Genomic DNA, 144,179 nt, shown 5'->3' with positions numbered 1-144,179 from the left:
CACCTGGCCATACTCACCCAATCAGCTGGTTCCTCTTGTAAATTCCTTTCCCACATTACAACAGTGACTACACTTCAAAAGTGCTTAATTGGCTGTAAAGCACTTTGGGACGTTCGGTGGTCGTGAAAGGCGCTATACAAATGTAATTGTCTGTCTTGTCTGTATGTCTGTCTTTCTGTCTGTCTGTCTTTCTTTCGTGTCCATATTTATAATGGAAACTGTCATTCACCTTCCACTAGATGTTTTAGCATCTCAGTTTTGTATCTCCCAGTTCTTCAGCCTGTACTGCAGAGAAGCTTTTATGCTCTAACCAACTCTACTGCTTCCCAAATTGTCATCAATTTTATTATTTATTTATAAATATCAAATCACAGTTCGATATAAAATAAGGACCAAATGTATGACTTTAAAATGAGAACTGAATTACGTCTGTGCCCTGGTCCATTTATCTCCCATCCTCCTGCTCCGCTTCAGCTGAAGGCAAGTCTTGGTCTTGTGCAATGCTATGGAAGATGAACTAATAAATTTGCACAGTAAATTAGGGCAGCTTGGAGGTGCCACAGAGTGGAGAGCGGAATCCTCCTCCATTTCATTAAATTCCCAATTTTAGCCGTGTTGCTGTGGGGAGGGGGTTGTATGACTTTCCTTCAGCCACCGCAAAATGCTTTGGCTGAAGAAAGCATATATTAATGTTTAAATTGACTTTATATTTTGTTCTAAGCAGAAGACATGTTCCATTAATCACACCATGACTAAAACCCTTTGTGGGGAAAAATGAAAACTTCCAGCAAGTATTTTCATTTCAGTTGCAGAGCAGCTAATGTCTTCATGGTGAAAAAATATACAAACAGGGAAAGTCAGAAAATAGAACAAGGAGCAAATTGATAAATGGAGAATAATGGGTGGCTGGAATCTAATCGAGGTTCAGATGATTTATATAGAAAATTTAAAAATAAATACTTCCGAGTGGGTTACAGGCTAGAACCTAATTGAGGGGTTCAGATGATGTCATGAACTTGAACAAAGCTTGAGATTTATAAATAACTCTGCATCACAAGTTTGAGAACCAGACCTGTATTCCACTCCATTACTGTTTTTATACAAGTAATTCATACCATCTTTTCATGTAGTTTTGGAATTTCACTGTTTTTCTTTTTGCTGGCTGTGATGTTTGTTCAGTTGACAGTTGATACAAAATTCATTACTAATGACACCCTCAAAAGGGCCAGTAACTATTTTTAATTTTGTTGTTGAGTGGCAGGAATTTCTGCTGCATTGTAATATTAACTGAGTGGCTGCTGTGCTATGGGTGGTGCTTGCTCATCCGGACTATTGCGTGTGAACACTGGAACCAGAATGCAGGAGCTATTGACACTGCCATGAACAGGCATTGCTGCGGTCTGGCACTGGTCTGTCTCCCTTAAAACACCCTTACCTTGGAATTGGTGGGGGTTTAAGGAATGTGTATCAATTAGTCAATGGACTATTGTACCGAATGAAAAATGTTTCTGCAAGTGCCAATGAAATGTGACTTTGGTAGGTTAACCAGTTTACTGTAATAGCATTTTGAAATGTAGGTTGCTTAGGTGCGATTGCTGTATTTCTCAAATATTTATATTTCTCAATTTTAACTCCAATTTTAGAGCCTGCCCGTATGCATTTTCTGTGCTAAATCTTTCCCCACTGTCCCCAAAAGTCTCTTAAACAATTACAAATTAATACTTATTACTGCAGCTGGTGCAGTTTTCTGTTATTTCCAGATACTCTCAGTATGGTGAGATTAAAAAGAAAAAATGCTGGAAATCTGAAATCAAGTTGTATGAAAAGCAAAATAGGTTAATGTTTCACTTCTGACCCGTCATCATCAGAACTGGATGGATCTGGTGAAGGGTCAGAAGTGATGGTCACAACTGAAATGTCAACGTGCTGTGCAATTCCAACAATTTCCGTTTCATTCTTGTATTGAGCACTATTGTAACCCAATCATTCTGTAATGTTGTTGTGTAACTTGAGTTGTTGAACTAATGGAATTGATCGCCACCATTGCCATCTGCAAGGTGCCTTGAACATGTACAGATAAGGTGGATGGATTAACTGCCACTAAATTTAAGATGATTTATTTTTGCCAGTCACGGGTTAGCTCAGCGGGTAACCTATTAGAAAGTCAGTTCTACAAATGAAGTTGTGTATATAAGAGATCTGCTCCTGAACTATTGTGCTGCTTGTTTTGATTATATGTGCTGTACAACATTTAAATTGGCAAGACTATTAAGATGTCAGTCATGTTGCCTGTCTGTATTTTAGACCTTGTTAGTAACTGGTTTCCATTACATCCAAATGAAAAGGTCCTTGGAGTTTCAGTTGCAGCGGCTTATTTTGGTGCACTCCATGTAGTTCAGTCTGATGATTTTTAAAGTTTTTTTGTAAAATCTAAAACACTGGATATTACTGACATGGTGATATTGTTTACAAAAGCTAAGTACTGCGGATGCTGGAAATCTGAAATAACAACAGAAAATGCTGGAAATACTCAGCAGGCCAGGCAGCATCTGTGGGGAGAGAACGAGTTAACGTTTCAGGTCGATGACCTTTCGTCAGACTGAAACGTTGAGCCCGATTTTGTGGATTGTATGGGAAATGGTCTGATTCCCCGAATGTGGGGTTTCTGACACACAAAAAAATGGGTCAGCCAGCTGGACGCAATTTTCCCTCAAGTGGCCAATTAATTTCCAGTCCATTTCCAGTCAGGAAGCCCCACCGTATGATGTCATCATTCGTGGTGCTTTCAAGGTCCACAGCAAGCATTGCCTCCTCTGTTGGCTTCCAAACGAACCATACAGGATGACAGAGGAGCCTGCAGCAGCTGTGGCCAGTGCCAGACCCCGAGCTGCCTCCAAATTTGACGAAGCTTCACTGCAGGCATTATTGGATGGGGTTAGGGCCCACAGGGAGGTCCTCTTCCCTAGGTCAGGCAGGAAGAGGCCTCCCACTGAGACCAAGGGGTCGATTTTGTGGAACCTGTCGGGAAGAAGGCGGGACTTCCCTTTTTGGGTTTTTGACCCACCTACTTCGACGTCCGGCCAATCCATGCGATTTTCCCTTGATTGACCTTGTTAAGCCCGCCCAGCGGGCTCAGCAGGTGAATTAAGGGCCACCCGGCAACAGGTGACGTCACAGACTGCAATTTCATCTGTCAAGATCTCCTGACAGATGAAATATCAGTGTTTCACAGCTGTTTGAAGCTGTCAAACACTGACAGTCTGATTTCTAAGATGAGTCCTTCTGCGCAGACTCATTTAGAAATCTCAGCAGCACTAAAAGCTGAAGGCTATCACTTTTGACAGATCGCAGCCGTTCAGCTTTCAGTTCCGGCTGAGTGATGCGCTCCCGACGCCTACAGGAAGAAAGGCTGTTAAGGTAAGTACAGGTAAGTAAAAGTTCTTTACACACTTTAGACACACCAAACACACTTACCTTTACACTCATGCACCCATCACTCACCTGAGCACTGATATCGCGACCCCTCCAACTCATTCAATCCAACGGCCCGCCTGCTCTAACCTGGCATGGTTTGGAGCCGTCGGGAAACCCACACGAAACCCCTCAAAATGGGGATTAGGCTAAAAACTGCCTGTTAACTACCTGTTAACAGGCAGTTAATTGGCACTAATCCCTTCCCGCCTGGTTTCGGCGGGTCCCAGTGCGGGGCGGATACCTGCCGCCCCTAATACTTACGTGGGGCGGGGTTTTGGGCGGGATGGTGGCGGGACCCCCAAAATCAGGATTCCCCCCCCCCCCACACGCCTGAAACCCCGCCTGACGGCTCCCCGAAAATCGAGCACCAAGGTTGCATGGATGCAGGTGTCAGCAGATGTCAACTCGAATGTGCATGTAACCTTGGCATCACATCTCTAACTCCTTCCTCTACTCCCCCACAGGACCATCCAGAGCCCCTACCCCACTGTGGAGGAGGAAGAGGCTGTGCAGCCAGACTCCTCAGAGGAAGCTCCAACCTCTGAGGGCGCAGCGTCAGCAGAAGTAAGCGCACCCAGCACCAGCGCAGACACTCACACCTCGGGGGGACCTTCGGGACAGAGAGTAGTGTTGTCACCTGGTGTTTCACAGCTCACAAGTGAGCCTCAGCAGATTCTGGAAACAGGGACAGCAGTGGAGAGTCCTCGTCGGAGGGCGCAGGACTCTGCCAGCTCAGCTCAGCTGCACTGCATGTCGACCCTCTGCCTCTGGGTCCATCCGCAAGAGAAGAGGTGATGGATCTCCATGCACAGATGCAGGAGTCTCTGGCAGGTTTTGTCTCCAGGGTCGCTGCGAGTGTGGAGCGAATGGAGGAGTCCATAGCGACCATGAGCAGAGCCTTTGTGGAGTCTTGGCGCATGAACGCATCACCATGGAAAGGTTGGCAACCTCCATGGAGGAGATAACTCGCCAGGGTACGGAAAACATGGTGAGTGCTCATAAGAGAATGACATCTCTTGAGGAGCGTTGGCCATCTATTGAACAGAGAAACCAGACCTTCATGGAAGTCCGTCTGAGTAGGACTGCTAGTGCAGATACGGGTCCCCATTGCCCCCTAAAGCTCAGCAAGCTGCTCTCAAGCCACTTCCAAGCGCTGGCCCCTTCTGGCCTGTGCAGCTTCATGTGAGTGAGCAGCAGCCTGGTGCTCCTGGTGCTCATCCTGCTGTTCCTGGTTCTGCTGCTGCCGCCTCTGCTGCCAGAGATCCTCTAATGGCAAGAAGGGAAGGAAAAAAAGGCGTCCCATGCTTCTGGTAGATGCCTCCGCTGAAGAAGCGCTGCGTGAGGGTGGCAAGAGGGGCTTCCCAGGAGATCACATTGGAGAAGTGTGTGAGGCTCCAACCTTCCACAGCTGTGCCTAAGCCTTGAAGAAGTAGCCCCAAGCCTGCAACAACAAGATCCTTCAACATACAGGAAACTCTTTTTTATCCGGCACCGACGGGACCGGCGTGGTGCCAGTTTATCAAAAAGTCCAGATTACCGAGAGCTATAGTTAAAAGGTACGAGAGCTGAGAGCTCCGTATACAGCAACAAACCCAGGCTTCCCTGTTGCTTAGCAACAGGTGCAGGAACAATGGCCACAAGATCCAAGCGTCCCTGTTGCTTAGCAACAGCTGCAGCCACACCCGATTGCACAGCCACAGATCGAGGAACGGCCAGTAATATGAAGTAAAACTTACCTGAACATACTCCTGAATTTTGCCGGTTAACCGAGATTTCCTGTACAAATGCTCGCCGTTTAAATCGTAGCTTTCCCGAATGACCTGCAGCTGAGAGCAAGCAAGCCGGCAAGCTTCACACCAGGTTTCATCAGCGGGGTTCCCCGCAGGCGTGTTTAGCATGGGGAACCCCTGAAAATCGCAAGGGCCCCCTAAAATGGCATTAAACATGTCAATAATTGGTGATTAGGGTCCCGACGGCCAGTCCCGCCAGCGGCGGGCGGGACTGATTCGGGTCACGGAAAAACGGCGGTCCGAAAGTCGGATGGGGCAGGGAATCAGGCGGGGGGGGGGGGGGCGGTGTTGATGGTCACGACCCACCATTTCAGCGATTTTCGGCCCCCGGCCGCCTGAAAACCCGCCTGACGGCTGGCAGAAAATTGGGGCCGTTGACTCTGTTTCTCTCCCCACAGATGCTGCCTGACCTGCTGAGTATTTTTAGTAATTTCTGTTTTTATAATGGTGATATTGTTTAATTGCCTGCACAATTAAACCAGCCTTGCAATCTGCCAGTCATTGTTTCTCCTGTTGTAGGAGTGTAGTCTGTGAGATAATCTAGTGTGTGTGTGTATATTTTATACATATTACATAGTATTTACAGCACAGAAACAGTGTGTGTGTGTGTGTGTGGGGGGGGGGGGGGGTCTTAAGGGAGGGTGGAGAGGTTTAGGGAGGTAAGTCCAGAGCTTAGGGCAGCAGAAGGCACGCCTGGCCATGGTGGAATGATTAAAATCGGATGCTCAAGTGGCCACAATTGGAGGAGTGCAGAGCTCTCAGAGGGTCGGGCTGGAGAAGATTAGAGATGGGGAGGGGGTGTGGCCATGGAGTGATTAATAAAATTGTTTAAACATAACCATTTCTTGTTCTGTGCAGTTTGTGTTTTTCCAGTTGTTCCTTTGCTACATCTTGTATTTACTGTATATGGTACCATCAGCAGAAAAACATGTCAAAGTTTGTATGTCCCGCGAAAGTAGTTCAAAGAGTTTCCCTATTATTGATGCTAAACTGAATTGTTTAAAATTTCCAGATTTGTCTCGAATTTTTTTAAAAATAATGATCTTCTGTTTGTTGCTTGCAGTCATAAGGGATCTTTTCTGAATCAGCCGAGTTTAAAAAAAATATATAAGTGGAGCCCTTGCTAATTTTCTATCCCTAACTTACAACGCTGAGATGTATGTAGTCCAGATCTCTGGCGTTGTTTACTAAGACAAAAGAGCACAATCATTTTTCTAACTACCTCATTTCCATGTTCTGAGATAAGAAAATGTGGAACGATTAAAGGCTGTTAGACCCATCAAGCTCAGTTACAGATTACAGACAATCTACTCAGCATGGACTTTACTCCATCTATTTTATAATATGAGGAAAGGTCGCCGAAGGTAAAGAAAACTGCAAAATATTTATCTATGCCCATTCAACCCTGGCCTGCTGCCAATCCATGGGCAACCACAATCCCACACTGCAGAAACTATGCTTTAAATGGCTGCCTTTTCCTCCATCGGGGCTCTTGCATGAACTGTAAACCTTGGCTTTCATATATTTACGTATCCTGTGTTTAAACAGGCTGTGATGGCTTCAGTAAGTTACATGCTATGTTCATGTTGTGAGCTTTGTTTTGAATTTCTATTGTAGCGATAAAACTGAGACATAACGAGGTGTGTGAAACAACAGGCAGGATATGAGTTTCCTCCATAGGGATGTGACCTGACATCATCAACCAGGAATTTTCAATGCATTGGTCCCATCGTGGAAGGGAACGTGTGGGATAATGAAGTCCAATGGTTTCAACCTGGAAGAATTTTCTTCTTTTACTATGTCATATTATTGGATCAATTTTATAGTTTCCAGGGTTTGCTTGGAGCACAGGAAAATGATGTAGAAAATAGTGAGGAACAAATCGCTGCAGTCAAACAGAAGTGGCTGAAAATTCCAATGAATCTTATTAAATCTATTAATTTTCTATGTGTATGTGTTTTTTTCTTTTTATCCTCCCTCAAACAATACAAGAAATTAATTTGACTATTCTATATACAGTAATAGATTATAATTCTCTCCATCCAGTGTGATTGAAAAATGGAGCATTATGTAATGACCCACCCACCATCCGCCCACTTTGCACCAGTGATGAAAATCGACTCATTGCTTCAATTTTAACAGTTCATTTATTGAAACTATGAGGATAGTTGCACTTGTCCGTAATACCCCTAAAGTCATTCCCCAGGGAACTGCATAGTGCAGTGGTTAGACACTGGCTTTTCAGCTGGGACTTAAGTTCAAATCCAGTCCATACTAATGAGATGAAATTCTCCACTGGCTGTAAGGGTCCTATTTGAAATGAGTTACATAATAACATAAGAATTGGGAGCAGGAGTAGGCCATATGGCCCCTCGCACCTGCTCTGCCATTCAATAAGACCATGGCTGATCTTTGACATCAACTCCACCGATCGCGCCCACAACCACCCTGGAAAATTCAGCCCCTAGTTCTAGACTCTCCAGCCAGGGGAAGCAACCTCAGAATCTTGTATGTTTCAATGAGATCACCTCATTCTTCTAAACTCCAGAGAGCATAGGCCCAATCTACTCAATCTCTCATCCCAGAGATCAATCTAGTAAAGTTTTGTTGCACTGCCTCTAAGACAAGTATATCCTTCCTTAGATGAGACCAAAACTGCACTGTACTCCAGGTGTGGTCTCACCAAAGCCCTGTACAATTGTAACAAGACTTCCTTACCTTTGTACTCCAAACCCCTTGCAATAAAGGCCAACATGTCATTTGCCTTCTGAATTGTTTGCTGTACCTGCATGCTAACTCTCTGTGCTTCTTTTACTAGGACACCTAAATCTCTCTGAACACCAACATTTAATAGTTTCTCACCATTAAAAAAATATTCTGTTTTTCTATTCTTCCTACCAAAGTGAATAAGCTGACATTTTCCCACATTATACTCCATCTGCCACCTTATTGCCCACTCACTGAACCGGTCTATATCCCTTTGCAGGCTCTTTGTGTCCTTCTCACAGCTTACTTTCCCACCTAGTTTTGTACCGTCAGCAAACTTGGATACATTGCACTCGATCCCTTCATCTAAGTCATTAATATAGATTGTAAATAGCTGAGGCCCCAGCACTGATCCTTGCGGCACCCCACTAGTTACAGCCTGCCAGCCTGAGTTTGTAATGTACAGCCCAAAGCTTCTCTAATTCAGCACTGATTATATTACTTAACGATGCCATAGGATGGCTTAAATGAGAAAAGGAAAAAATAGTTGAAGTTGAGGTATAGTGTTACGACAGAGTAGTGGGAGCTGTACACTGCCTTTGGCTGTGCTGTACTTGCCCTGGGTGTGCTTGATGCCAACACTAGATGAAATTGGAGGAGTTTATTTCCCAGTACTGGCATCTCTCACCTTCAGCACAAAATTTAAAAAAAAAAATTCTAAAAACAAATTGACATCCTCTGTTGGAATACTCCTCCTGAGTACTTTACCAGCATTTGGTACAGCACAGGAAGTGGTTAAGGCAAGTAGTTTAGATGCTTGCAAAAGGAAACTAAACTAGTAAATGAGAGAAAAGGGAATAGAAAGATATGCTGGGATGAGGCAGATGGAACGGGAGGAGACTCGTGTGCAGTATAAACACCAGCACAGACTGGTTGGGTCGAATGGCCTGTTTCTGTGCTGTATATTCTATGTGAAGCACTGACAGTAAAGCTGATTAGCAGCTATTGACCCAGGTAGACTCAATGGCTGAGCTGTGAGCCGAGAAAATCGAATGAATTTGTTCAGAGACTGGCTTCTGTTCCAACCTTTACATCGAGGGTTTATATCTTTTTGATATTTTCTTCAGAGTAAAATGGAAAGATCAAAATTCTTTCGTAAAGAATGTCACAATTATCACTGATCAGCTGATCCATTTTATTCATCACTTATTAGGTGATTAAACCAGTTTTATTTTAATATTGTTTTCACATTTGGAGATTAGAATGTTTGCTATTTCAAGCACATAATTCAAACAAGTAGCCTAGTGAGCTCCTCCCATTAAAATTTAGCAGCCCAACTGATAGTTGGTCCAAGAATAATATGAATTTTGTCCTATTCTTCCTTGGAATAATGTTTGAAAAATTAGGCCTCAAACGTTTGGCTTTGGTGACACAGAAGTGGTGAGCACACTATTGATTTATTGCTGGTATTGTCAATTTCTTCTTTTTAAATTTTTAGGCCAGCTTCACCTTTATAATGTGAGATCTTCTATTGAAAAAAATAGACAGCCCACCACACTAAAAAAAATCAACCTGCAAATTGAATAGACAGAATACTTTACCTTAAAATTTCAAACTATTTTTGTTTTGGGTGAGTGGGATATTTCTGTTGATTATTCATGCTTGTCACTCCTCTTATGTTTCTGCGAAGGCTCGAACGTAAACTCCACTAACGCATTCAGTCTGTTGTAATTATCATCTTAGCCTCATACCTAGAATTAAGCACTTATCCCAGTCCTGGTGCTTCAGAGGGTTTGATATAGATGTAATGGAGGCTATGCGACTCTTGGAAGTGTTTTCAGAATTGAAAAGGATGGTACTTCATCAATTTTGTTTCCTTGCAGTACCTTTGCATCACTTTTCCTACCTTTCTCTCCTGCTTTAACCCTAGTAAACCATTGCTCTATATGGTTGTCAACTCAAATGGTTGATAAGATCTCATCGTTGTAATGTATGTAATGTATATATACCTTAAGGGAGAGAACTACTTTTTATAGCTCCTGTATACTGTAGTACCGGCAGTGACCACACCTGTATATAAACCCTGATTAGTGATCTGTACAGTTAGTTCTAGAGTAACCCTCATTCAGTAAACACCTGTTGAATTGTTCCCTGCAGTCTGTTGTCTGATTATTGAAGGACACAACATTAAGATACATGGATATAACATTGGCAACGACGCAGATTCGAACCTACCTGCAACTCTGCATCACCTCCCAGGGATTCGCTCCTGGAGAACAGTGGAAGGAGGTCGAGTCCAGAAGCACGGGTGTCGACCACGGGCAACCGCCCAGTCATCCAGCGGAGATTTGAGCATCGCAGGGGAGGCTGTCGAGAGCCAGGCTTGGCTTTCCAGTCACGGTGGTCCAGCGAAACGGGCTGGCAACAGGTACTGCGCAGACCCTTCCCGGACAGTGGCGGCTAGAGCCCGATCGAGCGGCACAGAAAAAGTCCGAGTAGCGTCAACGGGGGAGAGAGAGAGGGCAGAGCGCACAGGGTGCAGCCGGTGTTCAGGACCGAGCAGCGTCAACGGGGAGAGAGACAAGAGAGAGCAGAGCGCAGCCGGTGTTCAAGGGCCGAGCAGCGTCAACGGGGGAGAGAGGCGCGCAGGAAAACGCGAGGCGCTGCCATTGCTATGAGGACCGCAGAGAGCGGCATTGGCAGCAGCGCAGGAGCAGCGCACGAAACCCACAGGGCGTCGCCATTTGCCACGAGGACCGCCGAGAGTGGTTTTGGCAGCAGCGCGGGAGACGCCATTTTAAGCCGCAGCAGGGAAGAAAGGAAAGCGCGGGAGACGCCATTTTAAGCCGCAGCGGGGAAGAAAGGAAAGCGCGGGAGACGCCATTTTAAGCCAGTCTAACCACACCCAAAAATGCCGAAGAGTGGCAGTATCACAGCATTCGACAGTGAAGTCGAAGATTGGACGACATATGTCGAACGCATAGAAGTATACTGCAAGGCGAATGAAGTGCCAGATGACAAGAAAGCGCTGGCATTGTTGAATTCAATGGGTGCAAAAACGTATGGCTTACTACGAAACCTAGTAACCCCAGAGAAGCCAGTAGAAAAGGATTTTGAAAACATAGTGTCAATCCTACAGGACCACTTAAACCCCACACCACTGCTGATAGCAGAAAGATTTAAGTTTCACAAAAGGAACCAGCATAAAGATGAAAGTAATGCTGAGTATTTAACGGAACTGCACAAGCTATCAAAACACTACCAGTTTGGAACGGGACTAGCAGATACTTTAAGGGACAAGTTTGTGTGTGGGCTTCAAAATGAAGGAACCCAGAAACGGCTTCTATCAGAAAAGGATCTTACGCTGGACAAGGCTTTCAGCATTGCAGTATCACACGAAGCAGCAGCATGGGGCGCTGCAGAGATACAACGGAAACCGCAAGAATATGGCACAAATGAAATGTCATACGGAACAGTGAAGTGCTATCGCTGCGGCAGAACAACACACGACCATAATGATTGCTAGTTCAAGGACAAAGTGTGCAGACAGTGTGGAAAAGTAGGACACATAGCAAGAGTCTGCAGGTCGGGAAAGAAAACCAGCAGCAAGAAATCTCCACAGGAGAAGTACAAGAAGGTACATAAGGTGACGGAGAGTAGTTCAGACGAACAGAAAAGTGATACAGGCTCCGGAAGCAAGGAGCTGGGTTGTCTGAAACTACATAATGTGACCAAAACGGAGGATCACCAAACTATCTGGGTCATGCTCAAGATAGCAGGAGTCCAAGTGAAAATGGAATTGGACACAGGATCAGCCCTAACAGTCATAAACCGAAGGGACTACAAGCGGCTATTCTCACATATACCCTTGAGAGATACAAAGATTGTCTTGAAGACGTACACGGGGCAAAAAGTCTACCCCAAAGGAAAAATAAGGGTGAACGTTATATATAACGGCAAGGAAACACCAAAAATGGACCTATATGTATTGCCAGATGGAGGACCACCACTTCTAGGACGTGAATGGATCCAGAAGATACAGCTAGATTGGCATTCCATACAAGCACTGACTGTAGATGCCAAAAAGGATGACGACGTCACACCTGGACGACTGTCAAAAATGCTAACTGACGCACAAGAAGTGTTCCAGCAGGGACTCGGAACACTAAAAGGCATAACAGCGACGATCAAAATAGAGGAAAATGCAAGCCCAAAGTTTTTTAAGGCCAGACCGGTACCTTATGCGATCCGCCCAGCCGTCGAAGCAGAGCTGGAAGGTTTGGAACGTTCAGGAGTACTGTCCAAAGTGGACTGGAGCGAGTGGGCTACACCCATCGTTCCTGTAATGAAGAGGTCGTTGAGTAATATGCCTGGGGAACCAAAGAAGGTTCGCATCTGTGGGGACTTTAAGGTGACAGTGAACCCAGTCCTTCACACTGTACAATATTCGCTTCCGCGGATTGAAGATATTTTCGCCTCGCTATCTGGAGGGAAACGCTTCACTAAGATTGATCTGGCCCAGGCGTACCTGCAAATGGAGGTAGAAGAAGCCTCGAAACAGTACCTCACGATCAACCCTCATAAAGGTCTCTACCAATACAACCGGCTGGTGTTCGGGGTAGCATCAGCTCCGGCTATTTGGCAAAGGGAAATGGAAGAAGTCCTGCAAGGGATTCCAGGGACCCAGTGTTATTTGGACGACATCCTGGTCACGGGCAAAAATGACAGTGATCACCTCGCCAACCTGGAGCAGGTGCTCACTAGATTGAAGGAATATGGGCTCCGAGTTAATCACCACAAATGCAAGTTTTTCCAGAAGCAGATCTCGTATTGTGGCCACGTTATTGATAAAGAGGGGTTACATAAGTCCCCTGAAAAGATTGAGGCAGTAGTCAAGGCTCCAGCACCGGAAAATGTGTCACAACTGAGGTCGTTCCTCGGGCTGGTGAACTACTACCATAAGTTCTTGCCGAATTTGTCTACCATACTACACCCACTGAACACCCTACTGCAAACGGGGGTACCATGGAAGTGGAGTGACGAATGTAAACGAGCTTTCTAGAAGAGCAAAGCATTGATCACATCAAAAGAGGTGTTGGCTCATTTCAACCCAGCACTACCAATTCGGTTGTCGTGTGATGCATCACCCTATGGCATTGGAGCGGTGCTGTCGCACAAATTCCCAGATGGCTCGGAGAGGCCAGTAGCCTTTGCGTCTCGGTCACTAACCTCAGCCGAGCGTAACTACGCCCAGATTGACAGGGAGGCCTTCAGCCTAGTGTGGGGAGTGAAAAAGTACAATCACTATCTGCACGGGCAGAAGTTCACCTTGCTGACTGACCACCAACCACTTGTCTCCATCTTTAATCCAAAGAACGGCGTTCCGGTGATGACTGCGCAACGGCTACAAAGATGGTTCCTTTTTCTAGGGGCGCACCAATATGAAATCGAGTATAAGGGCACGAAACAGCATGGAAACACTGATGGGCTATCACGCCTGCCACTGCCTACTGCGGAGGAAGCACCAGCAGTGGATCCTGTCGAAATATTTCATTCGACGATAATTGAATGCTTGCCAGTAACTAACGCTGGTATAGAGACGGAGACCCGAAATGACCCGACACTGTCTCGGGTATATGATTTGACGGTGAAGAGATGGCCAGCACATGGCGACTCACTGTTGCCAGCATTCTCATCCAGAAGAGAACAGCTGTCAGTATGCCAGGGGACCTTGATGTGTGGATCCCGAGTGGTAATTCCACCCAAGTTAAGGGAGAGAGTGCTCAATGAGCTTCACGAAGGTCATCTGGGAGGGGTGAAAATGAAAAGCCTTGCTAGGGCTTATGTGTGGTGGCCGGGGATCGATCAGCAAATCGAGGACCTGAGAAAGAGCTGCTCAGGATGCCAGAAGGCCCAAAATGCACCACCACATGCCCCTCTACACCCATGGGAGTGGCCCTCATCTCTATGGCAACGGGTGCATATTGATTTTGCTGGTCCATTCATGGACTCAATGTTTTTAATAGCCGTGGATGCGCACTCGAAATGGCCTGAGGTGATCAAAATGTTCTCCACCACCACGGAGAAAACTATTGCAGTCCCATGGACCATTTTTGCCAGGAACGGCTTGCCAGAGCAGATTTGCTCTGATAACGGGCTACAGTTTGTGTCCGAAGAGTTTCGAAGATTTATGAAAAGGAATGGGGTAAGGCATTACACATCCGCCCCGTATCATCCAGCCACAAATGGATTGGCTGAGAGGTTCGTACAAACCTTTAAAAAAGCAGTAAAGGCCATGCGCGATGACGACATTCCACTGCAGCATAAGGTGGACAATTTCCTGTTAGCCTACAGAAATGCGACACATGCAGTCACCAACCAGGCCCCGGCCATGATGTTCTTTAACCGAAGGTTGAGATCTCGTCTGGATTTGCTCAGACCAAATGTACGAAGAGATGTTGAGAGTAAGCAATTCCAGCACATCAATGAGAAGCCGACAAGGAGCTTCAATGTAGGGCAACCAGTCTTGGCCCGCAACTACCGAACAGAGAAATGGCAACCAGGAACGATATGCACATGGCAGGGGCCACTAATGTACACAGTGGATGTTGGGGAGAATATTGTGAGACGCCATGCTGACCAGATCCTAGAGTCACAGGAACGAGTCAACCCCATGTCTCGGCCATACGTACCTGGTGAGGAACCCGACGTACAGGTCGCATCTACCTCAGAAACAATAGCATTGGAAGCTGATGAATCAACTGACGACAGGCTGATAGAATCGCCTCCGCACCAAGAGCGAGACACTCGGGAAAGGCGTTATCCAGAAAGAATCAGGAAGCCTCCCCAGAGACTGAATATATGAATGGACTATTTTCATATAACATTGTAAATTAAAAATGTCAATTGTTAAATGAGTATTATGGTACTGTTAATCTAAAAGGGGAGGAATTGTAATGTATGTAATGTATATATACCTTATTAAGGGAGAGAACTACTTTTTACAGCTCCTGTATACTGTAGTACCGGCAGTGACCACACCTGTATATAAACCCTGAGTAGTGATCTGTACAATTAGTTCTAGAGTATCCCTCATTCAGTAAACACCTGTTGGATCGTTCCCTGCAGTCTGTTGTCTGATTATTGAAGGACACAACATTAAGATACACGGATATAACAATTGTGATCCAGGAACAGGTATTTATGACCTTCTTTGTTGGAAAGTATGACCCATCGAAACAGAAACTTCGATAATGTGAGCATTTGTGAGTCACCATCTCCAATCCTCCTAGAAGTTGGATCCATCATGAGTTTTGTTGCAGTGCTCATTAATGAATGGCTGCAACAAAATTAGTTAATGAGATTTTATGAATTTGGGTCTGTTGCAGAAACCTACTGGTGTTCAGTGGTGTCAGTCACTACCTTAAGTGGTCTGGTTGCTTGCTTCTTATGGAAGTTGACTCCCCTGCCTTATGCACAATAGCAGGAACCTAGAGTGTAACAATGCAACTCCTTTGAGTTTTGAACTGGATCTCCATGTCTTACCTATGTCAAAGGTGGACTGAGTAAACATTGGGTGGGGCAAAGTTTGGTTTGGTTCATTCCACAGTAGGTAAAACACAGAACAATGAGATTTGATTTAATTGGCATAACTTCAAATCGAGCACTGTTGCAAACAAAAAAAAAACATGTGCATGCTAGCCTGCATTAAGGAATCCTAATGTAAAGACTGTGCCTGATACCTGTCCTGCTGACCAGGACAGTGTCCTGCTGACCAGGACAGTGGCCTGCTGACCAGGACAGTGGCTATTCCCATTCACAGCCGGCTGCTGTCTGACTGACCCTCTGTGTTCTGAATTTTTAAAAGCCTTATTTCAAAGAACCCCAGAGATTAAAAATAATTCATTTTAACACCAAGGTGCTTGTGTATTCCCTGAAGGACCAGAGGTGTTAACAAATTGGCCATTCTTTGGGCTCTGTGCAAAACAAATGCCCATCTCACATTCTAAATACCTTTTTCCTGCCTACCAATTTACAGTTCAGCATGGAAGTGACCCGAAAAATGAACATCTTTTAGGTACCTTTTGCTCAGAACACTGAACAGTGTCATGGGACTTGCAATGATATATGGGGCACTGAAGATGGCCCACAGAGCAATGATTACTTTTAGTACTAGATTTGCTGCTAATATTGACGATATTCATTTTTGTGTTTAGTCTCACAGTGTATTCTATTTACGCCTTGTAGAGAACCATAATTAACATCAAAAGGATGTGATTTTGAGAGCTATGTTGAAATACCACAATGCCGCAGTTATGCTGTAAGCATCAGTTGACGCAACTATCAATTGATAAATGGTAATGAACGTGAAACACTGTCTTATCATGTTATCTTGTGTTAGCTGTGGCTCAGTGGCAGCACTTGCACCTATGAGTCAGAAGGTTGTGAGTTTAAGTCCCACTTCAGAGCCTTGAGCACAAAATCGAGGCCGATACTCCAATGCTGCACTGTCGGATGTGCTGTCTTTTGAATGAGGCATTAAACCGAGGCCCCGTCTGCCCTCTAGTGTAAAAGATCCCACGGCACTATTCAAAGAAGAGCAGGGGTGTTCTCTCTGATGTCCTGGCCAATATTTATCCCTCAACCAACATCACTAATAACAGATTATCTGGTCATTTATCTCATTGCTGTTTGTGGGACCTTGCTGTGTGCAAATTGGCTGTCGCGGCTCTTACATTACAACAGTGACTACACCTCAAAAAGTACTTCATTGGGCTGTAAAGTGCTTTGGGACAGCCTGAGGTCGTGAAAGGTGCTATATAAATGTAAGCCTTTCTTTTTACTTTCCTCTCGTTGCTTAGGCAAAAATGTTCCACCGGTGTCTGACATAAAAAGTTTTCATTTTACAAAAGTGCAGGCCATAATATACCTTTACCAACATTAAAAACTCAAAGGCATGGACTGCCTTAGTTCTTATAGAGTTTAAAACATTGTCTTCAAAGTAGTTCTAGTTATAGCTATACTTCCTTAAATTCTGACAAATCAGTTCGGGAGTAAACAGCTTAAAGATAATTTTAAAGAAAAAGAAAAAAATCTAATTTTATTCTGCTTTCCATGTCTTCTATTCTCCTCTCCCCCTCTTTTTCTTTTGTATTTTTATTGTTTCTTGGGGGAGATTTTTTTTAAAACAGTTTTATTTTGTCATATAAGAAAGGAATGGCCTTTCTCATCCCTGACTTTTCTTATCTTAGGGGAAAAGACATGCTTGTACATACAGCATTCATATCAGTGTGATGTCAGATAAACAGGAATAACATTTAAAATTTTAACCTTCGTCTTACGGCTTTTGGCCAGGGCTAATTTAATTTAGCCTATCTATTTTATTTCTTTTCTAAGTGCAACTTTATCCAGTTTAAAGGCCAGTAATTCAACCCAAAGTCTGAATATTGCATGATTGCATCAGAGATGCGTCAGGTGATGTATAAAAATGAGTCAAAACAGGAAAGGGCTCCACTAAATAAATACTGTAATTACTTGCATACAGGGACGGACTGGCTTTTTTGAAAGGACGTGGGATTCCATAGGATTCTCATGGAAAAAGGGGGAACCAGTAATACAGCACAATGGAACCATTCACGGGGCACTTGTGAAATCTCCCCAGTCCGTCTCTGCTTGCATATAGCTAGCTCCTGTATATAGGCTGTACTGCAAATTTGAGCCCTCTCCTGGGAAAAATATAATTCATAAGTATGCTACACTGTGAGCACAAACAATTTCTTTTTGTGCTTTAAAAGTGCAGGCTATATTTGAGTAAATACGGTAAACTTGTCTGCAGTATTGCAAGGGTTTGTCTTAGCATTTGTTTAAATATCGATCTTTCTACAGTACCTTGCTGTGAATATAAATATGAACAGATTTTAAAATCAATAGTTTGGGAAGGGAGTGAGTCCCTTTTACCAGTAGCTAGCTGCAATCGTAGCACTGATAGCATTTATTTATGACCTTGTAAGAGGAAGTATTCCTTTGATTGTTATTTTTAGACAAATCATGTACCTGTGCTTTTATAACATGTTAACAATTTCAATAGAAATAGAACGCAGAAGAAATTTTGCTGCTATGTTGCTAACACATAGGGCCCTGGCTGAAACCGGATGGGAGGCAGTTAAAATGAGGGCAGCGACTTACCCACTCTGATCCCACTGCCTTCCCACGGTGTCTCGATGTTAACCTGCTCTTTAGAGCGGGCGAGTGGGACGCTCAAAGGAAGGCGACGGGGCTCCCTCTTTAAATATGGAGATCCGGTCTGATGGTGTCATTAGGACCCAATCTGCAATTTTAGTTGGAGGCCTGAGCAGGGGAGCAATGATAGCTTCCCCGTCAGGCCAGAACTGCCGGGAGGGGGATCGTAGGTCAGGTGAGGCCCAGGAGTTAAGTTATTTTTTTTAAAATTAGGTGTCCTTGTGGTCAGGTGCAGCAGGACTTTTTGAGATAATAGATGATCTCCTGGAGAAAGTTGAAAGGAAGGAAAGAATGTGCATATTAAAATATACATAATGGCATAATTTAAAAGAAAATGTTATTTTCTTTCTACTGAACTCCACAAATAAACTCTAAAGCCTGCACATCTGCCAATGCACTTTATTATGGTTATGTTTATGTTAATATACTACAAGCCAAATGTATGTTGAATGTTTAAATGTCTTAATCCAAATGTACACTCTCGGGAGCCGCAAGCCTACATTTCGTTGTACTGCACTTGTGCACTAACAATGACAATAAAAGTTGATTTGATTTGATTGATTTGATTTGATTTGATTTGATTTGAAATCGTGGGGGGCGATTTTGCCAGCTCCGGGGAGGCAAGTATGGAGGCGGGACTGCCGGAAAAATGGCAGAATTTGGGGGTGGGTGCCCAACCCGCCCCCAACCCGCCTCCATGCCATCTTCCCAGGAGGCGGGTAGCCATCCCGTGCCGGGACCCGTCTCCTTGGAGGTGGGAAGGGATTAAAGCCTATTAACTGCCTGTTAGCAGGTAGAAAATAGGATTATCCCCTTTTTGCCCTCACAGGTGTCGACTTCTGGAGTCGGGTCAGCGAGGCGAGTAGTGGGTCTGCGGGGGTCGGAGGGGGGGGTGCAAAAGTGTGGTGCGAAGGTAAGTGATGGGTGCAAGAGTAGAGAGGTGAGTATCTGAGGTAAGTGCAAAGTGTTTTTACAAGTGTACTTACCTTTGTTTCTTCCTGCAGGCTTCAGTCGGTTTGTATGCGGAGAGTCTCGGACCTCCGCGTTGGGATTGACAGATGGCCGTTACATTCACAGATGCAACAACCATCTCAATTCTGTTAAAGAAAGAAGTTTGATGGGGTCTTGTATTCAAGACCTCATCAAACTACAGAGAATGTCACTGTTTGACAGCTTCACAGAGCTGTCAAATGATGACAATTCATCTGTCCAAAGGTTTTGACAGATGCAACGGCATACGTTGACGTGCTCTGCAACTGGCTTTCCCTTGATTGGCCTGCTAAGCCTCCTGGGCAGGCATAACAAGGTCAATCAAGGGAAAATAGCGTGGGTTGGCCACAAATCGATGGAGGCGGGACATCGACCCGACAAGCAGCAGTCCCAACTCCAACGTGCCCCCATTCACAAAATCGCCCCCGTGGATCTCCCATAGCTTTGCTTATGGAAATCAAGACAAAGCAAATTTCCCTCAAAGTGTGTTAGTGATGCTGTAGGTATAGGTTTTGGGGATCAGTAACTTTTGGACCTTATGAAGTTCTATCTAGTGGCAGAAGTGCAGCTGCAAGCATGACCATGTCACAGAATGGTGATGTCCAAATATTAATAGAATTACATAGAATTTCCTGCACAGAAACAGGTCATATAGCCCAACTTATGCCAGTGTTTAGGCTCCACAAGCCTCCCCCCACTCTATTTACGTCATCTCCCCCATCACCATATCCTTCTCAATCATAGAATCATAGAAATTTACGGCACAGAAGGAGGCCATTTGGCCCATCATGTCTGTGCCGGCCCAAAAAGAGCTATCCAGTCTAATCCCACTTTCCAGCTCTTGGTCCGTAGCCCTGTAGGTTGTAGCACTTCAAGTGCATATCCAAGTACTTTTTAAATGTGCTGAGGGTTTCTGCCTCTACCATCCTTTCAGGCAGTGAGTTCCAGACCCCCACCACCCTCTGGGTGAAAAAGGTTCTCTTAAACTCCCATCTAACCCTTCTACCAATTACTTTAAATCTATGCCCCCTGGTATTGAACTCTCTACTAAGGGAAATCGATCCTTCCTATCCACTCTATCTAGGCCCCTCATCATTTTATACACCTCGACCTCCTCTGTTCCAAAGGAAACAAACCCAGCCTATCCAATCTTTCCTCATAGCTAAAATTCTCCAGTCCTGGTAACATCCTCGTAAATCTCCTCTGTACCCTCTCTAGTGCAGTCACATCTTTCCTGTAATGTGGTTACCAGAACTGTACGTAGTACTCTAGCTGTGACCTAACTAGTGTTTTATACAGTTCAAGCATAGCTTCCCTGCTCTTATATTCTATACCTCAGCTAATAAAGGAAAGTATCCTGCATGCCTTCTTAACTACCTTATCTACCTGTTCTGCTACCTTCAGCGATCTGTGGACATGCACGCCAAGGTTCCTCTGTTCCTCTGTACTTCTCAGTATTCCTTTTTTCCTCATGTACTTATCTAGCTTCCACTTAAATGCATTTTATACGCTCCACCATTGGCGGATGTGCCTTCAGCTGCCGAGGCACTAAGCTCTGGAATTCGCTACCTAAACATCTCCACCTCTCTACCTCTTTTTCCTCCTTTAAGACGCTCCTTAAAACCTACCTCTCATCGTCCCTAATACCTCTTTATGTGGCTTGGTGTCTAATTTTGTTTGATATCACTCCTGTGAAATGCCTTGGGACGTTTTACTAGTGGGTGAACCAATTCAGATAATTAAGAGCTTGTTAAAAGGTACTTAAACACCATTTTACCATGTACTTACTACTTTACCAGCTTTTTCACAAGGTTCCCAGCGCTCGGGGATCACGTCAGGTAAGTAGTTTGGGCTGTCAATGACTCTTCATTCCTCTGAATAGTTGACAGCTGCAAAAGTGGTATAAAAGCTACCATTTCACAGCTGTTCACTTTCCAATCTGAGAAGCTGGAGCCTTCAGGATTTGGAATACACTTTTCAGCTTTGTGCAGTTTGGAAGTGTTTGGAGTAAACTCTCTATCCACTTTCACCTCCTTGGAGCAACCTCTCTCACCATTGACAGATTGCTTCTGTCATCTCAACTTCAGCTGCCATCTATTCCAGCAACATCGCTGCCCTTGAAAAAGTCTCACCTTGGTTCTCAGAATCCCACCACGATCAGCCCAACGTCATCACCAGGCATACCAACAGCACCAACAACAACACCAACCTTCTCCACGATCACCTGATGCTGCACAGGACACAGGGAATCAGCACCCGAGCACAATGCTGCCCAGGACGCCAGGGATGGCCTCACCAAGGCTAGATTTACTTCACTTGACGCTGTACACCCTGGCTGCCACATGATGTCCGAGGGTGACACCACCCCACACCAGCACCATAAAGCATCCCTACAATGCCCAAGTTATTCCTTTCACACTCACCACCACCACCATTGCGGGGGTAACGTTATGTCTCACCATTCACTGCAACTCACTAAGCCACTTCCAAAGGTGCACACAAATCTGTCCAAGAAGGCAAAGTGTGGAAAATAAATATTTCAATGTTTGGCAACACATCAACAGAAACTTTACATGAACACTGGTGAAAACACCCAAGTGCCTACCCTTGTGTGTTATTTGGTATGATTGGACTAGGATGAGGGTGAGTGTGTGGGGTGGCGAGTGAGATGGGGAAGTGATAATGTAGATAGAGAGGGATGGGTGGAGGTGCAACGTAAGTTGGTGTGAGTAAGGATGTGCAGGAGTAGGGTAGGGAAGGCAGAGTGATGGGGATGTGATGAGTAGCACAGCAGGATGAGGTTGATTGTGACTTTGCAGTAATGTTTCGTGATCTATTGAAAGGTTGGTGCCACTGCAGCCAAGCCCTCCTGACATCCCTGCTTTTGCCCTCCTGTGCAATGTGCAACCAGGCTGCGTTGGTGTCCTGGGGAGGTCTCTTCTGCTCATTAGAAGGGAAGAGAACCTCACTGCATGCTGTGACTCCCTCCATAATATGGAGGGAGTCATGGGAGAGCCTGGGTGCAGCTGTGCACCTTTGTGCAGCGCTTGTCAGTGTTTCCAGCACCTCAATGCTGCAGAACACTGGCAGCACAACTGTCAATATGAATGTGGACATGGTCCCTTTAAGGAAACCGGCTGATGACGCATCATCAAATGACATCATCAAACCCACTTCCTTTTAATTGGCTGGGAACCTCGCAGGGCGGGCTTAACAAGCCCAATCAATTGAAAATTCTTCTCACAGAGCGGGATCGAGCTGGGAGCAGGGTCCCAACCCGCCACCGACCACGGCCGCACTGAGCCCGCCTCGGTAGGTGAAATCGCGGCCATAATCTCAACATCTGTCACCACATTCAGGGGAGAAAGAGACAAAACTGAGAAAAAAATTACTGGGTGGGGGAAATTTGGTGTTCAATGGCTTGTCATGAGATATTCTCTTTCTCTTCTGTGTTGGTTATATTTTGGAATGCCTGTACATCACAATCACTTTGTTTTGATGTTTGCTCTGTTGCTATGTATTATTCTGTTCTAGAACCATTTAAAATAAATTACACATAATCAATTTGTTTTTCTAATGCTGTGTGATCTTTCATTACTGATGAGCTGTAATTTTTGCAGCAGACTGTAGAAAACATTGAGATTCTAAATCAAAAGCCACCAGTACATTTCCTATGGTATAGAGGAGGAACTAGTTACACATTATCTGAGCGATGGCAATAGGCACCCAAATCCATCCCTTTGTGAACGATGCCTCCAGTGAACAGAAGAGTTTTGACATTGGCCATATCCGAAAAAAGCGGTAAGTAAAGCAAAGGTTTAGAGCTTTTACTACCTCTGTGGAAAGAACCAGTTCTTACACTTCATCTGAATCTCTTTTGCTAGGAAAGACTCTGTAGTGCAAAACTATGTGAAAAGGCTCACGAAGAGCTTGGTTTTCAAAGGATTCATCTTCACTACGATTTTAGCAAATTCCCTTATCATGGCGCTTGAGAGTGATTCTGAAATGGAGAACAAGTTTTATGTGTTCTTTAATGTAAGCAAAGCATACTACAGTATTTTGAAAATATATTTGCACAATTGAATTTAATGGTATTTTTGCATATTGATTTGAGGGTGGGAGCCTCTCATTTCCTACGGTTGCCCTATGTGATTCCTCACCTGCTGAGAGGCTGGGCAGGACTTCCATGCTGCTGCTAATACCACCCCGAGCCAATCCCAGACCGCTGTGTTAAAGTTTCCTGCGAATATCTATACCTCTGTTGGCCCTTTCCTTATTTGCAGAGAGGTGTGTGCTGTAGCGGTTGTTGGTTGGGTGGTCGGTTTGGCCCGGGCCTGACCCAGTGGACGTTTTCGAGGCGTCCCCACACTCCCACATAGTTCTGACACTGGGATCCTACCAGGCAGCTGATGCGCAGAATAACAAGCTCGAGACAGACAAGCAGGTGAAAGGTTAAAATAATAACAGTTTTATTGAGAGAAAAATAAAACAAAACAGGCAAGCAGAGAAATTAATTGGTTCAACGATACTAAACCAAGGCTACAGATCTATACACTTTAAAAAGAAAAAAAAAAGGAATACTATATATTCAAAACAGAGGGCACGCGAGTGCGGGAAGGAGTACGACACATCGAGGGGTATCACACATTAACACTCCCCTTAGCCTTATCCCCACCTCCTACACTATCCCTAACCTGGGTCGAACTAAAGGGGGGTCAGACTCTCATGCTCACCCAACGCATTGGAACAAAGGCCTTTAGGTTGTCCTGGGACTGCAGCTTTAGTTGGTCTGGCCTGGTAAAGTTCAGTGTGCACTGGCCACACACTCCCCCGTCAGTCAGGTAGTGGATCTTCCTCCTTGGCTGGGCAAAAAGGCTTCCCTCCTGGGTCGGGCTGCGCCATTTAGCGAGGCCCGCTCTGTGCTCCGGTCCGTACCGGGATGGTGCACTCCGTCCCGTGTCTTCCTGGTTCCACTCTGAATTCCTGCCTGAGGTGGTGGGCACGGGTGGGGGGGAACAGTCAGGTTTAAATCGGGAGGCAGTACGGACCGGGAGCTTCGCCTGCTTACCAAAGCATGGGCCTGCTGCGCATAGCCTTCCCCGTCTTGGAGACTGCTTCTCCCAGTAGAGTCCTTGAAGTTTCCCTTTTGCAGCGAAGTCCCAGGATGAAATCGAAGTGAAGTGCAGAAGCTGTTGTTAAGTCTGTGTGTTATATTGAGAGTTACTACACAGACCACAAGAGTAAATTTTAACAGGTCTTTACTAGTCGAAGGTCAGGGCGGAACTGCCCAATAAATCATTACACAGCACTTATATACCGGTGTGGTCACCACCGGTATTACAGTATACAGCAGCCAAGATAAAGTAGTGCAACTCTTAAAATTGTTCTCTTAAAGGTGGAACGGTTACATACACCACAATCCTCCCTTTTTAGCTTAACAGTATATATTCCCCATTAACATAAAATAATAACATATATACACAACTTCATGTACCACAGTTCAGAGATTCAGTCTCTCTGGAGGCTTCCTGACTCGGTCCGGATAACGCCTCGGTGGTGTAGTAGTTTTCGGTGGTGTAGTAGGTTCTTTTGGCAAGGTCGACTCGGCTTGAATGCCAGTGTCGGGTTCATCTGATTCCAGTATCACCGGATCGGAGGTAGATACTATGGGTATCTCTGCTTCATCATTAGGCGTACAGAGTTGTGGAGTAGGTTGTCCCTTTTCGGATGACTCTATGATCTGGTCAACATGGCACCTTATTATGCTTTCACCAATGTCCACGGTATACATCAGCGGTCCTAGTCGTGTGCAAATAGTTCCAGGCTGCCATTTCTCGGTACGGTAGTCCCGGGCCAAAACTTGTTGACCTATCTGGAAGGTTCTAGTTGGCCTTTCATTCATGCCTTGAAATTGCCGGTTCTCTACGTCCCTTCTGACGTTTGGCTTGATCAAATCCAGCCGGCATCTTAGTCTTCTATTGAAAAACATCATGGCGGGAGTTTGATTTGTAACCGCATGTGTTGCATTCCTGTACGCCAACAAGAAGTTATCTACCTTATGTTGTAGATTTATGTCTTCATTACCCATGGCCTTTATGGCCTTCTTGAAGGTCTGGACAAACCTTTCAGCTAATCCATTGGTGGCGGGATGGTATGGGGCGGACGTGTAGTGCTTAACCCCATTGTTTTTTAAGAACTTCCTGAATTCTTTGGACACAAATTGCGGTCCATTATCAGAACAGATCTGTTCCGGCAGCCCATTCCTGGCAAATATGGTCCTTAATACTGTGATGGTTTTTTCCGTGGTGGTGGAGGACATCTTTATTACCTCCGGCCACTTGGAGTGTGCATCCACCGCGATTAAGAACATTGAGTCCATAAATGGACCAGCAAAGTCGATATGTACCCTTTGCCATGGAGATGAGGGCCACTCCCATGGATGTAGAGGGGCTTGTGGTGGGGCGTTTTGGACCTTCTGGCATCCTAGACAGTACTCCTGAACGTTCAAGCCCTTCCAGCTCAGCTTCCACAGCAGGTCGTATCGCATAAGGTACCGGTCTGGCTTTGAAAAATTTTGGGTTTGCATGTTCTGCAATCTTGATTTTTGCCTTAATTCCTCTCAGTGTTCCCAGTCCCTGTTGGAACACCTCTTTAGCCTCATCCAATATTCTGGACAATCGTTCAGGTTTGACATCTTTTTTTCCGGAATCTACCGTTATTGCTTTTAGGGAGTGCCAGTCCATATTTATTTTCCTGATCCACTCCCGTCCCAGAAGTGGTGGACCTCCCTCAGGTAGTACATATATGTCCATTCCTTGGTGTTCTTTGCCCTTGTGTACCACCTTGACTTTTATCTTTCCGATGGGGTATACTTTTTGCCCCGTGTATGTCTGCAATACTATCTCCGTATCCCGTAGGGGAATATGTGTGAATAACCTTTTGTAATCTTGCTTATTCATGACCGTCAACGCCGATCCGGTGTCCAATTCCATCTTCACTTGGACTCCTGCTATCTGAAGTGTGACCCAGATAGCTTGTCGGTCAGCTTCCTTACTCACATTGTGAATTCTCAGACTACCCAGTTCCTTGCTGTTGGAGTCTGAATCCGAATTCTGTTCATCCGAACTCTTCTCAGCCACCTTATGTACCTTTCTGCACTTTTCCTGCGGTGACTTTTTGTTGCTGGTCTTCTTTCCTGACCGGCATACTTTAGCTATGTGACCAAGCTTGCCACATTTTCTACATTCCTGGTTTTTAAACCAGCATTGGTTCTGATCGTGTGTTGTCTTTCCACAACGATAACATTTCGTTGTACCCAAAGCCATTTGATCTACGCTGAGTACCGCTGCCTTCAGCTGCATTTCCGCAGTGCCTCTCGCTGCGGCTTCGTGCGATGCTGCAATAGTGACAGCCTTATCAAGTGTAAGATCGTTCTCTTCAAGCAGCCGCTTTTGTGTTCCTTCTTTCGACAATCCACACACGAATTTGTCTCTCAGTGCCTCTGTCAGTCCTTCCCCAAACTGACAGTATTTCGCTAGCTTACGCAGTTCAATTAAATACTCCGCGTTGCTTTCCTCTTTCCGTTGCGTTCTCGCATAGAATTTAAATCGTTCCGCTAACATCAGCGGTGTGGGGTTCAAATGATTTTTCAGAACAGCAACAATTTTAGCGAAAGTCTGATCCGCCGGTTTAGCTGGTGATAGAAGATGCTTCAATAGCCCGTATGTCTTTGCACCCATTGAGTTTAGTAAGGTTAGTGCTTTATCTTCATCTGATATTTTATTTGCCTTACAATATATCTCTATGCGTTCTACATACGTGGCCCAATCTTCAACATCGGGATCGAAATCGTTGATGTTACCACGCTTAGGCATCCTCGCAATCTTCTTGAGAAACAAAAATAAATTTTTCTTTTATTTATTTATTTATTTTTCAAAATGGCGGTTTCCCGCGCTTGTCTTCTTCCCCCGCCTATGAAAATGGCAGCTTCCCGCGTTTGCCTTTCTCCCCCGCTGGCTGTAATGGCGATTGCCGTATTGCTGCATTCGCCCTCCCCAGCGGTTTTCAAATCATGCCTCCCAGCCCCTCTTGCAGTCCGGTCCTTTCCCCCCGGCTGCGGCTGAGTTCTCCGCGTTTTTTTTAAATTTTCTCCCGCGCCTTACGCTGACCCGGTCGCTGCGCCTCGCGGCCTCGGTAGCTGCCCGGCCTTTTTCACTGGTCGCGGTCGAGCTCTCTCTCGACGCTGTTGCGTCTCCCAGCCCGCTTGCAGCCCGGTCTTTCGCACCGGCTGCGTTTGCATTCACCGCGGCTCCCGTGCCTTACGCTGCCCCAGTCTCAGCGCCTCTGGCCCCGACTTCTGTCCGGCTCTTTTCCCCGGCCGTGGTCGAGTTCTCCGCCCTTATATCCTCCGTTTTTCCCTCCCCTACTTCACAGCCAACGTGGCCGACTTGCTGCTCGTCGCTGATCGGCTTACCCACCACCGTGATAGAAGGGATGATCACTGCCTGTTGCTGATGGAAGGCTTCGTGTCAGAATTCTTCCTTTGCTCTGCAGACCCGAGTCTTCTCTCAGCAGAATGATGAGGGCGGATGCCTCCTCTCGACGCCCGTTAAACTGCCTTGGATGTATCTCTGCCGCAGGGTAAGATCGTACTCGTCGCCACTGTTAAGTCTGTGTGTTATATTGAGAGTTACTACACAGACCACAAGAGTAAATTTTAACAGGTCTTTACTAGTCGAAGGTCAGGGCGGAACTGCCCAATAAATCATTACACAGCACTTATATACCGGTGTGGTCACCACCGGTATTACAGTATACAGCAGCCAAGATAAAGTAGTGCAACTCTTAAAATAGTTCTCTTAAAGGTGGAACGGTTACATACACCACAGCTGTCTCTCCCGAAGTGTGTTCTAAGTCGAAGTGTCTCGAACTGCTCTCTCTGTCTGCTTGCTAAAAACAGTTATACTCTCTCGATCTGCCTTGCCTCCCCCAGATCGAGATGTGTCCCAGGTTACTTCGTTAACTGTAAATGGCTGCAAAACGGCTGATTTCCCACTAATGGCCTTATCACCGGCCCTCATTGTTTTTGGTTTCAGTCACACAATGGTGTCTCTGGTGCCTAGTCCTCTAAAACGGTTTCTGATATGATTGGATCTGTTAGGATGGGCCCGATGATGGTTTTAACTAGCTTAACCCTGATTGCAGTGCAACCAGGTTAATTGTTCTTACCGGCCTACTGGCGACTTGCTATTACATATTCAATTCCATGTCTGGCCTGGAATCCACATAGGGACTGTGGAATTCCAGGCCCTGTCTCCGGTCTTGTTGCTGGGGAGAAAAATGACTCGCTTCCAGCAGCTTTCTGGTCACGTGTCCCAGAACTCCATTTTGTACGTTTAAAAAGTGGTCAACTTTGTTTGATTCGGAAAGCAGGCGAGGTGGGGGAATTTTGCAAACTCCCTACACCCCCCTGTGATACATAATAATTTTTCTTGAAAATTCCATTACGTATCATAATTCTGGCCCTCCTTAGTCGACCTTCCCCTTAGATTAATCTCTCCCCTCTACAGATACCCGCGATACATCGCACTTCCCATAACGCGAGACCGTGGTGTACACAAGCAGCTAGAAAAGGAAAAATCAACCAAGTACATTGCTTACATCCAAACATGGAGGGGCTCCGACATCCCTGCTCAGTTCGGTACATTCATCATTCACAATCTTTATTAACAACCGCGCCGCAAGAATTCTCATAGTACGGAGAGTCCCTTGGGAGGGTTTACGCAGACGAATCCCCGTTGATTCCCACGTAGTGTTGCTGCCAAGTTCTTTGGTTGCGGAACTGTGTCAACCGACCCCTCCCTCTACACTGCACGCAGACTAGGTACAGTACGATCCCTATCTGACACACCACCAGGATGTGGGAGGCCAGACGGATCCACGAAGGGACCTCTATACTCTCAAAAATGTCCCACCACGGTGGAACCACTATATCCAAAATCTTGGACCCTATATCTATCGTCTTTTGCTCTAGGGTGTAAAAGTGTTTTTGGGAAACCACTATGGCCTTCAGTAGCTTTGCGAGGTGTTCAGGGAGAGGGGGAATCTCGTAGCCGAAGTGTGCTACATACTGTAACAAGTTGGTTACATTCTCTTTAACAGTGAGGTGAACGGTGGAGGGCTCCGGGATGGGGACAATTAGTTCCTGGGCCACTTGAACTTCTGCCTCGGGTTTGAAACAGAAACTGCTATCACTCACCGCACACCAGCTGTGCTGTCCGTGCCGGTAGTGGGACGCGCCGGTGGTGACACAGTAGGTCCCACCTCCTATATATGCCACCTGGGGGGGAACGTGGCCTTGTGCCATCGCCTCCATGGTGCAATTTATAGGCTTCGCGCCAGCAGCTCTGAACCCACACTGCGGTCTTAAAAAGGCATTCAAGTGCTGGGGACACAGGATTATGTGTGCTACCCGGCTCCGGCACCCTGAAAGGTCCGTGCCTGTCATTTCGTGCTCCCACTTGATGACGTAAGGCGGGATCGCGGCGAAACGAATGTGCGCACCCCCTTGGATCACTCCAATATTCTCCACCCTGTACACTGGTGCGGGTCGGGCTGTCCTACCCATGACCGGCATCCTAACAACCACCCCCATGACTGTGTGGTTAGACCGACCACAGTCCACGGGAACTGGATAAGCCTCGGAGGCTAGCCGGAGTTGGCACGGGCTCAATGCGTTCTCATACGGGTGGAGGGCGGCGAGGTGTTTGTTACTGATCCAGGAGGGGACCAAACCCTGTTTCAGGTCCTCCAGATTACTGCGGCCCTCGCCCAGTAACCATGCCCCATACAGTACGCACACCGCGCTCTGCGCTGCTTGGTCAGACGCATTCCTGTCCTCCCGTATGAGAGCATTTACCGTTTTCGCATGCTTCTCCAACTCTGCTATGATTTCCTTCAAATGGACCGTCATAGCCTGGTCCTCATGCAACTCCGAGCTCACTACTTTGTTCTCATCCATGAGAATCCCCTTTAGCTGTGTTTTCAGCTCATTTATCTGGGTCTGTAACTCAATGTCGTCTAAAGAGTTGGTGACAGAAGTCCCAGTATTAAACGCGGTGAAAGTATCACCCAAAATACCCCTTCTCTGTCTCTCCGTGTCGCCCAAAAACTCGCGTGGTGTAGTGTAGAGTTCAGTCCTATCCCCACTAGAAAAATCAAATTCGTAAAACCTCCCGAACATGTCCTTTAAGAGGGCCTGGTATAACTGTTCTGTTTCCTTGGGGCACCACTCGGGTAGACGTACCTCGGTGAGGTTTAAGATCGCCGAGGCCACCGCGTAGTGTACCCCCTGGTACAGCACCTGATCGGTAGGCACTAGTACCAGTCCATTCCCAGGTCCCTTACTGGTGGTAGGTGGTAGGGCACCCTTCCCGGGGTGTCCTATTAGGTGGATTGGTGGGTAACGGCTTGTGGGTGCGCGCCACCAGTTCCGTGGCTTTAACTGAGGCTGCCCCTTGAAAAACCACGCATGAACGTATGTGAGAGCCCCACCTTATCCCCTTCCCCTGGTCCTGCCAGGCGGCAGAGAAGACAACTGAGATTCCTGCAGGGCAGGCCTCCTTCGATCCCCACATACACACATAAATCCCTTGCTCGGATTCCCACCATTTGTCCCAACAGACACTTGTCCTTTCTGCCGTAGCAGTGACAGTTCGGTGGGTGTCATTGTCCATTCGCACCCACGTCTTTAAAGTCATTCTTTAGCTTGCGGATCCACCACCATCGCGCGGCCGGGATCCTTCCGGTGCAGGTCAGGCAGACCTTCTTGCCAACGATGACTCCCACACGCGCAGCCACTATTTCCACCGTGGGACACACTAGGGATGCCTCGCCGTAGGTGAAATCGGGCTGGTCAGAATACCGGGTGGAATTGGACCCGACCCATCTGGGCCAGCGCCCCTGGTGGGTGTAGGTGGCGGGTCGCTCGGAGCCTCTCTCACAGCTCCCTGCAGTGACTACTGGAGCTCTCGGTCCGGAGCACCCAAAAACGTGGGAGTCTTCTACGTCTCCCCGGAGTCCTCTGCTCCCCTCGATTAGATACATAGATACATAGAGATAGGAACAGGAGTAGGCCATTCGGCCCTTCGAGCCTGCTCCGCCATTCAATGAGATCATGGCTGATCTTCGTCTGAGATCATAGCTGATCTTACCAGTTCAGTACCCCGTCCCCGCCTTTTCTCCGTAACCCTTAATCCCCTTAGCCTTCAGAAATATATCCAATTCTCTCTTGAAAATATTTATTGAATTAGCCTTCACAGCCCTCTGTGGCAGGGAATTCCACAGGCTCACCACTCTTTGAGTGAAGAAATTCTTCCTCATCTCTGTTTTAAATGATTTGCCCGCTATTTTTAGACTGTGGCCCCTGGTTCTGTGCTCCCCGGCCATTGGAAACATTCTCTCTGAATTCAGCCTGTCCAGGCCTGCCATAATTTTATATGTTTCGATGAGATCCCCTCTCAATCTTCTAAACTCCAGTGAGTACAAGCCCAAACTATTTAATCTCTCTTCGTAGGTCATTCCCGCCATTCCAGGTATCAGCCTGGTGAATCGCCGTTGCACTCTTTCCATGGCAAGAACATCCTTCCGCAGATGGGGCGACCAAAACTGTACACAATACTCCAGATGCGGTCTCACCAGCACCTTGTACAGCTGTAGTAAGGTATCCCTATTCCTATACTCGAACCCCCTTGATATGAAGGCCAACATACCATTTGCCTTCTTAATCGCCTGTTGCACCTGCATGCTCTCCTTCAGTGACTGGTGCACAAGAACACCCAGGTCCCTCTGCACTTCCCCATCTCCCAATCTATTGCCATTTAGATAATAATCTACCCTCCTGTTTTTACCCCCAAAGTGGATAACCTCGCATTTATCCACATTATAGTGCATCTGCCACGTATCCGCCCATTCCCCCAACCTGTCCAAATCACACTGTAGCCTCCTGACATCCTCATCAGAGCCCACCCCTCCTCCTAGTTTAGTGTCGTCAGCGAATTTGGAAATATTGCATCCAATTCCCTGATCCAGATCATTTATATATATTGTGAACAGCTGGGGTCCCAGGACAGATCCTTGCGGCACCCCGCTGGTCACTGCCTGCCACTCCGAAAACGAGCCGTTTATTCCAACTCTCTGTTTTCTATCCGCCAGCCAGTTCTCTATCCACGTTAATACTTTGCCCCCAATCCCATGAGCCTTAATTTTGCATGATAATCTTTTGTGTGGAACCTTATCGAAGGCTTTCTGGAAGTCAAGGTACACCACATCCACTGGCTCTCCCCCATCTATTCTACCAGTTACCTCCTCAAAAAATTCCAGCAGATTAGTCAAACACGATTTACCCTTTGTAAATCCATGTTGACTCTGTCCGATCCTTTCCCCATTTGTCAAGTGCTCCGCTATTTTATCCTTAATAATGGACTCTAGCATTTTGCCCACAACCGATGTAAGGCTTACTGGTCTATAATTCCCTGCTTTCTCTCTACCCCCCTTTTTAAATATTGGGGTAACATTAGCTACCCTCCAATCCACGGGTACTGTTCCCGAGTCAATGGAGTTCCGGAAGATGATTAGGGCGAGCAGGATGGCCAGCTGCCATGCGCGAACGCCTCTCTGTAAAACAAAAAGGAACATGCAGCCAGGTCTCTCCGGAGATGCTCTGGCCTGGGTTAAGCGGTGGTTGGGTCCCTCGACCTCGAACCCAAACACATACACTGTGAGCAACAAGACTTACTTAACCACTAAACTTATAAACCTAACTTAACTTATAATATACTATATACATCCACCGTCCGTCTCCGGACGGCTAAGTCAGTCCCTGGTAGGGCCCCGGCTTGCCATTGCTTCCGGCGGGCCCGCGGTGTCCCTACCTATGGCCCCTTCGCGGTCTGTGGCCGGCCGCTGGGGACCCCTGTCCTCAGCTTTCCTAATCCTCGGGACGGCTCTGGGCAAATGGAAGACGGGTGACCACGTCTTCTTGGACTGGGGTGTGCGGGAAGGCCTCCTGAGGGCGGGTGGAGCTTTCCTGGCCGGTGGTCCCCTGACTCGGGCCGCCGCTCCCTTGCATCCATCCCCCCCTCCTACCGTTGGGACAAACGTCCCGCTGCAGCCTACTGCTGCGACCCGCAGGTCTCGGCCCCCTGTTCCCACGACGCGGTCCGGGGTGGGGTTCCTGACCTCAGGTCCCTCCTTCCCTACACCTGAGCTAGGGGCGGGGCTACTCTCCTCGGTCTCCCCCCCCTCCTCATCTGAACTGAGAGCGGAGGCGCTGCCCTCGGGCTCCTCCCCCTCTATACCCGAGCTGAGGCTGGAGACGCCACTCTCGGGTTCCTCCCCCTCAGCCACATCCCACAGAAGTGGAGGAACGCCCCACTCGCCGGTGGCTCCTCCCTTCAGACACGTCACCAGACCTGCTGCGGTCTGTGACCTGGTTCCCATATTGGGCTGGGGATTTCTATTCCCCAACCCCTGACCAGCCAGCTGTCCAGCCCTGCTTGGCTTAAACAGCTTGCACTGGTTGATATGAAACCACTTTGTACGCCGGGGCATTTTCACGGCGTACACCATGGGCTTTGTCTACCACACTAAGGGGCCCCATGTACAAAGGCTCCAAACTTCCTACTCTGGCATAATTCCTGACCATGACCTGGTCTCCCACTTCCCATTCTTGGTGCCCTTTCGGTTCCAGCAGCAATCGGTTACTCTGATGCTGCCTCCCCATGTTCCCCGCTGTCTGCCCATGGACCTACTTCAGGTGCTCATAGAGGGTTCGGGTGAACTTGTCCCGATTCACCTCCCGGAGTTGCCCCTCCGTAAGCAACGGCGCTAACACATGGGTGGGGGTCCGCATGACGCTGCCTGTCATCAGCTCGTACGGGGAGTACCCAGTGCTTTTTGACTGGCTGGCCCGGATCCCCATCAACACTAACGGCAGGATCTCGGCCCATTTGCGGTTCCTTGAGGGTCCGGTTCATGCGCTCCACAATCCCGGATGACTGTGGATTGTGAGCTACATGCCACTTTCCCTCAATGCCCAACAGCATAAGGGCCGTCTGCATCACCTGTCCGGTGAAGTGACTCTCCTGGTCGGACTTCACATACTGTGGTAGTCCCCACCGCGAGAACACCTCTCGGACTAGGATCCTTGCAGTTCCCAGAGCCGTGGCATTTCTACAGGGGAAGGCTTCCACCCACTTGGTGAACACATCCACCAGGACTAGGCAGTACTTAAAGCCTCCCTGGGCGGTGGGCAGGGGCCCGATGTAGTCGACCTGGATCGACTGCCATGGTCCCTCTACCCGCCTGATGTGTCCGATGGGCACCTTCCTTTTCCGGGGGTCAGGGTTGTTTGCAGCGCACACGAGACAGTCTGCACAGAACTCGCGGATGTCCTCCCTGAGTCTCGGCCACCATCCCGCCTGTTCCACCCGCTGCCAGGTGACCTCGGGCCCGGGGTGTCCCGCTCCCGGTCCCTCATGGGCCAGTTGCAGGAACTCCCTCCAGTGTTGTTGCGGCACAATCCACTGCTCCCCCCTGAACAGCATGCCCTCTTTAACGGAGAGGGTCGCTGTCCCATATGGCCCCTCTACCCTCCTGCCCTCAATGACTGCGCTGAGGACAGCCTTCAGGGCCAGGTCCTGAGCCTGGACGGACTTAAGGTCCGGGGCTAATGCTACCCCTACCCTCCTTTGTGTCCCGTCCCTACCTCTGACCACTGCCACAGGTCCGGACCCGAATGGATCCCAGAAAGTGCCGGTGCAGGCACCCTCCTTGGCAAGCAGGTCAGCCTGCTGGTTACCCTGATCGCGGGGTTCTGTGGAGGAATGAGCTTTCACCTTATGGATGAACACGTCCCCTTCCTCCCCCACGGCTGCCAGAATCTTTTCCAGCAAGGGCTTCACTGTGAGGGGTCTCCCGTCAGCGGAGGTGTATCCGCGGCGGGACCAGATGGCCAAATATTCCGTACACGAGTTGCACGTGAACATGCTGTCCGAGCAAATCGTGTAGGGGGTAGGGAAGATTTCGGGGTGTGTAACGACATACACCACCGCGAACAGTTCAGCCTGCTGGGCACTCATGGTGCTGGGGAGTTTAATTGCCAGGGCAATGCTTGCTGTAGGGTCATAAATCCCACATCCTGTGAGACGCTTGCCAGCGGACACCGTGCTGGAACCATCAACATAGATTTTGCGGCCTGTGGGATGTATCCCGGCCCGTAAACCTATGTTCACCTCCCAAACCCCTTCTACGGAACACCGATGGGCTGTTCCTGGGTAGACCAAATTGGCCGCGAGCTTTGGCTTGCAGAGACCCTTCACCCTCAGATCCATCTGGGAGAGGAGCAAGGTCCAGCGAGCAATGCGGGCACTGCTCACTGTCCCATCCTTAATTCTCCCATCCAGTAGCATCTGAGTCAGCGTGTGATGCGTGAGGAGGGTGATGGGAGAGGTGCCTGTGAAGATTAGGGACCTCTTCACAGCCCAATGCGTGGCTAACAGATGCCTCTCGCAATTGGAGTAGCTCCTCTCAACATCAGTGAGCACCCTGGAGGAGTATACCACGGGCCGCAGCCGGCCGTGCCGCTTTTGAAGCAGCACTGAGCTCAGGCTGTCCCCGCTGGCTGCTACCTCCAGAAAAAACTCCCTTCCCTCATCTATGGCTCCCAGGGCTGGTGCGGTCTGCAGATTCTCTTTGAGCCCGACAAATGCTGCCTGGCACTTCTCATCCCAACGCCACTCCACTCCCTTGTGCAGGAGTCGGAGCAGAGGAGCTGCCGAGGCTGCATAGTCCTCAATAAAATCTCGACAGTAACCGGTCAGTCCTAGAAACGACCTCACACCCGATACTGTTTTTGGGATCGGTAGCTCTTGCACCGCCTCCCTCCTGGCCTTATCTATGGCCCTTTCTCCAGCGCGCATGGTCAGGCCCAGGAATTTTACCTCCTGCCGGCCGATCTGCGCTTTCTTGGGGCTAACTTTAAACCCCTTCTGCCCTAACAGCTCCAGCAACTCGGCCAATAGTGGGCCATGCTCCTCCTTTGAATTGGTGAAGAGGAGTAGGTCGTCCACATATTGGACTAGTTGTCTGGGCTGGCTAAACTCCTTGATGCTACCTGCCATGCACTGATGGAAGATGCTGGGGCTGTTGTGAAAGCCCTGTGGCAAGCAGTTCCAAGTGTACTGTTGCCCCCTAAACGTAAAGGCAAACTTGTACTGGTCCTCCCTCCGTACAGGGGTGGACCAAAACCCGTTTGAAATATCCAGTACCGTGAACGTGGTCGCGGATGCTGGGATACTCCCAATTAGGTCAGCGACTGCTGCCACGGTGGGGGCGCAGGCAGGAATGTTACTATTGAGGACCCAATAGTCCACCGTGGCTCTCCAGGCACCGTCCGGTTTCCTCACCGGCCACAATGGAGGATTCACGTGGGTTGCTATAGGTCTCAGAACTCCCTGCTGCACTAGGGAGGACATGGCTGCTTCCATGTCTGGCTCAGCTTCCCTGGGGAAATTATACTGTTTCTGTGGCCTGGCCATGGGATCCCCATCTACCGTGACCTCAAACCCCGTGACCCTACCGCAGTCGTGCTGGTGAGTGGCAAACGTGGCCAGGTGCGCCTTCACGAATGCCCGAAACTCCTCGGGGACACCACTGACCATAAGCCCGAGGTCGTAGCCTCCCTTTGGCTTCATGGTGCAGGCAGTCCCCTTCCCTTCCTTTCCCGGGATCACAACTACCTCACCATCCTTTATTCCACCTGCTCCCCACAAGCAGTGGTTCCTTAGATTCACCAGAATCCCGTGACCTACAATGAAGTCGGCCCCCAGGACTCCCCTTCCACCCTCCACCTCCCACCTCATCAGGATGCACTTCCATGTGGTGTGGAGTGGTCCCAACTTGATGGAAAGCGGGATGGACACCGACCCAGCCTGCTCCTTCCCTGTAAATCCCGATAGACTGTAGGGGACACCGCTGGAGAGGGGCGAGGCGGCGGGGTTATCTGCATAGATTACGGTGCTTGATGCTCCCGTATCCAGCAGCTAGGTCCCCTTCAGCCTCTCCACCTCCATCTCCACGAGGGGTCTCCCCCACTCGTCATAGCGGACAAAGCACAGGTGGACCGGTTGCGTTCTTGCTAGTCAGGGTTGGGAATTGGCTGGGGCTGCCGGAGTAAGAGCGCCGGTGGCCATTGTTACCTTCCCCTGGCCAGACAATATGGACCGTATGGCGTCCAGTATTATCTCGACCTGGCTGGGTCCTGCCCCCGCCGGTTGGGCTGGGGCAGTGGGCACCTTCCCCCTGGCCTCTTTCCAAGGGTTTCTACACTCCTTCCACCAGTGGCCATCTTTACCACACCCGTAACAATTAAGTTTGGGGTGTGTTGGGGTAGTCCCTTCCTGGCGCCACTCCTTCCTACCCGGCGCGGGTTTTGCCTCATGCAGCTTCCCTTTCGCTGGGAGCGCTTCGGCTGCCCGACCGTTCTTGTAGGCTAGGGTGAGCTGCCGGATCACCCCGGCTTCTGTGGCCCCGGGGTCCTTGGGGTCGAACCAAACTTCCGCTTTTGCTCTAACTTGCGGCAGGCTGTTCGCCACCAAGCAACGGAGCCAATGGGTCAGGAGATCTCCGTTCAGGAACGCCCGGTTGGGTGTCCCTGGGCAAGCTCTCCGGTACACCGGCCACAGCCGGTCCGCGAAAGCTTGCGGAGTCTCTTCCACCAATTGGACCGTTTTCTCCACACGGGAGAACGGACTACCCTCATCCATGCCCAATGCCTCTAAGACTGCGTCCTTGAGCTCCTCGTACCCGCTCTGACCTCTTTTATCCCCGTCAGAGAGGGGCTGGAGGAGGCTGCTTTCTAGGGAAAATAGCAGCATTTTGGCCTGCTCAGCATCATCACAGTCGTTGACGCTGGCTGCCTGCTCTACCTCCCTAAAATGAACCGAGGGATCTCCCTTCTGGGAGAGCTTTGGAATATGGCTCACCATACTCCTAAGCTGTTGGGTATTAAAAGGGACCACAAACTGGTTCTGGAGAGGCCCTTCCCTTTCCCCTTCGGCGGGCAGACCTAACCTCAGCTGCCGGGCTGGGCACATGGGCCCCGCTCCCATCCTAGCCGGGGCTTGGACCACCTCTGCCTTCACCTCCCCTTGGTGCCACACTTCTCCGAAACTCGGAGTAGTGGGTGGTGGACGCGCGGTTTCCTCTCTTTCCTCTATTGCTTCCCTAGGTATCACTTGGGATGGTGAAATGGTCCTACCCTCGTTCCCCAGAAAATCTGCCTGACCCACCTTTGGATTCATCAGGCATACCATGCCCTTTGCCTTCTGGAGGGCTCGGCTAAGACTCTCTATCTTCTCCTGACAGGGGCTGTGGTCAGCTTCCCTGAACCCCTGTTCACTGGCCAGCTTATAGGCTGCCTTCACTTCCCTGACTTTCTCCTCCTGTTTTTTTACTTCCTTTACCAAGCGGGCACTTTTGTCCCGCAGCCTAAGCTCATTCCCCTTGGCCTCGGTGACTTGACACCGCAGGTATTCCAACTGAGAATTATAATCCCCTAAGAGCTGCACCCTCTCCTGTGCGAGAGCCTGCAGTGCCACAACTAACTTCTCTCCTGCCTGAGCCTTCTCCTGGACTTCCAGTTCCAGCTCCTTTAACCTGGCTGCCTGGGCTGCGACGAGCCCATCCAGGAGCTGTACCTGCTTTTTGTAGCAGCACAGCCACACAGCCTTTTCAAGAGATCTCTTGTGTTCCCTCCCCTGCGTCCACTGAGCTGCGGCGTCCACCGGACGGCCAGCCTTCAGCAGAGCGGTGATCCACTTCTTAGTGAGATTCACCTTCCTGAACACATAGTCCGAGATTCTCTCGTCCATCAAGCTTGTCTCATTCGACTCGCCATCTACAACACCAGATGCCTGCGCCCAGTGTCCTGCCGCGGTCGCCATTTTGTAGGGGTTGTTGGTTGGGTGGTCGGTTTGGCCCGGGCCTGACCCAGTGGACGTTTTTGAGGCGTCCCCACACTCCCACTTAGTTCTGACACTGGGATCCTACCAGGCAGCTGATGCGCAGAATAACAAGCTCGAGACAGACAAGCAGGTGAAAGGTTAAAATAATAACGGTTTTATTGAGAGAAAAATAAAACAAAACAGGCAAGCAGAGAAATTAATTGGTTCAATGATACTAAACCAAGGCTACAGCTCTATACACTTTAAAAAGAAAAAAAAAAGGAATACTATATATTCAAAACAGAGGGCACGCGAGTGCGGGAAGGAGTACGACACATCGAGGGGTATCACACATTAACACTCCCCTTAGCCTTATCCCCACCTCCTACACTATCCCTAACCTAGGTCGAACTAAAGGGGGGTCAGACTCTCATGCTCACCCAACGCATTGGAACAAAGGCCTTTAGGTTGTCCTGGGACTGCAGCTTTAGTTGGTCTGGCCTGGTAAAGTTCAGTGTGCACTGGCCACACACTCTCCCATCAGTCAGGTAGTGGATCTTCCTCCTTGGCTGGGCGAAAAGGCTTCCCTCCTGGGTCGGGCTGCGCCGTTTAGCGAGGCCCGCTCTGTGCTCCGGTCCGTACCAGGATGGTGCACTCCGTCCCGTGTCTTCCTGGTTCCACTCTGAATCCCTGCCTGAGGTGGTGGGCACGGTGGGGAGGGGGGGTGGGGGGGAACAGTCAGGTTTAAATCGGGAGGCAGTATGGACCGGGAGCTTCGCCTGCTTACCAAAGCATGGGCCTGCTGCGCATAGCCTTCCCCGTCTTGGAGACTGCTTCTCCCAGTAGAGTCCTTGAAGTTTCCCTTTTGCAGCGAAGTCCCAGGATGAAATCGAAGTGAAGTGTAGAAGCTGTCTCTCCCGAAGTGTGTTCCAAGTCGAAGTGTCTTGAACTGCTCTTTCTGTCTGCGTGCTAAAAACAGTTATACTCTCTCGATCTGCCTTGCCTCCCCCAGATCGAGAGGTGTCCCAGGTTACTTCGTTAACTGTAAATGGCTGCAAAATGGCCGATTTCCCACTAACGGCCTTATCACCGGCCCTCATTGTTTTTGGTTTCAGTCACACAATGGTGTCTCTGGTGCCTAGTCCTCTGAAACGGTTTCTGATATGATTGGATCTGTTAGGATGGGCCCGATGATGGTTTTAACTAGCTTAACCCTGATTGCAGTGCAACCAGGTTCATTGTTCTTACCGGCCTACTGGCTACTTGCTATTACATATTCAATTCCATGTCTGGCCTGGAATCCACATAGGGACTGTGGAATTCCAGGCCCTGTCTCCAGTCTTGTTGCTGGGGAGAAAAATGACTCGCTTCCAGCAGCTTTCTGGTCACGTGTCCCAGAACTCCATTTTGTACGTTTAAAAAGTGGCCAACTTTGTTTGATTCGGAAAGCAGGCGAGGTGGGGGAATTTTGCAAACTCCCTACAGTGCCTTCTGCTCAGAACCTTCCTACATGATCAGAGTTCAAATTGGTGGCAACCTCGAAAACACAAAAGCTGCCCAACAGCTTCAAACAGCTCTGAGTATAAGGATATGGTATGTGAAAATAAGTTTTAACACTGAAAATGCAGTGGGATATGCTGTAGCTATGCCCAATATCCCTTCACTTATTGGGGTAAATAAGTACTAAAAATGATAGCAAAACTTCATGAAAGCCTGAAGGGAAATATAAAGGGTGAATGCATTAGATTTGTTTTCTATGATGTCTGAGGGCATCCGCCTCACTCCCCCACCCCCCCACTACCCACGTGAAAATTACTGATTTTTTACTATTCGGTTGATTTTCCAGTAATTTGGTCATCTAATTATTTTAATGTTAAAAAGAAAGGCCATTTGCTCAATTTTATTGAAATCTACTTTTTATTTAACATTTCTGAATTAATTATTTTTTCTTTTTATTTTCAAACTTCTTTTCTCTGTGTAGCTGATATTCTATTACTAGGAGAAAAAAAAGGTGTTAATTAATTTTCATTTTTTGAAAAAAAAAGTCTAATAGCCAATGCATTCACGTATGTCGACTGTGAAACCATGTAGGTAAGGCTTGTAGACACAAATTTAGAACTATACACTTCCTTCCAGATTCTGTCCCACACACCAGTCCCCTCCTAAGTGCTACATTTCTGGGGGGTTGGGTGGGTGGGGGGGAGGTGGTTCTCAGGGTATTCTGGTGTAGGGTTTGATGTGCCTCAATAATTCCGAGACTCGATATTAGCGAAACAAAACAAGGCTTTTATTAACTTAGAAAGTAACACGTAAGAGAGAGAGGTGTCTTCCTTCTGGAGACTGAGGCCAGACTGAGCTAGCTTACAAAAGGGGCCAGGTATGGGCGGAGCCCTACACACACAGCACATTCCAGCACATTCCAATAAACAATACAATGAGGACTGGGGGAAGGGAAATGACACTGAAACCGACCACAGTCACAGGCAGTGATGAATGGAATATTTCATCACATTCACCCCTTCTATAGATTTAGTCTGTTCGGGGGTTTGATAGTCCTCTGCGACTGACGTGGCTGTTGTGGTGCCGCGGGTGTCGGCTGGGTGTCCCCGGTAGTCTCCTGGGTCTCTGCCGGGGGTGCCGCCAGGGTTGTTGAAGGGGTAGTTGGTGGGGGTGCCGTTGGTCGATGTTCTTCCGGGGGTGATGAAAGAGTAGTGGGTGGGTAAGAGTTGCTGTGATCGTTGTTGCTGCTATTGCCGTGGTTGTTGTCGATGCCGGCTGGGGCGACGTCTTTTATGGACACGGTGTCCTCCCTTCCGTCGGCGTGCCGGACATATGCGTATTGGGGGTTGGCGTGGAGTAGGTGTACTGGCTCCACGAGAGGGTCCGTCTTGTGGCCCCTCACATGCCTTCGCACGAGTACCGGACCTGGGGTGGAGAGCCATGACGGCATGGATACGCCTGAGGTGGATTTCCGGGGAAAGACAAACATTCGTTCATGAGGCGTGGCATTAGTGGCCGTACACAATAGCGACCGTATCGAATGGAGCACATCCGAGAGGACTTCCTGCCAGCGGGAGATAGGGAGGCCCTTGGTCCTTAGAGCTAGAGTGACTGCTTTCCATACTGTCCCGTTCTCTCGCTCCACTTGGCCGTTACCCCGGGGGTTGTAGCTGGTGGTACGGCTCGTGGCGATCCCCTTGGACAGCATGTACTGGCGTAGCTCTTCACTCATGAAGGACGCCCCCCTATCCGTATGGATGTAGCTCGGCATACCGAACAGGCAGAACAGGCTGTTGAGGCATTTAATGACCGTGGCGCTGGTCATGTCTGGGCAGGGGAAGGCGAATGGGAACCGGGAGTATTCGTCCACAATGTTCAGGAAGTAAACATTGCGGTCGACGGACGGGAGGGGGCCCTTGAAATCTAAGCTGAGCCGCTCAAAGGGCCATGTAGCTTTGATTAAGTGGGCTCTATCTGGGCGGTAGAACCGAGGCTTGCACTCAGCGCAAGTGCGGCAGTTCCTGGTCAGAGACCGAACTTCCTCAATCGAGTAGGGTAAGTTACGGGACTTTATGAAGTGGAACAGCCGCGTGACCCCTGGGTGGCAGAGGTCGTTGTGGAGGGTCTGTAGCCGATCCCCGGTGGCGCTGGCACACATCCCTCGTGAGAGGGCGTCAGGGGATTCGTTAAGGGCCCCTGGCCGGTAAATGATGTCGTACTCGAAGGTGGAGAGCTCGATCCGCCACCTAAGAATCTTATCATTTTTAATCTTCCCCCTCTGTTTATTATTGAACATAAACGCTACCGACCGCTGGTCGGTAAGTAGGGTGAAGCGTTTGCCGGCTAGGTAGTGGCGCCAGTGGCGCACTGCCTCCACGATGGCTTGGGCCTCCTTTTCCACGGAGGAGTGTCTGATCTCGGGCCCTTGGAGGGTCCTCGAGAAGAAAGCTACGGGCCGCCCCGCCTGGTTGAGGGTGGCCGCCAAGGCGAAGTCAGACGCATCACTTTCCACTTGAAATGGAGTGTTCTCGTCCACTGCCTGTAGCGTGGCCCGCTCAATATCCTGCTTAATGCTTTTGAAGGCGGCGTGGGCCTCAGCAGAGAGCGGAAAAGAGGATGCTTTCAAGAGGGGGCGGGCTTTGTCGGAGTAGTTGGGGACCCATTGGGAATAATAAGAAAATAACCCCAGGCACCTTTTCAGGGCTTTGGGAGTGTTGGGCAGTGGCAGCTCCCGTAGGGGGCGCAATCGGTCGGGGTCTGGTCCGATTTCCCCATTCTCCACCACGCTGCCTAGTATGCAGAGGCGCTTGGTGTTGAAAACGCACTTGTCCTCGTTGTAGGTGAGGTTGAGTTTTTGTGCGGTTTCCAGGAACCTCTCGAGGTTCGAGTCGTGATCCTGCTGATTGTGGCCGCAGATGGTGACGTTGTCGAGGTAGGGGAAGGTTGCCTGCAAGTGGTGGTCATCGACCATGCGGTCCATCTCCCTCTGAAAAACCGAGACCCCATTCGTCACCCCAAAGGGGACTCTGAGGAATTGGTAGAGGCGTCCGTTCGCCTTGAAGGCGGTGTACGGGCGGTCCTCTGGTCTGATAGGGAGCTGGTGGTACGCTGACTTGAGGTCGATGGTGGAGAACACCCGGTATTGGGCGATTTGGTTCACCATTTCTGATATGCGGGGTAGCGGGTAGGCCTCTAGTTGGGTGTACCTGTTGATCGTTTGACTATAGTCGATCACCATCCGTTTCTTCTCGCTACCCCTTACCACTACCACTTGGGCGCGCCACGGGCTGTTGCTGCGTTCAACAATACGCTCTTTCAGGAGCCTGTCTACCTCGGTCGCGATAAACCGCCTGTCCTCCCAGCTGTACCTCCTGCTTTTGGTCGCTATTGGCCGGCAGTTAGGGGTAAGGTTCGCGAATAGCGAAGGCGGCTTTACCTTCAGTGTAGCCAGACCGCACACTGTGAGGGGCGGCTGGGACCCACCGTACTTGAGCGTGATGCTTTGGTGGTTGCACTGGAAATCCAGGCCCAAGATCACGCTCGCACATAGGTTCTTCATGATTAATACTTTAAAATTATCGTATACAGTTCCGTTAATGCCCAATTGTACCGTGCAGTAACCCAGAATGGTCGATGTCTGGGTTTTATCAGCCATAGAGATGGTACCCTGAGCAGGGACCACCTTTAGGGAGAGTTGCTGTGCCAGTTCAGGGTGGATAAAACTCTCCGTGCTTCCACTGTCAATTAAACATTTAACCCGGCACCCGTTTACCTCGATGTCCACCATTGATTTGGATAGCGGGTGCGGCCTGGTCTGGTCCACTGTGACCGATGCCACTGTAGGGCCCTGATCGATACAAGATGGCGTCCACGCTGTCTGCTCATAAGATGGCGGACCCCACGAGGTCGGGCAAGATGGCGTCCAAGATGGCCGCTCCCACGGCGCACACGCGGCGGTGGCGGGTTTTCCGGCGGTTGGTTTTCCGGCGGGGTTCCCTCTGCACACCTTCCCGAAGTGCCCCTTCTTACCGCACTTAAAGCAGGTGGTGCCTTTCGCCGGGCACAGGTTTCTGGTGTGTTTTGGCTGCCCGCAGAAGTAGCAGTTGGGTCCCTGACGCGTCGCGGCTGTCGTAGGGCTTCTGGGGGGAGAGCGGGGCCCCGCCGGTGTCGGGCTGCCGGGCGGGGAAGATGCCTTCCAAGATGGCGGCGCCCTCAGTGCACACGTGGCGGTGTGGACGGCGCGGGCTGAAGAGTAGGCGTCCGAGTTTCTCTGGGCCACATCCAGGGATCGCGCGGTGTCCGCAGCCTGTTTGAGGTCCAACCCCGTTTTTTCCAGCAGTCTTTGCCGGATGTAAGTGGAGCTGAGGCCTGTGATAAAGGCATCGCGAACAAGCTCGTCAGTGTACACTGCAGCTTTTACATCTCGGCACTTGCAGTCTTTGCCAAGCATTTTCAGGGTGCTTAGGAACTCCTCCACCAATTCCCCAGGTCGCTGTGCGCGAGTATCGAGCAGATGCCTAGCATACACCTCATTCGTAGGCTGCTGGTAATGCGCCTTTACGATGTCGCAGGCGGCCAGGTACATATCGGCATCTTGGATGAGGGGGTAAACCCGGTGGCTTACCAAATTCCGCAGAATTCCGAGTCTCATCCTCGCAGCGTCCGTAGCGTCTTTGACGGCTGCGGAATTGTCCAGGAAGAATTCCATACACTCAAACCAGTGTCCGAAGCGTGCTGATGCGTCCGGAGCATGTTGATCCAAATCCAAACGTTCGGGTTTCAGGAGTTGATCCATAGTGTTGAAAAATAAGTTAATAAAATTGATGTGCCTCAATAATTCCGAGACTCGATGTTAGCGAAACAGAACAAGGCTTTTATTAACTTAGAAAGTAACACGTAAGAGAGAGAGGTATCTTCCTTCTGGAGACTGAGGCCAGACTGAGCTAGCTTACAAAAGGGGCCAGGTATGGGCGGAGCCCTACACACACAGCACATTCCAGCACATTCCAATAAACAATACAATGAGGACTGGGGGAAGGGAAATGACACTGAAACCGACCACAGTCACAGGCAGTGATGAATGGAATATTTCATCACAGGGTTCTCAAAATTCCCACATTCCCCAAAAGTTATGGATAAAGGGACACTGTATGGACAATTTATTAAAAAGGGTACCCAAAATGGCTTCTGAAACCTCGTGACCAAAACCGTCAGGATTTTAAAAGCAAGGCCCTGCAAACAGGCAGGCCCTGAAATGAAACCTAACATGCAGGAATCTGTGAAAAGACTTTGTAAAGCCAGACAGATAAGTAAACACAGAATATGCATTCTTCACCTTGGAACAGATCAAGCCAGGATGGCCCTAATCTGAAAGCCATCAACTCTTCGCATAAATAATCGGTAACAGCTCACAGGTAGCTGACAAGTCAGGAAACCTGATTAAGCTTCATAAATGACAAACAGCCAGGATATCGAAGCCATTATACAAGGAGACAACCGCTCCAGAAGTCGTTAAAGTAAATGGCTGTAATCATTTTAAACGAGCCCACCAAAAGTTAGACAAAGGATTGACCTGATTTGGCACGCAGATAAAGGGTGAAGAACCGGGTATAATTGTAGGCCCATCGGTAGTGAGCGGTCTCTTGTCGCTCTTATCTCTTGGCTCCTGCTCTTGCCCTCATCTTTTGGCCTTGGCCTCCTGCCTCTCGTTCTCGTGCCCTGGCCTCGTGGCGGGCTCGCTTCTCGCTCCCCGCACCGCTCAACACCAAGGACGCCCATTACTACACCGAGGGCCAAACGCAGGAGGAGAACGAGACCCGAATTCGAAAACACACAGGACACAGAGGCCACAAACGGGCAGACCAGACGAGACAAGACGAAGAATACGGTAAACCGATAAGGGTAGAGAAGGGCAGCGGAAAGACGTGTTGGGGGGACAAACGCCTAGTTATAAGCTGGCGTTTGACGAATAAGTTGGCGTTGTATGCATGGACAGTAAAACTCAGTTTGACAGTGAAAACCGCCAACCGAGCCCCAACCTTTTTAAAAACCCATCAGCGACTAAACCGCCCGAGGAAGAAGACCCATCACGACTCGACGACGACGTTAGCTGAGGAAAAGGAGGGTGATTTGCATAAACAACTCCATCGCCACACCCAGTGACCACATGGCAACAACGAACCCCAAAGGACAAAAGGAGTGAACCTCAAAACCCACAACCAGTTAAATCAACAGGTTTCGAATTGGTGAGCATGAATTCCTGGCCCCTCATAACTTAATCTAGTTAGGTATTGGGGGTGGGATACGGATAAGGGGATTTTTAATGCATTTGTTTCCCCCGATGTGCCATGTGTTCCCCATTCCCATATAAGTGTAATTGTTTATGCCTGTAATTATTTCAGTAATTCTCAGTAAGATTGTGTTTTATTCTGCCTTCAATAAAAATTTGGGTTTTCTTGCACCAAACCACTTGTCTACTCAATTTTCTGTATCGCCGCCTGTACCTAAATCCGGTGTCTAGAACCCAGGGGTGTGGGAATGATTTGAACCACTCAGAGACAGTCAGAGGTGAAGCTGACTGGGCACATGCCACCCCCTTACAGAAATGGCGACCGCAGGAGGACTCCGGCAACAGGGGTGCGATACAGTAGACAATGGTTCGGATGAGCAAACCATGATGGAGGAAAGGATTTCTGATTATGTGTTTAATAAGGTGAATATCACAAAGAAGTGGATCACCAATCTGTTAAGGGCTGGGCGTCTGGTAGATGCCGCAGCCAAGTGGACAGAAGGGAGGGAGCACAAGAAATCCTTAGAGAAGGCAGTCTGGCTGATGTGCTTCAAAAAGCAGGTCCAGCTTTTGGACAGGCTCATTGCAGCGCAGGCAGCCTAGTTAAAGGAGTCAGCCCTGGAGATCCAGGACAAGGCTGTAGCAGGAGAGAAGTTACTGGTAGCATTGCAGGCCCTGAATCAGGAAAGGGTACATTTAATGGGAGAACATAAGGCCAAGTTGGAATACCTAGGGTGCCAGGTCACCGAAGCCAAGGGTAATGAGTTGAGGTTACGGGAAAAGAACGCCCGCCTAGCGAGACAAGTAAGAGAGCAGGAGGAGAAAGTAAAAGAGGTAAAGGCAGCTTACAAGTTACCGAGCGAACAGGGGTTTGAAGATGCAGATCATGGCCCCTGCAAGGAACAGATAGAAAATCTGAGCCTGGCCCTCAGGAAGGCAAAAGGCATGGTGTGCCTCATAAGCCCGAAGGCAGGCCAGGCGGATTTTATAGGGAACAAGGGGAGAACAGTTCAGACATCACTGGTAGTGCCAAGGGACGACCTGGTTGAGGAACAGGAGGTCTCACGACCACCACCCGTAGCGCCAGGTTTTAGCGAGGTCTGGCAACAAGGGGGGGGTGGAGTCAGGGGTGGGAGCGGAGGTGGAACAGCCCCCGCCAGAGAGGCTGGAGCCGGGACCGATGTGCCCAGCCTGGCATCGGAGGTTCGGCCCACCCGTTAATGGCGACGACGAGGGACCCCTTCAAAACCAGTTCGTATTACCCTATAGCACCCAACAGCTTAGGGCTATGGTGAGCCATATCCCAAAGCGCTCCGAAAAAGGGGATTTTAATGTGTTTGTTCCCTCGATGTGCCATGTGTTCCCCATTCCCATATAAGTGTAATTGTTTATGCCTGTAACTATATCAGTAATTCTCAGTAAGATTGTGTTTTATTCTGCCGTCAATAAAATTTTGGTTTTCTTGCACCAAATCACTTGTCTACTCGATTTTCTTTATCGCCACCTGTACCTAAGTCCGGTGTCTAGAACCCAGGGGTGTGGGAGCGATTCGAACCGCTCAGAGACAGTCAGAGGTGAAGCTGACTGAGCACACGTCGCCACCCCCTACACTGGGTAATTTAAAACAATCTTTACTTCATAATTCATAGATTTTTAATCTTAAAAAATGAAAAATAAGTGACATTGGGATTAGTGTTAGATGAACCAGAGCATCACTTCTCCAAAAGCTACCTCTACAGTCACTCTGCTTCTTTCACAGAGGCACCAATGTCTTGATTTCAAATCTCTTCGTGGCTTCACCCCTCCCTAACTCTGTAACATCCTCCTACAATCCTTCAGGATCTCTGCATTCCTCCAACTCTGGCCTCTTGTGCATTCTCCACTCCCTTCGCTCCAGCATTGACGACTGTGCCTTCAGCCATATAGGCCCTAAGCTCTGGAATTCCCATCCTAAACATCTCCACCTCTCTTTTCTCCTTTAAGCCCCTCCTTAAAAGCTACCTCTTTAACCAAGCTTTTAGTCACCCATCCTCACATATCGCCTTCTTTGGCTTAGTGTCAATTTTTTGACTGATTAACTTATATATTTCTTACCTGTTTTTGGACATATCATTTCACTTAAATGTAACCTGTGATATTGTAGTCATTGACTAATTTCTAAATATCACCAGTCCAGCAGTATTGATTTTGTTTAGCCCACATCAGAAATAGTACATTTCAAAATCAAACTATCTTTCTGCTGAATCCCTAAGTAACAGCAAAAAGTTATTATTTTTGTCTTGTTTATTCATGTATAACAGCAACTAGTTTCATGATAATCAATACACTTAAAAGAAGAAAGGAAATTATAAATCAAATTAAGACGGCGGGAAGGGTGCTCCCACACATGAAAATGTTTGTGGCGGGGGAGCCCAAGTATTAAATGGAAGGGCAGGGAGGGCGTGAGAATGTCAAGCTCTCCCGATAGAACTTTTTAATTAACTTTCTAATCCTAGTTAATTTATTTTCATTTGGTTAGGTGTCTGAACAGCTGTTCTTGGCAATTTACACGGTGGAGTTCTTAGCAAAGTTATATGTTGACCCGATCAAATATTGGAAGACTGGGTTCAATGTGTTCGATTTCATAGTGCTGGCCCTATCCCTTATCCAACGCTTCCTCACTGCCAAACAGATGCGCATCGTGTCCTGGTTTCATGTAGTGCGGCCCCTCAGAACACTCAGGACAATCTCGTTTATCCGTGGCTTGCAGGTAAATTGTGTTGAGTGCATTGTGAAGAAAATTAGATAGCATTTAGACTGTTTGAGCAGATAAATGAATGATGAAATCAGGCATTTTGATGTAAATCAAAATTAATAACATGCTTATTCCTTAAAATTATTCCCAACCCTTTTTGAATGATTTCCCATTTTGTTTTTCCTGTTTCATAGTTCCTGTCTGGTTCCTTGGTGAGGACGTTGAAGAGTGTTTTCTTTGTCCTGTTCCTCCTCTCCCTGCTGATGACTGTTTTCGCATTGATCGGATATTATTTCTTTGGAAGCTTAGAACACAGTGACTTCAAAAACTGGGGTAGCCTTAGATCTGCATTCTTCACACTCTTCAGTTTAGTAACGGTAATGAAACCTTACCATCATTCTATAACACAGCTGTGGTTGGTCGAAAGGGCACAGCCAAATTAATGATTACTTCTCACAAAGCTCATAAATCCTAATAATTTAAATTTTAAAAAGTCAGCTTGTTTTGGATTTGAGGTGTCAGCCTGGCTCAGTTCAGTACAAGCACTCGTGTCTCTGAGTCAGAAGGTTGTGGGTTCAAGCCCTACTCCAGAGACTTGAACCCATAATCTAGGCGGACACTCCAGTGCAGTACTGAGGGAGTGCTGCACTGTTGGAGGTGCTGTCGTTTGGATGAGATGTTAAACTGAGGCCCCGCCTGCCCGCTCAGGTGGACGCAAAAGATCCCATGACACTATTTGAAGAACAGCAGGGAGGTTCTCCGAGTGTCCTGGCCAACATTTATCTCTTGACCAACATCACTGAAACAGATGATCTGGTTATTGATCTCATGGCTGTTTGTGGGACCTTGCTGTGTGCAAATTAGCTGCCATGTTTCCCTACATTATAACAGTGATTCGACTTCATAAAGTATTTCATTGTCTGTGAAGTGCTTTGGGATGTGCTGAGATCATGAAAGGTGCTAAATAAATGCAAGTACTTTCTTTTTCTTTCTTTCTTTGATGTAGCCCCAAGGCTTTTGTACCTGAAAATAAGGACAGAAATCTAGTCGCTGCTGTCGGCCTGAGAGATAACGGCCACCAGTTTTGAGGTCTTTTGGCTGCTGTCCAAATACCACTCTCAGAAGGCCTCTAGCCATAAAAAGAAAGGGCACTAATTTATCGGGTCCTCCATAGCGCCTTAGAAGTCTCCCACCTCACTTGCATAGAATTACCCTGCTTACACCTGATTTTGGCATAACTGATCCAATTCCCCACCTCCATCTCAGGGGATCCTCAGGAAATCTCTGGACATTACAATCGGGGCAGGGACCAAGCCTAATGGATCTCTGGCCCTTTCTGGTCTGCTTTGCACCAGCAAATAAGCATACACAGCAGAGGAAATTGGCCGTCTATGTTTCTTGAGTGAGTCCAGAAATAGGAGGATAGAGCAGATGAATGTGTGGCTGGAAGGATGGTGCAGGAGGGAGGGCTTTAGATTCCTGAGGCATTGGGACCGTTTCTGGGGGAGGTGGGACCTGTACAAGCCGGACGGGTTGCACCTCAACAGAGCTGGACCAATATCCTCGCGGGGGGGAGGGGACGGGGGGAGGGGGTTTGCTAGTGCTGTTGGGGAGGGTTTAAACTAGCTTGGCAGGGGGATAGGAACCTAAGAATAGAGCCAGTAGGAAGGGAAGCAAAACTGGAATTGGAAAACAAAAACATAGACGGCTGAAAATTCAGTAGCCTTAGCGCCTCATTTGAGGCGCTAGAGGGCCTTGCGCCGGAGTTATGGCCAGTAGTGAAATTCCCTGGGGCCCTAAATCGCCGTTGCTCCGGTAGCGCTGCGCCGGCACCGATGACGTCATCGGTGTGCGCAGCGTCCCGGTTGCCGTGGTAACCCGCCCGAACTCCGAAATTGAGTTGCGGCCGCCTCGCCCGTGGCAGCCGCAACCAGCGTTTTGTCAGAGGTGCCTTACTGCAGTTAGCGCCGGCGCATTAAAGGCCCCGCGGCGGCTGGCTACTTTCCCGCCGGCCGCCTGCCCGCAGCTCCCTCCCCGGACTTCTCTCCCCCCCCCCCCCGGAACAGATGCAAGCCCGGCACTTGTCCGAGGTGCCGGGCTCATTTTTAAGCAGATTTGCGCGGGCCGCGGCCGGGTGCAGGCAGCTCCTCCTTAACGGAAGGAGGAGGCCTGCACTTCCCCAGCCTGCCGCACCGCATCGGGTGCCACAGCGCCGGAATTGCGGCGCGAAACGGCAGTTAGCGCCCTTTTCCAGGCGCTAAGACCCTTCAGTAGCGCCGGCAGCCGTTTGGGCGCGGCGCCACTGAATTTTTGGCGCGCGCAGGGGACTTAGCGCCGGCACTAATTTCCGGCGCTAAAGCCCTGGCTAAGCCAAAACCCAATTTCTAGGCCTGAAAGTAAATTGGAAGGATAGAGGAATCAAGGGCTAGATAGTAGTCAACAAGGAGGTTTGCCTGTACTAAATGGTATATACTTCAATGCAAGGTGATGTAATAAAACTCACTACGCACTTGGTTTGAGCATAAAGCAAGCTTTAATCAACTTGTTTCAGAACATGGAAGTCTAGTTGTATCCACTAGCTACTTGTCTTTACAAAATGTCCCTGGAAAGCTGGGGCCAACGTCCGAGTATTTATACTCCTTGGACGGCGCCACCAGCTGGCCGTCCAGTGTTATTTCATAGGTAGTTTCTCGATGATGAGATTTATGACACAAAGAGTATAGCGAACAAGGCAGATGAGCTGAGGGCACAGGTAGATACTTGGAACTATGATATTATAGCTATTACAGAGACGTGGCTGAAAGAGGGGCAGGTATGGCAGCTCAACATTCCTGGTTACAGAATTTTCAGACGGGATAGAGAGGGAGGTAAAAAGGGAGGGGGGGGTCGCGGTATTGATTAAAGAAACTACTACAGCTGTGAGGAGGGATGATATGTTGGAGGGATCATCAAACGAGGCCATAAGAGTCGAATTGAATAACAAAAAAGGGGCGATCACACTGCTGGGAGTGTACTACAGCCCCCCAAACAGTGAGAGGGAGATAGAAGAGCAAATATGTAGACAAATCTCTGAGAAGTGCAAAACCTATAGGGCAGTAATAGTAGGGGATTTCAACTACCCCAATATTAACTGGGATAAAATTAGTGTGAAGGGTATAGAAGGTGCGGAATTTCTAAAATGCTTCCAGGAGAACTTTTTTAGCCAGTATGTAGCAAGCCCAACAAGGGAGGGGGCGGTTCTGGACTTAGTTTTAGGGAATGAAGCTGGGCAGGTAGAAGGTGTATCAGTGGGGGAGCATTTTGGTGCTAGTGACCATAATTCAGTTAGATTTAAGGTAGTTATGGAAAAGGACAAGGATAAACAATTCTAAATTGGGGAAAAGCAAATTTTGTTAAGCTCAGAGGGGATTTAGCCACAGTGGATTGGAAACAGCTACTTGAAGGTAAATCGGTGTCAGAGCAGTGGGAGGCATTCAAGGAGGAGATCCGGCGGATTCAGACGAAATATGTGCCCTTAAAGAAAAAAGGTGGGACTAACAAATCTGGAGCCCCCTGGATGTCTAGGGACATACAGGGTAGGATAAAGAAAAAAAGGGAGGCGTATGACTGATACTGAGGGTTAAATACTGCAGAATCTTTAGAGGAGTACAGAAAGTGCAGGGGTGCAATTAAAAAGGATATTAGGAAAGCAAAAGAGAGAGCATGAAAAGTTCTTGGCACGTAAAATCAAGGTTAACCAAAGATGTTTTATAAATATATTAAGAGTAAGAGGATAACTAAAGAAAGGGTAGGGCCTATTAGAGATCATGAGGATAATCTGTGTGTGGAGGCGGGAGACATTGGTAGGGTTCTTAATGAATACTTTGCGTCTGTTTTCACAAAGGAGGGGGCGAAGCAGACATTGCTATCAGGGAGGAGGAGTGTAAAATATTAGTTGAAATAAATATAGTGAGAGAGGAAGTATTAAAGGGTTTAGCAGCTTTAAACGTGGATAAATCCCCAAGCCCGGATGAAATGTATTCCAGGCTGTTAAGCGAAGCAAAAAAGGAAATAGCAGAGGCCCTGACCATCATTTTTCAATCCTCTCTGGCTTCAGGTATGGTGCCGGAGGACTGGAGGACTGGAGGACTACTAATGTGCTCCCTTGTTTAAAAAGGGAGAAAAGGATAGACCGAGTAATTACAGGCCAGTCAGCTTAACCTCGGTGGTGGGAAAATTATTGGAAAGAATTCTGAAGGACAGGATAAACCTTCATTTAGAAAGACAGGAATTAATCAAGAAGGTTCACTCGGTTAATCCCGGGGATGAGGGGATGGACATATGAGGAGAGGTTGAGTAGATTGGGACTCTACTCATTGGAGTTCAGAAGAATGAGAGGCGATCTTATTGAAACATATAAGATTGTGAAGGGGTTGGATCGGGTGGATGCGGGGAGGATGTTCCCGATGATGGGTGAAACTAGAACTAGGGGGCATAGTCTTAGAATAAGGGGCTGCTCTTTCAAAACTGAGATGAGGAGGAACTACTTCACTCAGAGGGTGGTAGGTCCATGGAATATGCTGCCCCCAAAAACTGTAGAAGCTACATCATTACATAAATTTAAAACAGAAATAGACAGTTTCCTAGAAGTAAAGGGAATTAAGGGTTACGCGGAGCGGGCAGGAATTTGGACATGAGTCTAGGTTCGGATCGGTCATGGTCCTGTGGGTAGCGGAGCGGGCCCAGGGGCCGTGTAGCCTGATCCTGCTCCTATTTCGTGTGTCTAATTCTGTTAGATGCAGGAGATGGTTCTGAGATAGTGGATTGGCAGTTAGGATCAGATCAGCCATGATCTTATTGAATGGCGGAGCAGGCTCGAGGGGCCGATTGGCCTACTCCTGGTCCTATTTCTTATGTTCTTATGTTCTTATATTCTTATAGTCAGCATGGATTTGTTAAGGGAAGGTCGTGTCTGACAAACTTGATTGAATTTTTTGAGGAGGTAATAAGGAGGGTAGATGAGGGTTGTGTGTTTGATGTAGTGTATATAGGCTTTAGCAAGGCTTTTGATAAGGTTCCACATGGCAGACTGGTCATGAGTTAAAAGCCCATGGGATCCAGGGTAAAGTGGCAAGTTGGATTCAAAACTGGCTTGGAGGCAGGAAGCATAGGGTAACGGTTGATGGGTGTTTTTGTGACTGGAAGGCTGTTTCCAGTGGGGTTCCGTAGGGCTTAGTACTAGGTCCCTTGCTTTTTGTGGTATACATCAATGATCTAGACTTGAATATCGGGGGTATGATTAAGAAGTTTGCAGATGATACTAAAATCGGCTGTGTGGTTGATACTGAAGAAGGAAGCTGTAGATTGCAGGAAGATATCAATAATATGGTCAGGTGGACAGAACAGTGGCAAATAGAATTCAATCTGGAGAAGTGTGAGGCAATGCATTTGGGGAGGGCTAACAAGGAAAGGGAATACACATTAAATGGTAGGACACTGAGTAGTGTAGAGGAACAAAGGGACCTTGGAGTGCATGTCCACAGATCACTGAAGGTAGCAGGCCAGGTAGATAAGATGGTTAAGAAGGCATACGGAATGCTTGCCTTTATTAGCCGTGGCATAGAATACAAGAGCAGGGGGGTTATGCTTCAACTGTACAAAACACTAGTTAGACCTCAGCTAGAGTACTGCGTGCAGTTCTGGTCACCACATTACAGGAAAGATGTGATTGCACTAGAGAGGGTACAGAGGAGATTTACAAGGATGTTGCTGGGAGTAGAAAATCTTAGCTATGAGGAAATACTGGATAGGCTGGGTTTGTTTTCCTTGGAACAGAGGAGGCTGAGGGGAGACCTTATTGAGGTGTATAAAATTATGAGGGGCCTAGATAAAGTGGATAGAAAGGACCCATTTCCCTTAGCAGAGGGGTCAGAAACCATGGGGCACAGATTTAAAGTAACTGGTGGAAGGTTTAGAGGGGATTTGAGGGGAAATTTCTTCGCCCAGAGGATTGTGAGGGTCTGGAACTCAGTGCCTGAAAGGGTGATAGAGGCAGAAATTCTAACCACATTTAAAAAGTACTTGAATGTGCACTTGGGATGCTGTAACCTGCAGGGCTACGGACCAAGAGCTGGGAAGTGGGATTAGGCTGGATAGCTCTTTGTTGGCCAGCGCGGAAATGATGGGCCGAAATGGCCTCCTTCCGTGCTGTAACTTTCTATCACGGAATAGGGATCAGAGTGGAAGTCCTGACCAATTTTGTTTTTCCCAAGCGTTTGTTCTCAGGCAAACTGATTGTAACACCTTAAATTAGCACAGACCAAAAACTGAACCTGGTATTTTCCTGCTCTTCTTCGCTCACTAGCATACCACCCACTAAGCTACAGTGGAAGCCTAAGGGTTTTATTTGCAGATTATGAGATAACATATTAATTTAACAATTAATGACTGAGGGGCCCTGAAGTAGGATGGGTATGTATACATGTCATTATTTCATATAGCTGCAGCTGTCCACAGATTCTGCCCAAATTTTTGATCATCAAAATTCTCAGCAGCTTTCCTCTGACACTGCTAATGAGTATTAAAGGTGATAATTATTTTAACTAGTATTCCTTATATAGTAAAAAATCTTCAGACAGTCCTTGTTTTTGAAAGGTAATTTCTTATTTATATTTCCTGTGTTATGTAACAGCAGTAAATTCATTCAGATTCTCACTGTGAGAAAAGCTACTGTTAATAAAGATTTAAGATAGACTTATAGAGCATATTTTCCTCTGTGACAATAAAGAAACATTTTATTACTAAACATCATGGCCTAGAAATTGGATCTCGTTATGCCTATTTTACATGTGGGCGCCTCAGGGTCCAATATGGCAGGTAATTGTGCCTGTGCTCATTTCATGCTGGAAGTGCGCCGTAAGTCATATTGGATTGGACACCTCTGAAGACGTCTAGGGCACATGCCAGAAGTATTAAAAACACTCATTAAAATATTTAAATAAGGATCCTATGCTTGTTGTACAACCTGATGTAAGAAAACTACTAGGCACTTGGTCTAAGCGTTAAACAAAGCTTTAATCAACTGTTTTACAACATGGAGGTCTAGTTGTGTCCTTCACTAGTTCCTGTTAAGAATGTCCTGCGCAAGTTGGGCTTGTGCCCGAGTATTTATACGCTCCCTGGACAGCGCCACCCGCAGGCCGCTCAGTATTATTTCATAAGTCTTTCTTTCATGAATGACTGATTCATGTCACAACCCTTTTGTGTAATTGGTCTACCCCAGCACCTGATACCTACAACTAGAGTCTCGAACCAGGGCATGGACAGTACTACTTGTACTACCTGTGGCTGTCAAGGTCACCGTGGTCCTTAACTTTTATGCAACAGGCTCCTCCCAGGCTGAAACAAGTGACATCAGTGACATCTTCTAGTTTAATGTTCACCGTTGTATTAGGGAGGTCACCGAGGCTCTCTATTCCAGGAGGAACACTTATATCTCTTTCCCAAATAACAGAGCGAAGCAGGAAAAGAGAGCTCTAGGCTTCACCTGTATTGTAAGCTTCTCCAGGTGCAAGGTGCCATAACCTACACCCAAATTGCCTTGTGTGCTCCCCGTTATGATCCTGGCATCTTTCTGAATAGAAAGTGATTCCACTCCTTCAATCTCCAGCTTGTTTGTGACCACAGTCAGTGCAACATGCCGGCCTGCACCCTGATCCCTGGCAGCAATCATGGTTCATTTATTCTGAGCCCGTCCTTTGTGCACTCTTTATTCCATCAGGTCACAAGCTGGTTATGGGGCGACAAGGGATAACCCCTTTAGACACGTCAGGAACTTGGGTACAGTTGTAAATCTGGCCTACAACGAGAGCCATGCCACCCCCAGAAATGTCATTGAGCAGACAGTTAGTGTTATCAAGCAATGCTTCCGCTGCCTGGATCATTTTGGAGGAGCTTTGCAGTACAGTCCTGACTGTATATCCAGATTTGTGGTCATCTGCTGCATGCTGTATTGCCGTGCCAAAATTCGGGACCTGTCCTCACCACCACCTGGTCAGCAAGAAGTGCAGGAGGAGGAGGAGCAGGAGCAGCATCGCCCACCAGTACTCCTGGATGCCAGAGCTCTTAGAGAGCAGGTCATCCAAGAGTGCTTCATGCGAACTGTGGTCGTGGTCCATATCGGTATCAACGACATAGGTAGAAAGAGGGATGAGGTCCTGCAGGAAGATTTTAGGGAGCTAGGAAAGAGATTAAAAAGCAGGGCCTCAAAGGTAGTAATCTCCGGATTACTCCCAATGCCACGAGCTATTGAGTATAGAAAATAAGGATAGAGCAGATGAATGCGTGGCTGGAGAGATGGTGCAGGGGGGAGGGCTTTAGATTCCTAGGACATTGGGACTGGTTCTGGGGGTGGTGGGACCTGTACAGCCAGATCGCAGCACAGACCCCACATTCAAAGATGCAACGAGCCGCGACAAGTAAGTCGGTCGATTTTTTTCCCCCGCCCACCACCTCCTCTTTACTTAGTGCCCTGCGAGCCTCCTGCCGCTTCGTTCGCGCCCCCTGAATCGGTTGCTGTCATTGCCCAGCGCAGATTCAGGGGGCATGTGCCAATTTTGCAGGCGGGGCAAAAACGGGATGCTGCGCATGGTGATGAGATCGTCATCGTCTGCGCAGTGGAGTGGTTACCGCCGCCGCTAAACTCCTACTGAATTTAGCGGGAGTCGTTAGCGGTGCCGCACCCGGGTGGAAAGTATTTTGCGCCTCTTTAGCGCCCCCCGAGATGCTAACTGCAGGCGCTAAGGTACCCAATTTCCAGCCCATAGAGTAGTGATAATTGGGGACTTCAACTATCCAAATATAGACTAGAATAGTAATAGTGTAAAGGGCAGAGAGGGGGAAGAAATTCTGAAGTGTGTTCAGGAGAACTTTCTTGATCAGTACGTTTCCAGCCCAATGAGGAAGGAGGCATTGCTGGATCTGGTTCTGGGGAATGAAGTAGGTCAAGTGCAGCAAGTGCCAGTAGGGCAACAATTAGGGAACAGTGATCATAATATCATAAGGTTTAGATTAGCTATGGAAAAGGACAGGGAGCAATCTAGAGTAAAAATAATTAATTGGAGGAAGTGGAAATTGCAGAAGTACTGGCCATAATCTTCCAATCCTCCTTAGAAATGGGGGTGGTGCCAGAGGACTGGAGAGTTGCAAATGTTGCACTCTTTTTGAACAAGGGTGTAACAATAAACCTAAAAACTATAGGCCAGTCAGTTTAACCTCAGAAGTGGGAATCTTTTAGAAACGATGATCCCGGACAAAATTAACAGTCACTTGGATAAGTGTGGATTAATTAAGGAAAGCCAGCATGGATTTGTTAAAGGCAAATTGTGTTTAACTAACTTGATTGAGTTTTTTGATGAGGTAACAGGGAGGGTTGATGAGGGCAATGCAGTTGATGTGGTGTACATGGATTTCCAAAAGGCGTTTGATAAAGTGCCACATAAAAGGCTTGCCAGCAAAGTTGAAGCCCATGGAATAAAAGGGAAAGTGGCAGCATGGATACGAAATTGGCTAAGTGACAGGAAACAGAGAGTAGTGGTGAATGGTTGTTTATCGGACTGGAGGAAGGTACACAGTGGTGTTCCCCAGGGGTCGGTACTAGGACCACTGCTTTTCTTGATATATATTAATGACTTTGACTTGGGTGTACAGCGCACAATTTCAAAATTTGCAGATGACACAAAATTTGGAAGTATAGTGAACAGTGAGGAGGATAGTGATAGACTCCAAGAGGACATAGACAGGCTGGTGGAATGGATGGACACGTGGCAGATGAAATTTAACGCAGAAAAGTGTGAAGTGATACATTTTGGTAGGAAGAACGAGGAGAGGCAATATAAACTAAATGGTATAATTCTAAAGGGGGTGCATGAACAGAGACATGGGGATATATATGCACAAATCGTTGAAGGTGGCAAGGCAGGTTGAGAAAGTGGTTAAAAAAGCATATGGGCTCCTGGGCTTCATAAATAAAGGCATAGAGTACAAAAGCAAGGAGGCTATGATGAACCTTTATAAAATACTGATTCGGCCTCAACTGGAGTCCAGATTGTGTCCAATTCTGGGCACCGCATTTTAGGAAGGATGTGAAGGACTTAAAGAGGGTGCAGAAAAGATTTACAAGAATAATTCCAAGGATGAGGGACTTCAGTTACGTGGATAGACTGGAGAAGCTGCGGTTGTTCTCCTTAGAACAGAGAAGGTTGAGAGGCGATTTGATAGAGGTGTTCAAAATCATGAGGGGTCTCGACAGAGTAGATAGAGAGAAGCTGTTCCAATTAGTGGAAGGGGCGAGAACCAGAGGACACCGATTTAAGGTGATTTTTAAAAATTATTCGTTTATGGGATGTGGGCATCGCTGGCAAGGCCAGCGTTTATTGCCCATCCCTAATTGCCCTTGAGAAGGTGTTGGTGAGTCGCCTTCTTGAACCGCTGCAGTCCAGGTGGTGAAGGTACTCCCACAGTGCTGTTAGGGAGGGAGTTCCAGGACTTTGACCCAGCGACGATGAAGAATCGCCGATATACTTCTAAGTCAGGGTGACTTGGAGGGGAACTTGGAGGTGATGGTGTTCCCATGCACCTGCTGAACTTGTCCTTCTAGGTGGAAGAGGTCACGGGTTTGGGAGGTGCTGCCGAAGAAGCCTTGGCGAGTTGCTGCAGTGCATCTTGTAGATGGTACACACCATGGTACACCGGTGGTGGAGGGAGTGAATGTTTAAGGTGGTAGATGGGGTGCCAGTCAAGCGGGCTGCTTGGTCCTGGATGGTGTCGAGCTTCTTGAGTGTTGTTGGAGCTGCGCTCATCCAAGCAAATGGAGTGTATTCCATCAGACTCCTTACTTGTGCCTTGTAGATGGTAGAAAGGCTTTGGGGAGTCAGGAGGTGAGACACTCACCGCAGAATACCCAGCCTCTGACCTGCTCTTGTTGCCACAGTATTTATGTGGCTGGTCCAGTTAAATTTCTGGTCAATGGTGACCCCCAGGATGTTGATGGTGGGGGATTCGGCGATGGTAATGCCATTGAATGTCAAGGGGCGGTGGTTAGACTCTCGCCTGTTGGAGATAGCCATTGCCTGGCACTTCTGTGGCATGAATGATTGGCAGAAGACCCAAAGGCGATATGAGGAAACACTTTTTTATGCAGCAAGTGGTTAGGATCTGGAATGCACTGCCTGAAAGGGTGGTGGAGGCAAACTCAATCACGGCTTTCAAAAAGGAATTGGATAAGTACCTGAAGGAATAAAATTTGCAGGGCTATGAGGAAAGGGCAGGGGAGTGGGACTAGCTGAAGTGGTCTTACAGAGAGCTGGCAGGGGCTCGATGGGCCGAATGGCCTCCTTCTGTGCTGTAACCGTGCTATGATTCTATGAACTATCCCTCCCATTCCCAACACACCAGCAATCTCCTGTTGACACCTGTGACAATCTATTCCCCCATCTTAGCTCCTGGACACTTTTGGCTGGTTGTTCACCACATGAAGACCTTTCCTTTAGCCTACTCTGTAAAGTGCGTGTGATGCTAGTCTCTGAGCTGGTACTTGCTAGGGTCAGATCTTGTGACGCTGCATGTTCAGGAAGGCTGACCATCCTCATTCTAAAGTGGTACAGGGATGTCGACAGTTTCAGCACTTGACATGAAAGAGAGGGACAAGGGTTAGTTTTTATTGTGAAGGAAGAGCAGAGTTTGTAAGGATAGATAGAACTAATAAGGGAAAAAGAGGATAAAGTGTAAAGATAAGATGATGCTCTCCCGGCCCATGTTTCACAGGGTTGTGCCAGCTGGATCAGCCTCCTCTGGTCACGGCCTCCTGTTGCCTGTTGTGCACGATCTTCTTCTGCAAGAAAGAAACTCGTGTATTAGTGACATCCTTGTGAGGTATTTAGAAAATGTGCCTGCCATGGTTGAATATTTCATATTTAGTGTGTAAGATATGAGGTGTGGGGAAGTGAGGGTTGCAATAGCGATGAGAATAGGCATTGCAGAGTATGTGAGTAGGAGGAGAAGGAGCTGGAGTGAAGTGTGCTGTAGTGATTGTAGAAGAGTGAAAGGAAGCGGGGGAGGGAATGTTGTGAATAGTGGGGCTGTAGGTGTGAGGAGAGAGTAGGTGAGTTAAGCGATAAGATTCTTACCTTGACAACTCTAGTAAGGTCAGTGAACTTCTTTCAGCATTGCAACCATGCCCTAGGAGCCAAGCTCTTCACATTAACCTCTTCAGTGACCTCTTTCTGGGAAATAGCAGCTCTCTCCTCCTGTCGACTGCCTGGACCAGGGGCTCCAACACGGCATCAGAGAACCTGGGTGCCCTCTCTGGACCTCTTGCAGCCATTTCTCCACTGGCAACGTTTTCCTGCTGTCTGCAGCCTGGGACCACGTGAACAGGCGCATGCAGCTCACGCACTGCCTCCTACTAGCCGTTTTTGGGCACAATTGACCTTCTAGGCCCATGGCTCTGAAAATCTGTGGCTGCTCCAGCGTACTCCTCATGTAGACATCGCAAGAGTCCACCGGAACAGCTGGTAACTAGATTGGGGAACCAGATATGCCATGTCCTGGCCTTCCAGTGAAGGGTTGGGCTAGCCTGCTAGGGGCAGACCCTCTGCCCTCCCCAAATATAGCTATCACCATAAGGGGCCCAGGGGTAGGGACTCCCTACTTTGGGAGTTCCCATACCCCATTGGTCTTATTGACACCTGGTCAGACCAGCCATACCTCCCAACAACTGGTGCCTGTGGGGCCAATTCGGGGGTTCGGGTTTGAGTTCGGGTTTCAGTTCGGGACCCCTGAAGAAAAGCATGTTTTTGAAAAAATATTATATAGTGGTCCCCTTACAAAGGGGACAGTGGAGAACAGCTACAGCATCCTGGAGAGGCACCCAACATCTGCCCTAATCACCTTAGTTAGATTTTTCAGCCTAGTTTTTATGGCAGGCATCCCAAATATGCCCCTCGTGGCACAGGCACTTGTCAACACCATTAATTAACTTTGGTGGGGTCAGGGGGTGGTACTTGGCATGCACATTTCAATATTTACATGAAAATTTTCCCACTGCAGATTTTTGGGGCCCACAGTTTTATAGTCATAGATTAGTAAAAGATTCTTTCTATAACATTATACACAGAGGGAAATATCTAACAATTTTAGATTGTTTGGAAAACAAAGCAAAGTTGTTTTGGTTGCAAAAGGTAAGGATTGTGTGTGTGTGGAGAAAACTATGATTTTGTTGAAGTTATTTTATATAAGATGGTTTAACTGACTCCTGCTATCTTGCAGTTGGATGGCTGGACTGATCTTCAGGCTGAAACGGATGCACTTGGCTTCAAGTCAAGCCGAATTTTCATAATTGGTTTCATTTTGCTGGGATGCTTCCTCTTCTTCAACCTCTTCATCGGAGTTGTCATTATAAATATACGGGTATGTTTGTGCTCCTTTCATCATATGCCATTAAGTTTGTTATTTTGTATGACTGATGCAGATGTAGAGCAACAACTATAATTTTACGTTTAGGTGGTTAAGCCAGATAATTGCGTCAGGAGTAGCGGACTGTATCGCTATGATGCCTCCTTCTTATTTGTGAATCGGGCATTGAGTTGTTATATGTTCCATGGTCTGTTATGGGTGACCACAGTCGCACACTGGATAGTTTTTATTTCTCCATTTGTGCCATTTAGTACCTGTTCAGTGAAACCGCCAAAATAATTATATTGTTATTCCTAGGAAACAAGTAGAGAATTTAGTAAAGAGGTCCAAGCTGAGCGAGAATCCATGCTGATCCAAAAGAAACAAGCTATATTACACAGGCAGCAAACTCATCTCACAGAGTTAATGGAGAAACAGGTATTGAATTCATTCTGATTCCACTGAGACCCTCAGTCTTATAAGTCAGGTGTGGCTGCCAATTCCCAAATTTGGATTCATTACTTCTGAATGTTTTGTGGAATGAATACTTGAATTGACTTGTGCATGTGCAGTTTAACATTCACATAATAAAGTCACGTACGATTATGTCATCACAACACTATGCATTGTAGGAAATTGGATTTTGGCCTCATTTGCCAAGTATGCTGGTTACACTGTGTATTTTAGGTTTTCTTGTTCTGTAACTTTTTGGTGCCAATTTTCTTCTCTTCAGTTGCCTTCTTCCTTAACTGAAGCTGGTGATGAATGTGGAGGTGCAGTTCCACGGGCACTAGCCACCTTCCAACTGGCCATTATTTTGTGTGCGAGTGGAGTGTCACAGTCAAGCTCAATCCTATCCTCATCGATGTACACACGACCCCTTTCCAGTTTGGGCCATTGGAAATCAATGAGGAGTGGAAACCCTGCATTATGTTTGCCTTTTATTGACCTGAGGGCATGGAGGCTAATTGTAGTATCTTCATTCCCACTGCCATTCTGGTGAGATTAGTGAACATTGGGACTTAGCCTGGGACCCTCGGCTCTATATGGCTCAGCATTACATTGTGTGGTATTTGCCCAGTGAGTCAACATTCTGTATTGTTTCTAATATTTGGAAACGGTAGACTGGTTTCACAGATGATCAGATATGCATGTGGATGTCCCTTACTTAATGCTAGTAGGCAGTGCCCAAACTAGAACTCCCTGCAATCATTCATATTCACAAATGACTCTGCTAAAATGGATATTCCACCTCCCCCACACCCAACAGTTGGTCTGTAAAATATGTTGGGAACCTTAGATGAATCTGAACGCTAACTCCATCCCTAATAAGTAGAACTGCTCCCCTTGCACTAGTGCACTGATGATCAGTATAACTGCCACTGTGAACTTTCCCACACTATGACCAGACTTCTCATTATCAGGGCGGGTTGGGTGCGGTCGGTCGGCGTGGTGGCTCAGAACTCCATTCTTCCTTTCATCCCACTCCACAGAGCGACTTTCCCTTAATAGCGCCTATTAAGGCAGGCCTGTGCATTACCCGGCCCTATTAAATGGTGCAGGTCTGTTGACGTCATCGATGACTCATTTCCAGCGGGGATATTTAAAGCAGCCTTGGCCACATTGCATTTGAAGGTTCATCTAGGAGTGTGTAGGCAGTACAGATCACCATCTGGTTATTGCTCAGCCATGCACAGATGGCTTCACAGAGACAGAGGGCTACACCCAGATTCTCAGATGACTCCCTACATACTCTTGTGCAGGGAGTCAGAGTATGCAGGGAGGTTCTCTTCCCTTCTGATGAGCACAAGAGACCTCCCCAGGAGACCAAGACAGCCTGACTGCAAACTGCAGAGGAGGTCAGCAGCAGGGATGTGGTGAGGAGGACCTGGGTGCAGTGCCAGAAGCTCTTCAATGAGCTCATGAGATCAGGAAAGGTGAGTGCAAAGCCACACTCAACTTCATCCTGCTGTGCCTGTCATCACAGCCCCATCATTCTGCCTTCACAAGCCTACTCCTGCAGATCATTACTCACACCAACACACCTTGCATGTCCACCCATTCCTCTCTCTCTATCTACATACTCACATCCCCATCTGATTAACCCTCATCCTAATGCAATCATACCAACTAACACTACACAAGGAGGCCACTTTGCATTGGCATTTTGGCATTGGCACCAGACTCCCTCATAGTCACCCTCTACAGATGTAACCCACACTTTCCTTACACTCATGCCACCACTCTCACTCAAACATTTCTTCCTTCCCTCCTTGCAGGAGAAGAGAACCCACACTAAGAGGGAGAGGGAGAGGACCGGAGGTGGCCCTCTATCATTCGCCATGTTGACTCCAGCAGAAGCGGTCGCCCTGGAGGTCTGAGGAGTTGCAGAGCAGCTGGTGGTGGGAGACTGAGAGAGGTGGACCTCTCAGCAACCTGGTGACAGAATTACATCTCATACAGCTACATGGCATACAGCAGTCACTCATATGGGGACTGATGTCAGCAGCCAGTAAATGTTCATCATGTGCATAATGGTATCTGTACCCATTCTTAATATAACATTTCTAAATCAACTCTTTACTCTCCCACAAGTCCATCAAGAGCACTCCCCCCACCCCCACCCCTCCCCCCCACTGTCCAGGCGGAAGAGGAAGACGACTCCTCAGAGGAGCCTCCAGCCTCTGAGGGAGCACCGTCATCACCCAGTTAATCCTCGTTGCTGCGTATGTTGTGCAGCGTGCAGCAGACAACCACGATTCTGGATACCCTGGCTGGTTCATACTGAAGGGCTCCCCCAGATCTGTCAAGGCATCTAAAGCATTTTCAGCATGCCTATTGTTTGCTCTATGACACAAAAGGTGGACATGTGCCTTTCATTATATCTCTCCTCGTCCTCAGTATGTGGCCTCCTCAAGGGTATCATGAGCCATGTCGTCAGTGGATCGCCCTTGTCTTCAAGCAGCCAGCCGGTAAGTGTGTTTGGCGGTGCGAAGAGCTGAGGGAGGATGGACTGGCGCAGAACGAAAGAGCCATGACAGCTGCCAGGGAATTTGGCACACGCATGCATAATCATCTTGACGAGCTGCACATTGAGGGAGTGGAAGCCCTTGCAGTTCACAAACATTCCTGGGTGATGATGGGGTGCCTTCATGGCCACATGTCTGAAGTCGATGACACTCTGTACCCGTGGGAAGCCAGCCAGAGCGGCAAAGGCCTGCGCCCGCTCAGTAACACTGGCTTCATCAGTGGCAAAGTTGATATAATTGGCTGACTTGTCAAACATGGCATCGGTGACCTGTGTGGTGCATCTGTGGGTGGCCAACTATGAGATCCTGCAAATGTCTGCTGCAGATCCCTGGAAGGAGCCTGAGGCGAAGAAGTTGAGGGTGCTGGTGACCTTGACAGCCACTGGTAAGGCATGTCCACCCGCTCCTCTGGGTTGCAGGTCTGGTTCCAGTAAGCTGCAAATGTGTGCGACGACCTGACGTGATAGCCTGAGCCTCCTTTGTCACGGCTGCTCAGTCATGTTGTAGAAGCTCATCCTCTGCCTGTATATCCTGTGGTGGAGATATTGCATCTGGCGCAATGCAGCCCTGAGCTGATGCCCTCTGTCCTGAGGAGCATCAGGTGGTCGAGGAGCAGGTTGTTGGTGCTGTTGCTGCTGCTGTGCCTGCTGCTGTTGGTGTTGGGGCTCAGCCTGGTCCGACTCTGAGGACCAAGGTGAGACAAGGCACCCATGCTGATGTAATAGATGGCAGGTCAAGTAGAGATCAGAGGACCAGTCTGTCAATGGTGTGATAGATAGTAGCAATGAGGTGAGAGTGGCTTTCAAATTTGCAGAAAAGACTTGCAAACTGTAGACACCTAAACCTGTGCTCAAAGTGCAGTGAGCCTTTCCCTTAGGCAAGTAAGCAGATGTCATGTTGGAGTATTTGTTGTGCTTTCCATGCTCTGCAGTAATGACCTTGATCAATGGCCACTGAGCTTCCGCCTCAGCTTGACAGACGTGGTTCCCGAGCTGTGTGATTCCCATGGTCATGCAGTGAAATTCAAAAGGTCTGGTTAAAAGCACTGTTAAGGGTCTGAGAACAAGGTAGTAATGAGATAAATTAGATCGGTCGCCTCTGCTGTTCGGGACCATGCCGCGCTGGCAAACGCACCCGAGTTAAAGGCACGAGGTGGTGGGATGACGGCGGTTCCCAAGTTTCACTCCCGGCCCTCCTCCACTCCCGCACACAGGGCAGCATGAAAATTGCAGCCTATATGTGTGTGTCCCTTATAAGTGAATTAGCCAGACTTCAGTAATTTAACTAGACTCACAAAAAGGTAGAGCTTCAGTTGTTGGAAGATCCTGCACTCATACACCCTGACCCTATTTTGCTTACCAGCTTTGGTATAAGGGTAGATTATGAACACAAGCTACAACCCAAGGGAGGCTTGCATTCCATTCAATGCTTGTGATCTGTAGAACTGTGTTGTTATGGAGTGGTAGTATATGGGTTTGCACCCATAGTTCTCCAGACATTGGCCCAGAAATTCAGGTCTCCACGGGTGAGTACGCACGGGGTACTCACCCGTAAACCCAATGGAAGTGCCGGTTTCCTGCATGCACTGCGCATGCGCGGGAAACCGGCACTTCCGTTCCTCTGAAAGCAGGGGTTCAGAGGTCGAACGCGTGCGCGGGAAAGGCTGCGCGTGCGCATAGAATTTAGTTTTTTTTTTACAGGTTTTCCCGGGAGGTTAAGTCTCCAGAAGTTAGACATATAAAAAGCAGGCGTAAGGCTTGCTTTTTACAAGGTAAGTGGTGAATTAATTAAAATTAAAACATTTTTTCCACAGGTTTATTATTTTTAAATACTTTAAAGCAAGGTTAGAAAATAAAATTATTTTTTCAAAAATTTAAATTATTGTTTAAAATAGTTATTTCATGTAATTTATAGTTTATGTAAAAAATGTGATGTTTTTAAAAAATTTATTTGAAGATTTAGTGATGTTTTGGGGCCATAGTATTTATAAGTTTTGACAGCTCTTCCTGTCAGTCTTATGAATGGAGCATTCCCTGCTCCGATTGGCTCCCGTGATCCCAGGCGCCGCATCGAACTAACTGCGCCCCTGGGGTACGCAAGTATTGCACGCCGGCAGTTGGAGCAGGCCCCGGATCGGAATCCCACGTGGGCCCACAGCTCAACGGCCGGCGCGTAAGGTAAGTGCAGGTCGGGGGCTTGCACCCGCGGGAAGCCCCCGACCTGAATTTCTGGGCCAATGAGTCCCCAATAGGCCCTCCTCCTCTCTTATCTGACTTCTCTGCCCTCCTAGTATAAAAAAGAGAGTGAAAAGTGGGGCTAGGAAATGGGGGAAAAAAGAGTCAAGGTGAGGGGGTAAGAGATGAGACAGCAAATAAATAAAAGGTGAAAACCTGAGGTGCTGACAGAGCAAGGGGTAGAGATAGAAGCTGGGTCATGAGGTGAGCTGGCAAATACTCATCAATCTCACTCTTCATATAAACACTCCCCCGGACCTCACCATTTCTCATGGTCTCTTCAATCTTGAGGTCTCAATCACTGAAAAGGTCATCTCTAACCACATCCTTATCTGCATTTCCGCCCTCATTCCCAACTTTTCCTGACCCCACTACTTTCACCATCCACCCTTGGGAAAAACGCTCCCCAACTCTCTCACTGGTTCATTCTCAAACTTCCTATTACAAAAATGAAACATTTTTGTCTTTGTTAGACTTTGTTTACAGCTACCTCTGGCCATTTCTGCAAGTTACAAGAATTAACTAAAAGGAGGTCACTTTCAGCCCCCAGTTGGTTTCAGGTGGGCGGATGCGGAACGAGTGCAAAATGCACTTACAGGCCTAAGATTGCACCCCGGGGTATTTTAACTCCCAGGCCTTATCTTTATGCCGTCGGTCAGCAGTCTGCTCAAAACTAGCGGAAAGCGGCAGCTGACTGTCAGGTGGATGTGAAAGTCCAGGTGGCCAGAAGCCACCAGCCAGTATCTAAGGAAGGATCGCCAACATGCAAGTTGCAAGAATAATGTCTTGGGAGGGTATTGGGGAAGGGAGATTGGGAAGTCTGGGACGGCGGAGGTGAGACTTTCCTTGTGGAGACACATTCCTGCTCATCCTGGCCCCACAAAGGAAAGATTTTCACTTATTTTGGAGGATTCCTAACAGCTGCCGACCTGCCTTCAACTGGTGGCAAAACCATGGTGGCTTCTACACTCAGGCCCAGGTTAAATTGCAATCAGGGTGCCATTGACCTAATGGGGTTGTGATTTGCATAGATTTATGAAGTTCCTGCCTGTTTCTAGTAGGCACCTCAACCATTTAATTGCGGTAAGCAGTTAAAATGGCAGCCAGTGTGATTCCAGCGGAATCGAACGGTAAGGATGAGTGATCCATTTTAAAGGACTTCTCACCGGTGGGGTGCGCTAAAACTCCATCCATGGTCTCACAGATTGAGGGCAATTAGAGATCAGGCCATCTTAGACTGGGTATTATGTAATGAGAAAGGATTAATTAGCAATGTTGTTGTGCAAGGCCCCTTGGGGAGGAGCGATCATAATATGATAGAATTCTTCATTAAGATGGAGAGTGAAGTAGTTGACTCAGAGACTAGGGTCCTCAATTTAAATAAAGGAAACTACGATGGTATGAGGTGTGAGTTGGCTAGGATGGATTGGGGAATGTTACTTAAAGGGTTGATGGTGGGTAGGCAATGGCAAACATTTAAAGATTGCATGGATGAATTACAGAATTTGTTCACTGTTTGGCATAAAAATAAAACAAAAAAGGTGACTCAACCATGGCTAACAAGGGAAATTAGGGATAGCATAAGATCCAAGGAAAGGACATATAAATTGGCCAGAAAAAGCAGCAAAACTGAGGATTGGGAGCAGTTTAGGATTCAGCAAAAAGGACAAAGGGATTAATTAAGAGGGGGAAAATAGAATATGAGAGTAAGCTTGCAGGGAACATAAAAACTGACTGTAAAAGCTTCTACAGATATGAGAAGAGAAAAAGATTGGTGAAGTCAAGCGTAGGTCCCTTGCAGTCAGAATCAGGGGAATTTATAATGGGGAACAAAGAAATGGCTGACCAATGAAATACATACTTTGGTTCTGTCTTCACAAAGGAGGACACAAATAACCTTCCAGAGATTTCTGGGAACATAGGATCTAATGAGAGGGAGGGATTGAATGAAATCAGTATCTGTAAGGAAATGGTGTTAGGGAAATTGACTGGATTGAAGGCATATAAATCCCCAGGGCCTGATAATCTACATCCTAGGGTACTTAAGGAAGTCGCCCTAGAAATAGTAGATGCATTGCTGGTCATCTTCCAAAATTCTATAGACTCTGGAATAGTTCCCATGGATTGGAGGGTAGCTAATGTAATCCCACTATTTAAAAAAGGTGGTAGAGAGAAAACGGGGAATTATAGACCGGTAAGCCTGACATCGGTAGTGGGGATAATACTAGAGTCCATTATAAAAGATGTAATAGCAGAGCACTTGGAAAACAGTGACAGGATCGGGCAAAGTCAACATGGATTTACAAAAGGTAAATCATGCTTGACTAATCTACTGGAATTTTTTGAGGATGTAACTGGTAGAATAGATAAGGGAGAACCAGTGGATGTGGTGTATTTGGACTTTCAGAAGGCTTTCGCTAAGGTCCTGCATAAGAGATTGGCGTGCAAAGTTAAAGCACATGGGATTGGTGGTAAGGTACTGACTTGGATAGAGAACTGGTTGGCAGACAGGAAGCAAAGAGTTGGAATAAACGGGTCTTTTTCCGAGTGGCAGGCGGTGACTAGTGGGGTACCGCAGGGATCGGTGCTAGGACCCCAGCTATTCACAATATATATTAATGATCTAGACGAGAGAACTAGATGTAATATCTCCAAGTTTGCAGACGACACAAAGCTGGGTGGGCATGTGTGCTGTGAGGAGGATGCAGAGAAACTCCAGTATGATTTGGATAGGTTGGGTGATTGGGCAGATGCATGGCAAATGCAGTATAATGTGGATAAATGCGAGGTTATCCACTTTGGTGGCAAAAACAGGAAGGCAGATTATTATCTGAACATCAATAGATTGGGAAAATGGGAAGTGCAACGAGACCTGGGTGTCCTTGTGCACCATTCGCTGAAGGTAAGCATGCAGGTGCAGCAGGCGGTTAAGAAGGCAACTGGTATGTTGGCCTTCATAGCGAGAGGATTCGAGTACAGGAGCAAGGATGTCTTGCTGCAGTTGTACAGGGCCTTGGTGAGACCACACCTTGAGTATTGTGTGCAGTTTTGGTCGCCTTATCTGAGGAAGGATGTTCTTGCCATGGAGAGAATGCAGCAAAGATTCACCAGACTGATTCCTGGGATGGCAGGAATGATGCATGAAGAGAGATTGAGTCGATTAGGCTTATATTCGCTAGAGTTTAGAAGAATGAGAGGGGATCTCATTGAAACTTATAAAATTCTAACAGGACTAGACAGACTAGATGCAGGAATGATGTTCCCGATGGCGGGGGAGTCCAGAACCAGGGGTCACAGGCTAAGGCTAAGTGGTAAGCCATTTTTGACTGAGATGAGGAGGAACTTCTTCACCCAGAGAGTGGTGAACCTGTGAAATTCTCTACCACAGAAGTCACTTGAGGCCAACTTATTAAATATATTCAAGAAGGAGTTAGATATATTTCTTAAGGCTAAAGGGATCAAGGGATATGGGGAGAAAGCAGGGACAGGGTACTGAATTTGGATGATCAGCCATGATCTCATTAAATGGCAGAACAGGCTCAAAGGGCCGAATGGCCTACTCATGCTCTTATCTTCTATGTTTCTATGTTTCTAATTACAATGCAGCTGAATTTTGATTTCTGTCAAAAATAGGTGCTTAATATGTAAATTTCGATTGAATTCAGTTGTGTCCAGGGTGAATGGGTTGACTCTGTGCGGAGGCGTATCAGTGATTCTTTGTAACCTCTGTAACCTCTAAGACCTGGACAGGTCTGTAGGTAGCGCTTCTGATTGTGGGTTTGTCTGGAGCTGCTCTCGTCAGTTACATAGGATTAGATAGGATATATGGCACAGAAACAGGCCATTCGGCCCAACCAGTCCATGCCGACGTTTATGCTCCACATGAGTCTCCTCCCGTTTTTCTTCATCTAAATCTATCAGCATAACCCTCTATTCCCTTTTCCCTCATATGCTTATCTAGCTTCCCCTTAAATGCATCTACACTATTCACTTCAACCACTCCCTGTGGTAGCGAGTTCCACATTCTCACCACTCTTTAGGTAAAGAAGTTTCTTCTGAATTCCCTATTGGATTTCTTGGTGACTATCTTATATTTATGACCTCTAGTTATGCTCTTCCCCACAAGTGGAAACATTCTCTCTGTCTCCACTCTATCAAAATTTTTCATAATTTTAAAGACCTCTATTAGGTCACCCCTCAACCTTCTTTTTTCAAGAGAAAAGAGACCCAGCCTGTTCATCCTTTCCCGATATGTATATCTTCACATTTCTGGTATCATCCTTGTAAATCTTCTCTGCACCCTCTTGCCTCTATATCCCTTTTATAATATGGTGACCAGAACTGTACGCAGTACTTTAAGTGTGCTCTAACCAAGGTTCGATACAGGTTTAGCATAACTTGCCTACTTTTCAATTCTATCCCTCTAGAAATAAAACCTAGTGCTTGGTTTGCCTTTTTTATGGCCTTGCTATCCTGTGTTGCAACTTTTAGTGATTTGTGTATTTGTACTCCGAGATCCCTTTGTTCCTCTACCCCACCTAGACTCGCACCCTCCAAGTGATAAATGACCTCTCTATTCTTCCTACCAAAATGTAATACCTCACATTTATCTGTGTTGAACTTCATTTGCCAATTATATGCCCATTCTGCAAGTTTATTAATGTCCTCCTGTAACTTGTTGCAGTCCTCCTAAGTATTGGCTATCCACCCCAATTTGGTGCCATCCACAAATTTAGAAATTGTGTTTTTGATTCCAAAGTCTAAGTCGTTAATGTAAATTGTAAACAGCAGTGGTCCCAGCACTGATCCTTGTGGAACACCACTACCCACCTTCTGCCACTGTGCATAGCTATCCTTTACTCCTACTCTCTGCTTTCTGTCCTGAAGCCAGCCAGCAATCCATTCTGCTACTTGTCCACTGACTCCGCATTATCTGACCTTGTTCATCAGTCTATTATGGGGTACCTTATCGAAGGTCTTTTGAAAATCCAGATAAATTACATCAACTGCATTACCATTGTTTATTCTCTCTGTTACCTTTTCAAAAAATCTAATAAGGTTGGTCAAGCAAGACTTTCCCTTTTGAAATCCATGTTGACTATTCAAGTGCCAAGTGGATGATCCATATCGGCCTACTCCTGAGGTCCCCACCATCATAGAAGCCAGTTTTCAGCCAATTTGATTCACTCCACGTGATATCAAGAAACGGCTGAGCACACTGGATACAGCAAAGGCTATGGGCCCTGACAACATCTCGGGTATCGTGCTGAAACTTGTGCTCCAGAACTAGCCGCGCCTCTAGCCAAGCTGTTCCAGTACAGCTACAACACTGGCATCTATCTGACAATGTGGAAAATTGCCCAGGTATGTCCTGTCCACAAAAAGCAGGACAAATCCAACGTGGCTAATTACCGCCCCATCAGTCTACTCTCAATCATCAGCAAAGTGATGGAAAATGTAATCGACAGTGCTATCAAGCGGCACTTACTCACCAATAACCTGCTCACAGATGCCCAATTTGGGTTCTGCCAAGACCACTCGGCTCCCAACCTCATTACAGCCTTGGTCTAAACATGGACAAAGGAGTTGAATTCCAGAGGTGAGGTGAGAGTGACTGCCGTTGACATTAAGGCAGCATTTGACCGAGTGTGGCATCAAGGAGCCCTAGTAAAACTGAAGTCAATGGGAGTCTGGGGGAAAACACTCCACTGGTTGGAGTCATACCTAGCACAAAGGAAGATGGTTGTAGCTGGGTCAAAATCCTGGAGCTCCCTCACTAACAGCACTGTGGGAGTACCTTCACCACACGGACTGCAGCAGTTCAAGAAGGCGGCTCACCATCACCTTCTCAAGGGCAATTAGGGATGGGCAATAAACACTGGCCTTGCCAGCGATGCCCACATCCCAAATATGAACAAAAAAATAATTAAAATGTCTATTTTTGGTTTCTAGATGTTCTTCTATTATCTCCTTTAGTAGGGATTCCTTTATTTTTCCTACCACCGATGTTAAGCTGACTGATCTATAATTCACTGGACATGTTCTATTCCCCTTCTTAAATATCGGTATTACGTTAGCTATCCGCCAGTCCTCTGGTACTATACCCTTTTCTAACAAATTATTAAATATGCATAGTAATGCCTCTGTTTTAAATGCGTGGATACAATCCTTTTGGACCAGGGGTTTTATCCTCTTTGAGTTTGATTAATTTATTTAATATATCCCCTTTTTTATTTTAAATGCACTTATCTCATTACGAATCTCATCATCCAATGTCATGTCCACCTGTTCTATCTTTCTGTTAAATACTGAAGCAAAATAATGATTTAATATTTCTACCATCTCTCTATCGTTACCTGTGGTATTATCCTGGCTACCCCTTAATGGTCCTATTCCCATCCCAATCTTCTTTTTTTATTGATGTGCCTATAAAATATTTTACTATTTTGTTTTATGTTCCTTGATAATTTTATTTCATAGTTCCTCTTTGCCTCCCTAATTGTTTATTTGACTCCTCTCCTAATCTTTTCATATTCTCTCTTATCATGCACTCCCCTGCTGTCTATGTACTTGATGTATGCCTCTTTCCTTACCCTCAATTGTTCCCTTTTGGCTTTATTCATCCATGGAGTCTCATTATTGTTTAGTTTGTTATTTCCTTTTAGCGGAATATATTTCCCTGCACTCTGTTGAACACCGTTTTAAATGTTTCCCATTGCTGTTCTACATTGCTGTTTGCCAATATTGTTGCCCATTTTTCCCCCCAAGTTCTCTTCTCAGCCCCTTAAAATCAGCTTTTCTCCAATCTATTAACCTGGTTTTCGTCATACTTATGTCCTTTTCAATTATCAGCTTAAAGTGTATTATATTATGGTCACGATTGCATATATGTTCCCCTACCTTTACTTTTCTTATCTGCTCTGGTTCATTTCCTACTACTAGATCCAATAGCGAATCCTCCCTTGTTGGGTTTTTTACATATTGGGTTAGAAAGGAGTCCTGTACACATTGTAGGAACTCTTATCCCCTTTACCTACCTCTTCTGTCCAATTAATATTGGGGTAGTTGAAATCCCCCATGATTATTATTCTATGTTTTTTACTAATTTCCCTAATTTGTCTGCATATTTCTTCCTCCACCTCCCTTCCACTATTAGGTGGTCTGTAGACTACGCCTATTAGTGTGATTGATCCTTTATTATCTTTTATCTCTATCCATATGGATTTTATTTTTGTCTTGCTGATATCTGCGTCACTTTTTTTCTACTGCCATTAAGTTATCCCTAATTTATCTACTCCACCTCCCCTTTTTCCCTCCCTAACTTTCCTAAATATGTTATACACTGCAATGTTTAATTCCCAGTCTTGATTTTTCTGTAGCCATGTCTCAGTAATCCCTACTATGTCTGGTTCCACGCAACGTATGATTGCCTCGAGCTCCCCTGTTTTATTATGGACACTGTGTGCATTGCTGTACAGACAGTTTAACTCATTTTTAATAGGATTTCCTCTCACTTTATGTTTAACCATCTTTTTAGATTTCTATTCTATAACTCTATTTATTCCCTTGCCATGAATATCCACCCTTACTTTATTCTTTCCTGTGCTCTCTTTTCCTGTTTTGTTTATATTTAGGCTGGTTATGTTTCTTGTAGATCCCTCCCCCCATCTTACTAGTTTAAAGCCTTTGCCACTTCCCTATTTACCCTTTCCGCTAGGACGTGGAGCCTGTCCCATCGGTCCAGCTCCTTCCTGTCTCAGAACTGGTGCCAGTGTCCCATGAAAAGGAACCTCTCTTTCCCACACCAGCCCTTTAGCCGCATGTTAATTCTCCTGATCTGTCTGCTTCTATGCCAATTTGCACGTGGCTTGGGCAGTAAGCCAAAGATTATTACCCTTGAAGTTCTGCTCTTTAATTTAGATCCTAACTCCTGATACTCTTTCAGCAGGACCTCCTTCCTGTTCCTACCTATTTTGTTTGTTCCAACATGGATCACGACTATTGGATTTCCACCCTCCCTTTCCAAGTTCCTCTCCAGCCGTCATGAGATCTCCCTTACCCTGGCACCAGGTAGGCAACACACCCTTCGGGATTCTCATTCTTGGCTGCAGAGGATGCTATCTATCCCCCTAATTATAGAGTCCCCTATCACTACCACATTTCTATCCTGCTCTTACCCCCTTGGTCAGCCTTCTGAGCCACGGTGCCTTGGTCTGCATTGTGGCTGTCCTCCCCGCAGTCTTTCTTCTTGTCCTCACAGGTAGCGAGTACTTCGTACCTGTTGGACAGGACCAGTGTCTGCGGGATCTCCTTCTCAACCTCTCCTAAATCATCGCTACCTGTCTCTCTAACAGTCACACCTTCCCTTTCCTGAACCCGTGCTTTCCTCTGGGTTGTGACTGTATTCTGGATAAAACTTTAATAATCACCTACCTGCTGTCCTGTGACATCATGAAGGGATAATTACTAGTCCTAGCCCTTTTTGGACTACCCCAGATCAGGCATATTCCCCAGACGTTCACCTTCAACTAAAGTTAGAGATGCTTAATTGGGTCTAAAGGTCCAGGCTATCTCTCCCTAAAGGAAAGGAACAACCTGAAGATGTTACCATCCTCCAGATAGCACTTTTAATAAGTTTAGCTAGACTGTAACCTTCCGGATATTATGAGGGTCCGGAATACTCCCCCAGAATTCTGTAGCTCCTCACCAAAGAGTGTACAGAGATTGAGTTCGCGAGTTTGATACAGAAATACTCTGTGAGACAATTCTAAAAATATATAGATTTATTAAAGAACCGACATATAGTTAACAGCTGGTGATTTCAGTCGCAACATTAACTGTTCAAAATACAAATAGCTTACATTTCTTATTCTCAGAGATCCTTATTCTCAAATCTTAACTTCATTACATTTTTACATTTCTTATTATTTCTAAATCCAGGATATCCACCAAAATCAAATAATAGCACCTTTTTGATCCCCGAGACTCAAAGAGTTAAAAACTTACAGAGCCTGCCTCTGAAGTTGAGAATCGCTTGCCCCTTCTAGCGACTTCTGACTTTCTATCTGAAAGTTCCATATTTTATACCCTTTTTGCGGTGGGATATCCTTTGAAGTTTTCTGCTGATGTAAGCTAATTATCTCTAGTCATTCTTTCTGTTGACTTCTTTCTAATCTTACTGTCAGTTCAGCTGTTAACTTGCAGAATCCTTTCTCTACCTTTAGGTGTTCAAATTTTATCATAAAAAATGGTTATGACTGATGTATCTATTTGATGTCATCCTTACAAAGGACTTCCATTCAATTTTTAAATCACCTTAGCTGTTTGTAAGCAGACGTTGTGTCTCCTAACTGTTCCATTTTCAACACAAACACAATGTGATTGCTTGGTGCATCTATTGATGTCATATTGACAAAGTCTTCTGTTTGTACCTTTTACAACATGTAAATCAAAAACACTTCAACTAAGGTGTTCTATGCATTTCTTGGCTACTTCAATTGGTTCTTTCTTCAATTGGTTAATTATTTTTCCTTGTTCTATGTTTAACATAAAACTATTTTACAGCAGGTATTTCTTTTACTTGATGTCATGTTTTCAAAGGCACATGTTTTAAAAAAATTTATGTGATGCTTTCTGAAGTGTTGGTTTATAACACTTAACTTGGGCATTGCTATTGTGTTTTTTCCAATGTTCAGACATAGAGGAACCTCCAACCTGCTGTTTCAACAGGGCTATTGTCTTAGTATTAACAACCGATTCCCATTTCAAAAGCTTGTATGGTGTTTACAACTTTTGTGTTAACAAACCATCTTATCTCAGAAGTCTGCATTCTGTTTACAGCCTGTGTCTTTGATGCTTTTAGATTTTTAAACCCAGTTTTCATGTTTTAATAAAGTCAAAAATTCCATTCATAGGATGGTGTATCTTTCTGAAATATGGCTATTCCTTTACAGTCACACCTTGTTTTTTTGGAAATCGTGGAAGGTTCTGCCACCACTGGTTGCCTTTCCCAATTCACCCAACATGATTTGGCATCTGTTCCTTTGTCCCTTTTATCTTTTTATTTCCTCCTCTTCCTCTCTATAAAACACCTTGAGATGTTTTCTACATTAAAGGCATGATGGGAGTGATTTTCTGGGATCTTTGTTCTGGGAACACTCATTCCCTTGGTATGAGGGGCAGGAAATAGGGGTGGAGACCGGATACACCAGGTCTCTGCCCATTTATGTTGCCCTGTGAATTCCAGAGCTTTCTTTAGGAGTATAACCTGCACTTGCAAAAAAGGGCGGCCCATGAAGCTGGTATTGGGCTTGTACAGGCAACTCCACTCAAATCATAGGGTCTGTGGGGGCTCATCCGCAACCCCAAAAAAAGGTTGGAATACATTTCCAACTTACCCATTGGAACTTAGGCCATATTAATGGACTGGGACAGGAAATTTAGGCATTCCTGATCCTGGACAGGCCCAGCACCAGGCAGAGGGGGCCAAGAATATTGACCCCTTTATAAATGCAAGTGGTTGGTGTCAATGGAAGGTGCTGAATGAAGACCTCCCTAAAGAACAGAAGGAAACATTGTCAGGCAAGTCACTCTGCCTTCCACTTGTACACACCCTTGCAGTTAGATCAAGACTGGCAGTGACAGTGTCTCTCTAACTTGCAGTAAATTATGGCTGTGGAGACAAGAGAAAAAAACTAAATGACTCAAAACAGAGAAAAAGAGGAGTAACTAGGTTTGTGCCCTATATTCTAGAAAACCAGCCAATTTGAAAGCTTCAGTGAAATGGTGGAGAAGTTCAGACAGACCCTGCGACATGATGATTATGTTTTGTTGGATGATCAGTGTTCAAGTCTGTCATTCATAGATATTTACTTCACGAATCTTGATGAACAGGACAATACTTTGTACAAGTGAGTAAGAAGAGACTCTATGTAAGAGGGTGCAGGCTCACGTGCTGCATGCATGTATAAAACTGCAGGTTTGCATGCTGCATGTGTTTACAAGGGTGTAGGTTGCACGTGCCGTTCACATTCTCAGGCCAAGATATCCAGTGACCTGTTCTTAGGGTTTTGTCTATACTACACTTGAGGTACATGAGAGTCACCTGCAGCTAGTCACAGTTCACTTTTGTTTTCTCTCCTTTTGTGGCGCCTTGGGATGTTTTACTATGTTGAAGGTGCTATATAAATGCAAGTTGTTGTTGTTGTTGGGATGGTGCCTGGCTTTCTGCTCAGTGCCTCCGCAGAACTGCGGTCAAGATCGTGGACTGGCTGAGCGGGGAGTGGCATGGGTGCTTTCTAGAGACAAAATAAAATGTTTGAAAAGAACTGAGAATTTGGGAAAGAAGTGAATAATGGAAAAAATAGAAAGAAGCAAAGGAACTATGATGAAATGGTATTATATCAGGACTGTGAATATTGGCCTAGTGACCATTTCTGTTGTTTCTTTGCAATGAAAAATGGAGTTGACAGTAAAAGTTATCAACATAGTGTGAAATGCAATTTGATATAATATTTATGTAATGAGTGGACCTCACAGGAGGGTTGAAATTGTGTTCACCCATCAGATGAATATATATGGGGAATTGGGTGATGCAGTCAGTCTGACATTGGCCTTTTGCCTCAGGTATTTAGGTTCAAATTCTGATAGAATGAAAATTTCCTCTGCTAGCTGATGGTGTCCTGTGTGAAATGAGTTGGGGCAATCTCAATCCAATTCTGCAGCCTATAGCACTAACCTCTCTCTAATTCAGCACTAATTGCCAATCTCATTCAGACAGGCCACAGGATAGCCAGTCTAGGAAATGAAAAAAAATGTCACACTGGTACAGTAGGGGTGCTCTGCTGAGGTTGTGACTGAAGGATGTTGGGTCAAAATAGAGGGAGCTTTACGCTGCATCTGGCTGTGCTATACCTTACTTGGGAGTGCTTGATACTGATACTGGGTGCCTGAAATGGAAAGAGTTATATTTTCCTGTATTAACGTTCTTCATCTTGCTGAGCATAAAAAAGGGGGTGAGGAGGGGAAATCAGATCAGTTGGAACACACAAAGGCAGATTTTCCTCTGCCCTTCACCTGGTCAATTGTCAATTTGATAGAGGTGTTTATAATTATGAAGGGATGAAACAGATTGAAGCGTCTAGAACGAGGGGGATATGGATATAAGATTAAATGCAAGAGATTTAGGAGAGGCAGTAGGAGAAACATTTTTAAACAGAGGGTTGTGTGGCTGTGAAATGTATTGCTAGAGTTAATGAGTGAAGGAGAGACCATGTCAGCATTTAACAATAATAAAAACAGAAAATGCTGGAAATACTCAGCAGGTCAGGCAGCATCTGTGGAGAGAGAAACAGAGTTAATGTTTCAGGTCGATGACCCTTCGTCAGAACTGGAAAAAGCTGGAAATGGAACAGGTTTTTAATCAAGTGCAGGGGCAGGGAAAGGGGGGAGGGGAGGAAAGAACAAAAGGGAAGGTCTGTGATAGGATGGAAGGCAGGAGAGATTAAGAGACATTAAGAGAGATTAAGAGATGGTGCAAGGCAAAAGGAGATGGTAATGGGACAAGTTAAGAAACAAAAGATGGCTCTAGATGAAGTGTAAATGGCAGAATGATCGACAGCTGCCATGTGGGAGAGAGAGAGAAAAAAATGTAAATAAATAAATAAATGGGAAAATAAGGATGGGGCAGAGGTTATGGTCTGAAATTGATGAACTCTATGTTGAGTCCAGAAGGCTGTAAAGTGCCTAATCGAAGGATGAGGTGCTGTTCCTCGAGCTTACGTTGAGCTTCAGTGGAACAGTGTAAGAGGCCGAGGGCGGTGAGGTCTGAGTGGGAGTGGAGGGGAGAATTAAAGCGACAGGCGACCCGAAGATCGGGGTCACCCTTACGGACTGAACGGAGGTGTTCCGCAAAGCGGTCACCCAATCTGCGTTTGGTCTCCCCAATGTAGAAGAGACCGCATCATGAGCAGCGAATACAGTATACTAAATTGCAAGAAGTACAAATAAGTCGCTGTTTCACCTGGAAGGATTGTTTGGGGCCCTGGACAGTGGGAAGAGAGGAGGTAAAAGGGCATGTGTTGCATCTCCAGCTTTTTCCAGTTCTGACGAAAGGTCATCGACCTGAAACATTAATTCTGTTTCTCTCTCCACAGATGCTGCCTGACCTGCTGAGTATTTCCAGCATTTTCTGTTTTTATTTCAGATTTCCAGCATCCGCAGTATTTTGCTTTTGTATCAACATTTAACAATGTGTTACATAGATGGTTGAAGAAAAGGGGATATGGGATCAGGATGAGCACATGGATTAGGAATACTGCTCATGTGAAAGATAAACACCAACATGGGCTTCTTGGGATGAATGGCCTGGTCCCATGTTATAATTTTGATGTAAAATACAGGTACAGGTAGACTATCATTTATCCGAACTTCCGAAAACCAAAAACCTCTAAAAACCAAAAGTTTTTTCGTTCAGCGTAAGTCGTGCGCACGACATGACCAGAGTGGCGCACGACTTACGCTGAGCAGGGCAGAGGGTCACAGAGTTCCCTCCTGGGTAGGAGATTGCAGGCCGAGCTGGGCAGTGTGAAGGAGGTACCGGGAGAGTGAACCCAACAATACAGCGGCCGGTCCGATAGCTGCAGCGGCCCGTCCGATATTCTTTTCTCCCCCGACCCGACCCGACCCGCGGCCCGTCCGATATTCTTTTCTCCCCCCTACACCCGACCCGACCCGACCCAACCCCCGACCTGTCCGATATTGTTTTCTCCTGACCCGACCCGAACCGCGGCCCGTCCGATATTCTTTTCTCCCACCTGACCCCCCCCCCCGGACCTCCCCCCGACTCCGACCCCCACCCTGGACCCCCCCGACCCCGACTCCCCCCGGACCTCCCCCGACCCCGACACCCCCCCTGACCCCGATCCCCCCCTGACCCCGATCCCCCCCGGACACCCCCGACCCCCCCCGGACCCCCCCGACCCCAACCTGAACCGCGGCCCGTCCGATATTCTTTTCTCCCCCCCCACCCGACCTGATTTGCGGGCCAGCTTAGTAGGAGTCAGCCGATATCCGGCTTTCCAGAGAAGCAGGAAGGGGAATGAGACACGGAACAGTCGCAAGAGGTAGCCTGAACTTTTAAAATTTATATTAAATACAAATTTCCCAGTCTTATAATAATACCTTCTGAAGTCCGAAAAATTCCGAAAACCGAAACTCAGCTGGTCCCAAGGCTTTCGGATAAGGGATAGTGTACCTGTATAAAGTAACGAATTGGGAAAGCAGAAAAACAGAGATTTAAACCTTTAACCAATGAGGAAGAAGAACATTTTTACTGAAAGCTCAATGCTCAAAACATAGTCAACAGACAGACATGAGAAACTTTATTATAAAGATGCCCAAAGGGTTGGGCAACTACAGACTGCAGTAACTCTGTAGATTTCCAGATCTGAGCTGTACTAACGCAGAGGCACTATCTCCCCTCAAGAGTAACAGATCATCAGAAGGTATATCCTCATTAGGATGCTCTGAGATGCTCTTCTCTGTCTTTGATGGTAGGCTGGGAGCAAACCATCCATTCTGCCCCCTCAGCCACACAGGTGCTTAGTCCAGGGACAATCTTTAATGGGACAAAACAGGGGAAAGAGAGTATGTGCCCTTTCTACAGAGTAAGAAAAAATCAAAGTTTTTTATAGATCTATAATATTTTGTTTCCGCCCTCCACATTCTAGATTACAACAACTTTACTTTGAAATAACATATGTTCTGGGCAACATGTTGGAAGTTGAACGTCACCAAGAACGCGCCGAAAAGAATGATCAGGATGAAAGTGCCTCGCCTGATCCAATAAATTGAAAAAAATTATACATTTTTACAAGCATTGTTTTATTCATTTTTGTAGTGTTTAATCAGAAGACAAAATTGCTGATAAAAGGACAACAATATCAAGTTGTTGAGAATCTCTATAATTGCCTGTTAATGGATATTTGGTAACTTTAGCTATGGATAGTGCTGTGCCCTGTCCTCATTTACTCCCTTTCCAGCCTTCTGCATAATGCAGCTCTTCCTGACTATTTTGGCAGCAAAATCCCACTGTGCAAGAAACTGCGGAGCATCTCTAACTGGTGTATCAAATCATTGCAGTTACAGTATTTTGTTAAATATATAAATGTTCTCCCCTTTATCATGTCTTCCTGCACCATACAGTGCGGCCCAGACAACAGGGTAGCTGGATAATGTCTGTGCCCTGTTGCTATGTATCTGGCCAGTATAAGATGTGCAAGTATGTTCTGGGCATCTGCTCATCTGTTTCTCTCCTGTACCCAGGTGAATAAACTTTCTTCATTGATAACTTTGCTAATGGTACGGTTGAGCTGCAGGAGTTCCCAACATAGTGTAAACTTGCATCTTACCATTTTGATGGCTGGAGTCATACCTAGCACAAAGGAAGATGGTTGTGGTTGTTGGAGGGCAATCATCTCAGCCCCAGGATATCACTGCAGGAGTTCCTCAGAGCAGCGTCTTAGGCCCAAACAACTTCAGCTGCTTCATCGAGGACCTTTCCTCCATCATAAGGTCAGAAATGGGGTTGATCGCTGCTGATTGCACAGTGTTCAATTCCATGTGCAATTCCTCAGAAAATGAAGCGGTCCGTGCCCGAATGCAGCAAACCTGGACAGCGCCCAGGCTTGGGCTGATAAGCGGCAGTAACATTCGCGCCACACAAGTGCCAAGCATTGACCATCTCCAACAAGAGAGATTCTAAACACCTCTCCTTGCCATTCAATGGCATGACCATAGTTGAATCGCCCAGCATCAACATCCTGGGGGGTCACCTTTGACCAGATACTTAACTGGACCGGCCACATAAATACTGTAGCTACAAGAACAGGTCAGAGGCATGTTCAAAATCATGAGGGGTCTGGACAGAGCAGATAGAGAGAAACTGTTCCCATTAGCGGAAGGGTCGAGAACCAGAGGACACAGATTTAAGGTGATTGGCAGAAGAACCAAAGGCGACAGGAGGAAAAACTTTTTTACTCAGCAAGTGGTTAGGATCTGGAACGCAATGCCTGAAAGGGTGGTGGAAACAGATTCAACTGTGTCTTTCAAAAGGGAATTGGATAAGTAACTGAAGGAAAAGAAATTGCAGGGCTATGGGGAAAGGACGGGGGAGTGGGACTAGCTGAAGTGCTCTTGCAGAGAGCCGGCACGGGTTCGACGGTCTGAACAGCCTCCTTCTGTGCTGTAACCATTCTATGATTCTATGATTCTATGAGGCTGGGCATTCTGCGGTGAGTGAATCACATCCTAACTCCCCAAAGCCTTTCCACCACCTATAAGGCACAAGTCAGGAGTGTGATGGAATACTCTCCGCTTGCCTGGATGAGTGCAGCTCCAACACTCAAGAAGCTCGACACCATCTAGACAAAGCTTTTGGCTTGATTGGCACCCTATCCGCCACCTTAAACAGCCACTCCCTCCACCACTGGTACAATGTGACTGCAATGTGAACTATCTACAAGATGCACTGCAGCAATTAATCAACAACAACGTGGTAAAACGTCCCAAGGCGCTTTACAGTTGCATTATCAAACAAAATTTGACACCGAGCCACTTAAAGAGATATTAGGGCAGATGACCAAAAGCTTGGTCAAAGTGGTAGGTTTTAAGGAGCGTCTTAAAGGAGGAAAGAGAGGTAGAGAGGCGGAGAGGTTTAGGGAGGGAATTCCAGAGCTTAGGGTCTTTGCAGTTGAAGGCATGGCCATCAATGGTGGGGCGATTAAAATCAGGAATGATCAAAGGGCCAGAATTGGAGGAGCGCAGATATCTCAGAGGGTTGAGAGGCTGGAGGTGATTACAGAAATAGGGAGGGGCGAGGCCATGGAGGGACTTGAAAACAAGGATGAAAATTTAAAATCAAGGTGTTGCTTAACCGTGAGCCAGTGTAAGTCTGCGAGCACAGGGGTGATGGGCGAAAGGGACTTGGTGCGAATTGGGACACGGGCAGCAGAGCTTTGGACGACCTCAAGTTTACGAAGGGTAGAACGTGAGAAGCTGGCCAGGAATGCATTGGAATAGTCAAGTCTAGAGGTAATAAAGGCATGGATGAGGGTTTCAGTAGCAGATGAGCTGAGACAGGGGCGGAGTTAGGCGATTTTCGACAGCACCTCCCAAACCCTCGACCTCTACCACCCCGAAAGACAAGGGCAGCAGATGCATGGGAAAACCAGTACCCAAGTCACATACCATCTTGACTTCATTTTCGCTGGACTTCAAAATCCTGGAACTTCCTACCTAACAGCACTGTGGGAATACCTTCACCACATGGACTGCAGCAGTTCAAGAAGGTGGCCCACCACCATCTTCTCAAGGGCAATTAGGGATGGGCAATAAATGCTGGCCTTGCCAGTGATGCCCACATCCCGTGAATGATTAAAAAACAGAGACGTATTACAGGGAACATTATACACGAATGCTTGACCTGAGATCTCTAAAATGTTTGAAGAATTGGTTCTTTGTTAACCATTGGCAGATTTGATGCACTGGTGGAGCCGGCAAATAATGAGGCTCACACTTATTGGGCTGGATTTTGCCATTGGGGCGGGCTGGGGGCATGTCAGGTGTTTTTCATGTCAGAAACCCGACTCCGATGTGAAGTGGGAAAAAAGTGCGATTTTCCCCTAATTGGGCACTTGATTTCCAGCGTGTGGGAACCCCTGGCCCAATTAGTCTTTCCATCCTGAAAGTCGCCTCCGATGATGTCATCAGTGCTGCTGGATTTAAGGCCTGCAAGCAGCCTTGCTTCTTCTGGAGACTACAAACTTTATGGCCATTGTTGTGATCGCTTCATTCAGCAAATATGTCCAACAGTAGGCCAAAGTGTGCTCCACGGTTTGATGACGCCGCCCTGCAAGCTCTGGTGGAGGGAGCAAGATCAAATAAGGAGGTGCTCTTCCCTTCCTCAGGGAGGAAAAAGCCTCCCCAGCAGACTGAAGCTGTGTGGATGCAAGTGGCCCAGGAGGTCAACTCAATGTCTATGTGCCGCAGAACCTGGCTGCAGTGCAGGAAGAGGTTTCATGACCTTCTCCACACAGGAAAAGTGAGTATGACTTTCCCATCACCCTCAATCTGATCCACATCACCTCTCCTCACCAGCACTCAGCTTTGCCAACTTCTTCCTCCACATCCCACTTGACACTGACATCCCTGCACCCTTACCCATTCCCTCTCTCTGTATGTTCACATTCACTTAACTATTCAACTATGCAGGCCTCACACTCCCTATCGCTGTGATGCTATGACAACTTACAACACACAGGGAGGGCCCTTGGTCTTGGCACCTCACTCCATCTTTGTCTCCTTCTAAGCATCTATGCTATGGAATCTCTACACTCACTCCTTCATTTTCACTCAAACTCCACTTGTGTCCCTCATTGCAGGAAAAGAGAGCCCACAATAAGAGGGAGAGGGCAAGGACAGGAGGAGGGCCACCCTCAGTAGCCCAGCTCATCACTGTGGAGGAGGTGGCCCTGGAGATCGTGGGAGTGGCGGAGGATGTGCAAGTGGGGGACGGACAGACGGGTGCATCACAGCAAGCTGGTGACAGAATAGTTTTGCATCTCATTGACATTGCATGAGTAACTGATAATGATTCTGAAGGTCTAACAGATTGACTTATGATCATCTGTACAATTCAATATGCATGCAAACTTTACCTCACATTTCCAACTCTTTCCTTTACTCCCCCACAGGACCATCAACAGCCCCCGCCCCCACTGTCCAAGAGGAAGAGCCTGAGCTTCAAGACTCCTCAGAGGAAGCAGCAACCTTTGAAGGCGTAGCGTCAGCAGAATTCAGCACACCCAGCACCAGCGCAGACACTCACACCTCGGTGGGAACAGCGCAAGATAGTGTAGTGTTATCACCTGGTGTATCACAGCTCACAAGTGAGCATCAGCAGATGGTGAAGACAGGGACAGCAGTGGAGAGTCCTCGTCGGAGGGCGCAGGACTCTGCCAGCTCGGCTCGGCTGCATGTCGACCCTGTGTCTCCGGGTCCATCCAGGTGCTGGAACTCCAGGAACAGGTGAAGGAGTCTCTGGCAGGTTTTGTCTCCAGGGTCGCGGCGAGTGTGGAGCGAATGGAGGAGTCCATCGCTAACATGAGTAGAGCCTTTGTGGAGGCGTTGGCGCATGAACGCATCACCACGGAAAGGATGGCAACCTCCGTGGAAAGGAGGAGAGGATGGCTATGTCCATGGTGGAGCTTAGTCGCCAGGGTCGTGAAAACATGGTCATTATTCAGAATAGACTGATATCTCTTGAGGAGCGATAGTCAGCTATTGAGCAGAGAAGCCAGACCTTCATGGAAGTCCTCTGGAGTAGGACTTCCAGCGCAGAAATGGGTCCTCATGGCCCCCCTGCAATGCAGCAAGGTGCTGTCCAGCCGCTTGCTAGCTCTGAAATGGGGCTGACCCATGAGAGGGATGTTGGTGGTAGACAACAAGGAAGTGGGGGCTCCTCTCCAAGCGCTCACATGACCATGCCACTGCAGAGCCCTCGGTCAGAGCCCCACCAGAGTTCACACCCAACTGAGATCAGCGTCTCAACCCCTGCACAGCTGCAGGAGCAGCAGACTGTTGCCGAGACCTCACAGGCTCGCAACCCCAGAGGCCGCCCACCAAAGGTGTCGAGGCAGGAGCAGCAAGAAAGTGAGCAAGGGGCCTCCACATCTGCTGAAGCCACAGGGGAAGCTCCACGTAGGAGCACGTGTAAGAGGAAGATAATGCACAATTAGTCACAAGGGTAGTCACTTGTGTGTCATGTTGTGTTTATTTTTGAAATGCCATCACTTGCTCGAAGTCCTTCATACAATGTCCAAAGTGTTTCCAGTCTCCAGAAGAAGCAAGGCTGCTTGCAGGCCTTAAATCCAAGAGCATTGATGATATCATTGGAGGCGACTTTCTGTATGAAAAGACTCATTGGGCCAGATGTTCCCACATGCAGGAAATCAATTGCCCAATTAGGGGAAAATCCCACTTTTTCAACACATCACTTAGGAGTCGGGGTCCTGACACGATTTCCAGCTGACACGCCCCAGCCCGCCCACAGTGACAAAATCCAGCCATAGAGTCATTACGGCACAGGAGGAGGCCATTCAGCCCATCGAGTCCATGCTAGCTCTCTGTAGAGCAATCCAGTCAGTCCCATTCCCATGCTCTATCCCCGTAGCCCTGCAAGTTTATTTATCTCAAGTGCCTACCCAATTTCCTTTTAAATCATTGATTGTCTCTGCTTCCACCACCCTCGTCGGCAATGAGTTCCAGGTCATTACCACTCGCTGCGTAAAAAGTTCTTTCTCACATCCCCCTGTATCTCTTGCCCAAACCCTTAAGGGGGAAAAATTGGGTATCGCGCATTTTGGGGTGCTAATATTGGCCGGGCGCAAAGTTCAGTGCCCAGTGCTAATTATCGCCTCCGACTGCAAAATTTGCCTCTATCGCCCCTGGAGGTGATTTGAGCACTAAATCAGGGGCTACACACCTCTCTTTAGGCGCAGAGGTTGGGGAGCGAGGCGCTACCTCAGAACGCTACCGACGCTCAAGCGATGTCAGTTACCATGGAAGCCAGACTGGCGCCATCCAGTTCTTAAAGGGGAGGGGCGATCTTGCTGGCCAGCCACTCCCTGCTCATTGCAGCCTTGAATCTCGGCCTGCAGAGATCTCTAAAGCAATTGTGTTGGAAGCACTAATGGATAGGCCCTGGGAAAGAGCTCGGTGCTTAGGAACCCCAAAAATGGTGCTGAGGGCCAAAACTCCTTAGGACAGTGTTAAATCTTTCCAGATGTCTCTCTCCCTCTCAACCTGCATGCACCAAAATGTTGCCGACAAGAAAAGGCAGGAAGCGCCCGCCTTTAAATAGCACTCCCCAGCCCCTTCCCGACTTGACAATGTTCTCCTCTACCTGTCGTTCCTAGCAGCAGGTGCTAAGGCAGGGGGCGCAACTCAATATCCGTTCCAGGGCGCTACCGGGGCGTTGCACGCTCAACTGATATCACGATCTGCAGGCGCAGGAGATCGTGGCGGTCGTGTTTAGCGCTGCCACAAAACGACAGGTCAATTTCACGAGCGGCGCTAAGTTCCTAGCGTCCCGTTAGCACCCCCCGGAGACGCTAACGGGAGGCGCTAACCAACTGAATTTGCCCCCTTAAATCTGTGTCCCCTAGTCCTTGTACCATTCCTCTGCAGATGTCAAAATTGTGCAGAATGCAGCATAATTTAGACAACTTTCCAGAGCTGTACAATAGCAGCCCTTGGACCAATTCAGACAGTGGAATTTTCAAGTAGTCCAACAGTGTTTTCTATATGGCACTTAGTAGAGGCAAGTGCTTTATTATATTTTCTTTGAGTTGAAGTTCTGGGATTCTGCGCTGGTGTCATCAGCCTGGAGCCCAGAGCATACTTCTGGTCTCCCATGATCCACTTATCTAGGGCAGAACGGCCTTGAAACAAGGGTGGAACTGCAGAATGGTGTAGAATGATTGCATCATGGCAGCTTCCAGGGTACGTGGCATCTACCTGCATGATGCAGTTTCAATGGTCTCATGTAACCTGCACATTGGTAGAATGGAATCCCTTCCTGTTCACAGATATGGCCATGTGGGTGACATAAATGAAGCCTTGCACACTCAGGAATCCTGCTCTTGTGAAAAAATGAATAGCCCTCTCCTGTTGATATTCCTCATCCGTTGGAAAAGTTATGAACATGTTGGCCCTGGCAAATAGTGCCTCATTCAGCTGTATACAGTGGTGCACTGCATGCTAGCTGATCTGGTATGCTGGCTGATATGGTGTATGTTACCTGTGGCACTCTGAAAAAAGCCAGGGGCTTAAAAATTCAAGGCAGTTGTGACATTAAAGCAGAACCATACCAGTCATAGAGGTTTGGAGATCCTGCTGCAGCAAATGGCAAAATTTGTCCTTGGGTGTATGGACTGTGCTTCTTGTGGCTCCTTGGGTAAGTACAGCTGCCTCTGCCCCTTGTTAAAAAGCTCTTCTTTATATGACTCCCTGAGGGCAAGGAGAATGCCTAAAAGAATTTCATGCTATCCAACAGGTGCTGCTGCCTATCTCAGGCAAACTGTCTTGAACAGTAGGGGGTGCAAAGGATAATTGTTTTTAGAAAAGGAACAAATTAAAAATCTAATCTAAACAACAAGTGATAGAAAGAATGGCCCAAAAATGAGGGGGCAGGAAACCTGCGGGTGTCGACATTCCAGCTAGGATATGACCTTCCAGGACTTCCAGTCCCTTAATTTTAAAAATCCGGGCAGGTATCACACCACTAGGGATTCTCCTGGGATACCTGCCTACTGAAGGAAGTCAGGAATCCCGGCAGACTGATCTAAGACGGGAAGGGTGCTGGTGTCTAACTCCATCCCAGAGAAATCAAGGGCGTGTGGCGGAGCCACTAAGGGACTCCAATCAATTGTATATAATTCCCTTTAATAATATGTTGGCTACAGCCTGAGTCTGTATCTTTGTTTTCACTGTTTACATGTACAGAGCGCGATCACTTTAATAGCGCGGGCAAATGCGATGACGTCATGCCGTTCATCACGTGATCCCCCACCGGCAGGAAAAACATGATGATGTCATGACATCAGCCACGGGACCGCCCTAGCAGTCCTCGTGGAGCCTCCGAACTGACTAGACCTATATTCGATGTTCTCCTGTAGTTATCTGTTAAACTCTGTTACTTTTCATTAAACCTCGTTTATTTGATCGCCTGAGTGGACCTCAGTCTTTTGGATAGGAACTAGACATTCCTACAGGCGCCTATATAAGGGGGCTGCAAATTAAAACAATATATATTTCCCCTCTTTGGGTTTCACACACAGGTGGGGCATACAGTACACTCAGTGTACTGGCTGCCAATGCTTCGCTGGCTGAATCTCATGCCTGGGAGCCTCCACCGCTGGCTCTTATTCTGCTGGCCTTGTTTAGGGCAAGCAGAGTTCCCACCGCTTAAAAGGCCCTGTGAAATTCATGGATATGAAAGCAAGCAAAATCGTGGGAAGCTCCACAATAAAGCAATATGAACTTTGAAATATGACAAGTAGGAATTGTGACTATCTTGCTATTTCTTTAAGAACAAACAACCTGATAGTTTCTATATTCAAGCTTATATCCAAAACTCAGTTTCTCCCTTCCTATCCTGTAGTATCCCTGTTCTCTTGCAATCCCTTCCCCTCAGGCCTTCCTTCCCCCCCGCCTCCCACGTCCTTTATCCTCTTCTTTTACCATTCCCTGTCTTCAGTTGTTTTCTTATTCTGTCCACTTTCCTCCATCTACTACATCCCTTCTTTTAGTCTCTGCCTGTCTCCCCATTCCCGCTTCCTTGTCTTAATGAGCCACTTGCACAGTAGTCGATATTAAGCAATGTTAGGAATGAGACATTTATGATTTGCTACTAAATTGATATGATAACAAAAAAGTTATCTCCAAGCTTACAAACATTCAGGTCACAAATTTCTTCTGTTGCTGCTTTTGGGACAGAGGCATGTGGGACCCTTGGGCACTTAAAAAAAATTCCAGACTTGTTAGGGCCAGGATGGTAGGCCCACTTGTGTTGTGGCAATGCGCTGCAATGATTTCCTACCCACCCACCTGAGGTGGGTGGCCAATTGGTGCTGTAAATGGCCTGGCAGCCAACCAAAATATTTAAATACTCCTGGTCTCAGGAAATAGGCCCTGGTTGGAGCACAACCAAGGGGCAGGTGGAAGTCCCACCCCTCCAAAGACCCACTGCTGTTGTGGCAGACAAGAAATTTGGCTGTACTCTTCCTTGCTCAGCTATTTTAACTCAGAGTATCTTATAACACCACTGTGCCAGCCAATGAGTTGCACTGTGTCAGCCAATTCCAACAAGAGAGAAAGGTAGGGGAACCAAAGCCAGGGCTCCTTGGATGACGAGGGAAATAGAGAATATGATGAAACAAAAAAAGAGGGTGTCTTTTGCATGTTAGGTGAATTCTTCAAGTGAGAACCAGGCCAAATACAATAAGTTGAGAGGGGATGTGAAGATGAAAATAAGATTGGCAAAGAGAGAATATGAGAATAGAATGGCAGTTAACATAAAAGGGAACCCAAAAATCTTCTACCGGCATGTAAATCGTAAGCGGGTAGTAAGAGGCAGGTTGGGGCCTATTAGGGACAAAGAAGGTGATATATGCTTAGAGGCACAGGGCAAGGCTAGAATACTTAATGAGTACTTTGTATCGGTGTTTATTAAGGAAGAGGATGCTGAGAAAATATCGGTAGAAGCGGAGATGGTAGAGGTAATGGATGGGGTGAAAATTGATAGGAAGAATGTAGTGGAAAGGCTGGGTATGCTTAGAGTGGATAATTCACCTGGCCCGGATGGCTTGCATCCCAGGTTGCTAAGGGAAATAGGGGTGGAGATAGCGGAAGGGCTTGTCATAATCTTCCAATCTTCCCCAGATACAGGGAGATGCCAGAGAATTGGAAAGTAGCAAATGTGACACCATTGTTCAAGAAAGGGTGTAAGGACAATCCTAGTAACTGCAAGCTGGTCAGTTTATCATCGGTGGTGGGTAAGGTTTTAGAAACAATAATCAGGGAAAAAATTAACAGGCACTTGGAGAGGTTTAAGTTAATTAAGGAGAGCCAGCATGGATTTGTTTGACTAATCGAATTGAATTTTTTGATGAAGTAACAGAGAAGGTTGATGAAGGGAATGCAGTGGATGTTGTCTGTATGGATTTTAAGAAAGTGTTTGACAAAGTACCACATAAAAGGCTGGTTAAAAAAATTGAGGCTCATGGAATAGGAGGGTTAGTGTCAGCTTGGATAAGAAATTGGCTTAAGGACAGAAAAGTCCAAAGATGTGCGGGTTAGGTTGATTGGCCATGATAAAAATTGGCCCTTAGTGTTAGGGGGGATTAAATACGTGGGGTTACGGGGTTACGGGGATAGGGCTTGGGTGGGATGGCTGTCGGTGTAGGGACCGGGTGCTAGGGTTTGGATGATCAGCCATGATCTCGTTGAATGGCGGAGCAGGCTCGAAGGGCCGAATGGCCTACTCCTGCTCCTATCTTCTATGTTTCTATGTTTCTATGTAAAACAGCGAGTTGTGGTAAATGGTTGTTTTTCAGACTGGAGGATGGTAGATAGTGGTGTTCCCCAGGGGCAGTGCTAGGAACACTGCTTTTTTGATATATATAAATGACTTGGATATTGGAATACAGAGTAAAATTTCAAAATTTGCTGATGATACTAAACTTGGGGGTGTGGCAAACAGTGAGGAGGATACCAATTGACTGCAACAGGACATAGATAGGCTAGCAGAATGGGCAGACAAGTGGCAGATGGGCACTAAGAATATCCCAACACTGGACAAACAGGGGGCTCTAGGGGGGAGGAGCTAAATACGATTAAAATCATTAAGGAAGTGGTACTTGGTAAAATAATGGGACTCAAGGCGGATAAATCCCCTGGACGTGATGGCTTACATCCTAGGGTCTTGAGGGAAGTGGCGGTAGGGATTGTGGATGCATTGGTAATAATTTTCCAAAACTCCCTGGACTCAGCAAAGGTCCCGGCAGATTGGAAAACTGCTAATGTAACACCCTTATTTAAAAAGGGTAGTAGGCAGAAGGCTGGAAACTATAGACCTGTTAGCCTAATATCTGTGGTTGGTAAAATTTTAGAGTCCATTATTAAGGAGACAGTAACGGGACATTTGGATAAACATAATTTAATAGGACAAAGTCAGCATGGTTTTATGAAGGGGAAGTCATGTTTGACAAATTTGCTTGAGTTCTTTGAGGAAGTAACATACAGGGTGAATAAAGGGGAACCAGTGAACGTAGTGTATTTAGACTTCCAAAAGGCATTTGACAAGGTGCCACACAAAAGATTATTGCTCAAGATAAAAAATCACGGGATTGGGGGTAATATTCTGGCATGGGTGGAGGATTGGCTATCTAACAGAAGGCAGAGAGTTGGGATAAATGGTTCGTTCTCAGACTCGCAATCAGTAACTAGTGGTGTTCCGCAGGGGTCAGTGCTGGGTCCCCAACTCTTTACAATCTATATTAACGATTTGGAGGAACGGACCGAGTGTAACATATCAAAGTTTGCAGATGATACAAAGATGGGAAGGAAAGTAGTGAGTGAGGAGGACATAAAAAACCTGCAAAGGGACATAGACAGGCTAAGTAAGTGGGCAGAGATTTGGCAGATGGAATACAATACTGGAAAGTGTGAGGTTATGCACTTTGGCAGGAAAAATCATAGAGCAAGTTATTATCTTAATGGCAAGAAACTGGAAAGTACTGAAGTACAAAGGGATCTGGGGGTCCTGGTGCACGAAACTCAAAAAGTTAGTATGCAGGTGCAGCAAGTGATCAAGAAGGCCAATGGAATGTTGGCTTTTATTGCTAGGGGGATAGAATATAAAAACAGGGAGGTATTGTTGCAGTTGTACAAGGTATTGGTGAGACCGCACCTGGAATACTGCATACAGTTTTGGTGTCCATACTTAAGAAAATACATACTTGCTCTCGAGTCAGTACAAAGAAGATTCACTCGGTTAATCCCGGGGATGAGGGGGTGGACATATGAGGAGAGGTTGAGTAGACTGGGACTCTACTCATTGGAGTTCAGAAGAATGAGAGGCGATCTTATTGAAACATATAAGATTGTGAAGGGGCTTGATCGGGTGGATGCGGTGAGGATGTTCACAATGATGGGTGAAACTAGAACTAGGGGGCATAATCTTAGAATAAGGGGCTGCTCTTTCAAAACTGAGATGAGGAGAAACTTCTTCACTCAGCGGGTAGTAGGTCTGTGGAATTTGCTGCCCCAGAAAGCTGTGGAAGCTACATCATTAAATAAATTAAAAACAGAAATAGACAGTTTCTTAGAAGTAAAGGGAATTAGGGGTTACGGGGAGCAGGCAGGAAATTGGACATGAGTCTATGTTCGGAACGGTCATGGCCCTGTGGGTAGCGGAGCGGGCCCAGGGGCTGTGTAGCCTGGTTTTGCTCCTACTTCTTGTGTTCTAATTATGTGTTAGATTTCAGGAGATAGTTCTATTCCTGTTCCTGGCTGGGGTGGAGATCACCTTTTACAGAAGGTAAGTATTGTAGAAAATATAGGGACAGAGTGATCTCCTGGACGAGTTTCGATCGCCTAGATGGGTCGGAGAGGAATTTCCCAGATTTTTTCTCCCAATTTGGCCATTGGGTTTTTTATCTGGTTTTTCGCCTCTCCCAGGCGATCACATGGGTTGGGTGGGATGCAGAGTGATAGTAGATTTGAGGTTAGGATCAGATCAGCCATGATCTTATTGAATGGTGGAGTAGGCTCGAGGGGCCGATTGGCCTACTCCTGCTCCTATTTCTTATGTTCTTATGTTCTTAGAAGTGTAAGGTGATGCACTTTGGCAGAAGGGATGGGGAGAGGTAATATAGACTTAATGGCACAGTTCTAAAGAGTGTGCAGGGACAAAGGGACCTGGGGGTTCATGTGCATAGATCTTTTAAGGTGGCAGGACATATTGAGAGAGTAGTTAGCAAAGCATATGGGATCTTGGACTTAATAAATAAAGGTATTGAGTACAAAAACAGGGAAGTTATGCTGAAACTTTATAAAGCTCTGGTTAGGCCACAACTAGAGTATTGCGCCCAGTTCTGGTCACCACACTTTAGGAAGGATATGAAGATCCTTGAGAGGGTGCAGAGGAGATTTACCAGAATGGTTCCAGGGATGAGGGATTTTAGCTACAAGGTTAGGTTGGAGAAGCTGGGGTTGTTCTCCTTGGAACAAAGGAGGTTGAGGGGAGATTTGATAGAGGTGTACAAGATTATGATGGGTTTCCATAAGGTAGACAGAGAAAGGCTGTTCCCATTAGCTGATGGTACAAGGACTAGGGGACACAGATTTAGGGGGCTAAATTCAGTTGATTTGCGCCTCCCGTTAACACCCTAAGAGGGCTCTAACAGGGTGCAAATCAACTAACGCCTGGGTGCGGCACCGCTAGTGACTTCCGCTCGCGCCCTGGCTGTAATATTGGGCGGCGCCCCCCAACTTACCGCTGGACGCTATGTCCACCGGGGTCAGAGGGAGCCTACCTGCGGCCGGGGCGGCGCTAGTTAAACGGGAGGTGGCGGGCGGCCATTTTTGTTGCTGGCCGCCTGCCAGCACCTGCCCCTGTTGCTGTCCTCGGCCCCGGTGAAGCCTCCCCGCGGCATGCCGGCTGCTCTCTGTGAGCCCGGCACTCCTCTTGAGTGCCGGGCTTGTTTGTCGGCACTCCCGATCCCTGGTGGCCCAGCTGGGCGCCAGGACGTGCTGCATCAGGCCCCTCCCCTTTAATAAGGGGAAGAAAGCCTGCAGTACCGCGGCACATAGTGCAGCGGTTTTGGCCTGCAGCGCCCCAAGAGGGATGCGAGGCGCTTCCAGTAGTGTCCCTCCTCCCTCTTGGGGTACTACCTGGGAAAATCGGCTGCAGGGGCGCTAACTTTTTCCGGGCGCCTAAATTAGCGCCCCGGTGAAGCTAGCACCCCAAAGGGAGCGCTACCCAATTTTTACCCCTTAAGGTTTTGGGCAAGAGATACAGAGGGGCTGTGAGGAAGAACTTTTTACAGAGCGAGTGGTAATGACCTGGAAATTGCTGCCGACGAGGGTGGTGGAAGCGAAGACGATCAATGATTTCAAAAGGGAACTGGATCGGCACTTAAGGGAAATATACTTGCAGGGCTATGGGGATAGAGCGGGGGAATGGGATTGACTGGATTGCTCTACAGAGAGCCGGCACGGACTCGATGGGCCAAATGGCCTCCTTCTGTGCCATAATGACTCTATGAGTTGGAGCCGGGGCTGGAATTATGGCAGGATTTACAACAAAAAGCGTATTTTACAGCGAACAATGTCTATTTACAGAATCTATTTAAAAAGAATCTCTACAAACTGCAGCAAACAGAACTCATGAATGAGACTGCAGCAACTTCTCCTGATAAAAGGAAGGTGATTGCTCCAGCAAAATGCAGTGAATGGAGGATAGTTACATATTACAAATTATTTGCATAAACTCAATCCCAGTCACTTACAGCAGTGTGTGTTTGACAGGGAATTATCCAATCATCTCCATTCTGGTCGCGAATAGTGGTGTCAGTACACGCAGCCCCTCACTGTTGTGTTAATTACCAGCCATGGTCGCATTCCCGTCCCTGAGTCAGAAGGTGCAGTGTTCAAAAACCCGCTCCAGACAGTCCTGGTGAGTGGAGAGTGGAGATCCACCTCTAAATTCTGGGTTAACATCCAGCGTGATACTCATGTCCAGTGGATTTGGGAGACCCTACCTCATCATATGGATTGTGTGAGCCCATATCACCTTCCTGCCCTATAGGACTAACCCACCCTATCGGCTGTTTAAAAGATGGTTCTGGCCATGAAAGGAGCATTCATGTCATGACCTATCAGCCTGCAAATCCTTTCACTGCTTCACACTATTCTCCAAGGGAAGAGTGTGAAGATACTAAAATAACAACAACCTTACCTATGACTTCTTACTCTTTATCAGGCCATCTATTTGAAAGAAGTCCGTGTAATAAAATGTACGAGACAGTTTCTTCCATCTGCCTCAAATAGCTCACATTAGGATAATGCACGAGTCCAACATCCCAGCTTAAGTGCCATCATTTGCCCTGTGGTGCTGACCTCACCAAAATATGTAGGTCAGGGAGAGGTCTCTTAATTTTAATGTTACAGGTGGGCACCCATGCTACTGGTGATGCACCTTAGACCCCCACTAGAAGGGGAAGGCTAGGAATTTCCTTTTTTATTCATTAATGGATGTGGGCATCACCGGCAAGGCCAGCATTTATTGCCCATCCCTAATTGTCCTTGAGAAGGTGGTGGTGAGCCACCTTCTTGAACTGCTTCAGTCTGTGAGGTGAAGGCACTCCCACAGTGCCGTTAGGATGGAGTTCCATAGTTTTGACCCAGCGACTATGAAGGAACGGCGATATATGTCCAAGTCAGGATGGTGTATGACTTGGAGGGGAACTTGCAGCTGGTGGTGTTCCCATGCGCCTGCTGCCCTTGTTCTTCTAGGTGGTAGCGGTCGCGGGTTTAGGAGGTGCTGTCGAAGAAGCTTTGGCAAGTTGCTGCAGTGTATCTTGTAGATGGTACACATTGCAGCCATGGTGCGCCAGTGGTGGAGGGCGTGAATGTTTAAGGTGGTGGATGAGGTGCCAATCAAAATGGCTGCTTTGTCCTGGACGGTGTCAAGCTTCTTGAGTGTTGTTGGAGCTGCACTCATGCAGGCAAGTGGAGAGTGTTCTATCACATTCCTGACTTGTGCCTTGTAGATGTTGGAAAGGCTTTGTGGAATTTGGGTAAAGGCTGCTCCCCTTTGGGGGACAGTAGTGGGCCCTCCCCAAAAATAATTCCCGTTGTTAGCCCATCTGCCCCCCCATGATGAAATTTTTTTACCAACCTTCTGCCATGACGCAGATGGACCTTAGTTCTGCAAGACGGCGGGCTGGTATTCCTGTTCTCACTTGACATACCGACTCATTGCTCTTCCACCAGGATGGGAGGAGGAAACTCCCACCCTAGGTGTCCCCTGCCCCAGCCATGGACCCTCTAATGATGTCATGCTTGTTTGGGGCAGGCAGAAGCTATGTCCCCATCAAGACCAGCAGAACTGCCAGGAAAGTTTGCCCGGATACTCCTGGTCCTGGCCTAACTAACGGCACTTCCACTGCACTCCTGTTGGACCTATGGAAGGCCGCATATTTTTTAGCTACTCCTCATTTTCTTCCAGAGCCTTGCTAGTATTTGGTAGATAATAAGGTGCCCTTTTGCTGTTGGGTTTGAACCTGCTTCCATATATCACACATAGATATGTATGTCTCTATGTCTTTGACTAGAATGATACTGGGGCTTAAAGGGTTAAATTATGAGGACAGGTTACATAGAGTAGGCTTGTATTCCCTCGAGTATAGAAGATTAAGTGGTGATATAATTGAGATGTTTAAGATGATGAAAGGATTTGATAGGGTATTACATCAAATTTACAGCACAGAAACAGGCCATTTGGCCCAACAAGTCTATATCGGCGTTTATGCTTCACATGAGTCTCCTCCCATTCTATTTACTTCATCTCAACCTATCAATATATCCTTATATTCCTTTCTCCCTGATGAACTTATCTGGCTTCCCCTTAAATGCATCTATGCTATTCGCCACAACCATTCCAAGTGGTAGCGAGTTCCACATTCTCACCACTCTCTGAATAAAGAAGTTTCTCCTGAATTCCTTATTGGATTTATTAGTGACTATCTTGTACACCTCTCAGTCTTCTCTTTTCTAGAGAAAGGGGCCCCAGCCTATTCAGTCCTTCCTGATTGTTGTACAGTCTCAGTTCTGGTATCATTCCTGTAAATCTTTTTTGCACCTTCTCCAGTGCTTCTTTATCCTTTTTGTAATACGGAGACTAGATCTGTGTACAATACTTTATGTGCAGTCTAACCAAGATTCTATATAAGTTTAACATAACTTCTCTGCTTTTGGGGATGGTCCCTTGCAATTAGGAAAGATTGGGGCTTGGTGGGGGGGGGGGGAAGGGGGCGAGAGGCGGGGAGTCGGTGCCCGCCAATCAAGGGCAGGGAAAGATTGGGGCTTGGTGGGTAGGGTCGTAACCCGGCAATCAGGAGGGGGGGGCGGGATAGATCGATAGTAGAAATTAGAGAGAAACTATTTCTCTGGTGGGGGAGTCCAGGACAAGGGGGCATATCCTTAAAATGAGAGCTAAGCCATTCAAGAGTGATGCCAGGAAGTACTTCTTCACAGAAAGGGTAGTGGAAATCTGAACTCTCTCCCCCAAAATCTGTGGAGGTTACGTCAATTAAAAATTTCAAAACTGAGATTGATAGATTTTTTTCAGGAAAGGGTACTAGGGGATATGGAACCAAGATGGGTAAATGGAGTTAAGTTACAGACCAGCCATGATCTGATGGAATGGCAGAACAGGCTTGAGGGGCTGAGTGGCCTACTTCTGTTCCTATGTTCATCAATGGCCAGTAAATCACTTCTCTAGCTCTTCGAAGAGAACATTGGTTTCCAGTATGGCTTGTATGAACTTTGCACCTCATCTCTTCTCTCACCTGGTGTGGTATAACTAATGGAACTTCCTATCCTGTATGTTGAGTTAATTTCTAATGTTGAATACTTAGCATTTCTCACATCATTCTAATTGACATTCTCAACAATTTCAGATCTTTATCTATTACAGTGGCTTTCTGGATCTTGGTTATTCCATCATCAAATAGGGGTAAATATTTTGAGTATTGATCATTTCTGTCTCTTTTTCTGAATGTTTGTCAATAACATGACATTGTTAACCATTCTGGTCAATGAGCTAGATACTCTTTGCTCAGCAAGAAACACTTCCTTGTCTCTTGTCGACAACATCAAATTTATTTTTTGCAGATGTAACATCATTCTCTGAAGCCATTTGGGTACATCTTTCAAAATGGTTTCAAATGATTTGTGATTACTTTTCATAATAATTTTCTTTCCAAGGTCACACTATTCAATTTCTCCAAAGCAAAAACAATAACTAAAAAGTTATTTTTTGGTCTAAGGATAATTTACCTTTGTTTCTGTTAGAAATCTTGTGGCATAAGCTATTAGTTGACCTTCTTGTAGGAGACAAGCTCCCAGTCCTCTTCCAGATGTGTAATGTTATAGATGGGCATACTTGCAATCAAAGAGAGGATAGGAGAAATGTATTTACACACAGGGTTATTGAAGCATTGTTTGCATCCACAGCTGTGAACAGTTTCACTTTCAGTAGTTCAGGCAGCTCATTGTCTATGGTTCAACGTGGGTAGTGATTAAGTTTGAAGGCTTGTTAAGTGCCCTTGGATTGATGCACAGGTATACAGGTACTTTATCATTCTCTTTCATTACCACCAACATTGAAAAGATCCAATCAGTCAGCATACTGACTGAAAGAAGAAGTTTATTATCAAGATGTTCATTAATGTGCTTCTTGGCAAATTATTTTATAGCTAGAGGTAGTTTTGTGGCTGGCAATTGTGTAGGTGTGACCCTGGGACCAATTTGAATGTGCAGAGTGCAGAGTGCATGTGGAGCAAGCAATTAGGCAGCCTGGCTGGTGGCCCTGCAACAAAGTTTGTAATCTGCTTGCACTTGTGCTCTACCTTTGTGTCTAAGTATCCAAGATTCCCTCCCTTCACCCCCCACAATGATTTGGTTCTGTTGTGAAGACCAGACTTTTGCCTTCAGTCCCTGGAAAGTTGTCAAGCTCCTCTAGTGTTATGTTTACACTAAGGGCTGAGTAATCAAGTTTTTCTCTAAAGATGCAGGCCTAGAAATTCAGTATAGCCACTTTTGGGGCGGAAAAGTCGGGCGGCCGGTAAAGTTTGCGCCCGGCGCAAAGTCGAGGCCACTTCGCCAATATTCAGTAGCTTCGCCCTAAGAGTTTGCTCGAGCGCTAAAACTGGCGTTACACAACTATCTTTAGGCGCAAAGCCGGCGGTGCTGAGCTACACCGCCGAGGCCGGGCGCAGCGCAGGTGCGGTCATTTATTGATTGACAGCAGACACCCTGGCGCCGGCCAGCTCATAAAGGGGGAAGGGTCGAGTTCGTCTGCTGCCACGCCCTGGACACTGCAGCCCTCCAGCTAGGCCTAAACACTGCTGCTGAACAGAAATAGCGCCGGGAAAGATGCAGAAGGCCCGTGAACGAGCGCACGCTTCACTGGCCATGATTTGAGGGTGCTGGTTAGGGCTTTGGAGAGGAGACGCAAACTCTTGTTCCCGGACAGTGGCAAGAAGCCTGCCACCAGCGTCTACAGGAAAGCCTGGAGGGAGGTCGCCCACAGGGTCACATCCAACAGCGAGGTCCCCAGGACTGGTGTCCAATGCTGGAAAAAGTTCAATGACCTCACAAGGATTGTCAGGGTGAGTCCCCTTTCCAGTGTCCTCCTCATCCTTGCATGTGCACCTCACATTATGGGCAAAGGGACCTAAAAGCCCTAATGGCCAGCCCTCATCCAGCAGCTCTGGGACTGGCATGAACATCAATTGCACATTCTGCACTTTACACACTGGCCAAGCTATTCGACCATGGGAGGCAGTGCACACAAGATCAGGGCATCACACTGGCCAAGCTATTCAACCATGGGAGGCAGTGCACACAAGATCAGGGCACCACACTGGCCAAGCTATTCGACCATGGGAGGCAGTGCACACAAGATCTGGGCACCACACTGTACTTAGAGGCCGTCCTTTCTCTTGCAGGCCAAGCTGGCACACAATCAGAAGAGCCGGACTGTGACCGGGGGAGGCCGTCCCCAGATCCAGCAGCTCAGTGACCTTGAAGAGCGCGTGGGTAGCCTCATGGGTGCCCGGGTGATTGGCCTCGTTGCATCTGGAGATGCCGACCCTGTTCTGGGCACCAATGGTAAGGACATCACCTTTTGGACCTCTCTCGTCCCACTTGCGCTTCAGATCTACATCCTTTGCCACTGTCTGACCAATGCGCTGAATGCCACCACTCATGCCTCCCTCGCTGACGCCCTCTCCTCACTCTAAAGCTACTCTTGTGCCTTCCTGCTTTCAGATGGTGAGGAGGAGGTCCCTGAAGCTGCCAGTGACAGCCCCTCGGAAGAGGAGGAGGAGGAGGAGGAAGAGGAAGAGCAAGGCGGCCCATCAGGGGAACCCTCAGCCGTGCCAGGGGATGCCAATGGAGGGGACACGTCTTCCCTGGAGGACAACCAGGGGGAAGTGTTGCAGGGGAGTGTAGCTCCTGTGCCCAGTGGCGTGCAGCAATGCGGGAAGGGTCGGCCAGCTCGGCGGCCTTCTTCCCAGAGGGGGGAAGGGTCGCAGGGGAGTGTAGTTGCTGGGCCCAGTGGCATCCAGCAACGCGGGAAGGGTCGGCCAGCTCGGCGGCCTTCTCCCCAGAGGGAGTGTCCGGCCTCCAGTCCGGAGACGGTCCTCGCCAAGGAGGTGCGCCTCCTCGATCAAATGTCCGTGGACTCGGATCGCCGGCACATCGAGTTCATGGGGGTTGTGGCACGGTTGCCTGAGGCCATCGAGTCCCTGGCTCATAGTGTGGCCGATTTCGGCGCCTCACAGGCCAGGAGTTTCGAGCAATTCGAAGCAGCACAGGCCGCAAGTCGGGCCGAATTCAGGGCAGCACAGTCCGCGAGTCAGGCCGAATTCGGGGCAGAACAGTCCGCGAGTCGGGCAGAATTTGGGGCAGAACAGTCCGCGAGTTGGGCCGATTTCGGGGCAGAACAGTCCGCGAGTCGCCAGGTGATCAGTGGTGCCGTGCAATCACTGGCTGGTCTGATGTGGGCACAGACCAGGGCAGTACGGGCACTCACTGCTGCCACACTCGCTGTGTCAGCCAGGCATCGCCAGGGCACCCGCCGCGCTGCAGCAGCACAGCGGTCTGTCCTTCAGCAGATTGCTGCGCATGCTGCAGTGCTGGCCCGGGCGAGTGCCAGTGTCTCAGGCGAGCAGCGAGCGCCTGCCATCAGCCAGCTTGCCCCCATTCCTGCAGCCGCCACTGCCACTCCCCCAGTGGAGCTGCGACGAGCTGCTGGAGAGACTGCTGCTGCCCAGCCACAGCTGCAGCAGTCACCAGCCGGCCCCTCGAGGGCCAGAGCTCGTCTAGGCCGACCCCCAAGGGCATCTGCCGTCACGCCATGTGCCCCTCAGGAGCCTTCCCCCAGCCTTGCAGCAGCCACTGGGCAAACTTTGAGGAGGAGCAGCAGGGCGGCCAGGGGCCGCAAAAGGCTGGTCAAGGAATCGCCCTCGCGGGCCACAAAGTAGAGGGTGTGGGCAAATGTGTTTTTATATGGGGATGGTTGTTTTTATATGGGGATGGTTGTTTTGTTTATGGGGATGGTTGTTTTTGTAAGGCCGAGGATGAAGGCCATTTTTGTGGAAATGTTTTGTTATTCCTCCCCAGGTTGTGGGAGTGAGTCATGTGTGTGACTGTTTTTTGGGTGTGTTGTCTGTTTTTGGGTTTCATGTGGGAAGGGCCCTGAGTTTGTTCAATAAAGCATTTTATTTATTCAGCTTGTCCATGTTTGATGTTTGAAGTGGTTGTTGCCTTAACCGGCTGAGGGCTTGCGGAGCGGCTGCATTCAGGTCCCTTCATTGCCACAAGCCATTCCCTGACAGGGGGCCTAGAAGTGACGTTCAATAAGCCGCCGACGGGCGGCCCTTGGACCTTGTGCCTCCCTCCTGGGCTGGTACTCCTCCTCCTCCTCCTCCTCCTCCTCCTCATGCTCCTCCTGCTCCTCCTCCTGAGGTGGTGCTCCAGCGTGAGGTGGCAGTGCCTGAGTCCTGTGGATAGCCAGGTTGTGCAGCATGCAGCAGACGACCACGACCTGGGAGACTCTCTCTGGCGAATACTGCAGAGATCCTCCGGAACGATCCAGGTAGCGGAACCGTTGCTTGAGGGCGCCAATCGTTTGTTCTATGATGTTCCTAGTGGCTTGATGGCTTTCGTTGTATGCCTCCTCAGCAGGGGTCCTGGGCCAGGTACACAAAGGATAGCCTTTGTCCCCGATAAGCCATCCTCTTGGGGGAGGCTGTGCCTGGAACATGTCAGCCACGGTAGTCTGTCGCAGGATAAATGCATCGTGGCTGCTGCCTGGAAAGCGGGCATTGACAGCTAGGATGCGCTGCCTGTGGTCACACACCAGCTGTACATTGAGGGAATGGTAGCCCTTCCGGTTGCGGTAATCCTCGGCATTGTCGATAGGTGCCCGCAAAGCCACATGCGTGCAGTCAATGACGCCCTGCACCATGGGGAAGCCCGCTGTTCTTGCAAATCCCACTGCACGCTGCTGCTGCTTCTCCAGGGTCATGGGGAAGGAGATGAATTGGTGTCTCCTTCTGAAAAGGGCATTGGTCACCTGGCGGATGCAGCAATGCACGGCAAACTGGGATATGTTAGCAATGTCCCCAACAGCGGCTTGGAAGGAGCCGCTTGCATAGAAGTTCAGAGCCACCGTGACCTTCACTTCCACCGACAGAGACGTCCTGCACCTCAGCTGTGGATGCAGATCTCTGTGAAGCAGCTGGCAGATCTCTGCAACCACCTCCCTTCTGAAGCGCAGCCTCCTAACACACTGCGCGGCAGGCATGGTGAGATAGGACACCTGCTGGCGGTATTTCCTGAGTGGGTAAGGCCTAGGTTGCCGACGCCTGTTGCCCCCTCTGCGTCTAGCCAGGGCTGCCCCTCTCACACAGCGTCTGCGAGCCCTTCGCACATAATGCTGAAACTGAGGGTTGGCACCCCATGCAGCCCCCATAATATACTGGCAAACAATGCCCTCACAATGAAGGCGAATTGCCAAGCTCTGGCCTGAAGCCAAAAATACCTCTCCTATGTTGGGCCAAAGCAGTAAGCTCTCTTCCTTGGTCTCTGTCCAGAAATCCGTTGCACAAGAGTGATTGCTGCAAAATGGCTGGCCTTTATAGTTCAGGGTAAGTGCCCTTTAATTAGCACTCCCCGCGGCCCGCATGGCCTCTGCTGCGTTGCAGTTCACAGTTCTTAGGAGCACCACGCCCACATTGGGCGGGCGCGACTGAAGTTCCAGATTGGGGCGCACAAAGGGCGTTGCACGAGGAAATGACGTCATAATCTGCGCGCGCAGCTGAGCGCGCGCAAACACTTTGCGCCGGCGCTAAATGTCTACTGAAGTTGGGCGTAGGCGCAGATCGCGCTGCGCCCGGCCGCTAAGTGCCTAGCGCTCGAGATCTACTCCTCCTAAGGCGCTAACGGCTGGCGCACGCAACTGAATTTCTAGGCCGCAATCTTTGTGCATTATAGAAATTCCTTTCTATCCAGAGATGTGAATGTAACTAGTTCTTTCTATTCACTGTATAACTTGCCTGAAACCTTACTGAATTGTTATGGTCTTGCTGGTATGGCCTGATTGTACCCTGTGCTCCAACTGTTGATTTGCCATCCCAAAGGCAAAAAGGTAAACATTGGCATGCATTGTATATGCCTACATTGATGTATGCATTTGTCAGCTTCAGAATAGAAACATCAAGGTATTCAAATATATTGCATCTATTTTGACACTGATTTTGAGCAGATGTGCTCCTCCTGGGCCCACCAGGAATGTGTAGGCCTCCTCTGCCCTGGGCTTATCTCCTCTCCTGATTGCGAGGCTCTCCCCAGCCCCCTCCCAGTGACTTTACCCGAGTGCCAGGGAGCACTCATAGATCCATGGTGGCAGCCCCCTGCCACCCGATATTGTGCTCGCACCCACCTCCTGCCAGTTTTATGCGGGAACCTGACTGGGCCTCTGCAGATGAGGCCCAGGATTTAAAATCTCTCATGCCTCATGCTGCCGAGCTCGGGACAGTTTGCCCCCTGCCCACGCGACTGCTACCCCGAGATAAAATTGAAGCTAAAGAGAAAATCAAGAAATAGGGTAATTTCCCTTCCTTGGGCCACTTAGATGTGCTTTCTAGCAGCTGGTTCCAAAGGAATTGGAGAAAGTTTGCAAATGAGTGTTGCATACTATCTCTATATCTGTTACAATGGTAGGACATTATTTCATTTAGATTAACCTGGTATAGACTAGCTATCCATAAATGTTTAGAAAAAGGGACCCCAAGAACAGAGGAGGCACAAATCCTGGTATACAACACAAACTCACTTGGGTCCTACCACCCTCCAGAATTTTCCTTTTCCTTTTCCTTTATGTATGTAATACGCATTCAAGTACAAGCTATTTGATAGTTACATTTGTTACACAAGTTAATAAATAGGGCATCCCATGATAGCACTGGTTTAGTAAGAAGTGAAGTCTTCTTTCTCCTTTGTCTGGTGGTCTCTCCCCAACTATTTTAACCTGGTATAGACCAGCTATCCAAAAGATTTAGAAAAAGGATCAATGACATAGGATTAATCAGATGTGAAGCCGCCTTCTTCATCCTTCTTTGTCTGGTGGTCTCTCCCCTTAGACTAGGGCACGTTCTTTGGGTGAATCTTCTAGCAGAGGGTTTATGACTTGGCTGCTCTCCAGGTGTATGGTTAGTTCTATTTATGTTTCTTTTAATTATAAAGTTCTGCCAACCTAGACAAACTCATCTGCTCATCCTTAGAGCAGACATGTAAGTTCTAATTATCAGTTTCAACAATGGTATGCAGCTCAAATCAGACATTCGCAAGTGATCCATTCCTTTTCCTTGTTAGTTTTTCCTCAAGGTTCCCTTTTAATTGAATTCATGGCTTTGATAGTGTTAATTAGTCATTTCTAAAAAGCTGTTTCATTAGGGTTACCAGTTTTATGGATTCCAACTAGCTTTAAGTAATAAAATTATATTTAGCAAATACAAAATAAAACTACAATAAGTGATAAAAGCATGTTACAGAATCCAATTATACATCACAACACAAGTTACCTGCTCACTCCTTTATGAAGGAGGATACATATCGCAGGGACACCCAAAAAAGGAGGGAAATTACCTTGAATGAGGGAGTGTAACCCTTGAAAACATGAAAATATACACATTTTGTAAATTTCTACTGAGGTAAATAGTCTTGTAATGGTTCACATTATAAATTTGCTTGCCACGCTTTCGTTGCAGGCCTACCCCACTAGGTGATAGAAGTCATCCAATTCCGCCTGGCATTTAGATTTTCACCCGATGTTTGTGTACTTTTATTTCAATCTTTCTGTTTTAAATGTGATTTTTGGGGCACTTGGGAACTCTGCCACCCCACTGATCTGTTTGCAATTGCACAATACTGGGTGGCAGGCAGTGGGCTATCTGCTTCCACCTGCTCTGTTTCCTTTCCTTGTTAGTCGTGAGCTGGCCTCCCAGCCTAGTGCTTAGGTCTACTTCCCTTCCCCTCCCCCAGGTTTCATATCCTCATTAGTTGTAGTTAAGCTTGTGTCCTGCTATCTTGGGCTTGTACCCCTGACCTTGTGGACTGATCCCATGATCCCCTATCCCTACTGATGTGCCATCAATAACTCAAGGACAAGAAGTTAAAGGATTCAACTGAAGGCTTTTAATCGCTAAGAACATTGCACGTCATTCCACATCGGATTCGTCTGGCAGAATGACTCATACAGCTCTTGAGACCTTTATATGACAAAAGACAGGGGCGGAGCCAATACACACAATAGGGGAAAAGGGGGCGGTACACACAGTACAATGCAGGTAAAACACAGGGGCTGATGAAGACATATATTTCATCACATTCACCCCTTCTACAGATTTAGTCTGTCCGGGGGTGTGATAGTCCTTCCTGAACGTCGCAACAGTACCTCGGGTTCCGACCGGGAGTCCGTGGTGCCCTCCTGGGCATACCCATGTGCTGGGGGTGTTGCAGGTACTTCTGGGGGTGGTGAGGTTACCTCTGGGGATGGTGGAGGTTCTTCTGGGGGTGGTGAGGATGGGTCGTCGTCGCTTCCTGCCGAGGCGAGGTCCTTTATGGACACGGTGTCCTCACGCCCGTCGGCGTGCTTGACGTACACGTACTGTGGGTTTGCGTGGAGTAGGTGTACTGCCTCCACGAGAGGATCCATTTTGTGGCCCCTCACATGCTTCCGTAATAGGACTGTCCCTGGGGTGGAGAGCCACGAGGGTAGGGATACTCCTGAGGTTGATTTGCGGGGAAAAACAAACATCTTCTCGTAAGGAGTGGCGTTAGTAGCAGTACACAGTAGCGACCTTATCGAGTGGAGTACGTCTGGGAGGACCTCTTGCCAGTGGGAGGTAGGGAGGCCTTTAGACCTTAGTGCTAAGGTGACCGCCTTCCACACCGTCGCGTTCTCCCTCTCCACTTGCCCATTACCCCGGGGGTTATAACTAGTGGTCCGACTCATGGCTATCCCCTTCGACAGCAGGTATTGGCGCAGTTCGTCGCTCATGAACGACGCCCCCCTGTCAGTGTGGATGTAGTTAGGCATGCCGAACGTGCAAAACAGGCTGCCGAGGCACTTGATGACCGTGGCACTGGTCATGTCTGGGCAGGGGTAGGCGAATGGGAAGCGGGAGTACTCGTCCACAATGTTGAGAAAGTACACATTGCGGTCGGTGGAGGGGAGTGGTCCCTTGAAATCTAAGCTCAGGCGCTCGAATGGCCATGTAGCTTTGATCAGGTGGGCTCGGTCGGGCCTGTGAAAACGGGGCTTGCATTCCGCACAGGTGCGGCAGTCCCTGGTCATAGACCGGACCTCTTCGATGGAATAGGGCAGGTTACGGGATTTTATAAAGTGAAATAGCCAGGTGACCCCCGGGTGGCAGAGGCCATTGCGGAGGCCCTGTAGCCTGTCCCCCTGGATGCTGGCACACATCCCTCATGATAGGGTGTCGGGGGATTCGTTGAGGGCCACCGGCCTATATATTATGTCGTACTCAAACGTGGAGAGTTCGATCCGCCACCTGAGAATTTTGTCGTTCTTGATCTTCCCCCTCTGTTTGTTGTTAAACATGAAGGCTACCGACCGCTGGTCGGTAAGCAGGGTGAAGCGTTTGCCGGCTAGGTAGTGCCTCCAGTGCCGCACTGCCTCCACTATGGCCTGGGCCTCCTTCTCTACTGAGGAGTGCCTGATCTCGGGCCCTTGGAGGGTTCTTGAGAAAAAGGCTACGGGCCGCCCATCCTGGTTGAGGGTGGCTGCTAAAGCGAAGTCGGACGCATCGCTTTCGACCTGGAAAGGGATGTTTTCGTCCACTGCCCGCAGCGCGGCCTTCTCAATGTCGTGTTTAATGCTGTTGAAGGCGGCGTGGGCCTTGGCCGTGAGCGGGAAGGACGTTGATTTCAGGAGGGGATGGGCCTTGTCGGAATAATTGGGGACCCATTGGGCGTAATAGGAGAAAAACCCCAGGCACCTTTTCAGGGCCTTGGGAGTGTTTGGTAGGGGTAGCTCCCATAGGGGGCGCAATCGGTCGGGGTCCGGACCGATTTCCCCGTTTTCCACCACGCAGCCCAGGATACAGAGGCGCGTGGTGCTAAAGACACACTTATCCTCGTTGTAGGTGAGATTGAGTCTGAGGGCGGTTTTCAGAAATCTCGCGAGGTTCGAGTCGTGGTCTTGCTGGTCGTGGCCGCAGATGGTGACGTTGTCTAGGTATGGATAGGTGGCTGTTAACTGGTTCTCATCGACCATGCGGTCCATCTCCCGCTGGAAGACCGAGACCCCATTCGTTACCCCAAAGGGGACTCTGAGGAAGTGGTAGAGGCGTCCGTTCGCCTCGAAGGCGGTGTATGGACGGTCCTCCGGCCTAATGGGGAGCTGGTGGTATGTCGATTTTAGGTCGATGGTGGAAAACACCCAGTATTGCGCAATTTGGTTAACCATATCCGCTATGCGGGGCAGAGGGTAGGCGTCTAGCTGGGTGTATAGATTAACCGTCTGGTTATAATCTATCACCATCCGCTTCTTTTCGCTACCCTTAACTACTACTACCTGGGCGCGCCACGGGCTGGTACTGCATTCGATGATACCCTCCCGCTTGAGTCTTTCTACTTCCGACGCAATGAACCGTCTGTCCTCCCAGCTGTACCACCTACTCTTGGTCGCTATGGGTCGACAGTTGGGTGCGAGGTTGGCGAACAGAGGGGGCGGCTTGACCTTCAGGGTAGCCAGACCGCACACTGTGAGGGGCGGCTGGGACCCACCGTAGGTAAGCGTGATACTTTGGTCGTGGCACTGGAAGTCCAGACCCAAGATCACGCTCACACAGAGATCTGGCATTATCAACAGTTTAAAATCTCTGTAATCAGTGCCTTTTACCGACAACATAACCGCGCAGAAACCTGTAATTTTTGAGGTATGAGTCTTATCAGCCATGGCGATTTTGCCCTGTGTAGGGACTATCGTTAGTGAAAGTCGTTTTACCAGGCTAGGATGAATAAAGCTTTTGGTGCTCCCGCAGTCAATCAAGCATTTAACCTTGTTCCCGTTTACCTCTATGTCCATCATCGATCTAGACAACGGATGCGGCCTGGATTGATCCACTGTGATTGAGGCCACCAGTGGGTCCTGGGGGTCCGTGTAGTCGGGACAAGATGGTGGACTCCGTGAGGGTGGACAAAATGGCGTCCAAGATGGCCGCCCCCACGGCGCGCACGCGGCGGTGGCGGAGTTGGAGGCGGGGTTCCCTCTGCAGACTTTACTGAAATGCCCTTTCTTCCCGCATTTAAAACAGGTGGTGCCCTTCGTTGGGCACAAATGCCTAGAGTGTTTGTCCTGGCCGCAGAAGTAGCATTTCGGGCCCCGATGCATCGCGACAGTAGTGGGGCTCCTGGGTGGAGGCTGGGGCTCCGATGGTGCTGGGCTGGCCTGAGACCTGGGAGGTGAAGATGGCTTCCAAGATGGCGGCCCCCACGGCGTGCACGAGGCGGAGTGGGCCGCGTGGCCTGAGGATCAGGATTCAGAGTTCCTCTGGGCCATATCCAGCGATCGCGCTATGCCCATAGCCTGTTTTAAGTCCAGTCCCTCCTTTTCAAACAGTTTCTGCCGAATGTAATTTGAACTGAGGCCCGCAATAAAGGAGTCTCGGATCAGCTCCTCCGTGTACATGGTGGCAGACACGGCCTTACAGTTACAGTCTCTGCCCAGTACTTTTAGGCTTAGCATGAAGTCCTCTAGTGACTCACCATGCCGCTGCGTGCGAGTAGTCAGAAGATGCCTGGCATACACCTCGTTTATTGGCCGCACGTAGTGGGCCTTCAGAATGGTGCAGGCATCCTCATAGCTGGTGGCATCTTGGATGAGAGGGGAGACCCGATGACTCACCCGGTTTCGCAGGATTCCCAGTTTCACGTCTCCGGTGGCGGTTGCGGCTGCTATGGCGGTGGCTGAGGTTTCGATGAAAAATTCGAAGCATTGGAACCAGTGTCCGAACTGTGTGGCTGCGTCTGTGGCATGGGGGTCCAGATCCAAGCGCTCTGGTTTCAGGAGTCGATCCATCTTGGTGTTTTAGCGATTAAAATTGATGTGCCATCAATAACTCAAGGACAAGAAGTTAAAGGATTCAACTGAAGGCTTTTAATCACTAAGAACATTGCACGTCATTCCACATCGGATTCGTCTGGCAGAATGACTCATACAGCTCTTGAGACCTTTATATGACAAAAGACAGGGGCGGAGCCAATACACACAATAGGGGAAAAGGGGGCGGTACACACAGTACAATGCAGGTAAAACACAGGTGCTGATGAAGACATATATTTCATCACACCTACAACCTCTGAATTCACAACCCTCCATCCTTCCTTTCCTTCAGGATTATACTCTGAGTGACCGATCTTCGCCGAATACTTTACAAATACTTATTATGAACATATACTATACAAATATATAACTACTACTCTTTAATGCCTTAGCAAACTAAACCACTTTTTAAATTTACCTTTAAAGAAAGACTTGCATTTCTATAGCGCCTTTCACAACCTCAGGATGTCCCAACGCACCTTGCAGCCAACGAAGTACTTTTGAATTGTAGTCACTGTTGTAACGTAGGAAACATGGCAGCCAATTTGCGCACAGCAAGGTCCCACAAACAGCAATGTGATAATGACCAAATTATCTGTTATTTTGTGATGTTGAGTGAGGGATAAATATTGGCCAGGACTCCTCTGCTCTTCTTCAAGGTAGTGCCATGGGATCTTTTACATCCACCTCAGAGTTCAGACAAGGCCTCGGTTTAACGTCTCATCTGAAAGATGGTACCTCCGACAGTGCAGCACTCCCGCACTCCCTCAGTACTGCACTGGAGTGTTAGCCTAGATTTGTGTGCTCGGATCTCTGAAGTGGGACTTGAACCCATAACCTTCTGACTCAGAGGCGAGGGTGCTACCAACTGATCCATGGCCAACACGAAGATTCATGGTGTCATGGGTGGCAGAACAAAATCTGCCATGGGCAATTGTTTATGTAGTCATGGGTTGAAAAAACAGCATTTCCTCCAACTCACCGTAAGATCCCCCTAAAATGGAAATATATTTCTTCATTACCCACCTTCTCTCCTTCTAAATTTCTCCCTCAATACCCTCACCAGTAAATGGTTATATGCACACTTTAACTGACTTTGGCAGTTAATCACTAATACTGCAGTTCTATCACCTATGACCAACCAAATATACAAATAGAATAATTTTTAAATTAACTGTCAATTGCAGGACCCATGAGGGCTTCCATTTAAAGTCTGCATGGAACCAACTCTGTGCCTGGACCCACCTGGAGCGTGGTAGGACCCAAGTGAGTTTGTGTTGTATACCAGAATTATATTTAAATAGTAATTAAATTAAAACCAGTGCCATCTGGAGATATGACAGTAAGCTAATACTCATTTAAAAGAAAACTTAGAGCACTCCTTCAAGATTTTTTACAAAGTCTTATGTAGTAATTGCCGAATGGCCTGTTTCTGTGCTGTAAATTCTATGTAATTATAGTTTACCACATAAAAATAAGATTTAAAAAACAGAAAGGTTTAAATAGACTGGCAGAAAAGATACAGCAAATCACAGGATTTGTTTTATTGTTCCAGAGGGAAAGTCCAACAATAGTTAATTGCTACACCAGACATGCTTTTCATATTAAATTAAAAATAGAAGTTCATAAATATAAATAAAATGTTCTTTGTTTGGGCTGTGTAGATTTTAACTTTAGGCAAAGCTTGGCATTTGACTTCCAAAGAATCCTTCAGACAGCCCTTTTGGAAATGTAATGTGGAATGTGATTTTATTTCTGTGTAGTGTCATTCTTGCATTTGGTGTGTAGATGTGAGTATTACCCTGCGGAATACCTTGGCGTGGAATACCTTGGCATGGAAACCATCACATGAATCCTCTTTGTATCTGTCTTTCCCTATACGCCCAGGAGCTGTGGTCAGATTAGCACATGTTCTGGCAGATTGACACATGCATGGCTAGGTATTGTGGCAAGATGGTACATAGCCAGGAGGGTGTTGTGGCAGATTAGCCATGAACAAGTGGGAATACAGTACATAGAAAAGGGAGATTTGTGGCAGTAGAGTGCATAGGTAGGAGAATGTTATTGCACTTGTCATGTAGGTGTGATGTCACTATGCAGAGAAGCTTTGTATGGAAAATGTCACAATCACCCCCACTGCCATCTCAAGCTAGAGTTGCAGAACTTTGTCATACGGCTTGACTCTGAACTCAACTTCATCCCCCATATGTGCTTCAAAACTAAGACTGCTTTATTCCACCTTTGCAACATTGTCTGCCTCCTTCCCTAGCTCACTCCCATCACCTCTTGAACCCATAATTCATGCCTTCATTACCTCGAGGCTTGGTTTCTCTAATGCTTTGACTGCCCCTGTAAGGGGTTTTCCTTAACACTCTCTATCTCCTTCACACTCGTACCCTCTCCCCAGAGACAATGATTTCTCAGGTCCACGTGGATCCCGTGGGCTACCAAGAAATCAGACCCAAGGACTCCCGTTCCACCTCCCACCTCCCACTTCATCAGGGTACACTTCCACGTGGTGCGGAGTGGTCCTAAACGAATGGAGAGGGGAAGGGAATGTGCGCCAGCCTGTTCTTCGCCCATGAAGCCCAACAGAAGATATGGGACCCCGGTGGACAGAGGCGAGGCGGTGGGGTTATCTGCATGGATTACGGTGCACGATGCTCCCGTGTCCAACAGATAGGTTCCCTTCACCTCCTCCACCTCCATCTCCACGAGGGGTCGTCTCCATACATCATATCGCAGCGCACACAGGTAGACGGGCTGCGCCGACTCTAGTCACTTGGGTACAGCGATCAGAGTTTCGGGAGCGACAAGGCCGGTGGTGACAGCTATTTTCCCCTGCGAGGTCATCAGAGACCACATTGTCTCTATGATTGACTCAATCACAGCGGGATTCATAACTGCACCAGCTCCTTGCGCTGGGGCATGAGCTACGGCTTGGATTTTGGCTGGTGCTGGGGCGGCGGTCTGGGCTTGGGCTTGGGCTTGGGCTGTGGGAAATCTCCCTTTATTATCCTTCCACAGATTTCTACAGTCCTTGCGCCAATGTCCATCATTCCCACACCCGTAGCAATTGAGCTTGGCTTGGACAGGGCGATTCCCCTCCTGACGCCACTCCTGCTTGCTTGGGGCTGCGGGTTTTGCCTCATGCACCTTTCCCTTCTGGGGAGGTGTTTCCTGACCTCTGCAATTCTTGTATGCCACATTTAACTGACGGAGTACCGTCTCCTCCATGACGCCGGGACCTTGGGGATCAAACCAAGATCTGGCTAGGGCCCGTATCTCTGGCAAGCTGTTGGTAACCAAACAACGGAGCCAATGAACCTGCTGTTCATTGCTCATTAAAGCCCGTTCAGGCATACCCGGACAGCTGTGTCGATATACTGGCCACAGCCTTTCTGTGAAAACCCGTGGGGGTTCTCCAGATAGCTGCACGGTCCCTTCTACACGGTCGAACGGACTACCGTCGTCCACTCCCATTACTTCTAAAACTTCCTCCCTGAGATCCGCATACCCTTTCCGTCCCCTCTTACCATCCTCTGAGAGGCACTGAAGGATTGTGGAATCCAGGGAGAAAAGCAACAGTTTCACCTGTTCCTGATCATCACAGTCATTGATGGCTGCTGTTTCCTCTATCTCTCTGAAATGAATCGAGGGATCTCCCTTCACTGTGAGTCGTGTGAGGTGGCTCACCATGGATCTTAATTGTGGGCCAGCGTAGGGCACCATGAGTTGGTCTGGTGGGGTCCGACACTGCCATCGGCAGCGTTGGGACCGAACATCTGGTGCCGAGCGGGACACATCGGTGCCGATCCCGGCTTCGCTACCAGTGGCTCTTCCTCACGCTCCACCTCGGCTACCTCCTCTTTCGCTACCCCCTCCTTTTCCGACCAAGTCTCACTATAGCTCGGCGGTGCTGAGGGCTCTTTGGCTGGTACCACAATTACCTCAGCTGGAATCGGCTGTTTTGATTCCTTTAAAAAGTCCATGTGACTGGCTTTCGGGCTGACGAGACACACCATGCCTCTTGCCTTAACCAGGGCCGTTCTTAGGTCCTCTATGGTCTTTTGGCAGGGTCCGTGGTCTGTGCTCTCAAACCCGTGCTCGAGGGCCAGCTTGTAAGCTGCCTTAACCTCCACTATTCTCTCCTCCTGCGCTCTTAGCTGTTGTGCGAGGCGGGCGCTTTTCTCCCGTATCCTCGTTTCATTAATCTTTGCCTCAGTAACCTGGCACTCCAGGTACTCTATCCTAGCCTGATGTTGACTAGCTACCACTTGGCGTTCCTGATTCAGCACGTGAAGCGCTGTGATGAGTTTTTCCCCACCCATGGCCTTTTCCTTTATCTCTGCTGCCTGGGTTGTGATCTTGGCTGCCTGTGCTGCAACGACCCGGTCCAGGATCTGGACCTGCTTCTTGTAACACATCAGCCACACTGCCTTTTCCACTGACTTCTTATGCTCTTTGCTCTCTGTCCACCTGATGGCTGCATCCACCGGATGCCCATCCAGCAAGAGATCAGAAATCCACTGTTTAGTGAGATTTACCTTGCCAAAGGCATAGGCCTAGAAATTCAGTGCCCTTAGCACCGATTTTGCGGCGCTAGAGGGCCTAGCGCTGCAATTGGCGCCAGTTCCTAAATTGCCTGGGGCCCTTCCGCGGCGGTAGACCGGTAGCGCTGCGCCGGCACCGATGACGTCATCGGTGTGCGCAGCGTCCCGGTTGCCGTGGTAACCCGGCCCCAAGCCGAAATTCAGTTGCGGCCGCCTCGCCAGTGGCAGCCGCAACTAAGACTCCGGCAAACGAGTGTTGCCGGAGTCTGCGCCGGCGCTTTAAGGAGGCGCGGCGGCCGGCTGCTTTCCCGCCGGCCGCCTGCCCGCAGCTCCCTCCCCGGACTTCTCCACCCCCCCCCGGAACAGATGCAAGCCCGGCACTTGTCCGAGGTGCCGGGCTCATTTTTGCAGAGATTTGCGCGGGCCGCGGCCGGGTGCAGGCAGCTCCTCCTTAACGGAAGGAGGAGGCCTGCACTTCCCGAGCCTGCCGCACCGCAGCGGGCGCCGCAGCGCCGGAATAGCGCCGCAATGCAGCGCGTTGCGCCAGTTTTCAGGCGCTAAAACCCTTCAGTAGCGCCAGCAGCCGTTTGGGCGCGGCGCTACTGAATTTTTGGCGCACGCAAAGGGACTTAGCGCCGGCGCTAACTTCCGGCGCTAAAGCCCTGGCGCAGCGCAAACTCAATTTCTAGGCCATAATCTGCTATCCTCTCATCCATTGCATTTCGATCATTCAAACTTGGATCTACTACATTGCAATCCTGCTGCCAGAGTCCTGCCGCGGTCGCCATTTTCTGTAAGGGGTTTTCCTTGAGAGATTTCCCTGAGGTTTCTCTCTCTTGCACAGTAAACCTTGAGTGGTTCGACCCACTTGCCCCTTAGATTCGATACTCTGGACTTAGGTGCTGGAACTACAATGTAGAGAAAACTCTTGTAGACCAAGTTTGATGAAACAAAAATGAAATTTTATTGCATAAGGAAAAATATCAAATCAAATGCAAGCAGATAAGGGAGTACATGGGAGGGAAAAACACACAAACAAATCATAATGACACGATACTAACTAAGGCAAATACAGGCATCTTATACTCTACAAAGATCATCATGAAATAAGGAAACACACGGAACATCAAGGGACAACAACTCATGTTAATTGTACCCTTAAATCCACCCCCTTATTAAACCTATCTAGATCTGATTGTGAAGGGCCAGAAACATGCTCACCAATCCCACTAGGAAGTGCAAGGTTTTGAAATCGAGTCTGTGTTTGGTCCTTTCAGACGTTTCGTCTCCACGTGGATAGTGGAGCCCCTGCGAGCTGCGCCACACCTCTCTCCTGAGGTGGGGGTCGGGGGCGGCTGGACACCGTCGGGCCTGGATGTTGGCGGGGTCGAGGATCGTCGGCTCGACCCTGGTTAGAGGAGCCTTGGGCTGGCTCCCATCGCTTCTTCAGTTTCTTTTCTCTTCTCCCCAGCCGGGGTGGCTGGAAGGTTTCTTCTCTTGGGACCTTTATTTTTTTGTCTCTTCTCCCAAGTTGGGTCGATGGCCTCTCATTCCGGCAACAGCCCGGGGATGGTCGATGATCTCCTGATGTGTTTCCCCGGGGCGGGACGCTGGTTTCGAGACGGCCTTTTCGATGTTGGCTTTCTTCTTCCTCCTGCGATTGCCTGCTTCTTCTTCTGGGTGTCCGGATTCAAGCTGTGTGTTTCCAGCTCTCCAAGCCTGCTTGTCTCTTCAAGCTCCAAACTCTCAGCCTTCTCAGCTCGACACCGTGTGTCCCCCTCCAACTGTAACTCCAGTTATACCTTTTCTTGAGAGGCTTCACTTCCCGCCCAAAATCAGGTTAGTCTTTGTTTTATTTTTGGTGGGCTGGGAGCACAGTGGGGTAGTCATTATATTTTAAAATGTCTTAAACGGCTGGTAAAGGCCCATCTCTGGTCTGGAATTAACTTCATTGTTTTTAATGTCCTGCTGATCTCGTTATCTAGTCCTGGGTGCTGTTCTCATGAATATGAAATTGTCCCCTTTTGTCTGGGTCAACATTTTGATGGCCTCTGTCTCCAGGCCGATCTTGACTAGATCTGCATCTAATCCATATGCATATGTGTGGGTCTGGTTTCGTTCTCTCAGAAACGGCTTCCAGAACTTGCTGTAGGTTGAATCCACAAAGCTGGCTGAGGTTGTGCAGGAACCATTTTAAAGTGTCCCAATAAGCTGGTCACATGGTATGGCGGCCAAATGTATGCCCCTTTTTCTGGGCTTCTTTTAAAACAGTCTTTAAAATCATGGCCTCTTCTGCCATTTGACCCTTATTAATATAAAGTCCAATTTTGCGAATCCTACACCTCCTGCCTTAACCATCTACATGCTAAAACTCATCCAAAATGCCACAGCCCAAGCTCCGCTTGCTTGATGTGCCCCAGCGAGTTGACTTCAAAGTTCTCAAAAGTCACTTTCAAATCACTGCATGGGCTCACCCCACTCTACTTAATGTCCGCCTCCTGCTTTACATTCCTGGATAATCTACCAAAATTCCCTGGATTCTGGAGAGGTCCCAGCGGATTGGAAAACCGCAAATGTAACGCCACTATTCAAGAAAGGAAGGAGACAGAAACGGGAAACTATAGGCCAGTTAGCCTAACATCTGTCATTGGGAAAATGCTGGAATCCATTATTAAGGAGGTAATAGCAGGACATTTACAAAATCATAAGACAATCAAGCAGAGTCAACATGGTTTTATGAAAGGGAAATCGTGTTTGACAAATTTACTAGAGCTCTTTGAGGATGTAACGAGCAGGGTGGATAAAGGGGAACCAGTAGATGTAGTGTATTTGGATTTCCAGAAGGCATTCGATAAGGTGCCACATAAAAGGTTACTGCACAAGATTAGAGCGCACAGGATTGGGGGTAATATATTGGCATGGATAGGGGATTGGCTAACTAACAGAAAACAGAGAGTCGGGATAAATGGGTCATTTTTGGGTTGGCAATCAGTAACCAGTGGGGTGCCACAGGGATCAGTGCTGGGGCCTCAACTATTTTACAATCTATATTAATGACTTGGATGAAGGGACCAAGTGTACTGTAGCCAAATTTGCTGATGATACAAAGATAAGTGGGTTAGCAAGTTGTGAGGAGGACACAAAGAGCCTGCAAAGGGATATAGATAAGTTAAGTGAGTGAGCAAGAAGTTGGCAGATGCTGGATATTTCCAATGGGTTTTGGTCCATCCCTTTAAGGAGGGAGGATCAGTACAAGTTTGCCTTTACTTTTAAAGGGCAACAGTACACCTGGAACTGCTTGCCACAGGGTTTCCATAACAGCCCCAGCATTTTCCATCAATGTATGGCAGGAAGCTTAAGAGAGTTCAGCCAGCCCAATCAGCTAGTGCAGTATGTGGACGACCTGCTCCTGTTCACAGATTCCAGGGAGGAGCACGGTCCACTATTGGCCGAGCTATTGGAGCTGTTAGGTAGAAAGGGTTTCAAGGTGAACCCAAAGAAGGCACGGATCGGCCAGCAGGAAGTAAAATTCCTGGGCCTGACCATCCGCGCTGGAGAGAGGGCCATAGACAAGGCTAGACGGGAATCGGTGCAAGACCCACCGGTCCCCACCACCGTAGCCCAGAAGTGGGAAGTAGGAGACAAGGTCATGGTAGGAAACTCTGCCTGAGTGGGGAGTTTAGAACCACTGTACATGGGGCCCTACAGTATCATAGACAAAGCCAGCCCCATGGTTTACGCAGTGACGTAAATCAGTGCAAACTATTTAAGCCGGGTGCAAAAGGGCCAACAACCGAAGCCAGGTCTGAGGGTAAAAATCCTCAGCCTGAGGCGTGCAACGAGTCACAGACCACACAGGCTGGAACCGCAGCCTGCTTGAGGGGAGGAGCTATCCCGCCCACCTGGGAGGTTTCCCCATTGGCCTGGGACTCGGACGGGGAAGAACCCGAACAGCTAGACCCCGCCCTTGACACGATTCTGGAGGAGGTGGAGTCGGAGTACGGAGGTCCTGCCCTCGACTCAAGCTCAGGGAAGGTAGAACTTGGGGGCGGAGATTCTCCACCTGTAGGGACAGGTAGGGAGGAGTCGTCTGCCACAGACCCAAATCCCGAAGGGGCGGAGCCGGAGGGAAGGGAGCCGAAGCCGACAGTCGTGGAGAGGCCACGGGCTGTGAGGGCTAAAGTCCCGACCAAAGGTCCACTCGCAAAGGGAGCCTCGCCCAAAGTACCCCCTCGCAGGTCGTCTCGCCCGAGCACAGTTAGGGGGGAGCCCGAACAGCTAGGCCCCGCCCGTGACACGATTCTGGAGGAGGTGGAGCCGGAGGATGGAGGTCCCGCCCTCGACTCAAGCTTAGGGGAGGTAGAACTTGGGGGCGGAGATTCTCCACCTGTAGGGACAGGTAGGGAGGAGTCGGCCGCCACAGACCCAAATCCCAAAGGGGCGGAGCCTGAGGGAAGGGAGCCGAAGCCGGCAATCGTGGTGGAGCCACGGGCTGTGAGGGCTAAAGTCCCAACCACAGGTCCACTCGCTAAGGGAGTCTCGCCCAAGGCACCCCCTCGCAGGTCGTCTCGAACGCCTCAGCCAGTAAAGCCCTGGCCCGATTCCCCCTACTTCAGCAGACATCGACTTGGGAAATCCCTAGAAAGACGCAGTCCCCAATTGGCATCAAAAGGCTGCAGTTGGCCCCGCCACAGGGAGCAGTGAGCTGCAGTCCGAACAGGGATTAGGCAGGCCGCCCGGGGACGGGCGGCGCTGTACATAAGTTTAGATAAGTTTAAGTTTAGTTAAGTTTAAGGTGTGTAAATTTTTTAAGGCGATGGGTGTTATAAGAAGTAGTTTTAGAATCTGCCCAGCATGTGTGTTTGTTTGGATCGAGGTCGAAAGACCCGATCATGCCTTCACCTAGGCCAGAATCTCTCGGGAGCCTGGCTGTATCGTTTAATCTGTTGCAGGAACCTAAGGCACTATGGAAAGGATTCTCATCGCGTTCGCGGTGATCAGGTGTAGCTTGGCCTATCGGGGCTACACCAAGGACTCCATCGTATATGGATGTTCCGGGGACACAGCCCCCATTGCGACCGATGGGACAGGCAAACGGGACGTTGAAGAAACAGCTACCTATTTCCACGAGGGGAGGTGGCCAGGATGGCTGGGGTCGAACTCTACGGAATACTCCAGCCAGTCCGGATTCGCATACGGAGAGACTTCTCTAATGTGCCCCAGGGTGAGGATCATCGCGCCCAGGGTCAGCGTCTCTGTCGGAAGAAAGATTTGCTTGGTGTGTAACGGACATGTTCCTTTGGACAGATGGTGGTAGCTCAGGAAGCTGAGCAAGACCATGAAGAACTCCACGGTCGAGTGGGAGTGACTGGGTAACAATACCCATCGGACTATTACGGGGACCCATGGGGGATTGAGTGTCTGTTGGGACAAATGGTGGGAACCAGATGAGGGAATTTACATCTGTATGTGGGGTTCAGAACGCGTCTGCCCCACAGGCGTCTCCATCTTTTTCCAAAGACAGTGGCAGGATGCTGGGAAAGGGATGAGGTGGGACATCAGCATACGGGCATGCGGAGTCCCGTACTCTCAGATCCCGGTGAATGCCACTGAGCTCATCACCTGCCCCCGCAAGGCCCTGCCCACGATTCCGGTAGCCAAAGCCTGCAAGGAAGGGTGCCCCACCACTACCAAGGGACCCGGGAACGGATTGGTATTAGTGCCCACAGGTCAGGTGCTGTACCAAGGGGTGCACTACGCGGTGGCCTCGGTGATTTTAAACCTCACCGAGGTGCGATTGCCAGAGTGGTGCCCCAAGGAAACGGAGCAATTGTACCAGGTCCTGTTAACAAACATAGGCCTAGAAATTCAGTATAGCCACTTTTGGGGCGGTAAAGTCGGGCGGCCGCTAAAGTTTGCGCCCGCCGGAAAGTGGAGGGCAGTTCGCCGAAATTCAGTAGCTTTGGCCAAGGAGTTTGCTCGAGCGCTAAAACTGGCGATGCACGGCTATCCTTAGGCGCTAAGCCGGCGGTGCAGACTGATACCGCCAAGGCCGGGCGCAGCGCAGGTGCGGTCATGTTTTGATTGACAGCAGACACCCTGGCGCCGGCCAGCTCTTAAAGGGGGAAGGGTCGACTTGGTCTGCTGCCACGCCCTGGATACTGCAGCCCTCCAGCTAGGCCTAAACACTGCTGCTGGAGAGAAATAGCGCCAGGAAGGATGCAGCGGGCCCGTGAGCGAGCGCAGCGCTTCTCTGGCCATGATTTAAAGGTGCTGGTTAGGGCTTTGGAGAAGAGAAGCCATATCTTGTTCCCGGACAGTGGCAAGAAGCCTCCCAACAGGGTGTACAGGAGAGCCTGGAGGGATATCGCCCAGAGGGTCACAGCCACCTGCGATGTCCCCCGGACTGTTGTCCAATGCCGGAAAAAGTTTAACGACCTCACTCGGATTGTCAGGGTGAGTACCCTTTCCAGTGTCCTCCTCATCCTTGCATGTGCACCTCACATTATGGGCAAAGGGACCTCAAAGGCCTAATGGCCAGCCCTCATCCAGCAGCTATGGCACTGGCATGAACATCAATTGCACTTTCTGCACTTTACACACTGGCCAAGCTATTCGACCATGGGAGGCAGTGCACACAACAACAGGGCACCACACTGGCCAAGCTATTCGACCATGGGAGGCAGTGCACACAACAACAGGGCACCACACTGTACTTAGAGGCCGTCCTTTCTCTTGCAGGCCAAGCTGGCCCAGAATCTGAAGAGCCGGACTGTCACCGGGGGAGGCCGTCCCCAGTTCCAGCAGCTCAGTGACCTGGAGGAGTGCGTGGGTCGACTCATGGGTGCCCGGGTGATTGGCCCCGTTGCAATTGGAGATGCCGACCCTGTGCTGGGCCCCAATGGTAAGGACATGACCTTTTGGACCTCTCTCGTTCCCCTTGCGCTTCAGATCTACATCCTTTGCCACTGTCCGACCAATGCGCAGAACGCCACCACTCATGCCTCCCTCGCTGACGCCCTGTCCTCACTCTAAAGCTACTCTTGTGCCTTCCTGCTTTCAGCTGGTGAGGAGGAGGTCCCTGAAGCTGCGAGTGTCAGTCCCTCGGAAGAGGAGGACGAGGAGGAGCAAGAGGAAGGCGGCCCATCGGGGGAACCCTCATCCGCGCCAGGGGATGGCAATGGAGGGGACACGTCTTCCCTGGAGGAGAGCCAGGGGGAAGTGTTGCAGGGGGGTGTAGCTCCTGTGCCCAGTGGCGTCCAGCCACGCGGGAAGGGTTGGGCAGCACGGCTGCCTTCTCCCCAGAGGGGGGAAGTGCTGCAGGGGAGTGTAGCTCCTGTGCCCAGTGGCGTCCAGCCACGCGGGAAGGGTCGGGCAGCTCGGCTGCCTTCTCCCCAGAGGGGGGAAGTGTTGCAGGGGAGTGTAGTTGCTGGGCCCAGTGGCGTGCAGCCACGCGGGAAGGGTCGGGCAGCTCGGCTGCCTTCTCCCCAGAGGGAGAGTCCGGCCTCCAGTCCGGAGACGGTCCTCGCCCAGGAGGTGCGCCTCCTTGATCAAATGTCCGCGGACTTGGATCGTCGGCACACCGAGTTCATGGGGGTTGTGGCACGGTTGCCTGAGGCCATTGAGCCCCTGGCTCATAGTGTGTCCGATTTCGGGGCCTCACAGGCCAGGGGTTTCGAACAACTCGCGGCAGCACAGGCCAGGCGTCTCGAACAATTCGGGGCATCACAGGACACGAGTCGGGCCGAATTCGGGGCATCACAGGATGCGAGTCGGGCCGAATTGAGGGCAGCACAGGACACGAGTCGGGCCGAATTCAGGGCAGCACAGGACGCGAGTCGGGACGAATTCAGGGCAGCACAGGCAGCGAGTGGACAGTTGATCAGTGGTGCCGTGCAGTCACTGGCTGGTCTGATGCGGGCACAGACCAGGGCAGTACGGGCACTCACTGCTGCCACACTCGCTGTGTCAGGCAGGCATCGCCACGGCACCCGCCGCGCTGCAGCAGCACAGCGGTCTGGCCTTCACCAGATTGCTGCGCTTGCTGCAGTGCCAGCCCGGCCGAGTGCCAGTGTCTCAGGCGAGCAGCAAGCGCCTGGCATCAGCCAGCTTGCCCCCATTGCTGCAGCCGCCACTGCCACTCCCCCAGCGAAGCTGCGACGAGCTGCTGGAGGGACTGATGCTGCCCAGCCACAGCTGCAACAGTCAGCAGCCGGCCCCTCGAGGGCCAGAGCTCGTCTAGGCCGACCCCCAAGGGCATCTGCCGTCACGCAATGTGCCCCTCAGGAGCCTTCCCCCAGCCTTGCAGCACCCACAGGGCCCAGGTTGAGGCGGAGCAGCAGGTCGGCCAGGGGCCGGAAAAGCCTGGACAAGGACTCGCCCTCTCGGCACACAAAGTAGAGTGTGTTGGCAAATGTTTTTTTATATGGGGGTGGTTGTGTTGTCTATGGGGGGGGTTCTTTTGGTAAGGCCGAGGATGAAGGCCATTTGGATGGACAAGTTTTGTTATTCCTCCCCAGGTTGTGGGAGTGAGATATGTTTTTGACTGTTTTTTGGGGGTGTTGTCTGTTTTTGGGTTTCATGTGGGAAGGGCCCTGAGTTTGTTCAATAAAGCTTTTTCTTTATTCAGCTTGTCCATGTTTGATGTTTGAAGTGGTTGTTGCGTTAACCGGCTGAGGGCTTGCGGAGCGGCTGCATTCATGTGCCTTCATTGCCACAAGCCATTCCCTGACAGGGGGCCTAGAAGTGTCGTTCAATAAGCCGCCGATGGACGGCCCTTGGACCTTGTGGCTCCCTCCTGGGCTGGTACTCCTCCTCCTCCTCCTCCTCCTCCTCATGGTCCTCCTGCTCGTCCTCCTGAGGTGGTGGTCCAACGTGAGGTGGCAGTGCCTGAGTCCTGCGGATAGCCAGGTTGTGCAGCATGCAGCAAACGACGACGAACTGGGAGACTCTATCCGGCGAATACTGCAGAGATCCGCCGGAGCGATCCAGGCAGCGGAACCGTTGCTTGAGGACGCCAATCGTTTGCTCTATGATGTTCCTTGTGGCTTGATGGCTTTCGTTGTATGCCTCCTCAGCAGGGGTCCTGGGCGCGCGGAGCGGGGTCATGAGCCATGTACACAAAGGATAGCCTTTGTCCCCGATAAGCCATCCTCTTGGGGGAGGCTGTGCCTGGAACATGTCAGCCACAGTAGTCTGGCGCAGGATAAATGCATCATGGCTGCTGCCTGGAAAGCGGGCATTGGCAGCTAGGATGCGCTGCCTGTGGTCACACACCAGCTGTACATTGAGGGAATGGTAGCCCTTCCGGTTGCGGTAATCCTCGGCATTGTCGATAGGTGCCCGCAAAGCCACAAGCTATTCGACCATGGGAGGCAGTGCACACAACAACAGGGCACCACACTGTACTTAGAGGCCGTCCTTTCTCTTGCAGGCCAAGCTGGCCCAGAATCTGAAGAGCCGGACTGTCACCGGGGGAGGCCGTCCCCAGTTCCAGCAGCTCAGTGACCTGGAGGAGTGCGTGGGTCGACTCATGGGTGCCCGGGTGATTGGCCCCGTTGCAATTGGAGATGCCGACCCTGTGCTGGGCCCCAATGGTAAGGACATGACCTTTTGGACCTCTCTCGTTCCCCTTGCGCTTCAGATCTACATCCTTTGCCACTGTCCGACCAATGCGCAGAACGCCACCACTCATGCCTCCCTCGCTGACGCCCTGTCCTCACTCTAAAGCTACTCTTGTGCCTTCCTGCTTTCAGCTGGTGAGGAGGAGGTCCCTGAAGCTGCGAGTGTCAGTCCCTCGGAAGAGGAGGACGAGGAGGAGCAAGAGGAAGGCGGCCCATCGGGGGAACCCTCATCCGCGCCAGGGGATGGCAATGGAGGGGACACGTCTTCCCTGGAGGAGAGCCAGGGGGAAGTGTTGCAGGGGGGTGTAGCTCCTGTGCCCAGTGGCGTCCAGCCACGCGGGAAGGGTTGGGCAGCACGGCTGCCTTCTCCCCAGAGGGGGGAAGTGCTGCAGGGGAGTGTAGCTCCTGTGCCCAGTGGCGTCCAGCCACGCGGGAAGGGTCGGGCAGCTCGGCTGCCTTCTCCCCAGAGGGGGGAAGTGTTGCAGGGGAGTGTAGTTGCTGGGCCCAGTGGCGTGCAGCCACGCGGGAAGGGTCGGGCAGCTCGGCTGCCTTCTCCCCAGAGGGAGAGTCCGGCCTCCAGTCCGGAGACGGTCCTCGCCCAGGAGGTGCGCCTCCTTGATCAAATGTCCGCGGACTTGGATCGTCGGCACACCGAGTTCATGGGGGTTGTGGCACGGTTGCCTGAGGCCATTGAGCCCCTGGCTCATAGTGTGTCCGATTTCGGGGCCTCACAGGCCAGGGGTTTCGAACAACTCGCGGCAGCACAGGCCAGGCGTCTCGAACAATTCGGGGCATCACAGGACACGAGTCGGGCCGAATTCGGGGCATCACAGGATGCGAGTCGGGCCGAATTGAGGGCAGCACAGGACACGAGTCGGGCCGAATTCAGGGCAGCACAGGACGCGAGTCGGGACGAATTCAGGGCAGCACAGGCAGCGAGTGGACAGTTGATCAGTGGTGCCGTGCAGTCACTGGCTGGTCTGATGCGGGCACAGACCAGGGCAGTACGGGCACTCACTGCTGCCACACTCGCTGTGTCAGGCAGGCATCGCCACGGCACCCGCCGCGCTGCAGCAGCACAGCGGTCTGGCCTTCACCAGATTGCTGCGCTTGCTGCAGTGCCAGCCCGGCCGAGTGCCAGTGTCTCAGGCGAGCAGCAAGCGCCTGGCATCAGCCAGCTTGCCCCCATTGCTGCAGCCGCCACTGCCACTCCCCCAGCGAAGCTGCGACGAGCTGCTGGAGGGACTGATGCTGCCCAGCCACAGCTGCAACAGTCAGCAGCCGGCCCCTCGAGGGCCAGAGCTCGTCTAGGCCGACCCCCAAGGGCATCTGCCGTCACGCAATGTGCCCCTCAGGAGCCTTCCCCCAGCCTTGCAGCACCCACAGGGCCCAGGTTGAGGCGGAGCAGCAGGTCGGCCAGGGGCCGGAAAAGCCTGGACAAGGACTCGCCCTCTCGGCACACAAAGTAGAGTGTGTTGGCAAATGTTTTTTTATATGGGGGTGGTTGTGTTGTCTATGGGGGGGGTTCTTTTGGTAAGGCCGAGGATGAAGGCCATTTGGATGGACAAGTTTTGTTATTCCTCCCCAGGTTGTGGGAGTGAGATATGTTTTTGACTGTTTTTTGGGGGTGTTGTCTGTTTTTGGGTTTCATGTGGGAAGGGCCCTGAGTTTGTTCAATAAAGCTTTTTCTTTATTCAGCTTGTCCATGTTTGATGTTTGAAGTGGTTGTTGCGTTAACCGGCTGAGGGCTTGCGGAGCGGCTGCATTCATGTGCCTTCATTGCCACAAGCCATTCCCTGACAGGGGGCCTAGAAGTGTCGTTCAATAAGCCGCCGATGGACGGCCCTTGGACCTTGTGGCTCCCTCCTGGGCTGGTACTCCTCCTCCTCCTCCTCCTCCTCCTCATGGTCCTCCTGCTCGTCCTCCTGAGGTGGTGGTCCAACGTGAGGTGGCAGTGCCTGAGTCCTGCGGATAGCCAGGTTGTGCAGCATGCAGCAAACGACGACGAACTGGGAGACTCTATCCGGCGAATACTGCAGAGATCCGCCGGAGCGATCCAGGCAGCGGAACCGTTGCTTGAGGACGCCAATCGTTTGCTCTATGATGTTCCTTGTGGCTTGATGGCTTTCGTTGTATGCCTCCTCAGCAGGGGTCCTGGGCGCGCGGAGCGGGGTCATGAGCCATGTACACAAAGGATAGCCTTTGTCCCCGATAAGCCATCCTCTTGGGGGAGGCTGTGCCTGGAACATGTCAGCCACAGTAGTCTGGCGCAGGATAAATGCATCATGGCTGCTGCCTGGAAAGCGGGCATTGGCAGCTAGGATGCGCTGCCTGTGGTCACACACCAGCTGTACATTGAGGGAATGGTAGCCCTTCCGGTTGCGGTAATCCTCGGCATTGTCGATAGGTGCCCGCAAAGCCACAAGCTATTCGACCATGGGAGGCAGTGCACACAACAACAGGGCACCACACTGTACTTAGAGGCCGTCCTTTCTCTTGCAGGCCAAGCTGGCCCAGAATCTGAAGAGCCGGACTGTCACCGGGGGAGGCCGTCCCCAGTTCCAGCAGCTCAGTGACCTGGAGGAGTGCGTGGGTCGACTCATGGGTGCCCGGGTGATTGGCCCCGTTGCAATTGGAGATGCCGACCCTGTGCTGGGCCCCAATGGTAAGGACATGACCTTTTGGACCTCTCTCGTTCCCCTTGCGCTTCAGATCTACATCCTTTGCCACTGTCCGACCAATGCGCAGAACGCCACCACTCATGCCTCCCTCGCTGACGCCCTGTCCTCACTCTAAAGCTACTCTTGTGCCTTCCTGCTTTCAGCTGGTGAGGAGGAGGTCCCTGAAGCTGCGAGTGTCAGTCCCTCGGAAGAGGAGGACGAGGAGGAGCAAGAGGAAGGCGGCCCATCGGGGGAACCCTCATCCGCGCCAGGGGATGGCAATGGAGGGGACACGTCTTCCCTGGAGGAGAGCCAGGGGGAAGTGTTGCAGGGGGGTGTAGCTCCTGTGCCCAGTGGCGTCCAGCCACGCGGGAAGGGTTGGGCAGCACGGCTGCCTTCTCCCCAGAGGGGGGAAGTGCTGCAGGGGAGTGTAGCTCCTGTGCCCAGTGGCGTCCAGCCACGCGGGAAGGGTCGGGCAGCTCGGCTGCCTTCTCCCCAGAGGGGGGAAGTGTTGCAGGGGAGTGTAGTTGCTGGGCCCAGTGGCGTGCAGCCACGCGGGAAGGGTCGGGCAGCTCGGCTGCCTTCTCCCCAGAGGGAGAGTCCGGCCTCCAGTCCGGAGACGGTCCTCGCCCAGGAGGTGCGCCTCCTTGATCAAATGTCCGCGGACTTGGATCGTCGGCACACCGAGTTCATGGGGGTTGTGGCACGGTTGCCTGAGGCCATTGAGCCCCTGGCTCATAGTGTGTCCGATTTCGGGGCCTCACAGGCCAGGGGTTTCGAACAACTCGCGGCAGCACAGGCCAGGCGTCTCGAACAATTCGGGGCATCACAGGACACGAGTCGGGCCGAATTCGGGGCATCACAGGATGCGAGTCGGGCCGAATTGAGGGCAGCACAGGACACGAGTCGGGCCGAATTCAGGGCAGCACAGGACGCGAGTCGGGACGAATTCAGGGCAGCACAGGCAGCGAGTGGACAGTTGATCAGTGGTGCCGTGCAGTCACTGGCTGGTCTGATGCGGGCACAGACCAGGGCAGTACGGGCACTCACTGCTGCCACACTCGCTGTGTCAGGCAGGCATCGCCACGGCACCCGCCGCGCTGCAGCAGCACAGCGGTCTGGCCTTCACCAGATTGCTGCGCTTGCTGCAGTGCCAGCCCGGCCGAGTGCCAGTGTCTCAGGCGAGCAGCAAGCGCCTGGCATCAGCCAGCTTGCCCCCATTGCTGCAGCCGCCACTGCCACTCCCCCAGCGAAGCTGCGACGAGCTGCTGGAGGGACTGATGCTGCCCAGCCACAGCTGCAACAGTCAGCAGCCGGCCCCTCGAGGGCCAGAGCTCGTCTAGGCCGACCCCCAAGGGCATCTGCCGTCACGCAATGTGCCCCTCAGGAGCCTTCCCCCAGCCTTGCAGCACCCACAGGGCCCAGGTTGAGGCGGAGCAGCAGGTCGGCCAGGGGCCGGAAAAGCCTGGACAAGGACTCGCCCTCTCGGCACACAAAGTAGAGTGTGTTGGCAAATGTTTTTTTATATGGGGGTGGTTGTGTTGTCTATGGGGGGGGTTCTTTTGGTAAGGCCGAGGATGAAGGCCATTTGGATGGACAAGTTTTGTTATTCCTCCCCAGGTTGTGGGAGTGAGATATGTTTTTGACTGTTTTTTGGGGGTGTTGTCTGTTTTTGGGTTTCATGTGGGAAGGGCCCTGAGTTTGTTCAATAAAGCTTTTTCTTTATTCAGCTTGTCCATGTTTGATGTTTGAAGTGGTTGTTGCGTTAACCGGCTGAGGGCTTGCGGAGCGGCTGCATTCATGTGCCTTCATTGCCACAAGCCATTCCCTGACAGGGGGCCTAGAAGTGTCGTTCAATAAGCCGCCGATGGACGGCCCTTGGACCTTGTGGCTCCCTCCTGGGCTGGTACTCCTCCTCCTCCTCCTCCTCCTCCTCATGGTCCTCCTGCTCGTCCTCCTGAGGTGGTGGTCCAACGTGAGGTGGCAGTGCCTGAGTCCTGCGGATAGCCAGGTTGTGCAGCATGCAGCAAACGACGACGAACTGGGAGACTCTATCCGGCGAATACTGCAGAGATCCGCCGGAGCGATCCAGGCAGCGGAACCGTTGCTTGAGGACGCCAATCGTTTGCTCTATGATGTTCCTTGTGGCTTGATGGCTTTCGTTGTATGCCTCCTCAGCAGGGGTCCTGGGCGCGCGGAGCGGGGTCATGAGCCATGTACACAAAGGATAGCCTTTGTCCCCGATAAGCCATCCTCTTGGGGGAGGCTGTGCCTGGAACATGTCAGCCACAGTAGTCTGGCGCAGGATAAATGCATCATGGCTGCTGCCTGGAAAGCGGGCATTGGCAGCTAGGATGCGCTGCCTGTGGTCACACACCAGCTGTACATTGAGGGAATGGTAGCCCTTCCGGTTGCGGTAATCCTCGGCATTGTCGATAGGTGCCCGCAAAGCCACATGCGTGCAGTCAATGGCGCCCTGCACCATGGGGAAGTCGGCGATCCTCGCAAATCCGACTGCACGCTGCTCCTGCCTCTCTAGGGTCATGGGGAAGGAGATGAATTGGTGTCTCCTTGTGAAAAGGGCATCGGTGACCTGCCGGATGCAGCGATGCACGGCGAACTGGGAGATGTTAGCTATGTCCCCAGCAGCGGCTTGGAAGGAGCCGCTTGCATAAAAGTTCAGAGCCACCGTGACCTTCACTTCCACCGACAGAGACGTCCTGCACATCAGCTGTGGACGCAGATCTCTGTGAAGCAGCTGGCAGATCTCTGCAACCACCTCCCTTCTGAAGCGCAGCCTCTTAACACACTGCGCGGCAGTCATGGTGAGATAGGACACCTGCTGGCGGTATTCCCTGAGTGGGTAAGGCCTACATTGCCGACGCCTGATGCCCCCTCTGCGTCTAGGCATGGCTGCCCCTCTCACACAGCGTCTGCGAGCCCTTCGCACATAATGCTGGAACTGAGGGTTGGAACCCCATGCAGCCCCCATAATATACTTGCAAACAATGAAATCACAATGAGGCAAATTTCCAAGCTCTGGCCAGGAGCCAAAAATACCTCTCCTATGTTGGGCCAAATCAGTAAGGTCTCTTCCTTGGTCTCTGTCCAGAAATCCGTTGCAGAAAAGTCATTACAGCAAAATGGCTGGCCTTTATAGTTCAGTGTAAGTGCCCTTTAATTAGCGCTCCCCGAGGCCCGCAGGGCCTCTGCTGCGTTCCACTTCACAGTTCTTAACACCTCCGCGCCCACATTGGGCGGGCGCGACTGAAGTTCCGGTTTGGGGTGCACAAAGGGTGTTGCACGACGAAATGACGTCATAAGTTGCGCGCGCAGCTGAGCGCGCGCAAACACTTTGCGCCGGCGCTAAATGTCTACTGAAGTTGGGCATAGGCGCAGATCGTCCTGCGCCTGGGCGCTAAGTGCCTAGCGCTCGAGATCTACCCCTCCTAAGGCACTAACGGCTGGCGAACGCAACTGAATTTCTAGGCCATAGAGTCATAGAGTCATAGAGTAATACAGCACGGATAGAGGCCCTTCGGCCCATCGTGTCCGCGCCGGCCATCAAGCCCTGCCTAATCTAATCCCATATTCCAGCATTTGGCCCGTAGCCTTGTATGCTATGGCATTTCAAGTGCTCATCCAAATGCTTCTTAAATGTTGTGAGGGTTTCTGCCTCCACAACCCTTTCAGGCAGTGAGTTCCAGACTCCAACCACCCTCTGGGTGAAAAAGTTCTTTCTCAAATCCCCTCTAAACCTCCCGCCCTTTACCTTGAATCTATGCCCCCTAGTTATTGACCCCTCTACTAAGGGAAAAAGCTCCTCAGCATCCATCCTATCTATGCCCCTCATAATTTTGTACACCTCAATCATGTCCCCCCTCAGCCTCCTCTGCTCCAAGGAAAACAAACCCAATCTGCCCAGTCTCTCTTCATAGCTGAAGCGCTCCAGCCCTGGTAACATCCTGGTGAACCTCCTCTGCACCCTCTCTAACGCGATCACATCCTTCCTGTAGTGTGGCGACCAGAACTGCACACAGTATTCCAGCTGTGGCCTAACCAGTGTTTTATACAGCTCCATCATAACCTCCTTGCTCTTATATTCAATGCCTCGGCTAATGAAGGCAAGTATCCCATATGCCTTTTTTACCACCTTATCCACCTGTTCCGCCGCCTTCAGGGATCTGTGTACTTGCACACCCAGACCCCTCTGACCCTCCGTCTTGCCTAGGGTCTTTCCATTCATTGTGTATTCCCTTGCCTTGTTAGTCCCCCCAAAGTGCATCACCTCGCACTTTTCCGGGTTAAATTCCATTTGCCACTGTTCCGCCCATCTGACCAACCCACCTATATCGCCCTGCAGACTGAGGCTACCCTCCTCGCTATTTACCACCCTACCAATTTTTGTATCATCCGCGAACTTACTGATCATACCTTTTACATTCATATCCAAGTCATTAATGTAGACCACAAACAGCAAGGGACCCAGCACCGATCCCTGTGGTACCCCACTGGCCACAGGCTTCCAGTCACAAAAACAACCTTCGACCATCACCCTCTGCCTTCTGCCACTAAGCCAGTTTTGTATCCAATGTGCCAAGGCACCCTGGATTCCATGGGCTCTTACCTTCTTGAACAGTCTCCTGTGCGGGACTTTATCGAAGGCCTTACTGAAATCCATGTATACCACATCCACTGCGTTACCCTCATCCACACACCTAGTCACCCCCTCAAAAAATTCAATCAAATTAGTCAGACATGATCTTCCCTTGACAAAGCCATGTTGACTATCCCTGATTAATCCTTGCCTCTCCAAGTGGAGACAAATTTTGTCCCTCAGAATTTTTTCCAATAATTTTCCTACCACTGATGTTAGGCTCACTGGCCTGTAGTTCCCCGGTTTTTCCCTACTACCCTTCTTGAATAATGGTACTATATTAGCGGTTCTCCAGTCCTCTGGCACATCCCCTGTGGCCAGAGAGGTCCTGAATATATGTGTTAGAGCCCCCGCAATCTCTTCCTTTGCCTCACACAGCAGCCTGGGATACATTTCATCCGGGCCTGGGGATTTATCCATTTTTAGGCCAGCTAAAACCGCCAATACCTCCTCCCTCTCGATGTTAATATATTCGAGCATATCACAGTCCCCCCACCCTATTTCTATGTCTACATCGTCCTTCTCCATAGTGAAAACAGATGCAAAAAATTCATTTAGAACCCCTCCTACATCTTCCGGCTCCACACACAGATTGCCACTTTTGTCCCTAATGGGCCCTATTTTCTCCCTAGTTATCCTCTTACCCTTAATATACTTATAAAACATCTTCGGATTTTCCTTTATTTTGCTCGCCAGTGTTATTTCATGGCCCCTCCTTGATCTCCTAATTTCTTTTTTAAGTATCCCCCTGCACTTTTTGTACTCCTCTAGGGCTTCCTCCGTCTTTAGCCTTTTGTATCTACCAAAAGCCCTCCTTTTTTTCCTAATCCATTCTCGTATATCCCCTGACATCCAAGGTTCCCTGTGGTTTTTGGAACCACTCTTGACCTTTACGGGAACATGTTGCCATTGTATGATCTCAATCTCCCTTCTGAAAGCCTCCCATTGCTCCGATGCGGATTTTCCTACAAGTAGCTGATCCCAGTCCATTTTGGCCAGATCCTGCCTTATCCTATTAAAATCGGCCTTCCCCCAATTTAGAACCTTTATTTCCGGCCCATCCCTGTCCTTTTCCATGACCACCTTAAATCTTACCATATTATGGTCACTATCACCAAAGTGCTCACCTACTAGCACTTTTTCCACTTGGCCGGCCACATTCCCTAGAATTAGGTCCAGAACCGCCCCCTCTCTTGTAGGACTTTCTACATGCTGGCTCAAAAAGCTCTCCTGGATGCACTTTAAGAATTCTACACCCTCTGAGCCTTTCACACTCTGACTATCCCAGTTAATATTGGGGAAGTTGAAATCCCCCATTATTATTACCCTATTATTTGCACATTTCTCTGAGATTTGCCTACATATCTGTTCCTCTATCTCCCCCTGACTGTTTGGAGGCCTATAGTACACTCCCAGCAAAGTGCTTGCCCCCTTTTTGTTTTTAAGCTCCACCCATATGGCCTCATTAGAGGACCCTGCTAATATATCATCCCTCCTTACTGCAGTAATTGACTCCTTAATTAATATTGCGACACCCCCTCCTCTTATACCTCCCCCTCTGTCTCGCCTGAAGATTCTGTACCCCGGAATATTGAGCTGCCAGTCTTGCCCCTCCCTCAACCATGTCTCCGTGATAGCAACAATATCATACTCCCATGTGTTTATCAACACCTTCAGTTCATCCACCTTATTTGCAAGACTCCTTGCATTAAAATAGATGCCATCCAGCCTTGCCCTTATATATTTGCCCTGTCTACCAAGCTGACTTGTTTTTTTCTCTATAATTGGCAGCACATCACCCCCTATTTCAGCTCCCTTCTGTATCCCATCCCCCTGCCAAGTTAGTTTAAACCCCCCCCAACAGTGCTAGCAAACCTCCCCGCAAGGATATTTGTCCCGCTCTGGTTCAGGTGCAACCCGTCCGACTTGTACAAGTCCCACCTTTCCCAGAAGCAGGCCCAGTGATCCAGGAAAGTAAAACCCTCCCCCCTACACCAACTTTTTAGCCACACATTCATCTGCTCTATCCTCCCATTCCTATACGTACTAGCACGTGGCACTGGGAGTAATCCAGAGATTACAACCTTTGAGGTCCTGCTCTTTAATCTGTTACCTAGCTCCCTAAATTCTTGATGCAGGACCTCATCCCCCTTCCTTCCTATGTCATTGGTCCCAATGTGGACCACGACCTCTGCCTGCTCACCCTCCCCCTTAAGAATGCCCTGTAGCCGCTCAGTGACATCCCAGACCCTGGCCCCAGGGAGGCAACAAACCATCCTGGAGTCACGTTTGCATCCACAGAAATGCCTATCTGTTCCCCTTACGATAGAATCCCCTACCACTATTGCTCTCCCACTCTTTTTCCTCCCTTTCTGAGCAGCAGAAGCGTCCCTGGTGCCAGGAAGCTGGCTGCTGCTGCCTTCCCCTGGTGAGTCATCCCCCTCAACAGTATCCAACTTGGTATACTTGTTTGAAAGGGGGATGTCCGCAGGGGTTCCCTGCACTTCCTGCCTGCCTCTGTTGCTCCGCCTGATGGTCACCCCCTGTGCAGCCCTACCCTGAGGCGTGAACAACTCGCTAAACATGCTATCCACGACCCTCTCAGCATCGCGCATGCTCCAAAATTCATCCACCCGCAGCTCGAGCGCCACAATGCGGTCTACAAGTAGCTGCAGCTGGATGCATTTCCTGCACACATGGTCGTCAGGGACACTGGCAGCGTCCCTGATTTCCCACATGGAGCAAGAGGAGCAGAACACGGGTCTGAGCTCTCCTGCCATGACTTACTCCTTTAATTAATTTAAAAATTTATTCAATACCCCAGTTACAGGTATACTCTAGGGCACTTTATTTACCAACTGTCCCCACTACACCAGAGACCCTAGAAATTTAACACCACAGAAGTCAAGCTTGTATTGAAAAGAGAGAAATACTCACCAACCAATCACTTACCTGCTCCCTGGTGACGTCACACTCTGATTACTTTTTACCTCTCTCCTCTGTTGTTGATTTGGTCGGGCCTCGGTCTTCGCGCCGGTTTTTATACCGGGCTCACCTCCTCTCTGCTGCCGCTGCTCCCTGGAACTGGTCGGGCCTCGGTCTTCGCGCCGATTTTTATACCGGGCTCCCCTCCTCTCTGCTGCCGCTGCTCCCTGGAACTGGTCGGGCCTCGGTCTTCGCACCGGTTTTTATACCGGGCTCACCTCCTCTCTGCTGCCGCTGCTCCCTGGAACTGGTCGGGCCTCGGTCTTCGCACCGGTTTTTATACCGGGCTCACCTCCTCTCTGCTGCCGCTGCTCCCTGGAACTGGTCGGGCCTCGGTCTTCGCACCGGTTTTTATACCGGGCTCACCTCCTCTCTGCTGCCGCTGCTCCCTGGAACTGGTCGGGCCTCGGTCTTCGCGCCGGTTTTTATACCGGGCTCACCTCCTCTCTGCTGCCGCTGCTCCCTGGAACTGGTCGGGCCTCGGTCTTCGCGCCGGTTTTTATACCGGGCTCACCTCCTCTCTGCTGCCGCTGCTCCCTGGAACTGGCCGGGCCTCGGTCTTCGCGCCGGTTTTTATACCGGGCTCACCTCCTCTCTGCTGCCGCTGCTCCCTGGAACTCAACATGTTCAGACAATTTTATGAGTTCGACTTTGCCGATGTCGAAAGAGCCGGATTGTACACCACACCACATGAGTTCTTGGACAGGGTAGGGAGACAAAGAAGGGGTACAGTCAATGATATTTTAACTGCCTTCAACACAGGGACTTCCGTCATCAACACTCTGGATGACGTGGAGCTGCAGACCCAGATCAATGATTTAAAAGGGCGGTTAAGAAAGATACTGACGGATGAGAATAAGGTAGTGGGTTCTGAGTTAAATGAGGACCAGGCCATGACACTACACTTAAAAGAAATCATAGCTGAGCTGGAGAAACATGCTAAAATGGTAAATGCTCTCATCAGAGAGGATCGGAATGCGTCAGATCAGGCTGCGCAGAACGAAGCGTGCGTGCTGTACGGGGCGTGGTTACTGGGCGAGGGCCGAAGTAATCTGGAGGATTTAAAACAAGGTTTGGTCCTCTCCTGGATCGGCAATAAGCACCTCGCAGCCCTCCACCCTTTTGAGAACGCATTAATTCCGTGCCAGCTCAGACTAGCTTCAGAGGCCTACCCAGTCCCAGTGGACTGTGGGCGGTCTAATCACACCATTATGGGTATAGTGGTGATGGGAAAGACAGCTAAACCCGCCCCGGTATACAGGGTGGAGAACATTGGAGTCATTCAAGGGGGTGCACACATTCGCTACACAGCGGTCCCACCGTATGTCATTTGATGGGAGCATGCAATGACGGGTACCGACCTCTTGGGGTGCTGGAGCCAGGGAGCACACATCATCCTGTGTCCCCAGCACTTGAATGCCTATTCAAAACCACAGTGCACCTTCAGAACTGCTGGCGCGAAGCCTATAAATTGCACCATGGAGGCAATGGCACAGGGCCATGTTCCCCCGCAGGTAGCATATATAGGAGGTGGGACATACTGTGTCACCACTGCAGCGCCCCACTACCAACATGGACAGCACAGCTGGTGTCCGGTCAGTGACAGCAGTTTCTGCTTCAAACCCAAGGCAGAAGTTCAAGTGGCCCAAGAGCGAATTGTCCCTATTCCTGAACCTTCCACTGTTCACCTCACTGTCAAGGAAAATTTCACCGATCTGCAATGATTTGTTGCACATTTTGGCTACATCATTCCCCCTCTCCCTGAACACCTCACCAAGATACTAAAAGCCGTTGCCGTTTCACAGAAACATTTTACACGCTGGAGCAGAAGGCATTAGAAATAGGGGCAGACATATTAGATATAGTGACCCCACAGTGGTGGGACCTGTTCACTAATATAGAAGTCCCTTCTTGGATTAGGATAGCCTCTCACATCCTCGTAGTATGCCAGATTGTTATTGTGATTTATTTACTCTTTGTACATTGTAAGAGGGACAAGCGTTCCAGAAGTATGAGAACAGGGGAGAATGGAGGGAGCATTATGTGCGGGTAGACGAGGAGACACCCATTTAAATTTTGCTGCTATGTATAGAGTTAAACTTTCCCTTCCTCCTCTATTTTTGATCGTATTCATGTGTGATTTTGTGTGTATTTTCTTTATTATTTTTATTGAAGTTTATTATGTGTGTTGTTGTTAATAAAAATAATCTGTATGAACCAGGTGGTGTGGGGGTATTAGGCCCCCCTCCACACCTGGAAATGTGTGTATCAGGTTTTAATTCCAATGTATTGCCATCTATAGATGCTTAATGTACACTGTGAGTTTTCTCTGAAATGGGAAATGCATATGTCATGGGGTCATAGATAGGTAAATACAGGGGATGGTTTGATTATGGAGAGTCAGAAAATTTTGCTCACCCAGAATTATGATACTTTAAGCAAGTTATAGTATCATCATGGGGGACTGTAGAATTTGCAAAATTGAACATTGTCCTATAAGGGTCTATTGGCAGAAAAGGCCTTAACTTTTAAAGACTGTTTTAAAAGAAGCCCAGAAAAAGGGACACACAAAATGGCTGCCAGACCCCGTGACCAGCTTTTGGGACACTTTAAAATGGTTCCTGCAGTCCCCAGACAGCTTTTGTGGATTCAGCCCACAGTAGGTTCTGGAAGGCAGTTTCAGGGAAAACGAAACCAGACAGAGCCCCATACATATAGATTGGATGCAGATCCGATCAGATCGGCCTGTAGATAAAGGCCATCAAAATGTTTACCCAGACAAATGGAAACAGTTTCATATTCATAGGAGGAACATCAAGCACCATTTAAGACATCAGAAGGACATTAAAGACAATACAGGGTCATTCCAGACCAGAGATGGCAGTTACCGGCCATCCGAAGATACTTTAAAAACAAAGACTACCCCGCTGTGCTACAAGCCCGCCAAAAGTTAAACAAAGACTATCCTTGATTTGGCGGGAGATAAGGGCCTCCACGGAAAAGTATAACTGGAGTCCCGGGGTCGCCATCGGTAGCTTGGGGCTTGTAGCTTTTTGGAGCTTGGAGCTTTTGCAGCTTTTTGGTAGCTTTTCGAGCTAGCTTGCTGTTTTGAGAGCTGTGGAGGAACGTCGATCCAGAGACCAGCCAAGAAGGTGATTCGAGTCTGCGTCCCGCCCCGGGGTAACCATCGGGAGATCATCGACAAACCCCGGGCCGTTGACAAGAAAAAGGACAGCAGCCCTCCAGAAGAAACCTATCTGAAAATGGTAAACCAGCTGGGCTCTGCGAAGAAACCTATCTGACCATGATCAAATAGGTGGCCTCCATCCACGCCAACATCCAGGCCTGCCAGCATCCAGCCTGTCCGTGACCTTCACCTCGAGGAAGAAGAGAGAGTGTCACAGTCCGCAGCATTGACCACGTGGAGACAGGATGCCTGAGAGGATCAAAACGCAGACCTTTCAAAATCTTATACTTTCTCATTGGATTGGTGAGCATGTTTCTGGCCCCTCATAATCTGATCTAGTTAGGTTTAGGGGGTGGGCATTTTGGGTATAATTAATTATGAGTTATTGTCCCTCGATGTTCCGTGTGTTTCCCCATTTCGAGATGACTTTTGTAAAATATATCATGCCTGTATATATGTTGGTTAGTACTGGATTATGATTTGTTTTTTTCCCTCCCATGTACCTTATTGGCTTACATTCAATTTGTTCCTTTATGCAATAAAATTTCATTTCGTTTTCATTAAACCTGATCTATAGAGTAATCTCTGCATTGTAGTTCCTGCCTCAAAGTCCAGTGTATAGAACCTAAGGGGCGAGTGGGTCGAACCACTCAAGGTTTTTACTGTGCAAGAGAGAGAGGCCTCGAGAGAGAGAAACCTCTGCGATCTAAAAACCCGTTACAAGATGGAGTATAATGTGGGAAAATGTGAGGTTATCCACTTTGGAAGGAAGAATGAAAAAGCAAATTATTATTTAAATAGAGTGAGATTACAAAATGCTGCGGTACAAAGGGATCTGGGGGTTCCTAGTACATGAAACACAAAAAGTTAGCATGCAGGCACAGCAAGTAATTAGGAAGGCTAATGGAATGTTGGCCTTTATTGCAAAGGGTATGTATGGAGTATAAAAGTAGGGAAGTCTTGCTACAACTGTACAGGGCGCTGGTGAGACCACAGCTGGAGTACTGCGTACAGTTTTGGTCTCCATATTTAAGGAAGGATCTACTTGCATTGGAGGCAGTTCAGAGAAGGTTCACTAGGATGATTCCTGGGATGAAGGGACTGACGTATGATGAAAGGTTGAGCAGGTTGGGCCTATACTCATTGGAGTTTAAAAGAATGAGAGGTGATCTTATTGAAACATTCTGAGGGGGATTGACAGGGTGGACGCTGAGAGGATGTTTCCCCTCGTGGGTGTATCTAGAACTAGGGGGCATAGTTTCAGAATAAGGGGTTGCCCGTTTAAGACGGAGATGAGGAGGAATTTCTTCTCTCAGAGGGTTGTGAATCTTTGGAATTCTGTACCCCAGAGAACTGTGGAGGCGGAGTCATTGAATATATTGAAGGCGGAGATTGACAGACATTTGAACTACAAGGGAGTCAAGGGGTATGGGGAGAGAGCGGGAAAGTGGTGTTGAGGCCAAGATTGGATCAGCCATGATCTTATTGAATGGCGGAGCAGGCTCGAGGGGCCGATTGGCCTACTCCTGCTCCTGTTTCTTATGTTCCTATGGATTTACCATCTGCTCCTCTAACACTGGGTTCCTTGTCCTTTGCTCCATTTTAGATGGCCACTCATTCAGATGCTGTGCTTCAGCCCTCAGAAACTCCCTGCTCACTTTCCTCTGCCTCTTTCACCTTCTGTTTTTAAAAATCTCTTCAAAACCTTTCTCTTCAAGTGTACCTTTGATCCCCCACCGTAACGCTCTTCATTTCTCCCTTTCCCCATCCTGCTCAGTGTCCATTGTTTCTTTCCCTGATTGTAAAGCATTTTGAGACATCATTCCTGCATGTAAGGAAAGCTATACAAAAAGGTCAGTAAAATTGTGCAAATGAACAATTCACCAAAATTGGAAAGAATAGCAATCAAATCCCACCCCCCCCCCCAAAAAAGTCTCCAAAACTTTGCTAAATTTTGTTTTTGTGGAGTCGGAAGGAACAGGAGTGTCTCTGGCTCCACAAAACAACTGTGGGCCATCCCCTCTCCTGATCACCTCTCCCTTCTTCCCGGACTTACCTGTGAGCTTCGGCACCGGCCGAAATTTGTTAGGCCCGGACAGTTGAGCTGCATCAGGGTGCCTGTTGGCGACTGCAGCTCACCTGAATTATACTGATGAGGCCTGAGGACGAATTTAGATCGGCCCTCAGGCCTCTCTGTTCTGGTGCATTGTTGTTGTGAGCTGCTGGAATCATGCCCCATTCGGGGCACTCATGAATTTAGGCCCTGCTGTGCTTAATGCGCATAAATGATGGTATGTGGCTTCACACTTTAATTTTGATAATATCAGTAAGAAAAAGAGGGACTTAAAGAAGGAAGTTGTCATTTGATCTGTGCTTTCCTCTGGTCTGGATTGATGACGCTGATTTCCACTTGTTTAATGCAGGTTTTTATATGGTGTATGCTAATATGATTTGCAGGAAATTTGGATGTATGTTTCCATCTGCAAGATCGTGTAGTAACTGACATACATTTCAATGTAATTTCTGCATAAGCACGATCCAGGAAATTCAGGCCATTCATCACATTGGTGTGGGCTGGATTCAAACTGAGTCCCAGTCATACAAGGATACTGGGTCACGGACTATGACCCTTGATTCCTTCCATCTCATTGCACTGTCAAATCTTCTCCCAATGGATTCAGTTTTCAGTAAGCTTCCATTCCCAATGGATACTCCAAGTAATTCTGTGTAAAATTCCCATTCTGGGAACTGATTAATCCTGTCCGATTAAAGGTTTTTAACATTTATTTTTGAGAAACTGTGGAAATCACTTTCATTGAGAAAGAATCTGACTGTAACCCTTGCAGATTGAATCCTTATAAGATCACTCAACAGAAGACTTTATGGGATTGCGTGCTATAGTGGGTCAGCACACAGCACTTTGACCTCTAGGTCTTGAGTTCAGATCCAGACAAGACCAATATGATCTTCCTCTTTGTTGACTGTAAGGGTCCTATGTGCAATGAGTTGGTATTCTTAACCAATTCTCTATGGCACAACAGAATGGGAAGAGGGTTGTAGGTGGGCATCTGTATCTTCTGCATTCTGTGCTCTGCCACCATTTTTGTAGCCAACTGTAGCTTGTAAACAAAGACTGGCTGGTACTCACCAACACTAGTAAGAATTCTTTGCCATCGTACTCTTCCCAGCTGCTTTGTTGAAAGAAAGAGAGAATATAAACTATTTTGTTTTAATTCCTAGACCATAGAATCATAGAATAATAGAATAGTACAGCACAGAAGGGGGCCATTCGGCCCATCGAGTCTGCACCGGCTCTTTCGAAGAGCAATCCAGTTAGTTCCACTCCCCTGCTCTTTCCCCATATTTCTGCAATGTTTTCTTCTTCAAGCATTTATCCAATTCCCTATTGAAGGCTACTACTGTATCTGTTTCCACCACCCTATCAGGCAGTGCATTCCAAATCCTAACCACTCGTTGCATAAAACAAGTTTTTCCTCATGATGCCCCTGGTTCTTTTGCCAATCACTTTAATTCTGTGCCCTCTCGTTAGCGGCACTTCAGCCATTGGAAACAGTTTCTCTTTATTTACTCTATCTCGACCCTTCATGATTTTGAATACCCCTATCAAATCTCCTCTTAGCCTTTTCTGTTCTAAGGATAACACCAGCTTCTCCACTCTATCCACATAACTGTAATCCCTCATCCCTAGAACCATTCCAGTAAATCTCTTCTGCATCCTGTCCAAAGTCTTCATGCCCTTCCTAAAGTGTGATGCCCAGAATTGGACACAATACTCCAGCTAGTGTTTTATATAGATTTAGCATAACTTCATGGCTTTTGTATGCTATGCCTCTATTTATAAAGCTCAGGATCCCATATGCTTTATTAACTGCTTTGTTAACCTGTCCTGCCACCTTCAAAGATTTGTGCACAAGCACCCTGAGGTCTCACTGTTCTTGCACCCCCTTTAAAATAAAAAACAGTTATATGATGAACATTCAACCACATATACCCAAACATTATTGTAATCAGCCACCACACTTTTCAA

At 48.7% G+C, this 144,179-nt stretch overlaps 1 protein-coding gene across 1 annotated transcript; it reads left to right on the top strand.

The window, feature by feature from the left end:
- The first annotated feature begins 22,789 nt into the window (after positions 1-22,789).
- On the top strand, positions 22,790-83,479 carry LOC147114073 (cation channel sperm-associated protein 3-like). Its single transcript, XM_085995652.1, has 8 exons — positions 22,790-23,000; positions 23,084-23,234; positions 49,510-49,740; positions 49,920-50,102; positions 63,031-63,171; positions 63,475-63,594; positions 79,172-79,329; positions 83,149-83,479. Exons 1-8 carry the CDS (start codon positions 22,912-22,914, stop codon positions 83,270-83,272), a joined length of 1,197 nt encoding a protein of 398 aa, XP_085851778.1. The 5' UTR covers positions 22,790-22,911; the 3' UTR covers positions 83,273-83,479.
- The last annotated feature ends 60,700 nt before the right edge of the window (positions 83,480-144,179 follow it).

This window comes from Somniosus microcephalus, chromosome 8 (assembly GCF_052327205.1).
Source record: "Somniosus microcephalus isolate GS21.2 chromosome 8, FLI_Smic_1.0, whole genome shotgun sequence".
Classification (NCBI taxonomy): domain Eukaryota; kingdom Metazoa; phylum Chordata; class Chondrichthyes; order Squaliformes; family Somniosidae; genus Somniosus; species Somniosus microcephalus.
Note: the sequence above shows the minus strand (reverse complement) of the source record. Positions and strands in the feature narration are given on the sequence as shown.

What these genes read in the sequence shown, in the direction of transcription:
- LOC147114073 (XM_085995652.1), top strand. Translation starts at nt 22,912, where the DNA reads ATGGCAATAGGCACCCAAATCCATCCCTTTGTGAACGATGCCTCCAGT. An exon ending in CGTTTATCCGTGGCTTGCAG is followed by an intron (nt 49,741 to 49,919) that starts GTAAATTGTGTT and finishes CCTGTTTCATAG; the next exon opens with TTCCTGTCTGGTTCCTTGGT. An exon ending in TTGTCATTATAAATATACGG is followed by an intron (nt 63,172 to 63,474) that starts GTATGTTTGTGC and finishes TGTTATTCCTAG; the next exon opens with GAAACAAGTAGAGAATTTAG.